Source organism: Lepisma saccharinum, chromosome 9 (assembly GCF_977018435.1).
Source record: "Lepisma saccharinum chromosome 9, izLepSacc3.1, whole genome shotgun sequence".
NCBI lineage: Eukaryota > Metazoa > Arthropoda > Insecta > Zygentoma > Lepismatidae > Lepisma > Lepisma saccharinum.
Window position 1 is genome coordinate 60,585,564 of NC_139237.1, and position 144,179 is coordinate 60,729,742.

Sequence of the window (144,179 nt, forward strand, 5' to 3'; positions counted from 1 at the left end):
TACAAACAGCCTGCCATGCATGTCATAACGAAGAGGATTTAGCAGTTTCGTGTTCTGTCTGTGGTACAAGACAGTTTATATTCTGGGATGATCCTGTAGAAACATTTCTCTCCTATCTCGAACTGCAACATAAGTTTTCCAATATAACTATTTGTGCACACAATGCACGAGGTTATGATTGCACGTTTATATTGAGAAAAATGTTGGAAAAAGGGATGAAACCTCGTATAATCTTGGATGGAACCAAAATCATCAGTATGACGTACCAAAATCTCTACTTTATCGACAGTCTTAATTATGTTCAAACGAATCTTGCAGGGTTTTCAAAACTGTTCGGTCTTCCAGTGCAGAAAGGATATTATCCGCATTTGTGGAACACATACAAAAATCGAAATTACATAGGACCTACACCTCCTCCTTCTGCATACGGATATGAATATATGAAAACAATTGAAGATCAGACAAATTTCATGTCTTGGTATGATACTGAATGCAAAAAAAATATGCCTTTCAACAACAAAACAGAACTACTCCAATATTGTATTAAAGATGTTACTTTGTTAAGACAAGGATGTCTGAAACTGAGACAGAATTTTCTGGATATATGTAAAATAGATATTTTTAGGAATTGTATCACTATAGCATCAGCGTGTTCATTAATTTACAGACATAAATTTATGCCCGCTGACACTATAGGAATAATTCCTAAAGGAGGTTACCATCATGCAGATAAAATGTCAAAATTTGCGTTGAAATGGTTGACCTATGTTGAAGAACAAAATCACATAATACTTCTCCACGGCGGACGTACTCGTGAAAAATATGTTTTAGGAGGACGTTATAAAGTAGATGGATATCACGAGGAGACAAATACAGTGTACGAAGCGCTTGGTTGCTTCTGGCACGGCTGCAGACGATGCATATCAACAAACAGGGATATGTATCCTAAAGATATCACGGAAGATGAAAACACCCAGGAAAATGACGGTCAAACTAATAGTGACATGCTAAACACTGCAGCTTTTAGATACGAAACAACATGTCGTAAACTTGCAGCTTTACGTTCTGAAGGTTACCATGTTGTCACAATGTGGGAATGCGATTTTGATAGAATATTAAAAACTGATCCTGAACTCGATAGACATCTATCTACACACCCTATTGTCTGCTGTATTCCTTTAAATCCAAGAGATGCCTTATATGGCGGAAGAGTTGAAACAGTCAGAACTTATTACAGAATCAAAGAAAATGAGAAATTACAATACAACGATTTTACAAGTTTGTACCCTTATGTGAACAAATATTGTACCTATCCTGTAAGGCATCCTACCATATTTTTAGGAAATTCTATTCCTCCAGTCGATGAAGTTTTAAACATGGAAGGACTTGTTAAATGTACAATTCTACCCCCTACAACCCTTCTCCACCCTGTTTTACCCTCCAAAATAAATGGAAAACTGATGTTTGTATTATGTAAAGAATGTGCTATCACACTAAAATGTGAAGGTATTTGTGAACATTCAGATGAACAGCGTGCACTTTCAGGAACTTGGGTTATCGCAGAAGTACGTAAAGCTTGCAGTTTAGGTTACAGAATGTTGGAGATGTCGGAAGTGTGGAAATATGAAACATCTATGTACAATCCTGTTACACAAACTGGAGGACTGTTTGCTGAGTATGTCAACACATTTTTGAAAATAAAACAGGAAGCTAGTGGGTGGCCTACTTGGTGTCAAAACAGAATGGATAAAGAAAAATACCTACAGGACTACTTTGATAAAGAGGGGATTCTATTGGAGGAAGACAATATTGAGATCAATCCTGGAAAACGTACTTTGGCTAAACTTTGTCTTAATTCTTTATGGGGCAAATTTTGTCAACGAGATAACCTTTCCCAAACATCTATTATCAAGGAGTCGAAAGATTTCCTCGATAAAATGACCGATCCTAATATAATTATCGGAGGAGTTATATTTATCAATCAGGATACTGTTATAGTAAACTGGAAATATGTTGAAGAGGCAATCACCCTGAACAGAAAAGTAAACGTTCCTATTGCAGCTTTTACGACATGTCATGCTCGTTTGAAACTGTATGAACTTCTTGAAAAATTGGATGACAGGGTATGTTATTGTGACACAGATTCGGTGATTTACATAGATAGTCCTGAAATGGAATATCATCCCCGAACAGGTGATAAATTAGGGGATCTCACCGATGAATTAAGTGATTTTGGTCCCGATGCAATTTGTGAAGAGTTTGTCTCAACAGGACCAAAAAGTTACAGTATGAAAATTAAAAAACCTCTTTCTGAACCCCAATATATCTGTAAAGTTAAAGGGATCACTTTAAACACTTGCACATCAAAATTGGTCAACTTTGATACTATGTGTGATATGATGAACAATGAAAAATCTGACGTTACAGTAGAAAATATCTTTAGAATTAGAAGAACAAAACAGTTTCAAGTTATCAGTACAAATGAAAAGAAATTGTTTCAGCCAGTATTAATGAAACGTTTTTTTGACCACCGACATTTATCATTTCCTTTCGGATACCGTACAGATTAGGTTATAAATATGTCTGTAAACCTAATCTGTAATAGGTATTGTAATAGGTTTTAGGTCCAAAGTTCAAATTTTTGTTTCAGTGTATTTTATATTGTATACTTGTATTATATAATCTTGTACAAAATAAATATAAAATGTAGTAATAGTCTGGTAAACCGTCATTTTCTTTCAAGTTCCTGGATACAAATCTGTAAAATTTTTGCTTAATATAAAATGTTTCCTAAACTTATCCATCCTTTTACAATGATGGTTTGTGGAGCATCAGGAAGTGGAAAAACTACTTTTGTAACAAAACTTGTCAATTCTATTTTTTCTTTTGTCGAAAAACCTGTTACAAAAATAGTGTGGTGTTACGATCAGGAAAATAGTATCCCAAAAAATATTGGTGATGTGGAATATCATAAAGGAATTGTTAATTGGCAATCATGGAACGGAAAAACTCCTACCCTTATAGTGCTAGATGATCTTATGATGGTTGCTGAAGGAGAAAAAGTTGCAGACCTTTTTACGAAAGGTAGTCACCACAAAAATATTTCAGTTGTTTTTATAACACAGAATCTTTTTCACCAAGGAAAAAATTGTAGAGATATTTCTTTGAACGTAAAACATTTTGTTATATTTAAAAATCCACGAGATATGAACCAATTTACTGTTTTTGCACGACAGCTTCAACCTCATCGCATGAAGGAACTTGAAAAAGTATATATAGATGCAACAATAGAACCTCACAGTTATTTGTATATTGATCTTTCCCAGTCAACACCGGATCCTTTACGTTATCAAACAGATATTTTTAATATAGATCATTCAACCATATATCTTCCTCAGGAATGCCTGAAACCTCGAGATGAAGAAAACGAGGAAGAGACGTACCAACTTACGTTCTAAACAGAATATTTCTTTTAAAACACATTCACCTTTTTTGCACATATTGAAAAATTCCCCAACAAAAGTTCGTAAAACATTATTGAAAAGTGCTCCAAAAAAAACAATCCGTTTTATCAGTGAATGTTGTCTGAATGTTTTAAAAGGTAATATAAAACTTCGACCGTCTGTAAAACATCGTCTAACACCTTACAAAACTGTTTTACGTAGACTTGTAAAACCTAAAGTAGATATCGAAAAACGAAGAAAAATTCTTGTTCAAAGAGGAGGGTTTCTACCCCTACTTTTAGGATCTCTACTATCTGGTCTTCTCGGAACTCTCATTCCACATTAATAATGACACCTGTTTACAAAAAAATGATTGTTCTTTCACCAGAACAATTGACACGTATTCGCGGTTCCGAACAGTCTATAAATCAAAAATTATCTGTTCTGGATAAAAAAATGAACGAAATTTTTAAAATGAAAAATATACCAGATGACCAAAAATGGCGTCTTTATAGAAAAGAATTGGATGAGTATTTATGGTTGAGTCGAAAATCGAAAGAACCATTAGAGATTCCTATTATCCAGGATAATGGTGATTCTAGTATTTCACCAGGATCAACATATTTTCCTCCAAACCTGGTAGAAACATTACCACGTAATACAAGACAGCAGTTAGAAAATATTATTGATGAGTATCAATCTACAGCCCAACGTCTAATCGAAAAAGATCAGGAAAAAACGCTTCCGGAACCGAGATCTTTAAATTTTTCATCGTCATCATCACCAACGGGGATTCCTGGTCCGTCTCGTAAACGAAAACCTGCGAAAAAAAAGAAGAAAAATGTTGTCTTACGTGTTTCCAGAAAAACTTCACCATTTTTGAGAACACCTGATGCATACAAACTCGTTCCTTTAAGAAAAAGTCGTAGACAGAGAGACCAATCATGGGAGTCCCTAAAGTAAAACATGATAAAATTCTTGCTAGAATATATTACGATCCTCAACACAGAGCCTCATTTTCATCTGTGGATCGTTTATGGAAAGCTGTACGAGATAGGAATATATCTCGTGATACAGTAAAAAATTGGTTAATGCACCAGGAAACATACACTCTCCACAAAAGTGCACGAAAAAGGTTTCCTCGAAACCATTACAATGTATGGAACATAGATATGCTCTGGGAAGCCGATCTTAACGATATGACATCGATACAAAAACATAACGACGGATTTAAATATCTCCTAACAGTGATCGATGTATTTTCAAAATATGCTTATGCATTACCCCTAAAAAATAAAACAAGTAATTCTGTAACCGAAGCTTTCAGAACCATTTTTGAACAAAGCAAAAGAAAACCTGCCACATTACAGACAGATCAAGGAACAGAATTTACCAATTCTGTGTTCCAGAATTTTCTGAAAAATGAACAAGTAGACTTTTCGATCGCAATTAACCACCCTGTAAAAGCAAGTATAGTGGAACGTTTTAACCGAACGTTAAAAGAACGAATGTGGAAATAATTTACAGCAAAACAGACAAGACGTTACATAGATATTTTACCTCAACTTCTTGAAGGTTACAATACTGCGATCCATCGTTCCATAGGAATGGCACCTCAAGATGTAAACGAAACTAATGTTTACACAGTGTGGAAACATCTTAATAGACACAACAACCGTATCTCACACACAATTTCAGATTTGAAAGTTGGGAACATTGTGCGAATTTCTGTTGTTAAAGGACATTTCGAAAAAGGATACGAACAATCGTGGTCACGAGAACTTTTTAAGATTCATTCCGTCGTTCAACGGCAGCTGGTACCTGTTTACATATTGGACGACTTAAATGGTGAACCTGTAAAAGGAACATTTTACAAACAGGAGGTTCAGAAAGTATATTCGAATCCTGACGAAGAGTATAAAATTGATAAAATTTTAAAAACACGAGGTAAAGGTAAAAATTTAGAATACCTTGTTCGTTGGCTGGGTTATCCCTCCAGTTTTGATTCATGGATCAAGGCATCATCGCTAAAACCGATAGCAAACAACTAAACCTCAATATATATCGAAATATATCACCATTTCGAATCAGTGAGTTCTTCTTGTTCAGTCAGAATGGATGATAATTTCTATATCTACCTCCCATCGTCTTCATCAGAAAAATATTTTTCAAACAACACATTAATTCATTTTACTGTAAAATTGGCAAAACGTATCGATCTGTCTCCAGATTTGTGGGAAGTCGGTTTAGCAGAATTATGTCATTCAACTCTTTATGATAACGTTCTGGAAACAGATTCAGGACAACTAACATTTCCTGTTCGAACATATACAAATGTTGACGACTTGATTTCGTCGATCGTAACTTCCCTTCCCGATAATCGAGAAATACGAAAATCTGTGCTTTACAAATTCTGGCATCTTCTGGCTGACCCGCAATGGAGTTCATTCGAGTCATCTGTTTCTACAGATAACACACTATATATTAACGATCAACCGTTTTATTTTCCTGCAACTACTTATACAATAGATGATCTTATTTTTTTCCTGAAAACCAACCCTGCAAATGTAGCTATTCCTACTCATCTTCGATTCTATTTTAAAGCTGCCGTATATAAACACTTGTCCGAAACAGGAATGCTCGACCCTGAACCCGATGCCTCTGTAGACAATACAATAACACCGATAGATTTAACAGACGACTATGCTAAATTTCGATATGATATATTAAAATCTATCTACTCTTCGCACGTAATATCTAATAACGTTGTCGATAAAAATCCTTACATATTTGTATATTCAGATATTGTAAAACAACAGTTGGTCGGTGAAGAAATGATACGTCTTTTACGTCTTACTCGAAAACAATGTTCAGAAGTAGATACCACATGTACGATACCTGTAGCTCATCACACATTCAATCCGATTCACTATGTTTCTCTGGATAAAAGTTCTTTTGAAACAATAGAAATTACTTTGAACGATCAAAAAGGAAACTTTTTACCTTTAAGAAACGGTTCCGTTCCTACTATCGCTGTTTTACATTTTCGTAAAAAAAACAAAATCCTTTTAAAAAACCGACATAACACTATTTTCTCAGTCTATATTGGTAAACGAATGAGTCATCATGAATTCGCAAGCAGAATATTACACAACCCAAATACATGGAGGAATCGGACCCATTTTTCGTTCTAACAGAATTCAGAAAGGAAGAGGATTAGGTTCTCTTTTTGCTGGACTTTTCAGAATGGTGAAACCTCTTCTCTGGAGTGGTGCAAAAGCTATCGGAAAAGAAGCTTTAAAAACTGGTGCTAATATTGTTACAGATATTGCAACAAGTCAGCAAACCCCGAAAACTATTGTTCGTCAGCGAATACGTGAAGCTGGTCAGAATCTTAAAACTAGAGCACAACAAAAAATCGATTCTCTGACAGGTTCGGGTATAAGAAGAAGAATTGCAAGAAAAAATACCCATTCGGTGTTAAAACGTTCAGGTACCCGTGCTAGAACCTCGAGAATCAAGAAAAAACGTACATCCGTAAAACGTCGAAAAACATCATCGAAATCTAGGAAAACACGTAAAAGAAAAATCAGACAAAATATCAAAGTCAGAGATATTTTTACATCATGATACAGAACAGCACCTGGGTAATTTCACAGTTCGACCTTTTTCAGAAAAAACATACTATTCCGTACAAACCTATTGCTTTCTTCGATAACCAAAATGTAACTTCGTTTCTCGAACCTGTCTATCTTCGCTTACAGCTGAAGATGATTAAACAAGATGGAAGTCGTATGAGAACTCTACCGTCCGATAAAAAATCGATTCTCTGACAGGTTCGGGTATAAGAAGAAGAATTACAAGAAAAAATACTCATTCGATGTTAAAACATTCAGGTACCCGTGTTAGAACCTCGAGGATCAGAAAAATCAAACAGACTATCAAAGTCAAAAATATTTTTACACAATGATGCAGGACAACACGTGTATGATTTCACAGTTCGATCTTTTTCGGAAAAAACCTATTCAACAAAATGTCGAAAAAACCTACACTGTTACCTACAAACCTATTGCATCCATCGATAACCAGAACGTGATACCATTTCTCATACCTGCAACAGCAACAGATTTTCTGGATCTTGCATCTGTTTATCTTCGTTTACAGGTGGAGATGGTCAAACAAGATGGGAGTCGTATGAGTGCTTTGCCGACCGATAATGCAACCACAAAAAATTGTGGGGTAGTAAATTATCTCCTCAATACTATATTTTCACAATGTAACGTTGCTATCAACGGTATATCTGTAACAAATGCTGACAACAATTATGCATACAAATCGATTTTTGAGGTACTTCTCAATTACGGTACTGATGCTGCAAATACACATCTTACTAATGCTTTATGGTACCTGGACACGCCTGGAAACCAAGATAAAATCACAACCAATAACGAAGGTTTCACCACCCGAAAAAAATTTTTCCAGTACGTTCCGTCATCAGGAAATCCTATGGAAGTAACAGCCGAAATGGAACTTATGGGAAAACTCCACATAGATTTTTTCAATCAGCCTAAATATCTACTCAATGGTGTGGAAGTACGTATCGAACTTATCAAGTCACGTGATGCTTTTTATATCTGGGGAGATCAAGATTCACCTAGCGTACAAATAAAAATTTTAAAAGCTGCTCTCGAAATAAATCACGTCATTCCTACTCCTAGCACCAGTTTGGCTATAGACAGAGCACTTTCTTACGCTCCTGCACATTATCCGTTCACAAGAAGTATTATCAAGGCATACTCTTACGTTGCAGGAACGCAGCAGATTTCTATCGACAATGCTTTTCAAGGTCCTTTTCCGAATGTTATTCTTTTTACTATGGTATCCACCGCCAGCTTTCTCGGAGACAGTAAAAAAAATCCGTTCGACTTTAGAAGTTTTAACCTATCTTCTTTCCATCTTGTAAAAAATGGAGAGCTCACACCTTCTGAACCTTTACGAATCAGTACAGGAGGAAATAGCGGTTTAGTAACACGTGCCTACCAAACTCTCTTTTCCGGCACAGGTATCCATCACAATAATTATGGACATCAGATAACAAGGAAGATGTTTGAAAACGGATCATTTTTTCTAATTTACGACATTACACCAGATTTTTCAGGAAACGATACACACATCAGTCTACAGGAACAAGGTACCCTAGGAGTAGAAATGCAGTTTTCTCCACAACTGTCGGAAAATGTTACCTGTCTTCTCTATGCTGAATTCGAAGTGGCCTTGGATGTGACAAAAGACAGAGGTGCTATCCTTCACTAATAAACCTAACAATTTTACTCTATAAATTTGGTGTATTCCTGTTTTCTGCCACAGAAACCTACCTGTATCGTAATAGAAAAAGACTATCGTGTTTGTGTACTTTATTATAAACGTATCCGACATGAACACATCACAGATCAGACATATTTTATCTCACAATTGTTCCACCAAAACAATTTTTTGTGGTGTTTACCCGAGAGATCTTCTGCCTCGAACGTTCTCCACCCCTGCTTTGATAATCGCAAACACGGATACTTCCGATTCCGAAGGAACACACTGGGTTGCTTTCTATTTCGACAAAAACAATAAGGCAGAATATTTTGATTCATACGGTTTCCACCCCTATTACCCAGAATTCATAACATTCTTGAACCGTCATTCCTCTATTTGGACTCACAATAATACCCCCTTACAAGGAATATTTGCTACAACTTGCGGACATTACTGTTGTGTATATGCTTATTATAAAGCACATCACGTCACAACCAGGGATTTCATCCGGATATTCCCACCGGGTGTCAGTAAAGATGAATATATTTTACACCGTTTTCGTCAGATCTTCAAATGTTTACCGCATTCAAAGTGTCCTAAAGGAGCACAAGTGTGTCGTTCCATCAAACCAGTTCGGGAGTGTATAAGGTGATTTCTATATAAAATATGTATGATGATTCTGCTCACTCTCAGTATCATCTTGACACCTTTAGTGAAAACATCATGGAACCGGTCAAAAATTCTACAATGGAAAAACATGATCAGCTTCTAGACCGTATTACTCATAAGGATGGTGTTTCTAGATGTAGAAAACGTAGACGTCTGCCCCCTACCAAAATTGAGATTCCTGTTATAAAAACTGAACCGATCGAGAGTGAACCGGATGTGACAAAGGATTGTGATTTCATGAAAATACGTCAAGAAAACAGTTCTTCCCAAAATAAAACCGAATGTTCGGAACTGCACAACATAGATGTCTGTTTGGATCTTTATCTTGCAAATATATACTTTCTGAACACAGAAAAAACCAAATATGTAGCAGTAGGATTCGAAAAACAAACACCTTTCAATCTGGTATGGGAGTTTTCGCAACAAGGAAGATTACCCGTACGAATTAATTCTTCACAGATTAGAGAATTGTGTGTTTTGAAATCTGATGTACTTAATTACATCGAAACAGGTCGACGATTTAATTATCTCGTCACAGGGAATGTTACTGTCAGTGCTGTAAATTTTTTCGGAAAACGTTGTATTTCCATGTATCAACATTCCTCACCGGATGCTTTTATTTTTACACCCCCGGAACTACATTTATTTTTTTGTGAACTTTTCACACCCTTAAGAAAATTAACGAACGAACGTTATCATAAATTACAGCCACATATACAGACTTTTGTGCATTGTATCGAAAAGAATATGTTTTCAGAAAGAAAAGAAGTACCGGAAAACCTGATAAGCCATTTTCACGTTCTCTGGTACAACGAATTGATGATTGAAATATATCTTCAACACAATCTTGGACATTCATTGATATTATAAATAATTTTATTATCCATTATGTATTTTTACTGTAAATGTATATCTTTATATGTATATTATTAAATTGTAAATAAAACATTTGAAAAAAGGTTAAACATTTTTTTATTTTTCTCTATTACAGTAGAAATGGTACATTTTCCAAACATTTTCAACTGCACAGGTTTTGTTCACATTTTTTGATTCACTATGTTCTCTACATTTCTTTTTCTCTACCGAAAGTTTCACACTCTCCAATTTTGGACACCCAAATTCTTCAATATTATCTACGGTTAACGTACTCATACGTTTTTCTCCGATACATTTTTCCAACCATTTAGTTTTTTCAGTACCTTTAACATACACATTTTCATTTACAAGTACAGAATATAAAAGATCTCCTAACTTCTCATACGGTACCCAACCATTTTCCCAGGAGAGTCCGTGTTTGTTTGCTCGGAGCCAATAATTCACACGACGATATTTTTCACTTAACAAATGTAGACCGTATGGAGGTTTTACTAAATAATCAAATGTACATTCAAAAGGAGACTTCAATATTCCGACTTCTTTCCACACAAATTCACCGTCTTTTCCTCGTAAACCTTGAACGTCCAAAAAACATACATCCATTGTTCAACAGGTAAAAACTGTCAATGTATTTTTAATAGATCCACGACATATAGCACACTTATCGAGTTGTGAGGCACAGGATCGACAACTGACAAAATGTCTGCACGGGAGAAACACTATATCGCAAACATTCAAAAAACAGATTTTACAAATCATTACAGAATCTGCATTTTTTTCAATAACTTTTTTTGCAGACTTTTCTCTATTAGCACAATATTTACATTCGACCTTATAATGTAGTAATGCAACACTTTGTATAAAACTACAATGGGGCACTGCTGCCAGATGTCTTATAACAGGACAATCTTCCGGTGTCCAATCACAAAAGCCATAAAAACAATATGAACACAGTACTCTATCACCGTGGCCTGAATAGTAACATCCTGCAGTCACCAACTCTTCAGGTGTCTGTTGTAATCCTACAGGCCACTTTTCGTAAGTTTTGTATCGAGAATCGACTGATAGGTAGTTATTACAATGCCCCAAAAATCGGTAGCAGGGGTAACTGAACACTTTCATAAATCAGCCAAAGAAAAACAATCTGATACAATAGGTGATGGGGTTCCAGGTATTGGTGATAACGGTACCGGCACAGTATCTTCTACATCACTATCAAACAGGGCTCTGGAAAAACCAAGACGATTCGAAGATAACACTGGAAAACAGGGGTGTCCTTCTAATTTACGTAGTAGAGAACGGTTGCAGGTAGTACACCACAAAATAGTTTTGTTCACTAACACGGCAAGCCACTCTTTCACTCTTTGTTTTAAAGCTTCAGCAATCTCATCTTCATCCTTCCTCTGAATGAGTTCACACGAACATTTGTGACTGGGAAATCCTGTTCTCTCATCCGTAAACCTTTTTCTTTCCACTATCTCCTTCAACGTCTCGCAGGAATGATGGACTGCTTCTCCCGATCTATTGAACAGGTAACATCCGCACCATGGAGCTTCACGTAGTGCTACGTACATAAACGGGAACTGTTTCAACACTCGCTGTACAGCCTCACGATCGGTATCGATATCGCCGCAGGATTCTATGACTTCCCAAAACTCTTCGTAACTTATCTCGTAGAAATTCAGAGCTTTCTCCGGAAACGTTATGTAATACTCTGCCATTGTGACACACTCTCGTTCTTTTTATACCGTCTACATATATATACCCTTCTTCCTATTACGTCATTTTCCTTAAACATGTCCAAATAAATACTTTTTGTATTCTTAAATTAATACAACGATCTTTGAATCAAATGAGTCAGCAACATTTTCCCGGCTTCTCAAAGACAGGTTGTTGACCTCTATACTGAATGCGTCATTAAATTCGAAAACCTAAATCAACCTCTGTACCGAAAAACAAACATAATAAAATAAAAAAACAACAGTAAAACATTCCCCATCCGTTATCTATACCCTTTTAACCTCTATCTCAAACTCCACACATTTCTGGAACCCTGCCAAATAATAACAATGCCTGTTTGTTCACTCGAAAATGAACCCGAGCAAGAAATTTCCGGTCACGTGACTTTCACGTGATTTTGGCGGGAAATTCTCAGAATCGACCCGAATCAACAATTTCCTATCACGTGATTTTCACGTGATTCACACAACATTTTCTAAACCTCAACCTCTTATCTATAACCTTTCACCTTTCTCAGACAACATTTTAATCATCATTCAACTGACTCAGTAATTTCCTGTTGAAATCAAGATCGGGAATTTCCCGTTCCGGGGTCAAAAAACTCTTCAACCAATCAAAACTCAAAACACCTATGACGTCATCATCTCCTCATCCAAACAACCAATCAAATCTCTCACCCATATCTCAAACCCCGCCCATTTCTGGCCTCCATCCAAAAATAAACAATGCTTGCTTGTCCACCGCCCTTTATCATCAATTGATCTTTCATCGATCTTTTCCAATCAATTGATTTATCGGACTATATCCGGGAACATAACTACTGGCACCAAGCCTCAATATGAAATTGAAATAAGATCCGAGATAAATTTTCCGTATTGTCCACACCTCTTACGTTTTACTTCAAAAGGGCCCAAACACTCGGTAGGAGGTGGAGCCAAGGTGCAATTATACCTTTACCCTTAGGTCCCTATTCCACAACGCAGGGTATACAGCGTATACAGTGTTCAAAGTGAAAATTCCTAGCTGCGAATTTGCTTTTTTGACTTAGGGGATAGAAGGAAAGATCCTTATCGACGTGAAGACAATGCAGTAGGTGGAGGAGGATGCTCATGCAATGCAAATTATCCTAGCTAGGGAGATGCTTTATGATATTTTTCTTACCTGGGAGGATGGTATTCCCCTGTGTCAGTTACACTCCACCCAGTGGCGGCGATTGGGTTCTAAAACCGGGGAGCAAGGTGCCAAAACTGAAGGGGGGGCAAGGACACTATATTTCTCTTTGCATATAAGGTTTAGCATAGTGTGGGGCAAAAATGGCGAGTTGCCCCCTCGCACCCCTAAACTACTACTACACTGATATATAGCTTAAGTTGATGACAAAAATGGAAAGACAGGGTATTTGCGGTAAAAATTAATTTACTTTATAACAGGGGGGAATAACTAACTATTGTACGTCCAGCCCACTTCCATCATCTCTATATTTCTTTTTCCCTAAGGAGGCCCCCAATATTTGAGGAAAGTGGTAAACGTTGTAAGTGTCAAAAGCGAAAGTGTTGGGAAATCTCTTTACACGTCCTTTGAACTACTTATAGGGCTACCAGCCACATTTCACGTTTACCACATTATAAAGCATGGCAAATTTCACAGTTTAACGTGGAAAACGGTGTTTGAATTATTGTGGCACTTACAGCGTTTACCAATTTTAGTCTTCATTTTATTTGCAGGGGGGCCAAAGAACTGCGCTACGCCACTGGTTTAAAGTATTGTTGTAAAGTACAAATCATGAACTATCATAACTAAAATTTCCCCTCCCGATCACGATCCCGACTTCGGGAAATGACTTCCCGACTTTTAGGAATCCCGAGCAGTCGAGAAATACCGAATGGTCATTTTAAAAAGTCGATAGTTCTCGACGTTTTCTGCAGGCACTGATGTGTGTCTGCGCGAAAACAACGATTGTCTACATTCTACGTGTAGACAATGTAGACTATGCAATCTACGTGATCAACGTAGACATCATGGCGTTCGGCGTTCTCCGTTCAAGGCACGCACATTAGAAGCAGCAAGCAACCAGCATCAGCAGTTGGACATAGAGAGCGTGAAGTAATCCACTGTCCAGAAATAAGTATTTTAAGTATTTATTTACGTTTAACCAATTCACTACGTATTAACTGAACTGCAAAATAAACTTGTAGCGAAATACAAAAAAAAAAGAAAGAAGCGATGTCCGTAGGATGACAAGATTTGTTTCTCTTCCATTTCCACCATTTCACACGTGGAAAAATCTGCTATAAAGACACATGCACTTTCCTATGCATTAATAAAACAACAAAAAAATTTTTACCCTTCCGTTTTGTCAGTGTAAAAAATAATGCCAGTTTTCACTATGGCTGTCGTTTGTTTTTCTTCCGGTAGTCCCTTTTCCCCCTTTTCGATAACTTTGATTGATTTAGTTTATTTTACTTCGCGTTTTGTGCCTCTTGGCTAATTTGCGAAGATGGGGTGGAGTGACGAAATGATGAAATTGATGAATGGACACTCACAAACAACCAAGCCCGACCAGGATTCGAACCCGGGACCCTTGGTCGCAGCGCGATGTGCTAACCACTCGGCCACAGGGTCGGGCCCGATAACTTTGATTACGTCGGATGGTCTTAAGTTGGTTTTAGGCCTATCGATATGTTTGAAAAACATACTTTCTCTTTCAAAGACCACTGGGATTTCTTTCTTCCCTGTTGTTTCCATTGTCTACAGTAGACTATGTAAACTATAAATAAGCCAATGTAATCTTCGTGTAGATTACGCGTAGATAACGCATGTAGACGTAAACTTATAGTCTACGGCACATCACTGATTGCAGGTTTCTGGAACTTATCGGAAATTGTTAGTTTTTGTTCCAGAAATGCAAATATAATCACTAAAAGTGATAATGACGTGTAGAATTCGAGATTTGCAGAGCTTCGGGGAATTTCGAACATATCCCACCCCGAAAATTTTCCGACTTCGTTGGGAAATTTCGAAATCTTCCCGTCCCGAATGTCGGGATTAAAAAAAAAATCCCGCTCCTGCACCCCAATTTTTCACTTTTAGATGGTGGCTGCTAATAAAAAATAACCCCCCCCCCAAAATAAATAAATATATATATATATATATATTCTGGCTGCGGGCCTGAGCGTAAGGCCGTGTCCGGATTGGCAAGCGCTCCGTCCCGTTCTCTCCCGTTGCTCTCGCGTGCCGTCGAAGTCACGTCCAAGTCGTCCGAATCTACATGTCCCCTTGTAGTACGGTTGTCACTTTTCCCGCCAGGTGTCAGCCCGAACTTCACCCACCGCGCTCTGGGGCGCAGGCGCATTGCACGGAAGCAGAAGGCAGACGCCAAACAAACATGACAATGATTTCCACCTATTTACTACTCATATTAAAAATGTAGCACGCTATTTCATCATTTACAATTTTTCTACATTCAGTATTATCGATAAAATGTTAAAGTATAACTGAGTTTTACATCCTCTAATCAGTAAATGTTGTCTGTACAATGTGAAAGTTAGAATATGGCTGCCAAGCGCAGGGTCACAGCGAGTTCAAGCGTGCATCTGTCGCTCCTCTCTGCTTTCCCCTCCGACTCCACGTCTGCCGCGAATTCGGACAACGGAGGTTGGCTGAGTCCCCGGATGGAACGGTGCTCTAGGTGACATCTACTGCCGATGCGGACGCGGCCTATGTCAATTAGTAGGCCCCTTCGTTACTTAGGAATAGTCTCTATATATTAGTCCCGTCCAACGTCACTCAACGCTAGCAAAGTAGGATCACTCCGTTCCCATTTATTTGAATATCAGTTAGTTGTTACTGTATTCAATGAGAATTTTGGTATCTGTCACTATGTTGATTTTGAGCCTCAGGAGGAAGAAATACTTACTTCTGTGTAACTTCCTGACATTGGACAATTTGAAATACCACAAGAGTGTTTCGTCAGCTTTAGCAGACAGGTGTTGTTTAATGCAACGAATAAAAAAGCATGTTGTAATTGCATTTCGTTTACAACACAATCTCATTTATTAACTTACTTTCTGTAATTGGCATCTGGACGGCTGTAGAGAATGGTGTTTGTTTCAGCTGCTGTACAGAATGTGAAAATATCAACTGGGAGGGCATTATATAAACATCTTCTCAAGGAGTGTCGAAAATTACCTAATAGTGCACAAGAATACTACAAACATCACATACGTCAAGTAAGTTTTTCAATAACATAGAATAAAGTTCAAGTCAATCTACAAATGTATAATAGACGTAAAAGTTCTAAATTTGCGCAAATCAATCAATGTAGCGATTTCTAAACCAGAAACCGATAGGAGTCAGTCTCCCATTCATTTTTTACGCTGAAGTATGAATGTATGAAATGTATTTGCCTTTGGGGATTCGTGTCTGAGTCGAAAATCTGCAAAAACTCATATCAGTCAACAGGAAACAAAGAACGCATTCTCGTGTAAGTTTCCCAACCCCCTTTTTTTTCACTATGCTTGTGTAACCTAACCTTATCGGAAATGGTTTGTGGATCTGTCCTTGAATGGTTCATGGGGCTAAGCATCAGTTACCGTGCATAATGGTTCGTGGTGCTATCCGGGAATGGTTTGTGGGGCTATCTGTCAGCTACCCGTGCATAATGTAAAATTTTCACAGGTGACGAACACAATAGGGTATAATTTAACAATACAGGGGATTTATCCAATTTGTTTAAAATTTGGGATACTTACTAATTTGGGCCTCGTAATCACGAATCTGCACTTAAAATTTGGCGCTAACGTATAAATTTGGCGCTTATTTGGGGGCAGGTGAATCCGGCCAATTTCTAACATGCCTTTAACAGGGACTCTATAGATATAGGCGGGGAGCCGGAGCGGAGGCGGGGCCGCGACAGCGGTTGGGGGCGGTAGGTCAATTACCCCAGGGGCGGAGCCCGGAATAGGCGGGAAATTTGGAAATCGAGGGTGTGGAAATAAGAACTTAATTTAGATTATTTTGCTATTTCCACGTGTGAGCGCCAAATTTTGACTGCAGATTCGTGATTAGGGGGCCAAAATTAGTGGGTATGCCGAATTTCAAACAAAATGGAGAAATTCCCTGTATTGTAAAATCGCTTCTCTTTTCTATTCTCGCAATGATTCTCCTTATACAAGTATGGGAACCATATTTGTTGATATGAACAATAGTCTTTCACAATTAGTTACGCTGTCTACAGCGTTACCACACTGTTGGTTTCATACTTGGAGAGCATGGATCGTGTAAGAATGGCGGAAGAGAATGTGGACTGATTTGATTACAGGTAAGTTTGGCAACAATACATCGATCATAAAATTGTAGGATACGAAAATGGCATCTTCGATGAAGAACATTTGCTGTTAAAGTGCTACGAAAATAAGATTTTTTTATCTGTTTGTTATCACAGTTAGCACAAAACAATTCACAGATAGCCCTACTGACCATCCTCGGTAAGGTTAGGTTAGGTTAAGTAAAGTAAACATAGTTAAAATTTGTGGTCGTAAAACCATGCTCGGGTAGCCCCACGAACCATTCACAGTAAGGTTAGGTTAGGCAAGTATAGTTAAAATTTGGGGTCGTAGTAATGTCAGGAATATATATTTCGTTCCTTAAGTATTCAAAATCAAAATCTTGCCATAAATAATGAGCAATCGTGCATTGTCGGTTGCGATCACGGACCCCATTATTTTGCAATTTCTACATGTGACCTCCAAATTTTAACTACAAATTTGTGATTAGGAGATCTCAATTAGTGAGTATGCGAAATATTACAAAAATCGGGGAGGGCTCCGGTATTGTAAATTCGCTGCCTTTTTACTTATTTGTGTGTTTAAAGAAAGAACAGCTATAGGCCTATTTATAACACATTGAAAGTAAAATGTGAGCTCATAAAATTTATTGTTTTCCCCTTCACCTACATTGAGGGAGATGCCTATTCTTGTTCTAAAATGCTGACAGTGTGAACATACCTTGGTTCATGAACTTTTAACAGTGTTATCATTTGGATTATTCATGTTTCTGCCACTTCTGGCTAATGTTGATAATTATTATAGTGATGAATACAAAAAGTTGATTGAAGGGAAGTTCACAAATAATACCCATGGCCAGGCTGGGACTTAAACCCAGGAACTTCAATGGTAAGATCAAAAGTTGACTTACTATGCTCAGCCATCTGAATTACTGAAAGTGTAATGGTATGACTGTCACTACAGTACGGATGCGATAAGAAGTGGCTTGCAATCAGAACGTGACCAAATTCTGTCTCCTCGTTGGCTGCCATGTGGCTGGGGGGGTTTCTACGTTGCCACATTCGCACAAACACAGGACAGGCTAGTCAGCTATTGGCAAGCTCGGGGAAAAAAGTGTCACGCAAAATTCAGCATGTACGTATCAGTATGCTAATATATGTTATTTCCGTTGTAAAGTGATAATTTAACGAATCTAGAAGTTTGAATCTGAAGTTTCTTGTAGGTTGACGTTAACTTCCCGTGTGAATTTTACATTCTGGCAAGCATGAAACATTTTATCTTCCTGCTCTACACAGCAACCGAAAACCTTCACTGAAAGAACCTTTGTTGTGTTTTTATTATGGTACATTGCAAGCATCAGCTACCGGCATCTTTTTACTTGTATTGTATCGTATCACAATTACCAACAAAAGAAAATGCATCTTGTGTTATGACAACACTGTGGCAAATCGTTCTCCTTTGATTTCATGCCGCCTCTCTTTGCCTTCTTTGTCACGCCGTGATTGTTGAAGCTTCAGAACATACAAATGAAATGTATTTCTTGAAAAATAGGGCAAATTACGTACAACTTCGTTTCGTTAACACGTTTTTAAATTATATTTTGAGGAACCTACAAAAATTCACCTCTAAAACAGAATTTTACAGAACTGAGTTGCTGTATTACGGAGAAGAATTTATCAAGAACAAATCAATTGTGTATGAATTGATTGATTGAGTTGGTGTTTTAAAGTCCACTTTATGCACACTACGGCTAATCTGGAATGGACCTACAGTTGGAAGTGGGATCCGAACCAGTATGTGCCTCGACAGGGTATCAAACCCAGGACTACTTGATTACAAGGCGACAACACTTACCCTACCACTGTGCCATCGGGGAGGCACATGTGGGTGTGTGAAGTGAGATAATTGGGAGCTATATGAGAATACAGGCTCTGGCAATACAGAGTTCAATAAATTACAACGAAACGCATTGCAATTGCTCGATTTCCTTAACATTAATGATACATTTGGTACATGTGTTATTAATGCTTTGAGCTACCTGTATGTAAAAACATAAAAAATGAATGAAAGAACAGAAGTAGTAGTTAAAGAATCAGTTGTTTTTGCTTACCGGCTACCATTGCAGTGGCGCTATCCCAAGATAATCTTCATTGTTGGTTGGGAAAGGAACATCTTCATCTGAGCTACTACTGTCACTGCTGTCTTCCCGCCCAAGTGAAATTACAAAATCCTCCATTTGCTGCTCTTAAACTCCCTCCTTTTCCCATGCTTCGGAAATAATCTTCCTTGTGTGTTCTATAGCCGAACGCCACCTATCTGCTGTCACATCCCCGATAGCCTGTTCTGTCAATTGCAAAATTTTAGACGGTGTAAAAGGTGGCAAAGTGTTCCTCTGTGCTACCAGCCCTTTGACCTGTGCCCAAATAAGTTCGATTGCATTGTACATACAATGATAAGGCAGGAGATGGACCACCGTATGCCCCGCTTCTTCTGCAAGCTTGTCTATTCGATATATGGGGAACTGGGGTTTGTGTAACATAAGGAGATGCAGTAGTTCAGCCTTCCTCATGTTTCTGTGGGCTCACGAAAATCTGGCAACAGTGCATCGCTACCAGAGTGGGTGGTTCCACGCCGCTTGCTAGCGCATCCCGACAATAGGAATTACAAAGGTTCCTGTCCAAATGATGGGGGAAGAGGGCTTTTTATATGAATATTATACCATTGCATGAACAATACAGCAATATTATTTCTCATTTTTCAGAGCTATAAACAGCATAGCTCAGAGCCAGATCCTGAACGAGTGCAGCAAATTATCCAGAGGGCAATAGAAGATGGGGAATGGGTAGTAAAGAAGGTAGGTTATTGGTTATAACTAATTAACAAGTTCTTAAAGAAATGTGCGATGGTTTTTGCTGTAACCAGATTAGTTATTGTTCAAAATTTTCCAATTGCTTTGCACTTGACAGTCATGTTTAAACCCAATTTTACTGCTAGTATTAAACCATCAGTTCTTTGCATCATTCTTGAATTATATAGCTGCAGTTTAACTCATAATGATGCATGTGTGGGTGAAAATTACCCAGCTAATTTTCAAATAATTTGTTTGATCACTTCTGAGGATTGTCCAAGGCTGCTCACTCTGCAGTCAATATATGCATATGAGAACACTTCCACAATTATAGCAAATTCATCAGGCCTGCTGTAACCCATAAACATTGCTTTTTTTGTACACAATAATTTGTGCCTATTTGAACATTTTTCAGAGAATATCTCTTGATGAACAAAAAACAAGACATGTATTGTTCATTGTGTTTTTCTTTCAGTATTCTGGTGCAAAGCAGTAAATGAATAAATAGCAAGCCATTTTCATAGGTAGGTACTTCCAACAGTTATAACTTAGATGCATGGCCATGAAAATAGGCAGCTGGGTAGAATTTCACTGGCACCACATGGGAAAAGCAAATCGAGAGCGGGACAAAAGTCGCTGGTTTCCACACACTGTGTGGCAACAGCAACCAGGCTGCATTGCCTAGTTCAAGCATCAGACCGACCTCTCTACAGGGCACTTTTGAGTCCCATTCAATACACAGCTGGTGACAGTGTGAATTGAAAGTTTGTTATGGGTCCCGGAAATGGAGTTCCGTATCTACACATCGGACTGCTCTTAAACCTCCGAACACATGGGGTTGTGCTCCGACATGGCAACAGCACGAACTTCTGCCACCTTCCTAATTTCATGACCGTGCGTTTGGTAAGAACAAAGTGTATAGTATATCTTTGTGGACCCCTGGAATGCTGCATTTGGCTTCAGCTTGCAAGATTACAATGTTAAATTTAAATAAGTATTGAGCTCATTTTTCAATATACGTTCAGGGTGAATCTTGTCCATGCAAATGAAGAATTTGAATTTCAGAATTTACATTTAATGAATAGGTTCTGAGAGATAGGGGATAAAAACAGCCAGAGCATGGCTCCCGTATGGCTTTCATCAAGAATGTGTTTGGCCTCACCTCCACACCAAGTATATGTTCCTTCTTGGCATGATGCAATACACAGCAGTACATTTTCCTTTTAACTGGCATTGCTTCAATACACATATTAGGACTAGGCTGATATCAATTTGAACTGATCAATGTTGATACTCTTTCAGATTCCCACTGATAGCAATGCTTGAGAATTGTAACAATTAAAAGTTGTGTAAAATATTGATTAGTGTTTATGGATGATTATCATTCATTTATAAGCATCAGTTTTCTGGAACCTAAAAATATTCAAGAATTAGATCAGACAGAATATTATAATACCTGATATGCAATCACAAAATACAGTTTTTTCTAAAGGTGCGTATTATACATGTGCAAACCGAACTGTTTGCGAGCTGCTTTGTGAACCGTTCGCTGAAATTATTCTTACAGCGAACTTCCAACAATCCATGGGAAACCGCGAACCACAGGCAAATCATTTGTTCAGTGTTCATCTTGTCATCATGTCTTTGCGTGAGGAAAAGTATGCGATTTTGGTGATGGCAGAGCTAGGAATTTTAGGTGCAAAAATTTGCCAATAAAGGTGCAAAAAGGGTGCCAATTTTTGTACAAAAAAGGTGCTAAAATAGGTGCTAATTTTCAGATGTAAATTTATTGTGAGCAGTGCATACATATATAATTCAACTTGTCTGGATAAACACAGAGTATTCGCTGGTTTTAAATCGTTTAATATAACTAAGCAAAGAAAATTTTCTGATACATTAGAAAGTGACATAAAGGAAACTATGCTGCTTCTTACTTGCTTAGAATTAGTCATCTAGAAAACTGTTAAAATAGATTACATTCAAAATTTCTATGTTCTTCTGAGTGAGGCTACATCTGCGGTCACTAAGCAGATACTGTAAGTTGAAAAAAAACGTTCAACGTCAACAGACACAAGTGGTGCGTATTTTGTTTTCAACCTGTAGTCCACATCCTTGTTGTAGATTGTAGGGTTTGAACAATTAGTAAACAATACAGCATAGGACAAAAAAGCACAACTTCTAGCAATTGTAATGCGTCATTGTTGGCACTGTTTAAAGTCCGTGCGCTTACTACGTTAACGTCCAAGAACTGAAGAAAGCCGATTCATTCTTGTGTGGTAAACAAGAATCGCATGCCAAGAAGCCATGCCTCGAATGTGGGTGGGGTTAAACAGCGCGCAGGTTGTATTTAAAAAAATGATAAAGATGCAAAAAGAGCGAAAAGGTGCAAAATGTTCCGAGATTGTGAAAAAAGTGCAAAAAGGTGCAACCGAAACACCATGAGTAGAGTTCAATACGTGCTTATTTTGGAGATGAGTAACTTTTTTACTCATTTTCACACAAAATAATTTAAGGTGCAGTGCCTAAAATTCCTAGCTCTGGTGATAAGGGGTGCGGCTTTAGTGATGGCTAGTTTGTGCAAGAAGAAGAGGAAACAACGACGTTGGTGGCACAGCAACCTGTATAAGAAACGCACTGGTACGGAGCTTATGGTGGATTTTAAGTCACATTTGTCTGCACAAATATTCATCTCTGCACCTATTTCCCTCCAGGCATCTTCTTTTAAATATTTTTTTTTTTTTTTAAATGGTCCTTATGTTTAGTATCCCAAAGTAAAGGTCTGGTTTCATAAATACCAATAAGCTTTAGTGCATTTTCCTCTGACCACTCCATAATTACATCAAAAACTGTAACAAAACCAATAGAAAATCTGGAGGTTCGCGAGCAGACCAGAAGCAACGAACTACGCACGATGCCATCCCAGTGTGAACTGCAAACGCCTTTGTATTCGTCAGAAAACCAACAGGACATGGAACACCACGAGCGGTTCACAAGCAGTTCGCCCTGCTCTGAAAACCACGTCCCAATAGTGAGAAGAGGTTCACAAGCGGTTCGCGGACGGTTCGGTTCGCACATGTATACGCACCTTAAGGCTGACCGAGGTTGATGTATCAGTATCGGTCGATATAACTGGTATCGGTGTTGGAAAGAATCGCTTTGAAGTTATTTACTCTTTACTGACACTTTCCAGGCATTTTGGTCTTTCACAGGCTCTGCAAAAATGCCACAAAACACTTTTGTTAGTTCTAATTTTGCAAAATTCAAAGTTTTCTGTTATTTTGCACCAGTTTTGTGTGAAAGTTTAATTTTGAGAATTTTAATATTCTTATGGTATTTTTGAATATTTTAAAGCAAAAATCTTGGTAAATTGATGAATATAATTAACAGTGGAATACACACTAATTATTAATCAATATTTTGAATACTTTTTTATTATTACAATTTTCAAGCACCTGTGTCGGTGGGAATCTGTATCGGTTCAATGTGACATCAGCTCAACCCTATTTTTTTCCCCACAATATTGGTGCAAAATAGATGGAAACTTTGAATTTTTTCACAACTTCCAGGATAATTTGATGCCGCTAAAGTGTCGTGCAGTATTTTTGTGGACCCAACAAAACACCTAAATGCAGGGAAAGTATTGGTTGGTATCAGTAAATAAAATACAACCAATTCTTTCCGATACCAGTGGTATCGTTATCGGCTCAGGCCTAATATATACACACATACAGAATGGGTCTGTAACTTGGTATCAGACTAATCATTTTGAAACTAATAGTGTATTAAATAACACACATCATCAATGCCACATCACACACACACATGGAATTAGAAAATATATGGTGTTCTGCAAGTAGGTGTACCCAAGTGGAATTTTGTAGAATTTTTTCATGTGGATGTATGGCCTCAAAGAAAATGTAACATATTTTCAAGTTTCAGTATCTGCCCATTTTTTGTTTTACAAAAACATGAAATGCTCATATTGCTTTCTTCACTGTAATAATGTACGTAAATAGTGAAAAGTGGTTTTCAGCCTCCAATATAAATATGGTAGTTTTTCCATTTTTAACCATTGTTATAACTGTATCTTTAATCAAACTAAAAATAAAGGTCTGATGAAGGGAGTGTGTGTTCTCCTGAAATGCCACAACAAAAACTGTCTTTTTATGCTTTTAACAACCGTAGTCTACAAGAGAAATAATTCTACAAATATGGTAGGTCATTCCAAAAGCAAATGTTTCTTCTTGTAGTTTATGGGTTGTTATCATCATCATCCTTAGCCGTTTCCTGCCTCTCTCTGGGTCGACATAGAAGTCCTTTTTTCCTGGTCTTCCACCACTCCTCTCTTTCCACGGTATTCCAATCTTATCCTCTTCTCCTAACATTCTCTACTATCTGCTCTTTCCACTGGCATCTTGGTCTCCCCCTTGGCCTTATTCCCACTCCTTGTGCATTGTAAGCTCTTACTGGTAGTCTTTCTGCATCCATCCTCTTCATGTGTCCGAACCATCTCATCTGTGCCTGATCTATCCTGTCCTGAAGCTTCACCACACATACTGTCTGTTGGATCTCCTCATTCCTTATTCTATCCCTTCTAGTCTTCCCCAATATGCTTAAAAATTTCATCTCCACTGCCTGCATCTTACTTTTGTCTCTCTCTGTCATTGTCCAAGTCTCTGCTCCATATGTAATTATTGGTACATAGTATGTGTTATATATTACCTTCTTGCATTTCATAGGCACATCCCTGTTCCATATTAATCTTCGAACACTTTGCTATAGTCCACGACCCATTTGTCCTCTTCTGTTTACCTCCTCATCTATTCTTCCACTTCTCTCAATTATGCTTCCTAGATATTCAAAGCTCTCCACTACCCTCAACTCTTCCATGTCCATCTTATTCTTGGTTCATTTCTGGCTCTGTTACTTGTTATTATACCATGTTTGTTACAACCTGTCCCGCGCTAGCTGAATGTTGGCTTTTCTAGCATAAACCACGCAGCATTGCTGCTGCAGGTCGCATGAACTTCGTGAAGAGGAAAGCAAAAGCCAGGTAGCAAATTAAAATACGCAACGTGGCAACAGTGTGTATGTAAGCTCCTCTCTTCTGGCTTCCATTCGCTCCTCGCCTGCCAGTAGACGACGTTTTCCTTGTTTCTCATTGGCACCAAAACTGTCGAGTGATCGCTAGCGTGGGAAACAGGATAGGGTTCTAACAAACATGGTATAGCACCTCGCTCTTTTCTGCACTGAATTTTATTCCTGCTCTTCTGATTTCCTTATTCCAACTATCAAGCTGTCTCTGTACTTCTTCTTTCCTGTTTCCCCATATTACTAAGTCATCAGCGAACAATAAGGCCTTCATCTCTTCCTCTTCTATCTTCTTCCCCACCTCTTTGTTAATTGCATCCATTGTAATTATGAAGAGCAGTGGGGAAAGAGCACTTCCATGTTTTAGTCCATTTCTTATACTGAACCACTGTGTTCTTCCCACTGGTGTCTTTACACAGCTCTGGTTGGCCTTGTATGTGCTCTGCACTCTACACACTATCTCTTCCTCGACCCCTTTCCCTCTTAGAGCCTTCCAAATCTTTGTTCTGATCATGCTATCATATGCCTTTTCTATATCTAGAAATGCCATAATCAAATCATTTCCATACTTGTAGTGTCTTTCCTTATGGTGAATATCAGATCTTCTGATATGATATATCAGATCTATGTGGTTGTTACGAGCCTGTAAAAATGTTACATAAAAACACTCTGTACTTATAGTGTGAAATCCTTCAAACTACATCTCACCTCATGTATTCAGATATAGTTTTAAACCAGTCACATTCCAGTGAATCAAGCTGAACAAAGCAACCTTTGAAATTTCAAATAACATTAGTTGATTGATCCTTTTTTTTTCTTGCAGTATTCAATAGCTTCTAGTCATCCACCGAAACCTAATGGATACCTCCAAATCTTCTCAAATGCATGAAATAACAAACAAACAAATACTCGCTCTGCATCAAGTTTCTGAATCAATCCAAGCCCGGAATTTTTGGAATGGCATTGCAGTGTGGCACAGGTGCCCACATACAGTGAACAGAATCCTCCGAGGAAGTGTCCCTTTATTTTTCACAAAAGTGATAGAACCCTGCGACCATGAGAAACTGTTGGAAGCGGTCAGCGTGTTGAATGGAAATTCGATTGAAAAGAAGGAAATTTTTGAGTCTTTGAATACCCTGGGGACAGTGGTTGAAGATGTAAAAGATGAGCTGTGTCTTGAAGATGAAAAGGAAGATTCTCTGTATATAGTTGGAAGAAAGCTCATTCCTAAGGACAGTGAACTTTTCTCACTTATTCTGGAAATTGGAGTGCTTGGTAAGTTAGTATTTCTTGTATCAGTTTACTTGTAGCTGCTGGTTCAGTGGCCGAGCACAGTAAGTGGTCATCTTTTTGATTTTGACACCAAAGTTCCCAGGTTTCAATCCCATTATGGGAATGGGTGGTATTTGTGAGTGTCCCTTCATCAAATATCATCTAGTCACTCGCTCATCCTCATTGTTGCCACAAAGTGGCAGAAAAGCGACACTACATAACAAAAATACAAATATAGATTCACTTGTAGTGCAGTGACACTTCAAAAAGCCATGAGAAGTGCTATATTGTGTTGATGCGTAAGTTTGCAGCGTTTACGTTCGGTATGGCAGCCCTGAGGTGTTAGGAGTTTATTTATATTTTAACATTCGTCAATTGGAGTGGCATGTTGTGCTTTGAATACACATTGAATTTCCTTGTTTGTTGAAGGAAGACAGTGTTATTTGTGGGCTAAAGAACAATAAATGTCAAATGGGGAAAAAACAAACACTTTCGACATATTCTTCTGTGAGAGGAGCAAAGGCTGGGGAGGCACCTCAAAACATTTGTTCTGTGTACGGGGAGAGAAGGGCAAGAAAATGGTTTTGTCATTTCAGAGGGCAATTTTGACTTGAGTGATTCTCCACGTTCAGGAAGACCATTGGTCTTTGATGAAGATGGTTTAATCCATGATGATCCACATCAGTTGACCCAAGAATTAGCAAATGTGACAATTCAACCATTATGAGACATTTACATTCCGTGGGCTAGGTTCAGGATACTGCATGCTTTAAGTGAAAACACAAATCAACAAGTGCTGCTGTGACAATCCTTTAACATGACAAAAGCTGCTATCCAGGGGCTTAGTTGGGAGGTTATTCCACATCCTCCTTACTCCCCCGATCTTGCACCCTCAGATTTCCACCTTTTTGTCTCTCAATCCACCAATCTTCAAGGAAACTCCTTTGGTAACAAAAATGATCTTCAAAATTGGCTTGATGACATCTTTTTACCCCAAATCAACTGATTTCCTCCGACATTGAATCTAAAAACACCCAGCATAGGTAGACAGTCGTAGACAATGAAGGAAAAAAATGTTAATGATTAATTTCTGTCTTTTGTTAATCTGAAATGAGTATCAAATAATAATAATAAAAAAAACTTTTGCCATGGTGAAAAAATGCTGTGAACTTATGCATCACCCGGATTGACATATTAAAGAAAAATGGGATAGGATACGTGGACATATATATCTTCAGTATTTCTCAATATGATATTCCACTGTCCTGCACACTTGGTCCATTTTGATGGAAGCAGTCAGTACCACAGGTAATTATTTTATCCTTTAACATTATGTAGTTTACTTCAGTAGCCTGTACCCCACTACTAGCATGGTATATTTTGCTAATTGTTTTTCAAATTTTTAAATATGGAATGGTCACCTAGAGTCAGACATGGACTGTAAAGGGGGTAAAATGTTGTCATTCTTAACTCTCTCCCCGGTCGGGCTTGGTTGTTTGTGAATGTCCATTCATCAATTTCATCATTTCATCACTCATCCCCATCTTCGCAAATTAGCCAAGAGGCACAAAACGCGAAGTAAAATAAACTAAATCAAATCAAATCAAATTAACTCTCTCCTTAAAGGGTCTTATGCTATGGCTGCTGTTGTCTTGCTCTAGTTACATTGGAAGTTCATTGCCATAATGATAAAAATAATCAAAATAAATAAAAGCTCCAAAGGAATTACCATGTTTGCCAGTGTATGAAACACACACCCTTTTTTGTAGACATTTTTTTAAAAAGTTTATCACTGAATATTATAATTAATTTACAGTATTTCAAATATAAAATAATGTGTAGTTCTACTTACAACAAATAACTTACATAATCTAACTAGGAAAGAATACATTTTAATCTTCGTCAGAACTGACATACATCTCCAGAGCCAAATGAAATCACTTGAAACCTCATCTAAATCAGAATAGTAAGTAATCAAAAACTTAGTATCGGCGTACAAGGTGAAGCCTGTTTTTAAGACCAATTTTTAAAGGGAAAAATATCTGTCTTGTATGCCAGCAAATATGGTATATCTTACGTTTAATTAATATTTCAAGGGTGAGCTCTTGAAAAATTTCCAAACTTTCAAGAGCTAACATCACTCTGATCTGCTGGGTAGATGATAACATAATGAACAGATTTTCTTGGGCTATCAACCAAGTGAATTCTGGAAATGTTTCCGATCTCTTGAGAGCTAACGTCACTATCATCCACCCTGAATACGAGGGCGAAACGTTTCCATAACTAACCTGGTTGATAGCCCCAAAAAAATTTGTTCATCATTCATTGCGAGGAAAGCTGATAAAATGGTTTTAGGTGCTTCGGTTCTGTGTCCGCAACATTACATAGAATAAATATATTTTCTCTTTTCTTCCCTTAGACAAAAGACGGAATATTGCAACCTACTTTGGTCTGAAGCACACCCTTGAGAAGAAATCACCCTCTGTAGCATTTCCATTTAGCATAGAGTTCACTGGTGAAGTTATAAGGTTATCAGGATATGTGGATAACATTGAAAAGGATTCATCATCAACGTGGCTGAAGAACGTGTTCTTCCATAAATTCTGCAAATGGGTTGAAGAAAGCGATAATTTCCAAAGCAGCGGGATACCAGGGTCTATGAAACTGGTGCCTGTAGACAAGTATAGTGAAATGTACCAGAGGTTGAAGATGGAGTATGGCAAGAAAATAGAGAAGGTAAAGAATAATGTCATGCATAACAATCATATAAACATATAATTGCATTACATTGGTGTTAGTTATGCATTAACCTCAATTACTTTTCCTTTTGAGATTTTGTTTTTAAACATTTCTTTGTAATTGCAAATCCCTGGAAAATGACTGTCACCATGGGCATTGCCAGAAATTTTTGTAAGGGGGGTCAAGGCCATTGATGAGACTTGAATAGAAGAAATAATAACAATAATAATTATTATTATTATGATCATCATACTTATTATTATAAAATATTAGCAATTATAAATGAATAATAATAATAGAATTGAAGTAAAATTTGTGAATAATTCTTATTGTTGTTATTAGATGGACCATTATTATTATTATTATTATTAGAGCCCGGACGTTTGGCAAAATGCCTCTTTTTATCTACTGCATATATTGATAAAATTTTTCCGGATATACATTTTTTATGTTGTTTCGAATGTTTTAGAAGCCTTTTCATTTTGCCTATTTTGCCTATTTGGGACCCCACTGCCTATTTTTAATTATAATGCCTTTTTTTGCCTTTTTCAATGAAATTTGAACATTTTTTAAAAAAAATGTGTAAATAAATCATTTTTCTCCGAAAAAACATTGTTGGCATTTATTTTTTTTCCGTTTATTATGTGAATAATTTTCGCCTTATTTAAGTAATATTGAACTCACGTATGTTTCAACATTGCTGAAGGAGAAAAATGTGTTTTAAAAAAAAATAGTATTTCGTGCTGAGTTATGATATTGCCTTTCCGTTAACATGTCCTTGTGAATGATTGACTGCTGAAAACCTGTTGCAGAACACCTGCACAATTACGTCATCACATCCAGCGTCCGTGTCAGGAGGTTATTGACAAGAAACAGCACTAATGCCCAAGGGCCTTTGCATGGATTCCAAAATCAAGTTCTCTATCTTTAGTTTAGTTCTGCACTTTGGAAGGAAAGGATCGTGTAGTTGTCATCATGCCGAAATTTAGTGTGCTATTAGGTGGTAAGTTACATGGTTACGTGCATGAATTTGGTGAAAGCACATTTTTGACAGATGGTACTATTCTTCTCTGCAAGATATGTGAAAAAACATTCAACCATGAGAAAAAATACTTTATATCTCAGCATGCGTCAACAGCAAAACATAAATCTGCAGTTGCCAAAAAGGTTGGACAGAAGAAGATATCCCTAATTTCAACAGTGGGCACTTTATCCAACAGGCAATCTCAGTTTTCTCTTGAACTTTGCAAAGCTTTCATGGAAGCAGGGATACCTTTCTGGAAAGTGGAAAGACAAGTCACTGAGGAAATTCCTGGAGAAATACACTAAAGAAATGGTGCCGTCGGAATCTACGCCGCGGAAAACATATTTAAGTATCTGCTACGAAGAAGCTCTGCAAAGAATTCGTGCTGAAGTTGGTGGAAAGAAGGTTTGGATTTAAACGGATGAAAGTACTGACGCTATGGGACGCTGAATAGCCAACGTCATCGTATGAACTATTGAACCAACATGCGGAGAATCCTCGTCATTTCTTCTCACGTCAGAACAACTAGAGAGAGCCAATGGTTCGTCAATAGCTCAGTTATTCTCAAATTCCCTACTTCTGCTCTGGACAGATGGTGTACATCATGATGACATGTTACTTTTTATCAGTGATGCAGCTCCCTATATAAAGAAGGCTGCCATAGCATTGAAAATTCTCTTCCCAAACATGCTTCATATCACATGTGTAGACTACGCAGTGCACAGAATCGCCGAAAAAGTTAGTGTTGCACCCAGAAGTGGACAGGTTGATTTCGAACACAAAGAAGATATTTCTGAAATCTCCCTCTCGAACCCGAACATTTCAGGAAGTTGCACCTGAGCTTAGTTTACCTCCGCAACCAGTCTTGACGAGATGGGGAACCTGGATATCAGCAGCTATATATTATGCTAACCACCTTGAAAAAATCAGTGAGGTGATCGATGCTCTTCCAGAAAATGAAGCGGCTTCAATTCGTGAAGTGAAAAAACTCCTGTGCTATTCAGAACTGAAGAATGAACTGTCGTTTATTTTTGCACATTATGGTGCATTGCAAGAGACAATTACAAAGCTAGAAAAAAGAGGTGAGACTCTTGTAGCATCCATGAAAATCTTCGAGGAATCTATGCAGCAGATGATGGAAGTGTCAGGAGAAAAGGGGTCAGCTGTTGTGGAAAAGTGCAAATGGGTAGTGAGTGCAAATGATGACTTGAAACAATTGAAGACAATTTGTGATATTCTAAAAGGTGAAAATGCTGTTATCGAAATGAGTCCAGCTACATTTGCTTGTTTTATGTATGTTTCATTAACATTTTGCCAGAAATTATAGATAAAAGTAAGGGACTTTCAAATGTGCCTTTTCCAGTTTATTTTGCCTTTTTTCCCATTTTTAGTGCCTATTTTCCACATTATAAATGCCTTTTTGCCTGCCTATTTTAACGAAAATAAATGCCTGAACTTCCGGGCTCTAATTATTATGTACTGCAATGCATAGTTATTGCATTTCTTTATTTGTTTTTAGACACCTCTTTCAAAAAAGGCTTTAAGCATTAGGGAGAAATTTTAAACAGATGGTTTATATGTTGTGACCTCTCATAAAAAAAATTAATTTTTGGAATTTTGAAAACTGCGAAATCATTTATTCTTTGGTGCAAACAGTAGAATATGAAAATATAAACTGGTTCCTGTTTTCTACACACTTTTTTTTTAGATTTAACACATTATTATCTTTGAATACCAACTAATTGAACTTTATTTTCATTATTAACATTAGAAATAAGGTTTCTGAATTCTTGAAATGAACTATGCAAATTTCCAGGGGTCAATGGATGGGTTCAACCCCCACCCCCTCCCGTCAATGACTGTCACAGTAATATGTTAGTTTTTTTTTAAAAAAAAGAAACCTATTACATCAGTCATAACAATCCAATGCTAGACACAGACCAACGAGAGGCCATCAACTTTGGCAACCTGTTTTACAGAAAATTACAAAGTAACAGCAAAAAAAGAAATTTCATTCATGTGCAAGTGAAATCCAGTGAACATGAAATCAAGAATCAGAAATATGGACAAAATCAGGTCATTTATAAAATTATTAGAATATTAGTCAACAGTCTTTGAGTGGTGACAGTGGTTCACTGACACCAATAGGTGAATAAATTAAGTTTTTTGCCAAATTACACTGAATCATTATATTGTTCAAGGTTGAAAAGAAAAATGTTCATTTAAAAAAGAACAGTGTGCTGTAACACACAGACACATATACAGGAGCTACACCGACACACACACACAGGAGCTGTACAACTACAGTGGAACCCCAATTTTATGTTATCCTGTATTCTACATTCAATCTTAATAATTCCTACCAAACAAAATGTTTAAAGTTTTCCCCGATTTTACATTTCCCTGTATTTTAAGTTTTATCAGCTTGGTCCCCTGAAAACATAAAATTGAGGTTGCGCCGCAGTTAAATCATGTGATTTCCTATGGTACTACAGATAAAAAAGGCTGTTTTAACTACTGGTACTGTGAAGATTGCAGAGTTGAATTGTGAATTTCCCATTGCCATTATGTTGTTGAGTGCGTCACTGAAACCACATCATAGGTGAATAAATTAAGTTTTTTGCTAAATTACACTGAATCATTAAGTCTGAAAATTTTTGTAATTTTTGATATGTCTAAATTTTCTTGAAAATGTTGTTAAACTTTTTACATTTCTAAGTTTTCTCTGAATTAAACTATTATGCAGATGTGGACGGAGAACACGGACCCTAAGAAGTTTGTCTATGAGGACATAGCCATTGCTTCATATCTGATTCTTCTCTGGGAGCAGGAGAGGGTAGAGAAAGGCCTCCAGCAGAAACAGTCATTTGTGGATTTGGGGTGTGGCAATGGTCTCCTCGTTTACATTCTGAGCAGTGAAGGACATCCAGGCCTGGGACTTGATGTGAGGAAGAGAAAGATCTGGGATATGTACCCAAGCACCACTCAGTTGCAGGTGAGCAACCACATGCCAAGGTGGCTGTATCAGGGGTAGACAAAACTAAAAATAATTTGGGAGCCAGCTTTTTTTTTTTTTTCACAAACACTGGCTACGAAAACCATGAATCCAACTGAAGTAAACTACAGATTTTGAAATGTGACCTTAAAACATCTTAATTTATTAATTCACACAAAATTGATTTAAAAGTAATTAATTCTTGCACCAGAGTGGCTTTTCTAAACCCCTCTGTATACGTGGCTCTACTGGTAACAGTGTTTATGACTGTCCACTACATTTTAATACGAGACTCTACCATATCACTGCAGATTTCAAAATTTGCCTAGTAACAGTGCACAACTGTATAATAGCATGTTTATTAATGTGATTTAATGATACGACGGTTGCTGGAAAAGTTTCTGCAAACTACCACCAACAGTGGCGCTAGTGTTCCGCTATTATAATAATCGGAAGAATAGACCTTTTTTATGTTTAAATTATATTTGATTGTTTGTTTAAACCTATTTGTTTATTTTTCACAGCAGTTTGAAGAAGTAGTTTCGTGTGAGAAATGGAAATTACTCATGAACACTTTCGGGCAATGATTTTTTTATGATTTCAAATGTATTTTAACACTGAAACAATGCATCGAGTGACTTCATTTGGCTTTTGGGGATGAAGCACCATCCAAAAGGACTGCATACAATTGGTTTTCTGAATTCCAACATGGTAGCATATTTCTCAGTGATGAATTTTGTGAAGGTCATCCATCCATGTCTGTTGTTGCCAGTAATATTAATGCTTTGCGTGAAATGATTGAGAGAGATCGGCATGTGACATGCCATGAGATTCAGGCATCCTTGAACATTGACATGAAAGCAATATATATGATTTTGCATGGTCATCTGAACGTACAGAAACTTTCAAGCCGTTGGATCCCACAACTTGACCGAAGTTCAGAAACAGGCCGTGTGAATTGGTGTAAAGAAGTGCTCAAAAAATTCAACTGAGGCAAGTCAAATTTGGTGTACTACATCGTTACAGGGGACAAAACTTGATCTATTCATACGAACCCGATACTAAACAGAAATCCACTGTTTGACTGTTTCAAAGTGGGCCGAAACCAACAAAAGTTGTTCGTTTGAGGAGTGCTGCCAAGCAAATGATTGCTTGTTTCTTCAGTTATACCGGACATGTGGCAACAATAGCTTTAGAAGATCGAAGGACTGTAAATGCCTAGTGGTATACAACAATTTGTTTGCCAGAGGTCATCAATGAATTGCATAAAACAAACCCAAATCATCGCATTATTCTTCACCACAACGCCAGTTTCCACTCAGCACACCCAACTGTTTATCCAGTAAAAATGTCGAATTAATGACTTGTTCCCACACATGAAAAATAAAATGTGTGGTGAGCAATTTGTGTTGCCTAAAGTAACTGTTGATGCATTCCGAACAGCGATTTCTGAGGTATGAGCTTCAGAGTGGAAAAAAATGCTTTCAAAATTGGTTTGAGCGTGTGCAAAAGTGTACAGATATTAAGGGTGAATACTTTGAAAAACATTAAAGCCATTTCCAGAATTTCAAATGTATTTTTTCATATTGATTGCAGAAACTTTTCCAGCAGCCCTCGTACACGTGATGTGGAAAGGGAAGTTGAAATAATTTAAAGAAAATTTTTTTTTTTTTACGATTGAATTTGAAAATTTGGGTTTCCGGTGAAAATTTTCAGGTACCATGTATTTGTCTACCCTTGGCTATAGCTACACACTGTCCCAGAAATCTCGGGAGCGAGCAAAAACAAGTCACTGCCCAAGTAGTGACTCAAGGGGGCTCGACCAATGAACAAGTGAGATGAGAAGTGTGCAGCTACCAGCCAATTGTAGAGAGCACTGCTTTGTTCAACCAACTCACTTTCTCCCCTTTTCTTCCATTACGTACAGCCTTGCTCCACAGATCCCTGACACAGAGTATAGTAGCTTTCTGCACTAAGTGTTAAAATAAAGGCAAGTTCAAAATGTAACATCACCTCTTCTCGATTAGCTTTTTAAGTCGTTATGTGTGTTGTATACCATATCATTGTGTGTTTAACGTGTACACTGATTTTTCACAAATGAAAATGTTAGTGCATGATTTACACATGCTACATAAAGATAAAAACCACATAAAAAAAATAAAAAGAGAACCTTCAGAAATAAAGGTAAACTTTTGTACCGAAGCAACACAACAAGCTGAGGACTGGAAAAGCACATTGAAGGTGATCAGTCTCTCTCCTCATATACGAGTGTCAAATTAATCACTCACTCAAACTAGTTTGCGTAGCAAGATGGATAGCCTGTGTCAAGAGTACTGACCCAGCATTCGCCTCTAGTAACTGATGGAAACTATGGGGGTGAATAGGTAGAATAAGGGTTAATCTCAAATGATCAACAAACCTTTGCCATTGTATAAACTCAGTCAATTTTTGACACACTGCTCACCATGTTCATTTCATTAACACGAGTTCCTTATCATTCGTGGGAGTGTACTAGTGAGAGTTGTTGTTGTAAATACTATGTACACATTACATGAGGGTGAATGAAACATGACATGAAATATTTACTCTACATGTGATATTGGTGCAAACATTGTGATGGCTACTACCAAAACACTTATTATCAGGGCCGTATCAAGGTTTGTGGGGGGCCCCCCATTTTTTATTATTTTTTACTAGGAGCTTTATTAGCTCAATATGTTAACCACCAATTTTCAGCAGTTGAAATGGTAGACCTGATTTTAGAATCAGTAGTCATTCACAATCGAACATATTGCAGATAGGTTTGCAGGGAGAATAGCGCAGTAAAATAAAGGTACAGGACGAAAATTGTAGCGCTATAGCAGCAGTAAAATTCTGCATCTAAATGCCTACAGTATATTATGAAGAGTTAACAGTAAATACGAAGGGGGTTCAGACGGAAACAGAGAACTGAGCAGTAGACTGTACTTATGTACATAATTTATTATAAATGATGTTATTTAAAATTAAGAATAAAAAGCACAAAAGCGCTGCTTAAAGTTAGGTGTCCTGTAGTTCACTGATGCACCGAGAGAGCGCTAGTATCTCCAAAAAAATGTTCCCTAGAAAAACTCGCAGTTCTAATACGATGTCATTATCGAAAGAAATGTATGTACTTCGTAGGATTATTTATTATCTTAATCATATCTGAGAATTGATTGTTTGAATAAGTGTGGCTTATTTCCACACCACAGCCAAATCAATCCGTGGTATAAAGTATACTGAGCTTCAGATATCTACAAACAGATCAACTGAGAGCTGTGCTACAATTGGATCCAGAAGAGTGTAGACATACGACAATATTGAATTTTTTAAATTTTTAAAATACAACTTCTTATGTAATTTTTCACAAGCATAGCCAGCTGGTTAAAATATTTTTTTGGTGGGGCCCCGGAGCAATTGCCCCAGTTGCCCATAGGTTAATCTGGCCCTGCTTATTATCCATAAATGGTCTGTGCCATAACACTTGGTATTTTCAACGCACTTTCCTTCTGTAATGTACAGAGACCATAACCATAACTTTTACATACCATTTACACTCCTGTTCACATAAAGTGGCACGTTTTATAAAATTGGGCAGTTGAAGTCTGTGCCACTTTTTCTGAATGGGAGTGTACATTGGTTTTCCAGCCCATCTGCATTTCTCCGTATCAATGCTGCAATCCATTCAATTTACATTTCTTACCTGGGCTGTTTTCATTTGAAAGGCTGGAACTTTTTTTCCTGAAATGTTTTCAAAACATGCAGTTTCAGTTGCTTTGAGTACTTGAACAATGCTGTTTTTTCCCCTCCTTTTCTCAAAATTTTCACTAGTTTCCTTAATCTTCAATCTAGAAAAATGGACCACAATTATGTTTTTTATGCATAAGAAACTACGTGACGTTAGCTTTAGTATATATTTGACACTATCTGTGTTATAGGACCCCCCCCCCCCCATCAAGCATATCATCTGTCATGCAACCCTCCCCCCCCCCCCCATCAAGCATATCATCTGTCATGCATGTTGCCTCTCTCCTAGGCAAAAAAATCACGGCATGTCACTGCCATTAGTCATGTTCAGTTTGAGAGGTTGTATCACTTGTCACTTGATGTGGAATCTCCCTAATGTCTGGCTGATTGTAACCAAAACAAATCATGATGTTAAGCTAGATAAAGCTGAATCAGGTTTAACAAAATTGCAGGGCATTCTGGATATCTTCCTGTAACACTTAAAGCATAGTAAATATGGGTAAAAACAAGGTTCCACTGTGTGATATGATGATGTACCCAAAATCCTGATTCCTTTCTTTCGTAAACATGGGTATCAAGAATGCATATGTCACATTATAACTGCACAATTGTAACAGAAATACAACATTAAAAACTTCTTACGTCATGTGCCAACAACATTCTTGTTAAAAATACATAAAAAAAGCACAATGCAAAACACTTCAAAATTTGTCCAATCATCAGGTCTGGCCGAGAGACTGAGATGGAGTTGAAAGCTAGAACAAACTTCCATCTAAAGTGTTTTGTATCATGCTGTTTAATTGTTTTGTGTGGTTTTTAACAAGGAAAATTACAGCAGTTTGTTATTCTTGCATATGCTTCATTGAATACAGCAATTACTTTTACTCTTGCAGGTTACTTCCATCACACCATCAGATGAATCACTGTACCCTGGCTATGATTGGCTGATTGGTAACCATTCAGATGAGTTGACACCTTGGATACCAGTTATTGCTGCTAAAACTTCATTTACCACTCGCTTTTTCTTGCTTCCATGTTGCACATATGACTTTAATCGGAAGTACCAGAGAATCGATGCTTCAAAAAGCCAATACTTTGAATATTTGAACTATGTAAGGACCATCTGTGATACTTGTGGTTTCAAGACCGATATAGACAAACTTAGAATCCCATCAACAAGGCGAGTTTGTATTGTAGGCAGGGACCGAACGTACAAGATAGAAAATACATCAAGCATGGAAGCAAATATTAAATCCTTTATGGAGGCAAGATGTAAGGAGGTATGCATAGCAGGTGAAGCTAGCACCAACAAGTGGGTGGAAAACTTCCAACCTCGAGAAGCAGTAGAAAAGGTCCGCAACTGTACCCAGCTCAATAAAGAACTGATAGACATTATAGTTCAGATTGTAGTTTCCGAACTTCTTAAAAAGCGGCGCCTTGTAGAAGTGAATGTTTCAAACTGCAAGCCCAAGCTTTGGAATTCAGGCGGAGTGCTCGAGATCAGCGAGGTTGCCAAGTTGATCCCAAGAGAGAATCTGAAGCAGTTGAAGAGTGAATGTGGTGGTTTGCAGACACTCCTCAAGAATAACCATAATATTTTCTTTGTTCAGCAGGGAAGGGTGCAATTCAGAATGCCCTCTGTGGTTGGACAGAGGGAAACTCGGAAGAAGATTTTGCAGTCAAATGGGAAACTTCTCTGGAAGCAGAAGCCTTGCTGGTTCTTTACCAACCATCCAGATGGTTGCCCATTGTTGGAGAAAGACTGTAGTTATAAACATAATTCTGAAGGTACAGACAGCAATTCTTTTGTACATGACGATGTATAGTTTGCACATAAGACTTTGTTAATAAAATAATTTAGAAAAAGTTTGTACGTTTGTCATTCAACAACTGTGAAAATCTATCAACTTGTACATGTACACCATGTACTGAACAGAATATATTTTCCTTACCTGAAAACAGAGGTCCGCCAAGTCAAACATAGTATACACATATTCCTTTGCAAAATTTAATATCTTTGGCTTGCAGTTTCTAGTGCCTGGAAATGTAGGCTTTTTTAATTACTCAAGGCAGACAATTAGCAAAGTAAAATATGTCTTTTGGAACTGGACCTACAGTTTAAAGTAGAATCGGAACAACTATGTGCCTCCACCAGTAATCGAACTTGTGACCCATTTATAATAAGGCAACAACATTGCTGCTATGCCTTAACACTGAAGTGAAGGGTAATCAAGTGAATACATGTATGAACATTCCCTCAAAACATTACCATCATGCTTGAAGGATTAAATCACATGCCTCTTTGCCTAATGAAGTATAGACATAACGGACACAATGAACATGAAGGCAGTTTACTACTGCTTTTATCTCTATCCCCCCCCCCCCCAACGTTCCATAAAATACTTCCTTCTTGTGACATGTAAATACGATGTTACTATATCTTGACATTTTTTCAATTTTGACGCCCCCCCTCCCTATAAAATTTTATACAGGTGCCCACGACTTGATCGATTTATTTTGCTTCGCTTTCCAGAACACATGCTCCCTTCATCAGACATTTATTTTTAGTTCGATTAAAGATAGTTATAACAATGGTTAAAATTTATTGTGAATTTTCGTCTGAAGAAGACCCTGTAACGTTTTTATGTATATTTTTTATACCATAAAAGTTTGCCATGGTCAGCATTTTAATGTTTTATTAAAAAAATTTAACAAAGAATCAGTTATACAATGGTTGTTGTCAATGTTACATTGTTGTAATATAGCAACTTAATTGTGAAACAAGCAGTCCGTTTTATTATTATTTCAGATAAAAAAAAATTGATCACTTTTTTTAAAATTATGAATCCCAAATATAATCAGCCGATTCAAAATCATAATTGCTTTCACAGAGATTCTTGATGTTTTCCATTACATTAAATTTTAAAGATGGTGGCCTGCCTGCTCCACTTGTGAAATAGAAAACTCCATAGTGCGTCTGTGTTACCATTTTCATTATTTTATTCCAGCGTTCTTCTGCAATGAACCCCATACATTCAAATTTGTTTCCCATCACTCTTTTTAATCATATGCTTCTCCTCGATGATATGAGCTGACAAACCTGTTCTTGGGTTTAAATTTGTAATGTCCAAATTGTGTTCGTGCCATATTATTGTCATTTTCCTTGTTGCTTGTCCTACATATTCCTTTGAACATGAACAGCTTATATATTCCTGTTGTTTCCACATCTGGTACAGATTTTCTCATTTTGTATTCAGTTAGCATATCGCACTACAATGCTAGGTGTCCCAGGTTCGAATTCCAGCCTGGGCATGGGTATTTGTGAGTCCATCCATCAATTTCATCATGTCATAACTCATCCCCATCTTCACAAATTAGCCATAAGTGGCAGAAAAAGTGAAGTAAATTAAACTAAATCATTTTGTATTCATTAAATGTACATTCCAAACTCCTTGGTGATCTAAAAACAATTTTGAAATTAAAATTTTTGCAATTTTATTTTAGAATGTCTTGTTTAATGGAATACAAACCAATTTCTTTTCAATAGATTTCTCATTGCCAGTTTTTCTCTTTTCTGATAGTTTTCTTGCGACTTGTGTTGTGTTTTGATTTGGTTTATTCTGTTAGCGTGAAAGACATTTTCATCTGCTATATTAAAAAGCTTTTCTTCTTAGTTTTTATTCATACTATAGAAATGAGACACTCAGTAACAGATAATTCAGGTACTCACGTTTTCCACGAAGCTGTTTTAATTAATTTTCTATTAATTTCGGTAGCCACTGCCACCATCATCGTTGGAATTTGTTGTCATTCCTTGGCACGTTTCTTCCTAAATCACCGCTAGGTGCGCTGTTGTTGCCTGTAGATCTGCGTATGTGTCATCTGCTGTTCACCGGTGTTAATTGCTGCAGTAAGGGAAGCAGGCATGTCGCCTGATAATGTTCCCATTAGCACGTGAACACACTTGTATATGTCTTAAATTATGTACATACATATATTTATTTAAAAAAATACTATGATGTACGAGTATATACACACAATTTGCTGACACAACTTATTTCACGTCTGATAACTTTTCTAGATAGTTGGTAACAATTCCCACGGTGTTCCACGTAGGGCATTGAACACAATTGTTGTGCGTGTTGCATAGAGCTGACAACTAAGGGAGTCTTACACACAATGCCCAGAAGAAGTTCACTTTGCTTTGCGAACACTCGTGCAAGCGGCAATACTTCTTACATTTGGCACCAGAGTGCAGTATATACATATATTCAGCACCAGAGTGCTCCATACATGTCGGGGGACTTGAAAAGGTCTGTGCTATATAGTTGCAACCTTTAGCGAGAATTCGTTAAACCTGTCTGATTTTAAGGGGGAGAGGGAGAATTTCTCCTGGGTCCTCCTTGTATTGCTTCAAATATATGGTGATTTTGGGGGGAAATCGTTGAAAATAAATTGAACTTTTATTCTCACTTTTTCTATTGAAGATGAAGTTACAAGGGAGAGTAGTAAATCTGTGTTCAGTACAAAAACATTATTGTGAACACTCCTATGCGAACCGCACATGACGCCACTGAAGGGAAGCCAGGTGTGGTGCACCTGGCCACTGTCTATGGTGAGTTCATGGTTTTAGTACATGATGGCGAGAGTTTCTTTGATTTTTGTGTATATGATAGTGTGCTTTGTATTTAAGGCCGTAGTAAAGGCAATTTAGTGGTAATGTTTCGATAAAAGATGGCAGCACCATTTGCCATGGCAACCGAGGACCATGTTGCCAGATCTCCACGTAATCAAGGTAGACACATACAGGTTGGTCGATTAGGATACTCCTTGATGGGATATGACGTCACGTTGGTTAGCAGATTTTATTGAAAAATCTAAGTAGCTGTGGAGCACCGTAATTGTTTTATCATGAGATTTTAGTTGAATGTTCTTATTGAAAAAAAATACAACAATTTATCAGCAATGGAAGATCGTAATAGTAATATAAAATCCCTTCTATTGTATTATGTATTTCTTTTAATATTTCGAAAGCAGAAGAGAACATACAAAGATAACTAGTTAATTCAAACACGAAATGCATAAAGTAAGGAGAGTAATTGAAATAATTGAAAACATTTTGCAATTACGTTTGAAGCAAATGCTGCGTTCGTTGACTGTAGAATTCACTTTATATGACAGTATTTGAACAAATTTATATCTTTTATTGGTGACGTTACCAGATTTTCTTCATAATTTTGCAGAATTTCAGTGAACATTTTGTAAAAACGCTCTAACGATCCTCAATCTTTTATCCTACAAGTAAATAAACATGTAATTCTGCACCCTTATTTTTACTGAGTTTTAATATCGCGATTTTGAAAGAAAAATGTCAGAAGAATCCTGGATACACAATAGAAGACATATTTGTTATTTTTATAATAGTTAAATATTAAATACAGTTTTGTAGCGCATCTAATTTATTTGCATGTCATGTCACCACACAATGTCCTGTTTCATAGTTCTTTACGGATTTGGTCTATTCTGGTTTTCAGTTCTGCAGCTGATGTAGAATCTTTGGAAGTATCAGTAACATTTTCAAGTAACAGTAACTGTAAACTACTTACGTTATGAAATTAGTAATTGTAACTCAGTTATTTTTCCACCTAACTAGTAAGTTGTACAATTACTTTACTGCATGGAAAGAAATATTAACTTGAACCAAATGTTCTCCTCAAAGAATGGGTACATTGACGATTATTAAAGCTGGCCCCTGTGGCAGAGTGGTTAGCACATCGCGCTACGATGCCAAGGGTCTCGGGTTTGAATCCTGGCCTAGGCTTGGATGTTCGTGAGTGTCCATTTATCAATTTCATCATATCCACTCATCTTCATCATCGTAAATTACCCAAAAGTAGCACAAAAAGCGAAGTAAAATAAAGCAAATCAATCAATCAATTGATGATTATTAAAATCTTGAGACCATGAGGACAATTTTGTATTTTTTTCGTCAAGAGCCAGGATGTATCCCAAGTTTATTTGTATTAGAACACTTACCATATAAGACTACATACATAATCTCCAACAATTCTCATGGACACAGTAATTTTATAGTTCAACAAAAATTCTAAAAAATATTTGGTTTGCTCAACAAAATAAAATGAAATGTTAATCGTCATTGTTTTGTAACAGAAGTTTACTGTGAATTTTATTCCCTCAATGTTTGTACATGAAATGTAAGAAATAAGTTATAATTTCATGAAACTTAATGCTAAGCATTTGGTGGTCATCGGTGGTGAAAAGGACATCGCTCTTGCAACTCATGTTCCGAACAACGTCTTACGAGATGAAACAAATCTAGAGTAAAGTAACTGTAATAATAACTGTCAGGTACTTTTTAAAGAACAGTAATTATATGCAAATTACTTTCTCAAGTGATTAACTCGGAGTTACTTTTAAAGAGTAACTATTCAAACACTGCTGATATATCATAGAGTTCAGCAACATATTGGTATGAATTGCGAGGGAAGTTGAGCCTCCCCCTTGGCAAAGTGGTAATGTAATCGCCTTGTAATACAGGAGTCCCAGGTTCGATAGACGGTGAGTGTACAGTGATCGTCAAATAAAAATAGGACAACTAGATCCTGAAAGTCTCCCTTCTCTGCAATGCATCTTGTGGGTTGTCTAAATCTACGGCGCTGAGTGAATTTTAATAGCAAATTTTCAATGGCAAGTTCTGTCACTGCCATTGAGTTAAGCAACACGCATAACGCATTGCAGGGATTTCAGAATATAGGTGTCCCATTTTTATTGCCGGTGACTGTATATAGTGGTTTGGATCCCACTTTAAACTGTAGGTTCAGTCCCAATTAGCCTTTCTGTGTATAAAGTAGACTTAAAAAACGTATTTCGAGGGAAGATACAATACAGTAATAAATACCATTAGAATAGAAGTTCAATAGCTTACAAATAATTGTTTACAGGGACTACTAAACTAAAAAATCATATTTACGTTGTTGTTTCAATGCATATTTATTATTTTCTTTATCGTACCCTCCAAAACATTATTGCGTTTTGTGAGAGCAGTGTTGGCGATTGGTTTCCAAAACTGGGAGAGGGCAAGCAGTTTAATTTCCCTTGGCAGATAAGGTTTTGTATAGTATTGGGGTAAAAGTGGGGGCCATGTGCACCTATCCCTAATTGCAGCCACTGTCTGAGAGATATGCTTTTTGCAAATCATCATCGCATTCAGGAAGAAATTCATTTTCTTAGGATTTTTGAAAATACCTATCAAAATTTAAACTTGCAAGAATATCAATGAATGCGTACCAATGCTTGACAGACAAGACAAGTAAGTCACACCCCTCGCACTGTTTTTTTTTCCTTCTCCTGTTTCCCCTAATATACCATTTACAATTGATGACCACTTACTATCAGATATTATTAAGGCTTGAAACATAATTTCTTGAGCATATTTTGGACTCTTTGATTTCTAGTAAATCATCACCATTCAATCAAGTGTCTACGCTAGCAAGCAAAAATGTATGTACTCTTCCGTAGAAGCTTATACACCAACTGCCATTGTCCTTTTGTACAAATTTCAAGAGTGCTCTTTACTATTGGTAGAAGACACTTCGATTAGTTTCTCAAATACTCATCTGCAAAAGGAACAAATAAAAATAGTTTTAACATCGTATATGAGACTATGGAATTACATATTTACAACCTTAGACAAGTTGAGTTAATAATTGAATAATTGAACTTGCAGATTTTGTGTAAATGGATTTGAAAATAATGGATCTAATTGGCACTATAATGCTTAACGATATTGTCCTGTTATTAAAGGGCTGTTTGGTTCACGATATGAGCTCACTTCAGTGATCTAACTTTATAATGAATGTTAAATATGATGAGCCTAAAACAGAAATTTGCAAAATAATTGTTAGAAATATTTTCACAGTAGAATGATGATTGCAACGCTATATGGAGTGAGGTTCCTCCAGGTTCGAATCCTGGTTTCATGTATGTATTTGTATCATTATCTTTATTCCAATCATCCATTTTATCAAATCATTATTCATCATCATTGTCCCAAGGAGCAGAAGTTGGAGGTAAAATAAAAGAAATACATTATGAAATGGAAATTCAGTTCCTACTATATTTTTATTTGAATTATTATAGTAGACCAGCCAAGAAGCAAAAAAGCTTAAAAAAGACTTTTATCTGAATGGAATGTTTATAATAGGCATCCATGCTAAATCAATCAGTCATGGGTCTGAAAGAAAAACTAGGGTGGATGCCACCAAAAAATTCGACCTTATACGAGGGTCACTATTTATATTTTGAGCCTCGACAACACTGATTGAAGTTAGGCGCGATTTGACATTTGCACGGAATCGTCTCGCATTATTGACCATAACATACTTCAAATGTTTTGTCAATAGCTTCATTTGTGTTGTTTATGTTGCCTTGGAGATTATGCGACAACAATAAAATGGAATTAACTCGTGAACATTTTCGTGCAATGATTTTTTACGATTTTCGATGGATATATGCATATGAGCTGGAACGTAAACAGCAGTCGACTGTATGGGTGTTTCAAGATGAACCCAATCCAGCAAAAGTTGTTCGCGCTCGAAGCACATCAAAACAAATGGTTGCCTGTTTCTTCGGGAAAACTGGTCATGTGGCAACTGTGGCTTTAGAGGAACGGTCAACTCTGAATGGTACACAACAATTTGTTTGCCAGAGGTCTTCGGTCAAATACGGAAAACAAACAAACGCCGTCGGATCATTCTTCATCAAGACAATGCCAGCTGTCACACATCTCGTCTAACAACCGACTTTATGAACAGTCAAAAAATCGAATTGATGGGTCATCCGCCGTACAGTCCTGATTTGGCACCCAATGACGACTTCTTGTTCCCGAATGTCAAGAATAAATCGCGTGGACAACGATTTTCGTCGGCGGAAGATGCCGTTGATGCGTTCAAAAACCATATTATGGAGGTGTCTCAAGAAGATTGGAAAAACTGCTTTGACAAATGGTTGGAATGAATGCAAAAGTGTATTGACCATAAAGGAGAATACTTCGAAAAACAATAAAGCAGTTTTCAATGCCAAATTCCTGTTTTTTCATTGTTAGGCTCAAAATATAAATAGTGACCGTCGTAGGTCATATTCTGACCATAAAAGGTCAAATTTCAAACTCACCCAAACATGTTCATGTAATATATCAAATGAAAGGTATGGACGAGACAAACTGTTTCGTGATATTTTTAGGTCGGAATATCGATGTCAGAAGTAGTCTTGTGGGGTAAAGTTAATCAGGCTAAATTTGTATACACGGGAGTTGAAGCGGCGTTACACCATTAAAACATCTGGCGCAACTTTCCCAAGTCCTGGAGTGTGTTGATTTCGTGTTGGGTTAAAGAATGAAGTCTCTCATAGTTCATGAACACAACTATATATTATAACAACAGATATTATATACACAAAGACACATGTTATACGACGACGAAGTACCACCACTTGTGGTCGCGTCGCGCTCGCTCACACACACACACGAAGACAAAGACACTCGAGTTCAGTCAGTCCTATTGCGTCATGCATATGACACGTACACATGTACTTCACGTGGCAGACCTCCCTGCCATCTAGCGAGCAACTCTAACATCATTTTTAAATTTTAATTATATTACAGTACTGAACATCCTCCCCCACCTTGAAATATACATTTCAACATATTTTTAACCTTTAACACAATGATTATAAAATTGAAATTACAATGTAGACTAACATATATAAACACTTCATACATAACTTCTGATATTGAATATTTGACATTAACATATAGATTTCTCAAGTTTACTTCTCTACTTCAAATGGTAGCAATGATAATTTCATGATTGGTCTCTTACACAGTCCATTTACAGTCTTCACTGTTGCTGATCGCACTCTTCCATCGCGTCCGGCATGAACCTCTACCACTCTCCCCAGTTTCCATTCTTGTGGAGGGATGTTATCTTCTCGTACAATAACCATGTCGCCCTCTCCAAAGTCTCGATGTTTCGAGAACCATTTGGGATGCTGCTGAAGTCTGGACAGATATTCCTTTGACCACCTCTGCCAAAAATGTTGCGTAAGCTCCTGCATTAGCTGCCACCTTGATAGTCGATTAAGAGGAGTCTTGTTGAAGTCCCTTTCTGGTGCCGCCACTAAAGAATCTCCAATGAGGAAATGACCTGGAGTTAAGGCTTGCAAGTCATTTGGATCCTCTGACATTGGGGATATTGGTCGTGAGTTGAGGCACGCCTCAATCTGCGTGAGAACAGTGTACATTAATTCAAATGTAAGAATTGTGTTTCCAACTACTCTCCTCAAATGGTGATTTACAGACTTTACACCTGCTTCCCAAAGTCCACCCATATGAGGAGCTCTTGGTGGATTAAAATGCCACTCGATCCCACTGGAAGCAATGAAATGCGATGTGGTTCCATCTCGTTCTGTCACTTCACGTAGCTCCTTCAGTTCCCTACTTGCTCCAACAAAGTTAGTACCACAGTCGCTATACATATCACTAGGTTTACCGCGACGTGAGATGAATCTCTTGAGGGCCGCTAGGAAAGCCGCTGTAGATGCATTGGACACCATCTCTAAGTGGATAGCCTTAGTACTGAAACAAACAAATAAAGCTATGTATCCCTTGTATTTTCGAGCACTTCTTCCAACCATATACTTCAACTGAATTGGGCCAGCATAGTGTAAAAACGGTCAACTAACAGTCACTCTTGGCGGTGGCAAATTACTCATTATCTGTTGTGATGTCACGGAAGCATATCTGTGGCAGATGACACACCTTCGCAGCACTTGACGAACCTTGTCTCGGCCATTTATTATCCAAAATGTTTGTCGCAGTGTTGACAGGACAAGCTGCAGACCTGCATGTAAGTTAATGATGTGCTCGTATGTGATTAACAGCTTTGTTAAATTGTGTGATTTTGGTAGCACAATTGGATGTTTGACGTTATGCGGAAGGTTACTATGCTCCAATCTTCCTCCTACTCTAATCAACACCCATTTCATCAACAAATGGATTCAAGTATTGTAATTTGCTCTTTGAAGGTAAGGTCGCTCCTTTCTTGAGGGCTTGAATCTCGCACGAAAATTCTTCTTTTACTAATTCAACCAATGCTAACCACAGCTCTGATGCGCTCAATGGGCCACGAAGCTTCTCGTCCCTATGCTTGGCATTGAATGCAAAGCGCCTACACCATGCTGCAACCCGCTGCAATTTACTCAGCGACGAGTAATTCTCAAATAATGTATTTTCTGCTGTCCTCATCATGGCTACAAATGACTGTCTCTGCTCTGATGTCACTTCATCAGTATCACATGTGTAAGACTGCTCCACTGGCAACACTGAATTTCTTAAAAATGGGGGGCCAGTCCACCATAAGGGATGATTAAGTAAAGCCGAAGTCGAGATTCCACGGCTCGCACAGTCTGCTGGATTTTCCTTGCTAGCAACGTATGCCCACTGTATTTCTCCTTCTTCCTGTATCTTCGCCACACGGTTTCCCACAAAAGTTTTCCATCTGCTAGGACAAGCAGCACTAATCCAAGACAAAACAATTTTCGAGTCAGAATACGCTGTCATGATTTTCAAGTTGACAGACAATGCTTTCTGCACTAAAGAAAGGAGGCGAAATAACAGCACAGCTGCACAGAGTTCCAACCTGGGAAGGGTTATAGCTTTAAAGGGGGCCACCTTTGTTTTGGATGCAATCATCTTCACTTGCACCTGCCCATTAGCACATACACATCTCACGTAGACCACTGCTGCATAAGCTGCTTCTGACGCGTCGCAGAATCCAACCAAATGAATCTCCATGGTGTGTCTAGGAATAATGCATCGCTCCACTCGGATATCTTTCAATTGTGGCATATCCTGGCAGTATCCAACCCACTCTGCAGCCAAATTGCTTGGAAGCTTGTCATTCCAATCAAGATCCAACTTCCAAAGCATTTTCATAAACAATTTTGCCTTCACGGTCACAGGAGAGACAAAACCTACGGGATCAAACAGCTTCGATATCTCGGAAAGAACCAGTCTTTTAGTTATAATCGCTCGTTTGCTCGGATTCACCACATCAAAATCACAAGTAATCCATAGAAGGGTTCCACTGTATGCCTAAAGTTTTCTTCGCGTCTTCTCCATTAAATTCGAACTGCAGATTTGTTTCCAACAAGTCACAGGGAATAATGTCCAGCACTCTCGGATCGTTTGACCACCACTTCCGAAGCTCAAAGCCGCCCTTGCTTAGTAACTGTGTCAATTGATGATACAACTCGATTGCTTCTTCAGTAGAATTGGCTCCTGTTAGAAAGTCATCCATGTACACATGACTAAGTAAGCTCTTTGTGGCGAGAGGATAATTCTCTCCTTCGTCATTCGCTAACTGTCGAAGCACTCTTGTGGCGAGAAAACCTGCAGGCTTAGTACCATAAGTAAGAGTATTTAAACGGAATTCCTTGATTGGTTGTTCAGGGGTCTCTCTCCACAAAATCAACTGAAAATCTCTATCTTCATACGCGACCTCTACTTGTCTATGCATCATCCGAACGTCAGAAATTAAAGCAACTGGATGGCAACGGAATCGAATCAAAATAGGAAATAAGTCTGGTTGTTGCTTTTCACCATTCATAAGTACATCATTCAGGGAAAGTCCACTACTTGTCTTGCAAGATGCATGAAAAACTACTCTCAGTTTAGTCGAACTGCTGCTTTCATTTGTTACACAATGATGTGGAATGTAATAAGATGTGGGGGGTACCTTGGGGGCCTCATCCTCCGCCACTGGTGTCATGTGTTGCAAGGTGAGATATTCTTGCATAAATGCTTGGTATTGTTGTTGTTTTACTGGATCTTTCTGTAATCTTTGCTCTTGTGATAACAAACACTTTCTTGCTCTCTCTTTAGAGTACCCCCATTCTTCCCAATTGCTCTGAAATGGCAAATTTACAACGTAACGTCCATCTGTTTTGCGACGATGTGTAGTTTCAAAATGCTCTTCACATAAGTGCTCTTCTTCTGTTACGAACTCTCTCTGCGGCAATTCTTCAATCTCAAAGAATTTTCTTAATGACTGGTTTACATTATTTTCTTCAACTGACACATGAAGAGAGGTGAATGAATGTTTTGAAGTTTGTTGCTTTACTCCTCCGCAAATAACCCAACCTAAGCGAGTTTGAATGGCAATCGGTTCTCCTTCCTTGCCTTCTCATTTTCCTCTCATTAGCAGCGACGCATATATATCACACCCGAAAAGAAGGTCAATGTTTCCCTTTGTATGAAATGTGGGATCAGCTAGGTCAAGTCCGCGTACGTGACTCCAGCTCCCTGTGTTTTGAATAGTCACATGTGGCAGCGGTGACGTAATCCTTTTCACCACCAACGCAGAGGTTGTGTAGGAGTGTTTACCATCTCAGGACTCAATCGTGATATCAACAGCTGAATGTGACTTCCCAACGTTAACAAAAGAAATGCCTGTTACTGACACAAACACACTCTTTCTTTTCAGACCTAACATTTGAACTGCATTGGCACTAATAAACGAAACCTCACTACAACTATCCAATAATGCACGGAAAGGCTGACACTGGTTATATTTATCCTTTATGTTTGCAATTGCTGTCGGAAGTAAAACTTCAGTGCTCGATTTACCTTGATCGGATGCTAAATGTGACATCACAATCTGATGCGAAGTTGCCCAACTTCCTTGGGGGGAGGGGGTCACTTCACGATGAAGGGATGTATGGTGTTTCTTATTGCAAGTACGGCACAAACTAGCGTTGCATTTACTCACCTTATGAAAGGAACTAAGGCAATTTTAGCACAAGCCACTACTTTTCACAAATGCCTCTCTCTCAGGCTCTGATAGGCTATTATATTGATTACACTTATACAGCGGGTGGGACTCCTGGTGACATTTAGGGCAACACACTGACACATGAAAAGAACTCGCATTTCTTTTGGCACTGGAATCACTAAAGGGTTTTTTCACTGAGTATCCTTGTTGTTTGGGGGGTCTAGAAGATGCTGACAACACACTCGTATCGAGGAAGGCTCGTAGCTGCTCAAACGTCGGAAGTTGATCGGCTGACACACTAAGCTCCCACTGCTGTCGGGACACACTGTCGAGCTTCTCCACGGTATGGAAAACCAAAATTGCATCCCAGTGTTGAACTGGAACTTCTAGAACTCTGAGTACACGAACACACTCAGTTGTTACGTCCGCGAGTTTTCGCAAGGCAACCGCTGATTCTGTCTGAATGCAAGGTTGCGACACGAGTCGTTGATCGTGTCATTCACAAGAACGTGCCTTTGCTGATATCTATTGTTCAAAATTTCTCACGCTTCTTTGTAATTTGTGTCTGTAATCGTAATAGATTGCAACAACAATGCAGGTTCACCACGTATACTAGACTTCAAATATTGAAGTTTCTGTGCAGGGGACAAAGAGTTATTATTATGCACAGATGCAACGAACAAATCACGAAACGACAGCCACTGCTGTAAGTTTCCCGTGAACACAGGCAAGTCCAATTTAGGTAGTCTTACGTCACTACTAGCTTTAACCGACGATGCACTGGCAGCCATTGCCACACCCTGCTGCTTTTGAGCACGATACAATGTCACCAACATCTGCTCTAATCGGTCTTGAATCGAGCTGATTTCTGCATCAAACTCCGCAAACTGCTCATCACTGCACTCGGAAGACAGCTCACGTAAGAGTTTCTGAGTGTCCTCTGTTAATTGCACGGTTTTGTTGATGTACACAGTGACGCTCTCTTGTGAAAGGTCATCTGACGCAACCTTGTTTTCAACATGCGTAACTTCGCGTTTCAGGACACGTTTGCACGAAAGTATCTGCTCCATAGCTCACAACACTAACACTAGTCCAGACACAAAAGTCAGAACACACCCAGCATGGGAGATAATGCACAAAATTCTGCTGGTTACATCAATTCACTACACGTGGCACGTACGGGGCAAATCCGGGTTTGGAGGACCATGAAGCGGCGTTACACCATTAAAACATCTGGCGCAACTTTCCCAAGTCCTGGAGTGTGTTGATTTCGTGTTGGGTTAAAGAATGAAGTCTCTCATAGTTCATGAACACAACTATATATTATAATAACGGATATTATATACACAAAGACACATGTTATACGACGACGAAGTACCACCACTTGTGGTCGCGTCACGCTCGCTCACACACACACACGAAGACAAAGACACTCGAGTTCAGTCAGTCCTATTGCGTCATGCATATGACACGTACTTCATGTGGCAGACCTCCCTGCCATCTAGCGAGCAACTATAACATCATTTTTAAATTTTAATTATATTACAGTACTGAACAGGAGTCCTACATAGTACCATCCAAGAAGCAAAAAAAGCATTTTTAAAACATTTAACTGTATGGAATGATAATATCAGACATCCATGCAAAATCAATCAGTCATAGGTCTGAGAGAAAAACTAGTCTAGCTTCATACTCACCGGTATTCGAAGTAAACTATTTAGTACAAACCGCTACTGAAATCTAATCTGATATTGAACCAAATATAAGTAGCATAATCAGGACAAATTATGATTTCTATGAATCTCTGTGTCACACACAATTAAATTATTGGCCTTGTACTTGCAAGTATGGGAACTAGTATCTTCATTAATCTATACCGATACTCATTTGGAAATTCTCAATAAACATACAGACTTGTGTTCAATAGACAGCAAGACTTTAGTCTCATAACTGTTAGGGTGTACTTTTACACTTTAAATATATACAGCATCAAGTTATTGGACGAAATGCACTCTCCTTATGAGCCGTCCTAAATTATAAAAGGACAAGAAAACAGAAGAGCTTCATACAGATTACAGAACCAGTTTTCTGACGTGTTTCTGTAAAGGAAAATAACAGAACTGTATCCGAAACTTGCAAACATTCAGGGATCTGACATTACATATATTCGAATCAAACCTAACTTAGCCTGACCTACATAATACATGTGAATATTTGCGAGCTGCTTCAAAAATAAAAACTCTTGTAGAAAATAGGTCAGAAAGCACTCGTTTCAACCATGTACAAGGGCAAATTAAAAAACATTTAAACAAACTACTGATTTGTAATAAATATTCCGATGTTGTACATGTGAATAGCACGAGTTTCGTAGGTTTGGAAATTAACTTACAGGAATGAAAAGAGAGCATTTTATGCAATATTGATTTAATGATATCAGATATAATCTATATTAAGCTACGTATATTTTATGCTATAGTAATGATCTCAAAACGGTGGTTATTAGGATTATGCCTAACGTAAAATATAACATTCTATTCTGATTTTACATTTACAAAGAATTATCAACTTCGTTTGGAAGTTAAAAAAAAGTCATGCAGTGTTTAAGAAATTGATAGGTTCAAGCGATATTCTCACCGAAATTGCATCAGAAGATATTTCTTCAACATGTAAATAAATTATACATTTTGCCTATATTTCAAACATTTTGCTTTTGATGAATAATATTAAGCAACAAGCAATTAAATATCAAGACTTACCTTCGAGCTGGTTCAGCTTTTAAACATCCTCCGGGGAATATTTGTTCCCTTGTTCTCGTATCTGTACGGGATTCGATATCCTCTAGTAGCTTGGTTTGATTTTCACTCTTTCAAGAACTTGCATTGATCATAGTTAGAAAGCACGGAGTGAAATCTCGGCAACAGTGTTGGGTAAAATCTGCATCACGGAGTATATTGCGACAAAACGCCACTTCAAAAATTTTAATGATAAGCACTACTCTCTGAATGTATGAATGTTTTTATTTTTTTCAACCATATTTACTCATGTATAATGCACACTTTTTTCCAAAATTTTTGCCCCCAAAATCTGTGGTGCGTATTATGCACGGAATAATTCAGACACCCAACATGAAACCATACAAGGTCATTCCATGATTTTTCATGTTTAAAGAACCCTATCATGTTATATATCATTGTAAAGCTTGAATCCTGCAGTGGAAACGGTATTCCATACAAGATAACGACATTAATGTGAAATGCGGTTGAAATAAGTTCATCAAAAAATGAAGAAACGTTCCGATTTTTATGGTACTTTGGATAAAGGAAAACTTAAGGAAAAAGATAATAAAAATTAAATGTATTACTGGCCAAATAATATGACATACATGGAGAGTGTAAATTCCTTAATGGAAGAAATCTTGTGCTGCTAACTGCTATTTGGAAGGTCCTGAATGTGCGTCATATAAATGTTATATTAGTCACGGAAAAAAAAAGTATATATTTCAAAAAAGAAGGAATGAGCAATTGAATGGTTATGACGTCATTCACTCTTGATCAGCATAGCAACAGATTTACAACATACAACTAAGAAAGCCATTTCTTGAAACTGGACTGTACTGCGCATTATATACGAGATATAATTTTTTGTCACTTTTACCCATCCAAAACCAGTGCACATTATACACGCACTATACACACGTAAATACGGTATTTCAGATGCTTGCAGGAAGAACATGTGATCTTTGTTTCACCACGAAATCTTCCATACTAGTCATAAAAGAAAGAAAATGCACTGGTATTAACAAAACTACCACTTCAGCACCATCTGTACGCAGCAGTTTGAACATGACGGAGACCTTATATTTTGTTATTTACTTAAATCCCTTCAATCGTAACAAAATTATAAGGTTCACATGTTCTAGTGAATAAAACAATCTTTTATATTGGAAAATTTCTTTCTTACCGAATCTATATTAGTTGTACGGTTATCCTTAGAAATTTGGGTCTATGCTTTAGCATGACTTTAGAACCCCCTTAACATGTACTGTTTCGATTTTATGGTTGTGGAATTTGATATGCTCTGCAAGTCCGGTGGTGGATTGGGCCGTTTTTGCATTTGATAGGTGCTGCTGAATTCTCTCACTGATGGGCCTCATGGATCTGCCGATGTAATGAGCCTTGCACTCGCATTCAGCATCATACACACTTGGGTTGTTGAGGGTGGAGAGGAAGTATCGTTTGTTTGTTTAGTTGGTCAGCTATTTTGAAGGTTCGTTTGTGCTATTTGGATGATGTAGGGGCGGGGGGCTTTAGTAAGGCAGTTGGATGGCAGGGGAAGGCACACAACTAAAGATATCATTATTATTAGAACACAGTTTTTGTGTTCTCAGGAAAAAAAATTAAAAATACATTATCCATTGTTGTACAAGCATTTTCTTAATTGGCATGATGTACTTTTTCCCCCACCCCCACCCCCAATGGACTGATATTTGAATTGTTGTCATTTGCCGTCCTTTTCAGAAACCGAAAAAAAAATACATTGTTATTCATGGGTTCGCAAGTGAATTTTATGTGAGGATGTGATACATTCAACAATTTAAATATGTCCATGATGGTGTTTCTCATTTTTAGCAATAATTATCAAAACATCAATTTTTTTTTATCTGAAATAATAATAAAACAGACTGCTTGTTTCACAGTTAAGTTGCTATATTACGACAATGTAACATTGACAACATCCATTGTATAACTGATTCCTGTTAAATTTTAACCATTGTTATAACTATCTTTAACCTCTTCCCTGTGTTCGGCGTAATATTATGCCCTTGATCACTATAGCTTATTCTGTGTTGGGTGTAATATTATGCCCGCGAAAATCTCTGACTGAAGTAACCTTTGTTGAACAGAATAATAAGTTTTTTGTTGGTGAAACATGCGTTTTGCTATTGAAGAAACAATGACATTTTATTTATCACGATTTTCAGTGCCGACAAAGAAGAAAAAGAAGTTCAGAGGAAAATAAACTGTTTTTGTGTTATGCTGACAAAGTGCAAACGTGACTTCCTTTGTGTGCCGCATTTAGTCAGTTACTTTATGTTCATTTTTTTTTGTGATGCATTATTTGAACTGTTGGTGATTTATTTTTAGTTTATGAGTTTCTAATAGTATTGTCAATTTGTCAAACAGGATTGCAAAATATATTTTCCCTCATACCTATTGAAGATATTGCAATGAAACTTGGCGGATGCATTACGTATAGACAATACTATTTTTCAAGGTAGATTATAATCTGGTACCTATATCCAGGGCCAGTCCAGATGGCCCCAAAGTTGCCAAAAGGGATTTTTCGGAGGGAAATTTCCCAAATTAGTATCTAATAGTAGTGTCAAACAGGATTGCGAAATATTTTTTCCCTCATCCCTATTGAAGATATTGCAATGAAACTTGGCGGACACATTATAGATAGAGGCACATATTTTTGGTAAATAAAGCAAAATTTCTGTACAAAAACAGTCAATTTCGGGTTCATAAGGGGTAAATAAAATGACATTTTAATGTTATAACGGTGAAAAAGCAGTACATAAAATGACAAAAATTTAAAACCCATTACAGGTGCACGTCATAGTACCACGCTGTTTCCCCGATTAGAAAATGCTCCTTGGAATGTTAAAACTTTAAAACTGTGAAAGGAGCAGTTTCTAATCGGGGAAACAGCATGGTACTATGACGTACACCTGTAATGGGTTTTTTAACCACACACCTTTCACCAATCCTATATCCTGTACCTATGGAGAGGTCGACGTGGTTATGAATTATATATAACCTAAACGTGTGCATCCCGAAACGTCGCAGTAGCAACATAGATACTCGTAAAGCATAAGTTATTAATATATTTATATTAAATTTGTGAGTAATTCGAACAACTTTCATCATGAATTAATATAAAATGACATTTTGGTTTTAAAAATGTGAATATAATCCTAAATTTGATTTAAAAACTGCACTATTACACAAAATAAACATATCCCTTGTAATAGCACATTAAATCATTACCAGAATATAAGTTTATTCCTGTATAAAGTAGTCCATTTTTGCTTCTCAAATGTTTGTAGGAAAATTAATCACTTTTCCATGAATTGAATAACTCGCAGGATAATTCAGACTTCAGAAAGTGTCGGGTCTGTATATAAACGGTTAATTTTCGTGTTTAAGAGCCTATTTCGCATTTTGCACCATTTCGTGACAAAACAGGGTAGGAAAATGCACCTCACACCTTTCAGAAACCTGAAAAATTAACATTACAATGTCTTATTTCACATTTTCGTCAAAAACTAAATATGCATGCCTCTATGTATAGACCATAGTATTTTTCAAGGTAGATTATAATCGGGTACCTATATCCAGGGCCGGTCCAGAGGACCCCAAAGTTACCAAAAGGGATTTTTCAGAGGGAAATTTCCCAAATTATCCCCGAATTACTCATACTTGATGTACACATGGGCTTGGTACCATTTGAAAGCCTGTTCTATTCTGAAGAGAAAGATGTATGAACCATGATACTCGGATGAATTGTGCTGAAGCAGTGGCTACTTAAAAATATTACTAATCAAACTCAAGAAAAAAAAAACAGAACGGGAAACCATTTTGCCACAAAATTTCACAGGGAAGGGGTTAATCAAACTAAAAATAAATGTCTGATGAAGAGTGTGTTTGTGTTCTCCTGAAACTTCACAACAAAAAACTGTTTTTATGTTTGTAATAACCATAGGCTACAAGAGAAATAATGACTGTACACCCTCAACTTTCCTAGGCAACTATTCTGAGATGTTGTATTGCATTGGATCTAAAGGGTGTTTTTTTAGAGGCGGAGAACTGTAAGTTAAAATAAAACACAGAAAAATTATTTCAATATCCATGTAATTGGTTGTACTTTACAGTTCATGTTATGGCATTAATGTTTGAATATGATTTCAGGCATGTGGCCACCGCAACTGGCACGTACATGACGTAATCTGGAGGTCCAATTTTCACACACTCTTCGCAGTACATCAGGCTGTATGTCGGCAATAATGCGTCGAATATTGGCTTCCAAGTGCTCAATTGTTTCTGGTTTATCGGCGTAGACGTGCGACTTGACGTATCCCCAGAGAAAATAATCCAACGGCGTCAAATTGCACGAAAGCGGTGGCCAGTTAACAGGGCCATTGCGTGAAATTACTCGGTCGTCGAACGTTTCTTGCAGTAAATGAATTGTGGCATGCGCTGTATGACAGGTGGCCCCGTCCTGCTGAAACCACATGTCTGCCACATTCATGTCTTGCAATTGAGGCACGAAAAAGTTAGTAATCATGTCTCTGTACCACCACCGTTGACTGTCACTTTCTGACCAAAATCATTTTTGAAGACATACGGACCAATTATTCCACGGGCCCATAGAGCGCACCACACGGTCACCTTTTCTGGATGTAATGGTGTTTCGACAATGGCTTGTGGATTACCATCACTCCAAATGCGGCAATTTTGTTTATTGACATAACCATTATGAGCACCGTAAATTGCACGTAATGCTCGATGAGTTTGTCGAACGGAACCATGATTTTCAAAATAAAGTTGCACAATTTGCAACCGTTGCTCCGGCGTGAGTCTATTCATGATGACTTGCCAAACCAAACTAACCTCGAAACAAGTGGGAACTGCCTTCTATGCTGTCACAGAAAACAGTGTTGCCAGTTTAAAGTTCTCCGCCTCTAAAAAAAAAACACCCTTTACAAAAAGGGGATTCTGCACAACATCTGTTTGGGCCTACCTTTCAGTCAACTCATGGATCACATGAAACATAATACAGCATTTGAAGTCCAGAGTTCATTTAGGGAAAACAAATTCAGTACAGGTTTATGGGGAGAGTGATGCACCTTGTACACTCACGGACACTTCTGGGTTGTAACGATTCAATTAAGTCAATGTTATTGTTACAACCCAGAAGTGTCTGTGACTGTACAGCACAATATTCGGCAAAAAAAAAAAGTTTTCGTGGAGGTCATAAACCATTTCAGAAACTATGTTGGTTTGGAGTTAATCAGTTTTGTCGATTACGAAGGATGGTATGCCAAAATGTAAATTTGTCAAATACCCCAGTTATTATTTCTCTTTTAGTCTACGGTTATAACAAGCATAAAAAACAGTTTTTCGTTGTGACGTTTCAGGAAATAAATGTCTGATGAAGGGAGCGTGTGTTCTCCTGAAACATCACAACGAAAAAGTGTGGTTTTATGCTTGTAATACCCGTAGACTACAAGAGAAATAATTCTAGAATGCAAGTAATATGTAGACTGAAGAAAAACTCCAGTTATTGTTGGGCTCTTATGCATCTTATCCAAATCTTCAGCAAAATGTTAGGACAATCAACCATAGCAACACTTGTGTTTGGACAATTGCATCTCCTCTGCAAGAAGTTTCTTTGAAAAGGGCCACACCATATTTAGTTCAGATTAGTAAATGCACTTCTATAAATTTCGGTGCAGTTCTTTCTTGAACAGGTAAACACACAATAAGGTAGGAATAAGAATTCATTTCTGCATTCTTTTGTAAAAAAAAAAATGTGCACGCACTTCTATATACAATAGAACCCTGATTTTACATTTTCTTGCATTATACTGTCTTCATGATTGCAACATAACAAAATGTTATAAAATTTTCCTAGATTTTACATTTTTCCACCTTTGAATTTTTTTTAACTTTATCCCCGAAAAAACGTAAAATCGAGGATCCACTGCATAAACAAAAATTCTACCTGCTCTACCAAAAAAAATTACAAAATCTTTATCCACTCCTCACTTTATTCCCAGTAAAGTCTGTACAGCTCTTTCCAGTCCTTTGATTTAAAAAAAACACCATTTATATTATTCCAATCTTATTGGCCACATCTAATGCATCATAGTCACGAGCCAATCTCACGTATGCTTTCTTCTTACCATCAGGCCTGAAACAAAGAACACAATTTTAGCTTTCATACTCGAGTATACAAGGGCTGCTGGTAAGTTTCTGCAAACTACCACCAACAGTGGCGGTAGTGTTCCGCTATTATAAAAATTGGAAGAATAAACCTTTTTTTATGTTTAAATTATCTTTGATTTTTTTGTTTAAGCCTATTTGTTTATTTTTCACAGCAGTTTGAAGTAGTAGTTTCGTGTGAGAAATGAAAATTTCTCATGAACACTTTCGGTCAATGATTTTTTTATGATTTCAAATGTAGTTTAACACCAAAACTATGTATCGAGCGACTTCATTCGCCTTTTGGGAATGAAGCACCATCCAATAGGACTGTGTACAATTGGTTTTCCGAATTCCACATTTCTCAGTGATGAATTTCATGAAGGTCGTCCATCCATGTCTGTTGTTGCCAGTAATGTTGATGCTGTGCGTGAAATGATTCCGAGAGATCAGCATGTGACATACCGTGAGATTCAGGCATCCTTGAACATTGACATAAAACCAATACATACGGTTTTGCATGGTCATCTGAACATACGGAAACTTTCAAGCAGTTGGATCCCACACAACTTGACCGAAGCTCAAAAACAGGCTCGTGCAAAGAAATGCTCAAAAAATTTAACCGAGGCAAGTCAAATTTGGTGTACTACATCATTACAGGGGACGAAACTTGGATATATTTATATGAACTCGAAACTAAACAGCAATCCATTCATATGAACTCAAAACTAAACAGCAATCCACTGTTTGGATGTTTCAAAGTGAGCCGAAACCAATAAAATTTGTTAGTTCGAGGAGTGCTGCCAAGCAAATGATTGCTTGTTTCTTCGGCTATACCGGACATGGGGCAACAATAGCTTTAGAAGATAGAAGGACTGTAAATGCTGAATGGTATACAACAATTTGTTTGCTAGAGGACATCAATGAATTGCGTAAAAAAAAAACCAAATCGTCGCATTATTCTTCACCACTACAACACCAGTTCCCACTCAGCACACCAAACTGTTGATTTTTTGTTCAGTAAAAATGTCGAATTAATGACTCATTGTCCGTACTCACCTGATTTATCACCTATTGACTTCTTTTTGTTCCCACACATGAAAAATAAGATGCGTGGTGTGCGATTTGTCACCTGAAGCAGCTGTTGACGCATTCCGAACTGCTGTTTCTGAGGTATCAGCTTCAGCGTGGAAAAAAATGCTTTCTAAATTGGTTTCAGCATATGCAAAAGTGCATCGATCTTAAAGGTGAATACTTTGAAAAACAATAAAGCCATTCCCAGAATTTCACACGTCTTTTTTTCATATTGATTGCAGAAACTTTTCCAGCAGCCCTTGTATCAATGTTACGTGGGGAATATTGTTGCATCAGCTCTATGAATGTAAATTGCTTAAAATTTGCAGGTAATCACCACAAAAGGCCACTCTTTAACATGTTACTCCTGTCCACACATTTTGGAAAAGAAACAAAAAAATATATATTTTTTGAAAAAACATTAAAAAAGTTGGGAAATTTGGTATCTCTCACCAGACCTCTAATCAAAATAAGTCTTGTACCATAAGCATGTAACAACAAACCATCCTTCAATAATGATAAAAAGGTGGAAGTGAAATTGGAATAAATAAGCCAGTGTTTCGAAAATTTGGTTATAGGATTGGCCTTATGGATGCAAATAAGTTGAAATTTCCAGATAATCGCAATGAAAGACTACTCTTCGAAGATGTCACTCACATCCTCCTATTTTGGGAGCACAACACATGGTACAAATTTCATAATAAATGATAATACGTAAAATAGCAAAGCCAAGATGATAAGAGGTGCCCACTGATATATAGTGTGTGCTTATCAAGTTCATGTCATCATTGTGCTATAGGTTTTATATCAATGACCACCTTGCCCAAAAAGGAGAACGTATTTCCTCATGCCTGGAGATATGAAAAACATTTACAAAATTAGTGCCAGGTGGAGGCAGATTGAACGAAGTGCCCACTTTTTGTACTGATATCTTTAACTTTTATTTTTATTTAACTTTTTATTATTATTTAACTTTTTATTCAACATAGATATGTGGATCCAGTCATTTGGCATTAATGTGTACCCTGTGAAAGACCAAAATGCTGGAGATATATTGGCTGGTGTCAGTACGGGCTCTGTCCTTATGTTAATGTAAAAAAAAACTACCATAGCAGATACTTTCTAAATAATTTTGCTGACATGAGTACACTGGCAACAGTGCTCAAGTGATGTTGCATTCAATAGCACTAAAAACACACAAATACATAAAAATAACTCTTAAACAACAAGAATTCACACCACCTTCTTCAGATTTGCAATACCTACCTGATCAAAGTGTTGACCTTAGCTACTTCAATGTCATACAGCTTCTTCACTGCAGCCTTAATGTGGTGCTTGTTTGAACGAAGATGTACAATGAAAACTAAAGTATTGTGATCTTCAATTTTCTTCATTGCAGCTTCTGTTGTCAGGGGGTACCTAATTATATTGAAAGCATCCAGCCTGCAAGAGAAAAGTCAGTATTTAAGTTCTCAAACAAAACGTCCAGTAGCACAAGTAAGTGTGCGAAGGGATCGTGGGTAATGAAATCAGCTGCTTACATTGTTCCCATGTTCCTGTGTTGCCAAATTGTGCATCATTATCAAAATCTCGCTCAGTTCTGTTTATCATCAAGAAGAAAACTGTACACATCAAAAACAGACTTACTATCCAATGTTGAAATTTTGGTCAACGAATTAAGGGATAAAAGATATAAATCTAATATATAAAAATGGATGTATGTGTGTGTGTGTGTGTGTTCCGGCATAACTCTCAAACGCTGGGAACAAATTCAACCAAACTTTGTACACATATCACTTGCAATCTGGAAAGAAATACTATGGGGGTAAGACAACCCTAGGGGTGGGGGTGGGAAAGGGGTGACGTAAGAACAATCAAAAATGACCGATATTAGTGTGGAATCCATAGTTTTCAGGGTCGCTAAGATGAATAGTGACACTACGACACCAGAAATGCTTAAATACATGGGAAATGCTGGAGAGCAACTGTTTTTGAACCTACTGAATGTTATATGGGAAAAGAAAACTGTACCGAAGGAATGGGAGATATCAGTAATAATCCCAATCTTCAAGAAAGGGGATAATAGAGAATGCAGAAACCATCGGGGAATCTCATTGCTCAGTGTGCCAGGGAAGATATATTCAAGAATCCTGGAGAATAGACTCAGAAAATATGTCGAAGAGCAATTAGAAGAAAGTCAAGCAGGCTTTAGACCAGCAAGAAGTGTACAATACCATATTTTCACCCTCAAACAAATAACAGACAAGACAATAGAATACAATAAAAAGGCACATGTATGTTTTGTAGATCTACAAAAGGCTTTTGACAGAGTTCCTTGGAATGAGATATGGAAATCTTTAGAGAAGAAAGGAGTGGATAAAAACCTAATAAAAGCAATCCAAAGTTGGTACAAAGGATGCAGATGCTACGTGAGGACGAGAAACCACCAGTCAGAGGAATTTGAAATAACAACAGGAGTTAAACAGGGAGATATACAATCACCATATCTATTTATAATCTTATTAGATGAAGTAATAAAAGAATGCCATATAAAAATGAAACAATTTCATGTAGGATACTGGAATATGAAATCAATTAAACTAATAGAGCTCATATACGCTGATGATATTATACTAATATCTAATACACAGGCTAGTTTACAATATAACCTAAATATTCTTAATGAAGAATTAAAGAAAAAGAATATGGAAATAAATACAGAGAAAACTAAAGCAATGATAATTAGCAGAGAAAAGACAAACCATAAGATAAAACTGAATAACAAACCTTTAGAACAAGTGACAAATTTCAAGTATCTTGGAGTAATTATAAACAGTCAAGGAAAAGAAGAGGAAGAAATAAGAGATAGAATCATGAAGATAGGAAAGCTATATCAAATGATAAACCGAGGATTTATAGGCAAAAAAGAAATATCCACCCAAACAAAATTCACTGTATATAAAACAATTTATATACCAACACTTACATATAGTAGTAAAAATTGGACAATGACTGGAAAACACCTGCAAAGTGTACAAACAATGGAAATGAGGTACCTTCGAAGAATAAGTAGGAAAACCAGGAAAGATCGGATAAGGAATCAAACCATTCGGCAATCTTTAAATGCTCAGCCACTACAAGAAACAGTTGAACGTAATCAACTCAGATGGTTCGGCCATTTGAGCAGAATGAGAGACGAGACTGCCAAAGCAGATATGGGAAGCACGTCCACAAGGAACAAGACCAAAAGGAAGACATGGAATATGAGTGTCAAAGAGATTTTGGAGAAACGAAGCATAAGATGGAAAGAGGCACAGGAAAAGGCGTTGGACAGAAACGTCTGGAGAGCTCTCTGTAAACCCTCGACACCGGCAGGTAGAAGAGGACGCGACTAAGTAAGATGGATAGTGATACTACGAATGCCATTCAAACCCCTGGCACCCCTAGGGGTGGGAAGGGGGACATGTAAAAAACTACCAACATTAGTGTTGAATCCATCGTTTTTGGAGTCGCTAAGCTAATTGGCGACATTCACGATGGAGAGAGAGAGAGAGACACACACATGCTTTCTCGATCACGATCAACAAGATCACCATGTTTCTCCCACGGACAACTTTAATAGAAGATTGGGATAAATAAATACCTGGGCAACGCCAGGCAATCAGATAGTATTCTATCAAACAAGCTAAAAATCATGTGTTAAATACAATAATAGTTAGAGGCATGCATATTTCGTTTTGACGAAAGCATGAAATGTGAAATAAAATTCTGTAATGTTAATTTTTCATGTTTCTGAAAGGTATGAGGTGCATTTTTGAACTCACAAATGATGTGAAATAGACTCAAACACGAAATTTAAAGTTTATACAGAGATGTGACACTTTCTGAAGTTTGAATTATCCTGGGAGTTATGCAATTCACGGAAAATTGATTAATTCTGCTGTAAATAATTGAGAAGCAAAAATGGACCCCTTTTTACAGAAAAAAACTTGACACACTGGAAACTACATAAATGTGCTATTAGAAGGGATGTTTATTTTTTCTAATAAGTGCAGTTTTGAAATCAAATTTAGGATTATATTCACAATTTTAAAACCAAAATGCCATTTTATGTACCACTTTTGACCCGCTTTTTCACTGCTATAACACTGAAATTTTATTTTATTTACAGCTTTTGAACCCAAAATTGATTGTTTTTGTAAAGAAATTTTGCCTTTTTATTTACCAAAAATGTGTGCCTCTAGTAATAGTACTAGTGGAGGAGAAAAATAAATTGTGAAGTACAAAGAAGAATGGCAGTGTAGACAGAGCGAACATTATTCTTTTTTTTCAATATTAATTATTTTGATTTAGCTTGTTTTTGTTGGTTGGTTCCGCCACTTGGTAATGAGAAATACACAACTGCTTGATAGATTAAAACTGATTTTCTGCATGTGGTAGTCTAGTCAGCTCCTTTGGTGCATACAAATATATTCTAATTTTTACTATTAGCAGAGAAAGGGAGGAAAATTTTTACTAAAATTTTGCAGAATCACAACATTGATGTCTTAGCTCACCCCATTTTTCATGGGATGTCAATTCTTTAATATTTTCAAACTTTCTTCATGTTACTCATTCTTAGCCCTTTGTCAGCAATCAAGCACCATGCTTCCCAATGTATTACTTAATACAAGATTGGATTAAAAGTAATTAATTCTTGTATCAGAGTGGCCTTCTTAAAGACAAAAACTGGTAACAACATGAATAACTATGTAATACATTCTAATATGACCGACGCTACAATATTGCTACAGATTTTAAAACCAGGCTAGCACCACAGTGAAAAAAAAACTACCATGATATGTTTAATGATACACGTGATACAGAAAAGACACAAACATTAAAACCACATACTGTACTAGTTATTTTAAAAAAAGTAGTGGGAATTTCCACAATCAAAACTCTAAATATTGAAAAAATAATTGTTAGAACGATTTAAAAATTCAGTCGCCAGGTAAAAATTTTCAGGCGCCATGCCAACCAGGTGCCCCTGCTTGAGAATTTTTGCCACTTTGGCTTCTCCATAAATAGGTGGTGGCAGAATAGCAAGAGTGGCTAGAAGACTTAAATTTTATTACATTTAATGTTGCAAGTTTATTGTACTGTAGTGTATAAAAAAACGTATAATGATGATAAATTACAAGTTAGTGTTAGCACCAGCAGGTCAAGTTACCATGAGTCTATTACCCTACCCAACAGAATAATAATTTGAAATAATCAATACAGTGGAGTTTCAATTTTACATTCATGGATTTTACAATTTCATTCATTATACACTACATACTAATGAATGATGAGTAAATTTTCATTCCACACCAATAGAGGATGCGATTAAAGAAGGCCCCCCCCCCCGATTTTTTTTTATACTTATAGCAATGTAAAATTAAACTGTATTATTTTTGCAATTAATGAGGCAGTCTTTTTATTACATATTGTTTTAAACACATTTTCAGTGTAAGAAATAAAATGCAACTTGAACGCTTGCCATGCTTTTGTACACAGTTAATATAAACAAGAAGTCCATCTGGGACTAAGCATCACAAGATGTTATCAAGGAAATACATTTGTGATTTCTTTGGGAGATTGGACAAGATAAAAGACTTAAAACTGATTAAGAAGTAAGATTTGAGTATACAAAAAAGTAGAGCTGTTACTGTTTACACTTACACCATTCTCCCATGTTACCTGGTACACGGCCAGGAAACCAACGTTTTAAATATATACGTATAGAAATTGTCGGATTTCTGTTTTGTTTACCTTGCATGCCTGCATTGGTGTTTTTCTATTGTATCTGATTAATTTATAATAAATAAGAATTGTTGTGGTAAACTAGGTCAAATTTTCAGAATACGCTACTGACACAGACTGCAAAACATGCTGACTATACTGAGGAAACTGGCAACCACAAAAATTCATTTTGTAAAGTTGCAGGGAAGAGTAGCATAGGTAAAAACATTCAGAACTTGTTTCATTTCATGGAATATCAAAGAGATTCCCAAACGATATCATCATCATAATCACACAGAGGGTCAGTTGTCAAATTTTTCTACAATTCCGACATATTTCGTTGCAAATACTAATATAGTTGAACCTTCATTTTACATTTTCTCACATTACGAATTTAAAATTTCCCCCAGATTATACATTTTTTCGTATATTAAGTTTTTCCACTAACGTTCCCTGAAAAATGTAAAATCAAAGTTCATTTCTTGGTATTTTGCTCACCTGTTCCTCTTCGGCACAGATTTCCTAGGGTATTTTGGATTCCTTGGAGTTTTGAGGGTTCTTGGTGGATGGAAATGGACGCTTGTCCTAATCTTCCTGGTTCGTGTTCCATTTGGCCCCTTGACAATCTAGTACAGAAGTAAAATAAAAATGTTAACTACATGTTTCTTAACTTTTGAAGGGAAGAGAATGACAGGTAAATATATTCAGAATTTGTAAAAATTGTTTCACGGAATTTCAAAGAGATTCCCTCAAGTTATCATCATTACAATTGCATAAAAGGATTCAACATCAATCAATGAGACACAGGCAATTTATTCAGTTACTAAACTGCAGAGAAAACTTGCATATTTTACCATGTTACAATAGTAAAAATATGAAACACACTGCAGATACATCTTACAGATTATGAAAGGATGACAATAAAAATCCAGTTGCCATCAGAAGAGCAAGTAATATCTGGAAAATTAGGCCTACTGTGTGTTCTCTCTCGGTTTTTCTGGCATCCATGTCACTGGCAATCTTCAATGTCTTGCTAGGTAGTGAAGGAAAATTGACTGAGGCTAAAAGGGCTACAACCAGGATGGTGCCAGGCCTTGGACAGAAGCATGACTCAAATCTGAAGTATTATGCATCTATCTTTTTAAGACTGGCAGGTTTGTGGCCACCAAGCTCTCCTGAAAATAAGTCTGCAAGCCATGTACTATGGAGGAACACGTAAACATTACACAATATTTCTCTCGTTTGCAATGGTCCTTTTATTAGCATGCAACGTTAATTGGACATTATGCGCAGGGCTCGAAAAATTCCAGTCGACAGGGCGACTAAAAATTTCACCCTGGCGACTGTGATCTTTTGCTGTAATATTGCAGTTTTTTAAGTTTGCATGTACAAAATTTTGAAGATTCTAAGTTCAAATTACAGTACAGCGTAAGTTAGCAAATGATTTTTTTATCAATGTTGTGAACATTTCATAGAATCAGTAACTATTCCTTACTCCTTGTCCCCCAACCCCTAATTTTCTGGTTTCTCACATGATTTAGAGGTGATGCTCAACTTCTTACAGTATGCACAATTGCCAGTAAGTGGTCTCCTGGTTCCTGCATTTCAGAGCTGGCACCTAGTTCTGAAGAATATTTTTCGAGCACTAATTACGTGTTATGTAATATGCGCATTTAAAGATACATAATGTATTAATGTGTGAAGAATTAAACTTTACAACTGACTAACACTCTCATATTGCTACTGTTATGAAGAATTCTTTTCAAAGGGAAAAGGTTGTACACATTTGAAGGTGACGAAAAACCACTAATGTACAGGTATGCATATTTAGTTTTTTAGGGGAACACGAAATGTAAATAACATGCTATAATGTTATTTTGTTCATGATTTGTCACAAAATAAGGAGAAATAAACTGCAAAATGTGAAATAAACTCTTAAACACAAAGTTTCTAATGTATTTACCAACACAACACTTTCTGATATCTGAATTATCCTGCAAGTTATGCAATTCATGGAAAATTGATTAATTGTGATGTAAATGCTTGAGAAGCAAAAAATGGACTCCTTTATACAGGAATAAACTTAATATTCTGATAACTATATAAATGTATTATCAGAAGGAAAATCTTTATTTTGTGTAATAAGCCTATATAAACATTTGTGTAACCTAGTTTGGCAACACAGAACACCATACACACATGTGACTTACTTTGCTAAATACTCTATAAATATGAACAATTGAATTACCTTCCTCTGCGTATGCTTAGCCTTCTGTATGGCCCTTTTCTTCCTATCCTCTGCAGATTCTTTCTTGGCTACTAACTTTGAGACTTTCTTGTTGACATCTTTAGCGGACCCGGCTGGCTTGGCAAGGGGTTTCTTCTTCCCCTCCTTTCGAGGACGTGGGGGCAGCTTCTTCTTCTCCTTCTCCTTCCCATCCTTTGGAGGACGAGGCTTCTTCTCTTTTGGTGGTGCTGCAGGAGGTGCAGTCGCAGGTGCAGTCTTCGCAGCTGCAGGCTTTGCAGGTTTTTCTGCGGCCGGTGCAGGTGCTGCTGCAGCTGAAGCAGGTTTAGTCTTTCCTACAAATAAAGAGATAACCTGAATCATCATACACAGACTGAATTACATAGGATATGCCAATACTTTACACTTTCTTGGCGTAAGGACTGGAACTGGAAGTATTACTAACATTTAGCAGAAGGAAGTACTCTGTACCAGTAACCTCCCCCCCCCAAATGGAACTTTTCAACTGTGCACTTTTAAAACCTTGGTGCCAAGTACAAAAAAAAAATCTTAACAAGAAATAATTGTCACAGATATGAAATCTTTCTTTCCCAGATTGACAGGGCTTTTAGCAGTGGGGACATTTGTTCACTGTGCCTTCCAATAGTGAGTGTTAAAGGAAGAGAAAAGAAAATTGAAAATTTTCAAGAACAATTGGTATTCGACACGTGCCTGTGGCCACTACAATAAACCAAAGTGAATGAAAAAATGTAGTATGTAGCAGTGGTGCATTCCTACAGCCATGCACAGTTTCATTGAAAATAGGCTCATATTTCTTGGGGGGGATTATGTTTTGGAGTGGCAGTGTTGCCAGCTTACAGAAATAATTTGCAGAATTTTGCTTCTAGAATCTATTTCGATCAAATTGATATTCAAAGCTCAGTTAACTCAAAATATTTTAATATCTTCCTTTTCAGAATTGCTAGTTGTGAATTCGGTAGCTAGAGGGCAGTAACATCGAAAATGGCGTTCACTCCGCAGCAAAGAAGCTGGTGCGTGTTAGAATTTGCCAAAACAGCAGTGTTGTGAGAGTGCAGCGTGCATTTAAACGGAAGTTTAATGTTGATCCGCCTACACACAAATCCATTCTGCAGTGGCATAAAACATTTGTTGAGAGAGGATGCTTTTTTTTATCAAAGAAAAGAACATTCTGGCCGACCGTCCATCTCTGAGGAAATTGTGGAGCATGTGCGAGAATCCTTTGTACGCAGTCCCAGAAAATCAACATGTCAAGCCAGCAGGCAGTTGCAGGTGTCACAAACTACCGTATGCAAGATTTTACGGAAGCGTTTGCATTTTCACCCGTACCGGCTACAATTGGTTCAAAAGTTATATCCACAAGACAAGGTAAAGCGACGTGAGTTTTGCAAGACTATCCACACTTTAATGGAGGACGATGAAACCTTTCTGACAAAGATCATTTTTAGTGACGAGGCGACCTTCCACTTGAGTGGAAAAGTGAACAGGCATAATGTTAGGATCTGGAGAAGCGAGCATCCGCATGCCACTCTTGATGTGGAACGTGACTCACCCAAGGTGAATGTTTTTTGTGCAGTGTCAGAGCATCGAGTATACGGTCCGTTCTTCTTTGAGGGGCCAACAATCACAGGTGAAAGCTACTTAACAATGCTACGTGACTGGTTAATTCCTCAACTTGCTGCAGAGAGAGGTGACTACATTCTACAACAAGATGGAGTGCCCCCACACTGGCATCAACCTGTACGCAGCTTTCTGAATGACAACCTCCCACACTGTTGGATAGGACGAGCTGGACACAATGATCAAAATCTATGTAAGTGGCCCCCACGATTACCGGACATGTCAGTTCGTGACTTTTTCCTTTGGGGGTTCGTGAAGGATCAGGTCTATGTACCTCCACTACCCACAACCTTGAATCATCTTCAGGAAAGCATCAGTACAGCCGTCAACTTCATCACACCAGATGCGCTAGAGAAGGTGTGGTTGGAACTGGATTATCGTCTCGATGTTTCCCACGTAACAGGTGGCGCGCACATTGGGCATTTGTATGGTATTATTATTCCCTTTCAAAACCAGGGAGTGTTTTTGTGCTCATGCTGTATATATATATATATATATATATATATATATATATATATATATATATATATATATATATATATTTTGAAGTGAATTAAAAACACTGTCTCGTGACAAATTATAATTAATCGCAATGTTCAGAAGTACAAACTTGTGTAGGCCTACTATATATTTTTTTTTAAGGCCATAACATATCATTGTCACTTTTCGCATGTGTGATAAGATAGGCATAGAAGATATAGTGAAAAAATTTTTAAAAAAATATATGCATACTGCGAACACATGACTGATGAGCAGTATTTCAAATTTTCTGTGAACATTATTAGAGATCGTACAGCAAACACACGTGTTGCAAAGAAAGTAACATAAAAGTCATATAACGCTAGACATAAAATAAACACAGTCCTTGCCTTTCAAATAAGATTCATATTTCACACTGCATTGGAAAAAATCACGCCATCTTAACCATCGAAGAAACTGTATGAAGGTATGATGGTCTCTCAGAATTAATACATAAACAACGACACACACCCACATACACAACGCATTATTTCACCAAAAAGAAACTTCATTTGAAAATCTACAATAATACTAAAAATATGGTTAACAGTTCCGTAAAGTGGAGACAGATTTCTTAATTTTTACAGAAGAAAGTACTTACGGAAATCATTTTCTGTAGCATTGTTGAGGTTCGGAAATGTAGTTCCTATCCTTTTCAACGCCAATTCATGTTTTCTTCTGGGAAAATATCTCTCAGACACTGAATTGCTGTTACTGCCATTCGCTTTCTGCAAGTGAACACTATGTTCCCTGTTTTAGATGACGTAACCCCCAGTAAGTGCAAACCACGCCATGTTTTCGCAAGAAGATGGGGTGGGTAGGATGCATCGTCAAGTTTTTTAACTCTTTTGCCTAACCTAATCTTACCGGAAATGGTTTGTGGGGCTCACGAGGTATTAGCATAATTTACAATCCGGCCACGAAATTAGGTATTTTTCAGTGAATAAGGTTGAAACACTCACACTCCAAATAGACAAAACACTGCCACATCGCGCGATGAACCAGTACACTATCGCCATATTGAGTGTTAGAGAAGAGAGAAAAGGAAGAACAATAAGTACTCGTAAATGTGAGGACTGTCCTGTGAAACAGGAAGCACTTGGAAATTACTTTCGGGACTAGATAAATTAGTGCATCGTTCAAAACCGTGCTTGCAGAGAGCCGGCATCTTTCGGGTAAGTACCTTTTTCGGTAACATTATCATATGAGGGAAACGGATTCCTTCAAAATTTACAGGAGAAAGTACTTACGGAAATAATTTTCTTTAGCGTTGTGGAAGTTCCTGAATATAGATTTGATCCACTTTAATGTGAATGCGTGTTGTTTTCTGCGAAAATCTCTGTCAGACATGCTGTTTATGCTCCCGCCATTTGCTTTCTGCATGAGAGTGCAATGTTCCTTGTGTAAAGATGATGCAACCCCGTAGCCAGGGTTTCAGCCTTGCCGTGTTTTCACTAGAACCACGTGTCGAGTATTTTTAATTATTTTTTTTTAACTATGCTTGCCTAACCTAACTTAACCTAACCTAACCTTATGGAAAATGGTTTTTGGGGCTAACGTGAATGGTTTTTGGGGCTAACGTGAATGATTTGTGGGGCTAACGTGAATGGTTTGTGGGGCTAACGTCAATGGTTTGTGAGGCTAACGTCAATGGTTTGCGATGTATTAGCATAATTTCAAATCCGGGCACGAAAGTAGATATTTTCCGGTGAACGATGTTGCAACACTGCATAAATCGACAAAACACTCTCAGAACGCCCCCTAAACCAGTACGCTATCACGGCCATAATGTGTTACAGATTCGAAACAAGTAACAGTAAGTACTCGTAAATAGAAGAAATAGACATTATCTTAGTTAGAAATGCATTATTTCACCTTAAGAAATGTTCCGCATTCGAAAATAACATGTTATCAATGTAAAGAAGTCCGAAATATATGATTCGTAGGTGTTTCCCTCATACGATAATAGTACCCCTTTTTCTTTTTACACTTCTGTTCACGATAGCCGCACGAAACATTCACGGGGACGAGGTATGCCTACGAGGTTAGGTTAGGTCCCTATAGCACTCATTTCACCCCTAAATATGTGATTCATCATCGTAACCATTCACGGGGACGAGGTATGCCTACGAGGTTAGGTTAGACCTGTTAGGTTAGGTTCCATTGGCACTCATTTCACCCCTAAATATGTGCATCATCGTAAAATTTCACAAAAGTAATATATGTTAAAAAAAAACACTTGAAAATTACCTTACGCACTTCTCATGGACAAGAGTCAGTAAATATCGTAGAAGCATGGGAATGAATGTACAAGTAAATCGGGACCTTAGTAGAATGCATTTAGGGACTTTATTTTAAAACTAAGGGAACCAAACCTAATCTGCCTAACCTAACCACGAAAGCATACAGTGATGGACAAAAGTAATCATACAGTGGAACTGAAAGGAAGAAAGGACGAATTGCAGCAGCTAGGAATACAATAAGGAAGTCAAAACTGTTAATGCGGTACTAGTTTACTATCCTTCGGACAGATTTCTACAGAAGAAACTACTTACCGTAATAGGTTCCTGTAGTATTGTCTAACATCTGGAAGGTGTTTTCTGTGATGTGGGAATGTTTCATGGAGGAAATTCAACCATTGACGCATAGCCCCACGAACCATTCATAAATAGCCCCATGAACCATTTCCGGTAAGTTTAGGTTAGGTACGGTCACAATAGGTTCCAATAGTTAAAAATTGGTTTCGAAAAAAATATGCGTAGCCCCACACACCATTCTTGCATAGCCCCACGAACCATTGACACACAGCCCCACAAACCATTTGCGGAAACGTACGTTCTTCAGTTACAAAAACACTTTTTTTTAAAATTAAAATTGATCAAAAAAATGTGAATACACGTTAAAAAATGATCCTCAAAGCAGATAAGTAAGTACAAATGTCAAAAATTGACGAAACTCAGAAATTATAGGTGTCCGAAGGATAGTAAACATTTACCATAAAATACAATACATTCTCAATACCCGCTTCTTTGGCTGGACAAAAGTATTCAAACACCAACATAAAAGTTCACTTTGAAGACAAGAAAGGAACAAATACCATGTCGTCAGAATTTAGTATGCATTCCTCTGTTACGGAGAACAGCTGTCAGTCTCTTTTGCATAGATTGAACAAGAGGCGTGGTTATTTCAGATGTAATATTGTGCCACTCATGCAAAATGACCTCTTTCAGTCTATCCTTGCTTGTTATGTCATTTCAGAGTCTGGTTTCCAAATGGCTCCAAAGATGTTCAATGGGGTTAAGGTCTGGGGACTGAGGTGAAGTTTTGAGTGTGTGGGGAGTATTATATAACAACCAAAGGCGGACAATATCAGCTGTATGTTTAGGGTCGTTGTCCTGCTGGAAGTAAAAATCATTCCCAAGATCCAAATGATTGATACTCTGCTGCAAATTATTCTTCAGAATATCCAAATAGACAAATCTATCCATAGTTCCATTAATAAAGAAGAGTTCTCAAACACCTGAGGCTGACATACAGCCCCAGACCATAACGCCACCACCTCCATGTTTAACTGTAGCCAAGAGATTTCGAGGCTCAAGCTCAGTATTGGGCTTTCTCCACACCAGAATTCTACCATCGCTATGGAAAATATTAAATTTTCTCTCGTCCGTAAACAACCCCAGAAGTCCAAACTTTTACTCACATACTCCTTTGCAAATGTTAATCTGTCCTTCTTGTTCTTCTTACTGATGTATGGCTTCCTTCTAGGTACCCTAGCTCTGTACCCTGCTCTGTTGAAAAGCCTTCTAATACTTCTTGAGGACACTTGTTTTTCCAGGTGTTTGTGAACATGTGCCGACACTGCTGACTATGTTAATTTTGGGTTTTTCTTGATCATTCTCAACAGTCCTTGGTTCTCTCTCTAAGTAAGTTTCTGAGGATGCCCAACCCTTTCCCTATTTATCAGCTCTTTTGTGTCATTATATCGTTCGATGACACTTTGCAGTCGCACGACTTCTCCCAACTATGTCTGCGATATCAGAATATGATTTCTTATTGTCGTATAATATCATAATTTTCCTATCTTCGATCGTGGTTTCCTTCCCTTTGCGGCCCATTTGACTTCCTGCAGCATGCCAACACCAAACCAACCACTTCCTTACACAAGTGCAACTGCAGTAAACAAATATCTGGCACTAAATGATGGAAACGGTTGTTTCACGAACTTTTTTTGGGGTTTATAACCTGGCGTATGAATACTTATGACCATCCAGACAGCAGTTTATCTAAGGATTACCCACATTTCTCATGACAATTTCAATTGTATGCACACAATTGCTTTGCGTTTCTATTCTTGCCATTCCAATGGAGCAGAGTCAGTGCTACAAACTTGACTTGCCTTTACGGTCTTCTTTGTATAATAACATGTTTCATTCAGACAATGCCTTTGTATGAATACTTATGTCCATGACTGTATATTGAACAAAACATTAAGTAATCGCTGAAACTCCACAGTATGTGTTAACAGGCACACATCGAAATCGAACCATGTAAAAATTGCATTCATAGCATGAAGAAATTGCAATAAAACAAAAGGAACTTGGGCCGCAAAAAATTACAAAATAAACGAGTGAGAGGCGTTGTTCGGAGATGTAATTCATACCTATGGCGGACACAGCTTGACTATGTTGTGGTAATGCAGTGTAAGTTAGACAAGCTTAAATTAAAAAAGGGGGGGTTGGAAACACTGACAGGGGGTTACGTCATCGAAAGTATGCAGCATCCGGTTCATGTAGCGAAACCAATGGCACTTGTTCGTCGGTGAGATATATATCTCTTGAAAAATACATGATTTCCCGGTCAAACAGATTCCACGATGAAAGAAAATACCTCCCCGAACGGTACTAGTTTACTATCCTTCGGACAGATTTTTTCATTTCTACAGAAGAAACTACTTACTGTAATAAGTTCCTGTAGTATTGTCTAACATCTGGAAGGTGTTTTCTGTGATGTGGGAATGTTTCATAGCGGAAATTCAACCATTGACGCATAGCCCCACGAACCATTTCCGATAAGGTTAGGTTAGGTAGGGTCACAATAGGTTCCAATAGTTAAAAATTGGTTTCGAAAAAAATATGCGTAGCCCCACACACCATTCTCGCATAGCCCCACGAACCATTGACACATAGCCCCACAAACCATTTGCGCAAACGTACGTTCTTCGGTTAAAAAAACACTTTTTTTAAAAAAAAAAAAAAAAAAATTGATCAAAAAAACGTGAATACACGTTAAAAAATGATCCGCGAAGCAGATAGGTAAGTTATAGGTGTCCGAAGGACAGTAAACATTTACCCACCTTTTGGATAATTTACCATCGTGGCAAACAATACACCCGACTACTTAAGCCATGGTCGAAGGTAACTTTTCCGAATAACCCCTATATATGTCATAAATGACAAAATAGTAATACACATAGTACTATAATGTTCTTAAAATGTTAGCTGCACGCAAGCAATGCTCAGTTTAGCAACGCGTGGATACCTTAAGACACGTTGTATCCAAAGCACATGGCGTACTGTCCGGACCCATATTAATATACGAAATGTGATACGATCACATATCACTTCTTCCCTCCATTCTTACGTCTTTACCACATGTATATCTTTTACAACGAAAAATGTGCATATGTATAGAAAAATACTTTACCTGCCGTGGACTTCTTACTTTTCGCAGGATCCTTTTTCGGGGCCATTTTGATATGGAAAAGACCACAGATTACAGACCGTTGTAATTACTGGTAGAACCGGAAATGATCACACGTTACGCCAATTTGCAAATTATCCACGAACAAAGCTCGGCGTGACTGTGGACTAGGGATGGCCAAACGGATCCGGATCCAAAAAAACCGGATCAGTTTGGATCCGGATCCGAATCCAAAAATCCTGGATCCGGATCTGAAAGGTTCGGGTCTGGATCCAGATGCGGGTTCAAAAGTTTCGGGTCTGGATCCGGTTCCGAAAGTTCAGGATCTGGATCCGGATCCGAAAGTTCCGGATCTGAGAGTTTCGTATCTCAATCCCAATATAATATTACCACACCTTAAAAGGTATTATAACCTTCAATTACAAAGAAATTTTTCATTAGTTAGTCGTTCAAGATTTTTTTCAAGTGTTGTTCCTAAAATAATTTGCTACGCATCGGCTAACACACTCGTGCACAAAAATAATCTTACTTGTTTAACATAAAATGTCAGAGGTGATTTTGTAAATGACATTGAAACGAATATGTAATCATTCGAATGTATTGGAAATGGAAACACACATAAATGTGAGACATTCCATTCCAGGATGAAACCTTTAACACATTTAACGAGATAGAAATGTTATACAAAAATTATACAATTGTTCTACAGTTACAGTTTTAAAAATTAAAATAAAACATAATATATGCAGTATTATATAATTACAAAGTGTAAGACTAACAAGGGAGGTTATCTAAGTGTCCCCCTCCGATTTCCATGAAACTTCGCAGGTGTATAGAGGAGCCCAAAGGAAGAAATACGTGTTTTTTGTTTCGGCTAAAAAACTGTTCTAGGGGGCATCTTAACATTTGAGGGAGGGTTGCCCCCTAGAACCATTTTTTAGCTGAAACACAAAAACACGCATTTCTTCCATTGGGCCCCCCTATACACTGCCCAGTTTCATGGAAATCGGAGGGGGACACAGGGGTCAGGCACGTATCCAGAGGGGGGCTTAGGGGGCTCGAGCCCCCCCGAAAGTTTTAGGTTTACACTAGATAAAATGAGGTTTTTGGTTTCTTGTGGTTTGAAATAAAATAATGTGACAATAATTTAAGGAGAGAAATAATTATCGAGGCAAGACTGAGAATGTTCCGTAACCCTGTTATTGATAATAGCACGTATCCAAGATGGGGCACAGGGGGCTTGACCCTCTCCCCAGGAATTTTTTCAGTTTAAGTTAGATAAAATTAGGTTTTTGGCTTCTTGAATAATGTGAAAATAATTTAAGGAGAGAAATAATTATCGAGGCAAGACGGAGAATGTTTTGTACCCCTGTTATTGTTAATAGCACGTATCCAAGGTGGGGATGAGGTGGTTCGAGCCCCCCCCCCAGTAAAATCTTCAATTTACACTAGATAAAATTAGATTTTTAGCGTCTTGAATAATGTGATTTATAAATCTGAGAGAAATAATTATCGAGACAAGACTGAGACTGTTCTATAACCCTGTTATTGTTAATAGCACGTATCCAAGGTGTGGTTGTGGTGGCTCGAGGCCCCGCGCAGGTTTTTTTTATATTTTACTAGATAAAATTAGTTTTTTGGCTTTTTGAATAATGTGACTATGATTTAAGGAGATAGACAATTATATCGAGGCAAGACTGAGAATGTTCTATAACCCTGTTGTTGATAATATTGCACGTAAACTTTTCTTGCGCTTTCGGTGTTTTCGCAGAGCACTAGAGCACTATGTAGAGACTTGTCAGCATTTAGAAGCTGCACAACAAAGGTAACTCCGCACGTAGGGCGATTTGTTGTAATTTCTAATCTCTGGAAGGCGGGAGAGGGCACGTTCTTGAATGAGACAAGGAGTCAACTACTGGCAATATTAACGAATCGTTTTATCTGCGGGACGTTCTAGAATATAATGAGAATATAAATACGCGGATTCAATTTTTCGGTTGATCTTACAAAGAATCGGTTAATGTGATGTCAGAGGTAAGTGTGACAATTCATACAGTCGATTAGTGATCAGTCAGCGTCCTCTGGTTGCTTTATAAGATATAGTGATTCGAAAATGAAGACATTGAAGACAGCAGAACTTCCGAGGCCTCAGTGTAGTGCTAGTTCGGGTCGAGGGCCAAAGAGATCAAGGCGCGCCCCTGCCTGCCTCTCTGCCTCTATCTCTCTCTCTCTCTCTCTCTCTCTCTCTCTCTCTCTTTCTCTCTCAAGTGAATATTTCAGCAGTACCGGATATTGGAGTGGTTTTTTAAAACAGAAATAAACTGCATAGATCAACTGAAAATCGAAGTTTTTAGTGATGATTTAGTTTTGCCAGAACTAAATTTCGTATATGCAGTCCGAGAATTTCATGTATAAAAAAATACTTTTGTTTAAGCCTACTGGGTTCGAAATACATTCAAACACTTAACTACCATAAAGAGACAGCCGAAAATTTTATGAATGTCGAGAAGAGAAAGCTAGAAGATGTTGCATATGTAGGCATTTTAGGTGGAAATTGCAGGCTCTACCAGAACCCAAATCAGGGCTCTACCAACTGAGTCACCTAGCCATCCTTGACTTCAACCGATTTTTCGTTAAAATGTCTACATAGTACATGTCCTGCGTATATCAAATTGTAAGGTGTTGCCTGTATAGTGAACAAGCACAGAAAATATAGGAGAGAAGAAAACTGAGGAGCATTCCCACCGGTTGAGGATATTTTTTTTCTTCTGTGGTCAACAAGAGCTACTACTTCGAGTCGAGGTGACAATGACAGTGGCCTAATAAGGGAGATTTCACACCGTGTCGCCTGTGGATTTCACAATTCGAAATTAGGTTTGTGCGGCCTTTTGTGTCGCTACGGTGTGAAACGTTGCTGTTGATTGGCCCATTCCAATCGACATGTATCGCGTGTCCCTTCAGTCTGAAACCTTCCTAAGTCTTGAAAATCCAAGTCAGAAGGATGGAAAATTAGGGCCTTGTTAAGGTTAGATGTGAAGGCAGGCAGACAGCACCCTAAAGGATCATATCCAAAACTGCAGGAAGAACGCATCTTACTTCAATCTCCACTACGGAATGATAAAACTTCTGGTGAGTTGATTTTAAAAAATGTGTCCGAGATAAAGAGTGGCGTGCCCAAAAATTTCTGAAGAAAGAGGGGTTAGGCATACTATTTTTGGTGGTCAGTCCTGATTTTGCCATTTTTTTCCTGTCTTTGACGTTCTTCTTTTTTTTACAGAAAAGTAATACTGGATCAAATGGGGTTATGACTTCACCAACCCTCCCTTGGGCACGTCACTGGAGATAAATGAATAAGCATTTGATCATACTGGGAGACGAAACATTAGATGTGTTGGGAACGGAAGGGTTTTCGCTGTGCATTAATTGTTTCGTGATCCACCTGTATTCGAGAATACTTCCTTTGTTTCGTGCCGATATATGACAAGACAGCGGAAGCTGTGACAGGCATTTTTGAACATTTGTGAGTGTTAAGGCCTGAATCTGAACAATTTGGTGGGTTTCGGCTTTTATAAGAGCTGCAAACATGGGAGAACAAGACACGTTAGTGGTGTTCAGGCTCGAATCAGAGATACATATTCGAGAGCTGTCTGCGTCCAGTTGGCAGCCCACAATTTGAATCTCGCGTTGTCGAGTGGATTGTCCATCCCGTGCATGTGTAACAGCTTCGTAAAAACACTCAAAGACACCATAGATGTTTTTATGCCTGATGAGAAGAAATGGACAAACACACATACTGAGATGGTTCCGGCACAGAATGCTAATGCATGGAAACAGAGGAGTCTAGTGGTAAAAAATGTTCCGATTTCACGTTCTGATTAAAATGACAGCCTTACAGTGGCGACGATTTAAGGGATAGTTGCTCCCCATTTTTTTGCCTCAACATTATGGCCTCTTAATGTTAAGCCTTGTCTACCAAGAGAAAGTAAACTTTCCTTGCACCGCCCTCCGCCCCCCCCCCCCGTTTTTGAACCCAGTTGCCACCACTGGTCTTAAACATACAATTGTGAGGTTCTTACTATACCCTTTAAAAAAATGGTGTTGAGCCCCCCCCGCCCGAAAGGAATTCCTGGATACGTGCCTGACAGGGGTCAATTCCCACTTCAATTTGTCCTCATCTTGACATTTGAGGGGGGTTGCCCCTCTAAAACCATTTTTTAGCTGAAACACAAAAACACGTATTTCTTCCATTGGGCCCCTCTACACCTGCCAAGTTTCATGGAAATCGGACGAGGAGACTTAGACCTCCCTTGTAAGTGTATTAATTACAAATCGCGCACGCGCGCACACACACACTATATCACTATATATATATATATATATATATATATATATATATATATATATATATGATCCGGATTTCGGATCTGCCAGGATCCGGATCTGGCCATCCCTACTGTGGACGCTGGGTGGTAGGCAGGTATGGTAAAATTTATATTTAAATCCTTTCAGTGGGGTTTTGGGAGGATTTTGGACGGGAATTTATACCGAATCACACGGAGTTCCTCTAGTGATATGTCGTTCACAAAAGTAACGACATAGAATGTAACGACCTGTGGTAACGACTCTCCCTTGGAAGAAGTGTACGACTAGAAATGAATTGAACGACACGTACAAAGAGCCGTGTGTGTGACAGCTAGGGGTGTGCGGGATCCCAAAAAGTTGGCACCGGGAGTAAAGTTTCGCGTCCCAACCCCTACTTCGAGACATTACATTTTGGGATACCGGATCCAAAGTGCCGCGTTCGACTTCTGGATAATAAACCTTTTCGAGCAAGGCCTCATCTCCAGGAAGCTATCAACTCGCGGCAAGCCACGGCACCTAGCAGCCTGTTGAGTGAGATGAGTCAAGGCAAAATGGATAATGAACCTTTTCCTGCTCCCACAAAAATAGGCAATAATTAGGCTGGAGAGTTCAACGAACTAACCGATCTCTAACCACGCACTGGTAATGATCAGGCTGGAAAGTTCATACGAACTAACCGATCACTGATTCCACTCTTCTCCAACTGAACTCCGCGTTCGACTTCCGGAATGCCCAATGATGTATATATTCGCGATTAAAATTACCACCTGATCGCTATAGTGTCGCTTCCAATGTGGCCGCTCTAAGTATGATAAATCGTTTGTTTACATCATTGAACTATATATATATATATATAACTGGAACGCTCGCTGCAACGCTGTAGCAACGTTGATCGGTCGCGAAAACTGAAGCCACTTTTGCGATTAGTTTCTCCAGGGCAGACGGGAAGATAACGTGATGATCCTAACATGTATTTACTCGGCTCTTTGCTTTCGTATAGCACCAAAAGAAACATAATATAACAATATTTATGCATTCAGTACCGGTACTATACATGAATGTCTTATTAAGTGTTTCATTGCTGCTTAATAGTTGACATGTGTTTTCTTCGAAACTTTATCGAGTATTAAGTGGGTTGAACATATGGTACGGTCGTGTTCGGCGTTTGGATGTACAAATCGTTTAGACAATTGCCCGGGTGTAAACTTTTATCAGTATCATTATTGAAATATGTGAATATTACGAATAAATGTATTTGTTAAAAGTTCGTGACGTTAATTAAATGTTATAGCGAAAGCTTTCGAATGAGTTTACACCCACGTATTTCATAAACTATCGACTGTCGCAACTCGCAAGTGATTAAATTTTGTAATAACCAATTCGAATTTTTCATAATTTATAAATATATGAAATTAATTGAGTCATGGAGAGAAGCTAATCAGAAGTAACAAAGCGAATTAAAATAACTAATCTCCGGATAGATTTTTTGTTGTAAAATATTAGTTTTATCTACATGCCATGCTTATGAGCCATTTGTGTATGTTGTCGGCATGTCAAGGAGTAGTTACTAAATTTTAATTGTGCACCCAAAAAAGTGTCTCGACATTATGGACCAACTTCCACACAATGTACGTTTTTCGCAAGACGCACAAGAAGAATAAAATTAATTGTATGCCCAAAAGCATCTTATCAGGGTGTCTACCAGTCTGGAAATCCTAGAAAAATCAGGGCAATTTGCTGCATTTTTTAAAAATCAACGTTTTTGTAGTAATGCACCAAGAGCAGGTTTTTGAAAAAGGAAAAGGACAATCAATACATTTAAAATTTGTTGCGGCCAAACTCTAATTCAATCTGACATACTGAGTATAATTGGTAATTATTCAGCAGAAATTGTATATTAAATACTTTAGGAGAAGGTAACGTTTCGAAATTTCCCACTTTCTTTTGCAATTTTTTAGGTTGTGTATGGCAGATATGAGGAATAATTCAGATACTTTTACTCAATTTTACTGTATTTATGCATTATTTATGCTATAATTCTGATAATTTATGTAAAAAATATTGCGTTAATCACAAGTAAATACATGTCAAGTGTTACGTAAAAGCTCACCCCTGATAAACCTTTCCAACAGTCTGTTTGTATTCAATTTCCCTTCTTTTTATGATTTGATTTATTTTACTTCGCGTTTTGTGCCTCTTGGCTAATTTGCAAAGATGGGGATGAGGGATGAAATGATGAAATTGATGAATGGACATTTACAAACAACCAAGCCCTAGCGTGATTCGAACCCGGGACCCCTAGCGTCGCAGCGCGATGTGCTAACTACTCGGCCACGGGATTCGGCAATTTCCCTTCTTGTTATCACTTTTACATGTTAAGCGTTTTATATCCATTAAAAGGTATCTTGCACACGTTTTATTCACAAGTAACAAGAATAAGCATAGAAAGTGGTGTCTGAATGCAGGTAATGTACTCAATGCAATGCTTTCTCATAAATTATGGCTTTTATTTCGGAAATAATCTGCCGTGAAAATCCATTTACCGCCGCAGAAAAATTCGTCTGCTTGAGCTTTTCTTCCTGCGCTTCCTGGCGTAACTAAGCGAGAGAATGGCTTTACTTTTGCCCCGTAAAGCAGTTCTTCCATGAGTTCAATGGTTTACATTCAGTTATGGCCGCGTGCACCATCGCCGATTATTTCGAAGTTCAGGTGCACGAGATCGATGGGCCTGGTCAAAGTAAACTATTGTAGATGGCAGCTGCCCTGTTGTGTCCCCACGCTTTTGATCGGCATTTGTTCTCCCATTTAAATACATGGGAAATTTGATGCCGAACGTGCTGCTATTACATTAAATTGCAAGTTTAATATCATCTTAACCTCAGAAATGACGTCTGAACATGATAGTTGACTAATCAGTGCTGTAAAAGTAAGACTCTTGAAAATACGATCGTCAACAACAGAAAAGATATCGGAACTCAAAAAGCCTTAAAATTTGCACAGTACTTTTATACGTTACTTGCAAGTTTCACAATTTAAGTGATCTATTGTTGAGAATCCGGTAAAGAATAATGTATAATAATTCCTCGCGACTGAAACTTTTATTTTTATAGTTGTCTTTAATAACTGACTTTTTTTTCCACATGATGATATACTTTTTCACGTAGCTAGTAAATATGGTGCTTTGCTTTATATACACACATTTATCGTCAAGAATAGTTATTACAATTATTTTTTTCTTCTGTTTCATGTCTCGCAACCTCTAGGGCTACTTGTATATTATTTACAGGAATTATAATTTTAAAATTATTGTTACCAAGTAAAAGAAGGACGAAAATACGAGGGGAGAATATCTGCATAATACAATGAAAACACACGTTATATTAAATTATCGGATAGGGCATAATGTCAGTCATAGTGTATAATAATATATATCATGCGTTTACGCACTTAATACATTTTATTATCTTTATAATTTTGCGACTTTTTTCGATTCCTACCCGCCGTTGAATTAGACATGCTCGCAACCAGAAAAAGAGCAAAGCATAGTGTAAAAATTTAAATTTTTGTATTTTCGACCCATGGCAGGTAGAGACGACCCAAATGACGTCAAGTTTAGTGTTCCGTTGCGCTTTAATATATTAATTCTTAGTTCAGGAGAATGTAATTTTCGGAAACTTATGACTGGCTACATAAATTTTAAGCTTTGCTAAACCCATTTTTATTATCGATTTACACGACAAATTCTTACCTTCATTAAAAATAACGTTTGAATAGCCATCCCATCGTGCTCCAATGTAAAGCTTAGGTCAACCAAATGACGAACGAAATTATTTAGGAACACAACAGGGGTGGCGTCGCCACCGGAAAAGTTTGCAATGAACAGCCCCATTGTAATCCACTCTAAATTAACTTGGTTTAAAGATTTGCATTGCACCAACGAAAATCCACGTTCACGAGATTCCGTTCAACTGATCCGAGATTAATTTGTAAGGCTATACCTGATTGGTTGGCTAAAATCAAGAACCGCATAGAGTAGTGTGATGTGTTAAAGTATCAATATGTAGGAGAAGAAAGTAATTCGATCTCAGGCCCGTAGCCAGGAATTCTTAGTAGGGGGGGGGGGGGCGAAGTCAATCCCAGAGGGGGCAAATTTTTAATATATTGTGTCGCATTGGCAAATATAAGAGGGTGCACATAGGCACTTGCCCCCCTCTCCCAAAAGCTATAAGTAACAGGAAAGGGATGATATCTTGAAACTTCAAGGAACAAAAAAGTTCGAGCAACATCAAATAACAATATTTCGATAATGATCTTTCCGGACTGCCAAATAATACAAAGATAAAGTCCAGTCGGGAGGGACTGTATCTATTTTATATTTACGGGTCGATAATGTTAATGGACGATTAATGTCTACCAACAGCTTTGAGCGCCTCTGCAGAGCTGATTAAGGGAGCCCTTTTCCTTTATAAATCGTGCTTCATGTTTCTCTCTAGTTTCGGGTATGAAAGATTTTTACGCACAAAGGAATCTAATGAGAATCCAACAACACCTTTGTGTTGTGTTATGCAAGAAAAATTGCATTAATAAAATAATAATGGTTACATATTATCTACATTTTGATGAATTGTGTAAAAATTTGTATTTTTTATTTTTTTTGTACTTGCTAAAACATTAAAACATGGGCCCCTTAGTCCAGCACGGGTTCTATTTGCTTCAAAGGGGAGACTCTTGCATCACTACAGACAATGTTTGCCTACTGGTGACGTTAACCATTTTACAAAATATTGTGTGAATTGTATTATTGTGTTTTTGAAATACATGTGTTTGACACCTGACAAACAAATAGGGATCCCTTAATTGATCAATGACTTCATGGATGACATTGTCATCATTAATATTTCAAATTAAGTTTCATAGAGAGAAATTATGTATCCTCTTTACATTATGAAAAATATGTTTTTTAATGACTATGGAACCAAACCAAACGATACAAGGTGCCTCCTTCGCCATACCCCATCCCCGCGGCACGAGGTCTGTGGGCCGCTTACCGCCACCACTTTTTGAGCAAAAGCGTACAAACCCCAAATATCAGTTTTTTTATGCTGATAATGATTTCTGCCAGTCATAGAATGGCGCCATGGCATTTTCTTTAACACATTTTTTATTTCATTTAGACCGTTTTGGCCCCATAGCTATGGCTCTGAACTTGGACTATAAGAATAACAAACATTGCGAGCGAAGCGAGCAAGAACATTTTTAGAAAATTTGAAATCAAGGGGGGCAATTGACCCTATCTGCCCCCCCTGCAAGTTCCCTTGGCCGTCTGGAAGAAAAACTAATTCCATCTTGAGTATCCATTTGTCCTGCTTTTCTTAGATTCTGCTAGTCATGTTTTTTTTACTGAAATGTTTGCCCCCCCCCCCGAGAGGTTGAGGGAGATAATGCCCCTGCCCCCTGTGGTTGCGGCACTGTTTGTGAGTGCCTCTTCATCAATTTCACATCATCACTCATTGTCACGATTAGCTAGAAGTGGCAGAAAAGTAACGCTAAGTAACAAAAATTAAATATCCATTCCCTCTCACTACTGCATGAATCACTATTACTTGGGAAACAAATATTATTAAGTAGTTCAAACTTCATAGCAACACATCCAAGAAAAACATCCAAACACATTAGGCACCTTTAATACAAGACTACTCAAAATGTCACAACTGTTCTAAATACTGAAAGTTACGAAATCATTTCCCGAAGTGTGAATCAGGAAGGGATTTCCCCCTAATCCTAGTACGACATTATTCGGAATCACACCTCAATAAATCATAAAATATATAAGTAAGTATCTTTGTTATGTTGCTAAGTAATAGAGGATATAATTGTAAAGATTAGTGAGAATTCCAGGTAGGAATGTGTTCTGTACTTTCCACAGGGGGGCAAAGCAGGCTCTCAGGGAGGGGGGGCAGTTGTCTCCCCTGCCCCCCTCTAGCTACGGGCCTGTTCGGGCTGCAAACTTATTTGAATTTGAGAAATGTACTTTTCAACCTTGTCGACGAGTACAAGGATGTAGTAGAGTGTAAAGAAATAATAATATTAAAAAAGAACTGACGGCACAACACAAAAGGAGAAGGAGAAAGCATGGAACCTTCTTCTACGGGACTTTAATGCCTTACGAAATGCATTCGATTTTGAGGGAACAGCGTACGCTGAACCTCGCCCGCTCAATAAAGATATATTATTTATTATTATCTATTATTATTACTGTACTGTGGTAAGTATTTGAATTTTTCATTTCTTAATTCTTATATATTTATATTGTCGTGTCCTGTAAATAGCCAGTAACATGTATTTTCGTAAATGTATAGCTACAATCATATTTCCAACACCATGTAGCAATATCCTAACATTGCTCTGTTCTAATTTTAACTTGCACTTGCACGTAACAGGGTTGGCAAAATTTGTGTTTTTTAAAAAAAAGAACAAAACCAACTGTTTTTTATTTGTTTAAAACATGTTTTTTTGTTTTAAACACAGTTTTAAACATGAGTTAAAAAACATGTTTAAAACATGTTTTAAAACAAAAGAAAGTCAACCTTTTCCCAGAAAATTATAGTTAAGGTCGTTAAAGAAAAAATATTCATTTTTATGAGTACAGTGGCGGCAAGGAGAGTTTATTTCCCTTTGGAGATAAGGTTTACCATACTGCAGGGTAGGGGTGTGACGGACAGAATGTTTTGGGTCGGGACAGGAAATTCTGTAAATTCCGACATTAGAGACGGGGAAAATTCTCAATTTTCCGACAAGTCGGGATATTTTCAGGACGGGATATGTTCGAAATTTCCCAAAGCTCTTGAAATATCGAATTCTACACGTAATTTCCATCTTAATTGTTGTCTTTGCACTTCTGGTACAAAAACTAACAATTTCCGATAAGTTTAAGATTAGGTCGCTCAGCATTCTTCTAATAATAAACCTAAATGTTCTAGTACTTAGGTTAGGTTCCGTTAGCTAGAAAGCTGACTCGACTCGCCTCGGAAGAGTGAAGCCACACAGGAGGTATCCGTGTACGGCAAGAACCCGTTGGCTGTGGTAGCCGTATAATTATGGTTATTTCTTGCAGTGCATTTCCTTTTCGATTCCTCCAAAGATGTCAGCCAGGCGGCCATGATTTCTACCTATATATAAGATGCTAGAAGTATTTTTGCCTGATTTTCCAATAATAGCAGTGAATGAATTTTATTGCATAGAAGTAACTCACAATGTGTTACGAATTCATATTTCATGGTTACAACATTCTTCCCAACACAAAAACTGTAAAAAAAACTCGAAATTAACATTAGTAAGCATAGCTGCTAATAGAGGGTATCGCTCTTCCTGTGGTACATGGCTGCGCGCATGAGTGGCTTCACTCGCGATTAAAATTATCCGATATGCCATCTGGTGGGATTTTCCGGAACCACTCTATTTGTGTTGAAGTCGTTCAAAGCGTGGGAAATGCTTCATTTTCACCTTCGTTATAACGAAGGTGAAGCTGTGTTGAGAATGAAGCATTTAATTATGATAGGCAAAAATAACACGGATAACGCAGTCGAAACTAATGTATACGCACTGGTTCTTCAAAACAGTAACCAGATGCTGTTCCATCTGCACCTCAGGTTGTAACTGGGGCTCTCGGAAATTATTTGAAAAACAATTCACCTGTATTTGCAAAGGTTTAGCAGGAAAAAATGTAAACACCCAAAGAGGCATGCTGGTTTAATAATAATAACACAGGATAATAATAATAAATGTAAATTCACAATTTCGTCGAGGCTATCTTCACTGAAAAATGATTTGCTGAAAAAAACTAACACTAGTATGTCAATTTTCTTTCTGGTTACCTTTATGATTACAGACATTAATTAATCCTCAAGCTATTTTTATCTGCACACTTAATCGACTTGCACCTGTTTCATATATAATACATTTTTTTTCGAAAAAAAAAGGTTTATTCATAAAGAACAATTTAAAACTTTACTTTCACATGGTAATAGAATCATCTTTCGGCAAATATTGTGAAGACACTCGTTCATTCTTTGTAATTTCCTTGCCGCATTTCAATGTTATCCCCCATGCCAATCTTCTGTCAATCAACTCTGTTTTTCTCGATTTATTTACAAATTTCACTTTGTTGATTCCACAGGGTGAAAATACATGTAAACTTTTCACTTGTCCTGACCCACAAAACGATTTAAAGCAAAAATCTGAACTGTAGACGTTACTCTTTCGAACATTTCCCATGCTTTGAACGACTTCAACACAAATAGAGTGGTTCCGGAAAATCCCACCAGATGGCATATCGGATAATTTTAATCGCGAATGGCTAGATAGCTAACTCCGCCTCTCCGCAACCGTCGCGGGTGAAGCCACTCATGCGCGCAGCCATGTACCCAAAAAGTATACCCTAATCTTATTCTCTTTGCATGTACCACAGGAAGAGCGATACCCTCTATTAGCAGCTATGCTTACTAATGTTAATTTCGAGTTTTTTTCCAGTTTTTGTGTTGGGAAGAATGTTGTAACCATGAAATATGAATTCGTAAAACATTGTGAGTTACTTCTATGCAATAAAATTCATTCACTGCTATTATTGGAAAATCAGGCAAAAATACTTCTAGCATCTTCTATATAGGTAGAAATCTATACCGCCTGTGTGGCTTGTAGAAATCTATACCGCCTGTGTGGCTTCACTCTTCCCAGGCGAGTCGAGTCAGCTATCTAGCTAACGGAACCTAACCTAACTACGAGAACATTTAGGTTTATTATTAGAAGAATGCTGAGCGACCTAATCTTAAAACTTTTTGTGAAAGTAATCGCTACAACTTCACAGTATGTGTCACAGACGTAATTGCATACATAGCATGATGAAATCACGATAAAACAAAGACCGAGTCTACTGCCACGCGCATTTTTTTTTTTTTTTTTTTTTTTTTTTTTTTCCAGCAGAAAAAGAACGTGGCAGCAGACACTACCATTTATATATAATTGGGAACGCCCCTTAGATTTTACTATCGCTTGGCACTGGCAGCATTGGCAGACAAAAACTAGACAGTGAAGTACGAAATTCGTTGTGTGATTGTTTTCTTGTTTAACTTTTTTCATCCAATAACGTTTCTTCACGTTATTTTTTCTAGTAATGTTATGCAGCTACATGTAAGTGTGTATTGTCAAAAACCCTGTTATTCCTTTTATATACCTACAGTCTAATGATTCCTGATTTTCATGCAAGAAAAGATTGGAGAAGAAGTCGTGTAATCGTATTGAGTGTATTTTATCTATTATTTAAGTTATTATTTATTTGTAATTTCCTTGAATTAAACATTTCCAGTTATATAGGGTAGTAGTCTCGACCAGAAAAGAGCGTATAAACTCTTATCCTAGTGTTAGTATTGGTAAAGTTGTGGCTGTGCTGTCATAGCGAACTTCTGATTCACCAAGTCTAAATAGTAATTTGGATGTGGAAGAATGTATGTCAATAAACGCATGGGAGCGATTGTACATTATAGAGAATAACTCAAATGTCGTTAGTTTTTTGTATACTAACTAAATTTGGCCTTGTAATCACGAATCTGGGTAAGATTTCCGTATATCGGAGACACATTAAAAACAGATATTTTGTGTTTCGCATGGTTCGTACTTACCAATTGTGTATTGCGGAACACAGTTCAAGGTGCCATTATGCTTTTTACACGAATAAACAACAACACATTTTTCACATTAGAGAGTAATTTTTGTTATTCCTTTCTTCGCTTCCGTAACACAGAATATGGCGGACACAGCTTGACTACCATTGTGGTTATGCAGTGTTTCCAACCTTCTTCACCGAAAAATAACTACTATCGTGTTTGTCACGTGTGCAAATTGTACATTATACACGGGTAGCTGACGGATAGCCCAACAAACCATTTCCGATAAGGTTTGGTTAGGCAAGCATAGTTAAAAAAAGGGGGGGTTAGAAACACTGACAGGGGGTTACATCATCAAACATATGCAGCATCCGGTTCACATAGCGAAAGCAATGGCATTTGTATGTCGGTAAGATATTTTTCTTGAAAAATACATGATTTCCCTGTGAAATAGATTCCACGATGAAAGAAAATACCTCAATGAACTTTGGGAACCTTAGAGAAACTCATTTCCGTAAGTAGTTTTCTTCTGCAAAAATGAAGAAATGTGTCTGCGATATACGGAACTGTTACCAGAATCTGTTGTTAAAATGGGGGGTCACGTGTGGAAAGGTGTATCGGATTGTCTTAGGAACAAAATTTTAATTAAGTTTGCCTAACCTAACCTTACCGGAAATGGTTCGTGGGGCTATCTGTGAATGGTTTGTGGGGCTATCCGTGAATGGTTTGTGGGGCTACCCGTGCACAATGTACAGATTAGAAGGCCAAAATTAGTTCATATACCAAATATTAACGAAATTCGAGATCCTTTCTTACCCTAACCTTACCGGAAATGGTTCGTGGGTAATCTGTAATCGTTCGTGTTTTGCCAATGAGCACATATTGTAACAAAATATAAGTTTTGTAGCACTAGCTTCATCACTGCGCAAGATGCCATTTTTCCAGAAGAACATTGGCTTTGTTTTTGAACTTAGACAGGTACTGCCCTCGTGCCTTGTAGAAGAAAACTATGCCAATGCTAAAAAAATCTTTCACATCCCTTTTTGATATTTTGCGCAAACTGAATGTATCTCCACAAGTTACAAAGGAATCCTGCACTTATCAGAGGTGCCAGCTTTCAAAAGGAAGTTGCTACTCTATGAGAGACAGACTTAAGATAAAAGCATTCGTGATTGCTTTCTTACTTTGAGTATGTTATGAGAAACAGGACTACAATTAAATGAAGAAATCCAAACATTGTTCTATCCCTTGTAACATATATTACCTAGCTTTTCTTAGTCTGGATTTATTCTTTTTATCTCATGAATATCGTATCGCTGGATTAATTGACACCAGCTTATAAACATTGTAAATTATCTGTATTAATCATACATTACATTTTCATTATTGGTATGTGTAGCAACAGTAAATAAACACATGAAGAGATATTGTTTTGCTCTTTCATGGTCACATCACATGTATGTATCTCTTGTTATCGTGGGGAGGTGCTTACAGATTTTGTCAGCAGAGGGAACCCCTGACCTACACCATGCCATTTTTCTGTAGCAGTCTGAGGAGAAGTGAAATCTCCTTAACACTTAAGAGTGCTAATCACGTATATATACGGAGTTCCTGAACTTCTCTAGTGTGCAGATCACGTATATATACGGAGTTGAATTCAAAATTTATTTCAATGGTCATTTGCCGTACATTTACGGAGTTAGCAATCCTGAGTAATGTTTGGACATCGTACTTCCTCATACTGCCACTAGATGGTGGGCAAATGCTCATAACGGTTCTGTTCGCGTCTCGTCATTGTCTGATAGCGATATGCTTGCTTCCCTTTTCTACAGTGCCGGCGATTGGTGGGGGGGGGGGGGCAAGTGAAGCAGTTGCCCCCCAATTTTTGCCACTTTTGACCCGCACTATGCTAAATCTTATCTACAGAGGAAAATATACTCTCTTTGCCCCTCAGTTTTGGAACCAAATTGCCGCTACTGCACAGTGCTGGCGATTAGGGGGGGCTTGCCCCCCAATTTTCGCCACTTTTGCCCCGGCACTATGCTAAATCTTATCTACAAAGGGAAACATACCGTCTTTGCCCCTCTAGTTTTGGCACCTTGCCCCCCCCCCCTCAGGTTTGGGACCTAATCGCCGCCATTGCATGTCATATATCTTGTCAACTTTGTATTTTTAGGACATTTCATATCATTTATGATGAAACGTCCAACGTAGCCATGTGGTTATAATGTAACATATCATGTACAAAGTCAAGAGGAAGAATCAAACTTTCCAACAGTGTATGATACATATATTTTACATTTTTAGTTTTTGAGATATGACTTTTAAAAAAGTAGTGAAAATGGTCAGCATTCTTGGGACGGAAAGCGACTTAAAGGTCAGCACTGTAAGCGTTAACATGTACCACAATGTTGTGATCTAGTGCAACCTTGGGAAGGAACAGGGATCGCACAGGTGCCCTGTATATTTTTACCTCTGTCAAGATTTTGTAGCAATGATATTATCTATTTCCAGACTTCAAGAAATGCCAGTCTGGTAAAAAATTGCTGCAGAGATTTTGCATGCACATAACTTTCTTGGGGTCAACATTTTGGGTGTTTTTAAATGTTGGAATGCAACTACTACTTCTTCTCATTTCCCTGTGCACTAAAATGTGCCAGTGGTTGTGCCATTATCAAGTCATAAGAACAAGTCCATGGAGGCATTGAAAATGTCCATGTAGATGCATGGATTTCGGGAAGGTAGGGGGCACGGCCCTACCTACCTGGAAAATGAATGTCCACCTAAAAGTTTGTATTTCACACATTATTTCATTTCAGTCACTGTAATTTATGCTCAGAATAGGGACAGATGAAAGGCCTGTGTTGCTGCAACCATGAACCTTCAGGTTCAAGAAGGCTAGAGAGTTAGTTAGTAATTTATGGTATTTATTAGGGATGGGCCGATATGAAATTTTGGCCGATACCGATAAAGTAACGATATAAATTTTACCGATACTGATTACCGATATTCTACCGATCCAATATAAAATTAGAAATGGTTCATTGACCTTAATAAATGTGTGTTTCAAGGTGACTGCAGTCCAAAAGAAATTGCATATTTAGACATTTAATTTTTTAGAAAGTAGGGCATGGAGAATATCCATAAAAATAACAACAAAATGACAGAATTTTGCACTAAATTATCAGATATTTATCGATATATCGGATCGATAAAATAATCGGTAATTTTACCAATAAACTGATATGCCTATATCGGCCGATACCGATAGAATACCAATTAATCGGTCCCATCCCTGGTATTTATTATGAGGGTGCTGATAATCTCAGACTGAAGCAGTGTTTTTTGAGGAGGCATCACTATTATGGGGGCTATCGTGCTTCCTTTGGCCCCTCCCCCTGAAAAAAATTGCCTTGCTTGCCCCTCTCTGGAAAAAAAAGCCCTGCAGATGTCCATGTGTAGATGTCACTATGAGGTTCCCATTGCATTACATATGGATCTAGTGAGACTCATTGCTATGCTACTGGTAAAACTGTTCTGAGGAGATATACAGTGCCTTCCACGGTCGAGTGCGGAGCGGTGGCTATTACACTGGACAGCGAGAGCACGTCTGCCGGCAAACTGCATGCAACATCCGTGTAACTGGAACCGCTATCTATGTGATGAAATAAGCTCGTACAATTACACAATGAGCACATACCTTGTTACGAGAGGTATTAGAAATGATGTCCTCCTGCATCCGCACATTTACAGCATATTTTTAGGAAATTTTCAGTAACACTTTCAGGTCCTCTTCCGAAATTACTTCAAATTCTCTCCTGATGTTTTCTCTCAATTCTTCTAATGTATGGCTTCATGTTTAAAAGTTTGGTAGCTCACCATGGAGATGTCATACAAATGTCTGTTTCTTGTGGAAAGCACTGGAGGGATTTTTGAAATGTGTGTACCAATCGTGCTCCACCATCGTCTACTTACTCCCCAGTAAGCATGTACTGTTTCTACAAGAACAGACCCTGTTTCCCTAAATTTGCTCATAAGTTCTAGAAAATTGTCTCTGTGTGGAACAGGAACATCTGGAAATTCTGTTGCCAAATGCCTTCCGACTTCCCTACAATAATTTGTAATGACATAAAAATCGCTTGTTTTAAATTGTACGCATAGCATGGCATTATTAGGCTGCAGAAAAGCACCAGTAATACGTAAAATAAAACAAAACAATCTAAAACACTTGTTAACATCTTATACTTGACAAACACGTGCAAACTGGTCACCAGCTATCTGGATTCTGAAGCACTGACGCATCCAGTGCCAATGTCAGTGCAAAGGTGTGGGTCTAAATGCCAGCAGACACCCTCCCACTGCCCGGCGTGTTAGCGCCCGCTTCACGGAAGACTCTACAGTGAAAGGCACTGTGGAAAGAAGGAAGGGAAATGGTTCTGGTGGGTGACCTAAAGACACTTCCACTTCTGTAACAACTTACGTAGATCACCCACAAAGATGATTTGTAAGCAAGTTTAAGCGTGTGTTGAAATTACACCTTTTCTTTTTTGTCTCTTGCAGTCAGAATGGTGATTCAAAGAACGTGGGCAGCACCTGGAGCCCAGCAACATATTCTGAATTATGGGGAGTCTAGAATCTCTTCGGTGAATAATCAATTAAACAACTGTGATAATCTCAATTCTCTTTCTGGAATGAGAGCTACGTCCGTCGTAGTTGCAGATTCACGTCAGTCTCCAATGAGATGCAATGTAGTTGTGCCAGCAAATGCGACATTGAAAGCAGAACCTCAGACAACATGGGTACAGATGGTATGTTGTTTTCTGTAAATCGTGTTTCAGATTTATATACTTGTAGGTTTGTGTTAACTAATTGATGATAGCGTTGTTGTGATTGCTTCATTCTTTATTATTTTAAGGTTGACCTAGAAAATGATCAGGCACTATAAAGTGAAGAGCTATATGTGGAAACTATATTCATTAGTGGTATCATTATATATATACGCGCACTTGATTTGCACAAAATGTTGTAATTTTTACAATGCAGAATTAAATAGTCTTGAGAAAAGGCACAATATGGTTGTTGTTGTTAGTTTATTTATTTTATAAACCTGCCTTCACAAGCAGCCACACTAACATAATGACCACATAATTTTCATTAACTTGTGTTATATAGGTTTTTCCGTGTAGGTTAATATTTAATTGTACTTGTAAAATGTATGTTTATAAGCAGGGATAGACAAAAATAAAAATTATTCACATGCCAGCCCCTTTTTCTCAGGTGTCAGCATTCTCCCCCCCCCCCCCCTCAAATATGGGCTAAGAAAGCCATGAATTCAACTAAGATAAAGCTACACATTTTGAAATGTGACCTTAAAACATTTAATTTATTAATTAATACGAGATTGGATTAAAGTAATTAATTCTTGGGCCGGAGTGGCCTTCCTAAAGAAGATTCTACCAGTAACTGTATAAATAACTATGCAATACATCCTGATATGTGGCCGACTACTACCATATCACTGCAGATTTTAAGATTCGGATAGCAACAGTGCAAAAATTCATAATGACATGTTTATTGCTCTGATTTAAGGATACACGTGATCCGGAAAACACACAAACATGAAAAGTGTATTACGAGTACTCGTATTTTGAAGACGGTAATGGAACTGGATTTGAAAATTCAAGTACCCGGTGACAATTTTCATGTGCCATGGCAACCGGGTAGCCTGTATTTTCTACCTCCGTTTATAACTTTGTGCCCCTACTGAACTATGCTATTTGTAGTCAACATCATATAAATTATCTAAGTAGTAATCATAGCCTGTAACTTAATTTTGGTTGTCCACATTTTTGGAGCTACCTTAATCCTTCTTCACTGCTGGAAATGTTATAAGCAATAAATGATAAAAAATTAAGACATGTTCATAATCTGTAAAAAGGTACATTATTTGAAATCACTTGGCTGTGAGAAATTCAGTCACTACATGTTACTTAAACTGCACCTATAAATGGTCACTGTGTGCCTCCATTTGAAGAACTATAGCTACACGCAACTACTATACATGTCATGAAACTGATTCTTCCATACTGAATGGTCATTCCGTGCTAATTTCGACTAACACTTGTCACTTCACCATTTTTAGAAAATATATTTATTGTAAATTCTTATTTCTATATCGTTTAACTGGATATCTACCAGACAAGATTGTCAAGAAAAAGTCAATAAATCAACATTTAGGTCTAGAAATAGCCAAGAAATTATGCTTGTGGTCAAGAATTTTTACAATTTAAGTAAATTTAGATTACCTGTAGGTGGGATTTGATAAAATTTATTATTTGGAAATCTAAAATTATATTGAGTTGTGGTTAAGATTTATTGACTTTCTTTCTTGGCAATTACATTCTTGTATGTGTGAATTTGGGTAAAAATATTAAATAAAGTAACATGGAAGAAGTCTGAAGCATTAATTGTTACATGCATTATTAATTATAGCAAATCTAAATCTTGTTAAAGTACAGCTTCAGTTTTAATCTTAACCGGCCTTGTAGGTGGGTTTTTTCATTAAATAAAAATATATATTTTCTTAATTTCCAACTGTACGTAAGTAAGGAGAAGGGAAAAGAAAAAAGGTAAAAAAGAAATAAAAAAGTCAAGAATTTTGGTAAAGACCCTGTTTAAGTGTACAATATTAAAGGTATGAGGTGCTTGGATCTAATCTCCTTCTATAAGCTCTCAAGAGTTTGTCACTCTGTAACCCAAATGGGGGACGCAGGAAAAGTCTTAAGTTTACTCCACAGAAAGACTTCTTAATGCTTACCACAATATTAAAATTTGGCAAAGGTCTTTTTCAGATACGGAATATATCTAAGATTAAACTTAACCAAGATTATTTCCTTTACAGTCAGGCACATATCTAGAAATTTATTTTGAGGGGTCTGAACCAAGTGTGTCAATAACAATAACAATAATAATAATGATAATAATATAAATGTTTAAATTAAAATTAAGTTTTAATTTTATTAAATATTAATTGAAATATGTAAATTTATTAATACTGCATTTTTATCATCACAAATACGTAAAAAGATGGTATAAGAATATAGATAAAGATGGTATAAGAATATAGATATAACATGATATATTTATTATCTAGCTTGCGTGTACTTAAGATCGCCAAATGTTTTATAAAAACTAGTTAAATTAATGTCAAATAGATAAAGAATTGAATATTTATCGCATAATAAAAAAGTATGTTAGATCCAATTGACAAAAAGTAAAGTTCCTGTATTTTATGTATGTTGTCATAAGTAGTAGTGTGCATAAATATTCTTTGGTACTGTCCTTCAAAGCACTGTGGTCCAAATAATAATAATAATATAATAATAACCCTTGCTTTCCAAGTTCATACGAAATAAATTACCATCGATTATAATGCAATAGAGTGCAGTGTTATGGTGAAAAGGACATTTTCATTATTTTGAGAAGTGGTTTGGATCCCACTTGTCCAGTCCAGTCACTGTGCATAAAGTGGACTTACAGCACCAAATCAATCAATCTTGATGTCTTGATGTCTCCAGTTACATACATTTTATAGATGTTGGGCTACCCCACTTGTGAAAAGAAAAGTACTATGTTTCCATTGTCTTAATGTAATAAAAAAATTTCATCGGAAATAATAATAAAGCAGACTGCTTGTTTCACAGTTATGTTGTTGTAACATTGACTAGGTCCATTGTATAATTGATTCTTTTTTGTTATTTTTTTTTAACCATTGTTATAACTGTATAATCAAATTAAAATAAATGTCTGATGAAGGAGCATGTGTTCCCCATAAACATCACCAAAAAAACTGTGTTTTTACGCTTGTAGCAACCGTAAACTACAAGAAAAGAAATTCTACAATGCAAGAAAAACAAGAAAACAATCTGTTCATCATACTTTAAAAACATTTCAGTTTCCAAGTATCGGAATAAATATTGATGGGGATCTGTAAACAAAGATGTTACACCATTCAAACACTTGGCGTAACTTCTGCAAGTCCAGGAGTGTGTTGATCCCATATTGGGTGAACAAATGAAATCTCTCACAGTTACAAAAATGTATTGTAATAACTTGGATAGTACACAAAAAAGCACAATGTGTAAGGTGAAATACCACACGCACACAGACAGTGACTGGAGTTCTGTTACGTCGCACATATGAGTAATCCTTCACATGGCTCCATCTCACTGCTAGTGAGCAACTTAGCATTAAGTTATAATCATGTTAGAAAACGTAACAATCTGTAAGAGCATGGTCAACATGTTATTAGCTCATCCTTTAATATTACCTTATTATCATAATTCAAATCACAACTTTAACTTTTATTTGTTGCAGAGAAGCCCTTACAGTATGCGGCAGATGACCCTGTCCAATTTGGCCTCCAGTCATTTGATGAGATCCACACAACGTTCCCAACTTCTGACGCTCAACAAATTCCGAGGAAGATGTGCGACAACAACAAGCAAGTCCCTTGACACGCTGAGGCAGAATGTGCAGGCTGTCATCAACAAGGAGATTGACGTGGTCATCAAAAAGTATTTGGAAGTGAGCACTATTATTTGAAAGTATTTCATTGTCACATTTTGTGTTTTGTTAACTAAAATCATTGAATCAAAATAAGGACCAAAATTTTAGATTTTCTTTGCTGTTATTTTATTTTCATGTAAAAGGCCTAAATAATGTGTAGACCTGCAAGAAAACTAGAAAAATAGGCTAAATATTTGGTATTGCAGGGTTTCCTTCTGGGTGTGGATCCTGGCTTATGTGATGCCCCTCGTATTGTCATTTGTGTGTGATTGTTCCTTAACCTACTTCATCACTTTCTTGTTCATCCTTTGTTGCTGTTTACCTCGGCACAGAAAATGCAACAAAATGATTTTCACTCGCAATGCTTGAAAGATATTTGAGAACGGATACAATGGTTTGATTGTATTTTTTATTTATGCGACCAGTTACATATTTTGCATGGATTGTATTTTCCTGAAATGAGTCACATACAGGGTGTTTGAAAAATAACTCCCTAGTTTTAAGTATAAATTTAATAGGGAAAGTAATGAAAACTTACATCAATGAGTACATATCATGAAAGAGGATTCCTTCAAGTTTTGTTCAATGTTAGTACACGTCAACGTGGGATCCATTTGTTGCCCTGCACACGTAGAGATGATATTCCACTTCTCGCCACGTATTCACCAACATTTCAGGTGTAACTGTCCCAACCGCAGCGACGATTCTTTCCCGTAAATGATTGATGTCTCTGATCCTAGCACTGTACACAACATTTTTTATGTGGCCTCAAAAGAAAAAGTCCATGGGGTTAAGTCTGGGCTTCATGGTGGCCAAGGTATTGGGCCAGCCCTGCCTATCCACCTTCCTGGAAAGCGAGTGTTAAGAACCGCACGCACCTGTTTACTGTAATGAGGTGGGGCGCCATCTTGTTGGAAAAACACAACCCCCTTTTCTGCCTCAATATCGTCCATTTGGGGAAAGACGTACTCTGTCAACATGTCATGGTAAACGTCCCTGTTTATTGTTTTTTCTACAAAAATGAAAGGACCAACCACACGATCTTCCATCAAATTGCACCAGACATTAAGTTTGGGAGAGTCACGTTGATGCTGAATAACTTCATGTAGATGCTCTGCCCCCCAAATTCTACAATTATGACGATTCACTGTTCCACTGACATGAAATGTAGCCTCGTCAGAAAAGAGAATGTTTGGTAAAAAATTGTCATCATCAATTCTGTGTAGAAAGTCAACAGCAAACTCATACCTTTGGATTTTATCAGTACGTTTCACTTCATGTAACAGTTGCAATTTGTAGGCGCGCAACTTTAGTCTTTTACGAACAACATCATACACTGTACCTTTAGGCACTCCTAATTGTAGACTACATCTGGCCAATGACTTCTTCGGGCTCCGAACACACGAAACACGGGTCTGTTCAACAACATCTTTGGAAGTTCTCGGTCTACCTGGTGATTTACCTTTTAAAACACTGCCGGTTTCCTTGAAAGACTTTAGTCAATGACGGATAGTTTTTGCTGTAGGTGGTTCACCACCATACTGATTTCTTTCCATATTATCGTGTGTCATTCTTATTTACTGTTTGAAATATCCTGTATTTTTTTTTATTGAAATTTACCTTAAATGACTGCAAGAGCATATTGTCTAATTTCACGATCAGAGAAAGGTAAATTGAGAGCAATCAAGTGTTGATACAAACAGAAAATATTACCCGCTTACGTTTTCAATTCATTTGTTCATACCATTGTGAAACGCGTTGGGATGAAGAGGGAGTATAAATATATTACCATATCACTTTACTGCATCCAACCAAGTGTCATTGCAATTCAATGTTGTCCGCAGAATGGAACAGAGCATGTAATTTTGGCTGTAGTGTGTATCTACTGCTTTATGAACTGAGCACGTTGCATTTTAGTTGGTAAAGCTGGTAAAGCTTTCTCTCCTCCTAATATATAAACAACACATATCATCTTTAATTTCGAATAATTATTTGTTTTATCATTGGGCATTATTTACATCCGAGAGGACAAACACAATTGTTATTTCAATATGACTTTCCATTCGGGAAAACGCAGACTCATTTTACATTCCAAAACAGATTATTCAATTACGTGCAAGGAAAATTCCATATGTTACTTACAGGAACTAATGGCCCACCTGTAACAAGTTATCATGTAATCACAAAATAAATATATTAAACATCTCCTCACATGAACAATGGCTCCAAATCCCAGTATAAGGAAGTCGTTATATCTCTTTTTAGCATTAAAAAGAAATACAGATTTTTTTTTATTAAAATCTATTTACGCAAGCATATTTTCTCCCCTTTGCAACCGAGAACCGATCGTTGGTTTCCTTATTAATGACATATCATCCACGTGGAACTCGCTCAAGCAATAAATGGCCATATAGTATTTAATTTACGTGATTTTACTAAATTTGCAACATGTAAGAATATTTATTACCTCAAGCACCTCAGATTTTTATTCTTTATTAATATATTAGGTATATGCATATTTTGAAAACAACTTTAAAATTTTTGCTGTTTAGTGTCGGACAATTGGTAACATCACAGGCACACTAGTGACGTGTCTAGATTTGCCATGTTGCCAAACATATTTCTTTGACCTAAGATCAGGATTTGATCTAAGATCGACAAATTAACAGTTAGCTTTATACAGCACGATAGAAGCTTGAACTTTTCGAATCATAGATCAAATCTGATCTCCAGTTAGTGGTGTTTATACAACCGGCCCTTAATGTGACAATAATCGTAGACACAGAAATGTAAGATATCCATCCACCTTGGTAGTTTCAGCCCACAATCATCTGTTTCATTCATTTTCATATACAGGGTGGGCACAAAGTCACATTCCCCAAAACAAGTATTTCTTCATTTATTGGGGAAGATGGACTAAACTATATTTTAACATACAGATAATGACTATGTTTACTTCAGTTTTAATTTCACTGCATCTTTCATTTCATAATTCATATTTGAGAGTCCACTACCACAGACAAATTACATTCGTGGGAGATCCTCTCACTGCAGCACTCTAGTGGATTATTGAATTGATTCTGATAGATAATAACATCACTTAAATCAAACACGTCTTTCTAAGTCGTCGTCATAATTGTTTTTTGTTTTTTTTTATTCCAGAAATTTTTCCAACCTGCAGTCGAGAACATCCGCACCAATCTCGGGTCTCACTCTGTGTCAGAGGAACACATTAAAGATGTTTGTCGGCAGATTCTGGAAGATGCAAAGCAGATGTACTCTAGTTCACATTCCAGAGGAAGTTCTCCACTCAACGAGCACAGCGACTCTGAGACGGGCAGCATTGGAGATGGAAGATTTGGAAGGCCTCTTACTTGCGTGAGTCACAAGGTTACCTGGTACTGTAAACCTAATTTTATATTTTCTATACGTTTATGATTAGAGCTGAACTGATGCCAGTGTTAATGCATTGGTATTGGACAGCATTAGTTGAATTTTATTTATCGACATTTTGGTCTTTCACGGAGTCCACAATAATGGCATGTGCCACACTCGCAAGACTAATTATCCTGGAAATTATGCAAAATTCAAAGTTTCCATTTATTTTGTACCAATATCGAGTGGAAAAACTATATTTTGTGATCACATATGAAGTATCTTGATATTCTGGTATAATTCTTGAATAATTTGAAAACAAATTCTGATAAATTGATGGAATGCCAAACTTACACACTAATTTTCATCAATATTTTGAACAACTTTTAATTATTACAATTTTCAAGCATCTAGATTGGTGAGAATCTGTTCAAAGTGATATTGGATCAGCCCTATTAATGATATTTTAAACTCGTTCTATGTAGTTTAATAATACACTTAGATATCTGCTTACAAATACAACGTGCTAAGAAATACAGAGGTTGTTTCCGATATATGGTGACGATTTCAATCTGCACCTACCTTAAGAGAAACCCATGTCACCACCACCATCGAGAATGCTCTATTTGTTGACCCTGCATCTCACTGGGATGTCTGTGAAAGGAATGGCACGAATTCCAGTTTCTTCTGCCATTTTTGGAGGAAGAGGCAGGTTGAGCGAGATGTGTGACTTGATGCACCCACACACGATTCTGGTTCCTCCCGTAGAGATGGGCAATGTCATGGCAATAAACGGGTGTCAGGACGTTAGCCTGATAATAATCGGAATTGACCTTCATATTTTTGGCAACACGATGTATGGTCTGCTTGCCATTGTACGAGTATCCAGCAATGATCATGAAACCTGTGCCAAAATGTTTCTTACATTCAGTGAACCATCTTTGAAATTCCCTCACACCTGTCGATCGATAAAAAATTGCACGTGGCTTGTGACAGTCATTAAGATAAACATATGCCTCGTCCAATGTAACAACAAACTTCAACTTTTCACCTGACAGGTGATAGGCAGAGTCTATATATATAGATTGATCTCCTTAGCTTCATTTTGCGGTAAGTTTTTTAATAGTTAGTTTTGCATTATTTATGATGACTCGAATTTGAAGTTGCATCTATATAGTATATAGACGATTTTTTTTGGTCACAATTCTCTTCAACATTGCTGCAGAGAAGGGGTTAATGCATTCCTTATGAAGATCAATATTAATTGTTCAAAACATAGAGACAACAAATTAATACCAAATAAGGTATGTATAGGGTTACCAGATCGCTGTAAGGGAAATGTAGGACATGCTGTTCCAAAATGTAGGACATTAAGTCAAAATGTAGGACGCAACACATTCTTAATAAATAATACATATTTCTATAGAACACGTTACGAAGTAGTTGAAAAATGACACTTTTCAGTTTTTAAAAAATTATTTCACAACATATGTTTAAATGCAAAATTTCAAAACTTGCAATCATACCAATAAATGCACCTCTTACTACTTGATTTAAGTGGTACTTCTCAGAGGAGACAATTTTTATCAAACTCGTTGAAATTATAGGGACCAATACCAAACATTTTACAGACTTTATGAAAAAATAATTCTCTCGTGAGTCTGTTGTGCTAATGGTAATGAAAGTACTCTCTCAACATTTGAATTATGACCTGTAATGGCAAACAAATATTCAGCAATTACTGTAATTTAAAATGGTTTCATCTTGGGTAGTTTTTAGTTCAATAACAGGGTGTCTACCAAAATAATACATCCAGAAATCTTGACTTTTTCTGGACTTTTCTAGATCCTACTTAGGTAAAGTTGGAAATTAGTAATTAAGAAAATAAATATTTATTTAATGAAAATCCCTACCAAAGGGCCAGTTAAGATGAAAACTGAAGCTGAATTTAAGAAGAGAATTACATCTGCTATTTCGTATTAATGCATACTGAACTGTGTTTGGCAGACAAGCGAGGCTTTGGCATCTGGAATCGCAGCCAGTATAATCTTATGTGGGGTTTGTGTCTGTTGTCCCTATATGTTTATGACTATCCATTCATCCATCTTATCTTATTATTCATCAACATCTTCGCGATTAGCCAATGGGACAGAAAAAAGTGAAGTAAAATAAACTAAATCAACCAATCAATAGCAAAAATTCTTGACCACAAGAATAATTTGTTGCCTTTTTATTGACTTCTTGACCTACTTGTCGATTTCTTTACTTTTTCTTGACTTCCATGACTTTCTTGACTGGCAGACACCCAGAATAACTTTGTTCTCTATACTCCTGCTTTACAATCAAATTACACTGCTCAAAATAATTAGGGGATCAGGCAAAAATAAGTAGGGGATCAGACCAGATATCAAAACTCATGTAGGCATACTAATACCAGATCCTTTATTTCATTCTGAGATTAGTTACAGCAAGATATGCTGTCATGATACCTGATGTTAATGACATTAATGACATGCGACGCGATATGACAATTAGAGCATCAGTAGGACAGCACAAAAACAGACAAAAACACTACAGCAACTCTCCTCTAGTACGGTGTATGGTCTCCCCTAACGGCCAATACTGCTGCACACCTGCGTGGCATGGAATCAATGAGCTGTTGGGGGATACATCGCCACTCTGCCAGAAGGGCAATTTCCAGCTCTGCACAAGTTGTGGAAGGTGCTGATCGAGCTGCAACTTGTCGGCCTAGTGCATCCAAGATGTGCTCGATTGGAATTAAGTCTGGAGAGCAAGCTGGCCAGGGCAGATGCTCGATACCCTCCTGGTTCAGCATGTCGTCCACCAACCCAGCTCGGTGTGGACGAGCATTATCATCCATGAAACGGAAAGAATCACCAATGGCACCAGCGTAAGGCACGACGTAAGGTCGGAGGATCTCGTCTCTATACCTTCGAGCTGTCAAGGTGCCATCGCGGATGATGTGCAGGTCCGAATGTCCACCAATAATGATTCTTGCCCACACCATCAGTCCACCGTCATTATATCGGGAGCGTTCGTGCACAAAAGCTGGGTTGTTTAGTGTTCCGCTTTCCCTCCAGATGAGAACATGACGACTGTCAGGTTCCACGCTGAATCGCGACTCATCAGAGAACAGAACGGACATCCATTCGGCATGTCCCCAACCATGATGTTTCTCCGCCCAGTTTCTATGGGCTATACGGTGTTGTAACGTTAATGGAACACACACCATGGGCCTACGTGCATAGAGGCCACCTTCATGAAGACTATTACGGACAGTTTGAGATGACACTCTGCATCCCGTTGCTGTTTGCCAGGCACGTTGCAGTAGCGTTGTATTCTGCCCCCTGTTCCGACGGGCTGTGATTAAGAGATAACGGTCCTCCCTCGATGTTGTTGCTCGTGGACGACCTTGTCCTTGTCTTCTGCAAACACTTCCTGTTGTTTCAAGACGATTCCATAGTCTGGAAATCACACTTTGCGACACTCCAATGGCGTGTGCTACCTGGCGTTGTGACTGCCCAGTTTCAATCCTTCCTATGGCTCTCCAAGCCATAGCTTCCGGTAAATCACGTTGGTGCAGCATTGCCTTTCTCACCTGAACCTTTGCCTTTCCAATCTGAACTGTACCGCTAACCAGAGACGACTAGCATACAACTCCAGCACGCACACACCCCTCTACCCTCCTCACCAGTGCAATGGTTACGTCATGTTTAAGGCACTGGAACTTTTATTTAAGGAGCTTTAGCAGCTAATTGTAGCTCATACAGGCGCTGACAACATATCTGGTCTGATCCCCTACTTATTTTTGCTTGATCCCCTAATTATTTTGATCAGTGTATATTGAATAAGAATGGCAACACCTTGTTCCATCAGTATAAACCCTAAGGCAAGAAATTCTGCTCAGGCATTGAACAGTGACGTTATTAGAAAGTGGTCCCAAGACTTTGTTCATTAATTGCTTCCATTTTCCCGTTTGTTTAATAGCAGGACAAACTTTATTATTTTTGTGCAATGACTGAATCAAAATAAATTTCACTATTGAGTTTGGAAGCGCAGTCCATAGACTTGTAATTTGCATGACTTTTTTCTGTTGCGTATTTTCCTAATTAATATTATGTGACACTCGAAATGTAGGACATTTATGATATTTTTCAAATTCCTCCCGGATGCCGGACATAAGGCTAAAATGTAGGACATGTCCGGGAAAATCCGAACATCTGGTAACCCTAGGTATGTAGAAAGTTAATTCTTTTAAAATTTTAGGATAAAACTGTACAAAATGTTTCTTTTATGAACTTTCCATGTGCTATGAACTTAGAATATCATAAGTTTGAATTCTCGAAAGGAATGGATGTAGAAACTTAGCGGAAAATGTAGGCTTGATCAGGACTCAAGCTCAGTACTCTGGCACACTGTGCCATTGCTTTACTTCTGCAAGGAAGTTAGAGGAAGCGAAAATCAATCTGAATTGCCCCTGGCTTGGTACCTTAGTTGGTTGGCATGGTGTGCCAGAGATCCAGTTCAAGTTCTGGTGAAGCTTCTATTTTTCGCTAAATTTCTGCTTTAGTTCATCTCCTGTGCATGCCTAAATTCAAAGAACAGAGATAATTGTTTCATTGTGAGTGTTCTTTCATCCTATTACTGTATTTGCAATTAATCTACATAGATAAAAAAATGACAGAAAGTAACAAATGAAGTAGTTCTCTTGGCCTTTGTACACTTAAAGCAATATCTTTGTAGCATTATCAAAAATGTTATCTCACCTCTATGCATTGTTGTAATGATTGAAAATACACTGGCATAGTAGAGTGGTATAGATAGCATATATAAAGTAAGGTGTTCTAGTTTTAAATTCTAGGTAAGTCCTAGATATTTGTGTATTTATCCTCTCATTTGTTTCATTCCCATTCTCACAATCATGTCTAACACTCTAACTTTTACATGAAACTTTTTTTATATAAATTATAAGTTATAATCTACAATAAAAAACATGTGTGCAAGTGTAATCTTGTTGCTGTGGCAATTTTAATGAAAATATGAAATGGTGGATATTTTTTTTTTTTTTTGCATGAGAGAGATCAGAATGGCTCTTAACATTTTGCACTGTTTTTTTTTTCTCCCTTGGGCAACACCTTATTTGGTTGAACTGGATGGTAAATTGAAACATGTGAAGAGTTCCATGCAAACTATCAGATTTGACTTTGAGGTGTGTTGCTGAAAGGTGTCTTCATACTCTTAATATCTGACTCCATAATGTCAGTTATGTTGATGGTGAAATAATACAAAAAATTTTTAGTTACGGAAGAAAAATGTTGAGGTTAAGCATTTACTTTCTTTATGTACTCCAGAGTCCGCTCTTTAGGAAAAGAAAGGAGTCCGATACAGATTCTGAAGCTAGTCAGACCACAGGTCGTAAGAGAAGCAAACCACGTCCAGGCTACTTCAGCTCGGGCCGATCAACCCCAGTGAAAGTAGCGAAAACAGACACTGTGAGAAAGGAGGGACCAAAGTGGGACCCTGTGCGCATTACCAAGGACACACTATTTGTAATGGGAGCAAGGTAGGTGCAAGCCTGTATTATTCTTCTCTTTGATTGCTTTATGCAATATTGAATGCAGAGAGTTTATTGCTAAAGAGACCTGGTTGGAAATAATGGAGATTAACTCACTCATGTGCCCACCGAGATTTGAATTACCGTAATTGATATCAGCACCTTTCTTTCTCATGGCTTCCTCGGGCATTAGCATGGATGGAATGGTTCCTTTTTGTTCCACTGGCAGATTTGATGATACACACCAGATTCGACATGATGTGTCGCAATGAGTCATTTTTTTGTCACAATCTGTCATAAGTAGAGCCTATAATTTCTGGCAAAATGTTAAAATTTACATTGGGAAGAACATTTCGATTTTCTCCGTCTTGATTGCACATAACTACAAGCTGTTTTTTTAAGTTCTCAACATTCATTGATGTAGTCTGTGAGAGAGAATGTTTTTCATAATAGAAAATGATCTTTCTACTTCGACGGAAGTTATTGGATCATACATAAAACAAGCTAATGTAGCTGGACTCATTTTGGTAACAGCATTTTCACCTTTTAGTATATCACAAATTGTTTTCAATTGTTTCAAGTCCTCATTTGCACTCACTACTCGTTTGCACTTTTCCGCAACAGCTGACCCCTTTTCTCCTGACACTTCCATCATCTGCTGCATAGATTCCTCGAAGATTTTCATGAATGCTATAATTGTAATTGTCTCTGGCAATGCACCATAATGTGCAAAAGTAAACTTGAATAGCACAGAAGTTTTTTCACTTCACGAATTGAAGCCGCTTCATTTTCTGGAAGAGCATCTATCACCTCACTAATTTTTTCAAGGTTGTTAGTATAATATATAGCTTCTGATATCCAGGTTCGCCATCTGGTCAAGACTGGTTGCGGAGGTAAACTAAGCTCAGATGCAACTTCCTTAAATTTTCGGGTTCGAGAGGGAGATTTCAGAAATATCTTCTTTGTGTTCGAAATCAACCTGTCCACTTCAGCAGTCAATCATCCACAAGGAAATGTTAACCGAAAAGCAATATCCTAACTGAGCATGAAATACATTTTTCTCACACTTTTCTCCTTCAGCAATGTTGAAACATGCATGAGTTCAATATTACTTAAATAAGGCGAAAATTATTCACATAATAAACGGAAGAGAATTAATAAATGCCAACAACGTTTTTTGGGAGAAAAATAATTTATATACACATTTTTTTTAAAAAATGGTCAAATTTCATTGAAAAATGCAAAAAAAAGGCATTATAATTAAAAATAGGCAGTGGGGTCCCAAATAGGCAAAATAGGCAAAATGAAAAGGCTTCTGAAACATTCGAAACAACATAAGAAACGTATATCCGAAATTTTTTTATCAATATATGCAGTAGATAAAAAGAGGCATTTTGCCAAACTTCCGGGCTCTAGTCATAAGGAATGTTTTACCATGCGCTTTTATGGGCTGCTGCACTCCAGGTGAACAAATTGACTTGAGTCACCTTGTGACAGTTTGCTACAAAACAACAAAGGTCCATGGTCTTGCATGGAGATAGGTTGCCATTGTTTTGTTTTTTTTGTTTTTTTTTACAAGTAGGTGGTTTTATCTATACAGTGTGTCCCATAATTTTCTGGACTAGGATAAGAAAACAGGAATCACACACGCAATGACACTGTTGGGTGTTATATTATTCAAAAACATTCCTTGTGCTTCAATACACTGAATGCAACACTAACACAGCTTGTCAATACACTTCTGGAAGTCTTTGACGAGAATATTGTTCAGATACTCGGTCGAAGCTCTTTGAATGTCTGCAACAGTATCAAACTGGGTCCCTTTCAGCCTCAATTTCAGGTTTGTGAGATGGAAGTACCCAGAAGGAGACAGATCAGGAGAATAGGAGGGATGATCAAGTAGATTAATCCACTTGGCGGCGAAAAACTGATGGACAACCACTGACCGGTGTCTTGGTGCATTGTCAATAAAAAGGGACCATGTGTCCTGTTGTCGGTATTGTGGGCCATTGAATTCGTGCTCACAGACACTTCTAAACCTCAAGGTAGAACTATCCTGTGACCTTCTGTCCATTGGGAACAAATTCTCTATTAAATGATACCCATGAAGTTGAAGAACGTGATGAGCATCGTCTTGATACCTACGAGACTTCTGCAGGTGCACTTTTTTGGGTTTTGGTGACCCTTGGCTCTTACTCTGGGGCTTTGTTAATGGCTCGCATTGAAAGCACCATGTTTCGTCACTGGTCACGATAGTTTCAGGAAATTCAAATCCCTGTCTGCAGCCCTAATCAGGTCTCGGCAATGTTGAACCTTTTGTTTTTTCTGGTAATTTCACTTGTGTTACCGTAACTTTTCAGAGGATCCTTCCCCAACATTCAAATTCACCATCTATGGAGAGAAAACATCAGGATAATTGGAGAAGGGATGTTTTTCCAACTCTTTCAACATGTAAATTCACTATGACATCAGTCCTGAAAATTATGGGACACACTGCGTACAACAGATGCAACACTTTCATGTGTCTTCATAGGTTTCCATTGCAATTTTCCCTGCCATCGTACCTCCAGCATGAAAGTAGTAGGGAAGGGTTTGAAGTCATTCATTCATTCACCTGTGGCCAAAAATCTGCAAATACTCATACAAAATAGTGAACCAACTATCTGTCTCATTCCAAAATGTAGCAACATTTTAAGATATTTGATTGCAAGCTATCTGTTTGCAAAAGTAAACTGTACCCAGGGGAGTATGGAAGGGCGTATTATGTGTGTGTGTGTTATTTTATGTTGCTTTGCTGCCACTTTTGGCAAATGGCAACTATGAAGAATGATGACAAGTGGAAATAAATGGAAGGAACTGATATGATCCAGGTATTAAGCGTATGGCTACAAGGTTTGGTCTTCACATCTAGAAGAAGAGAAACCATAGACAGATACATTCTGTATACGAGGGTCACTATTTATATTTTGAGCCTAACAATGAAAAAACAGGAATTTTGGCATTGAAAACTGCTTTATTGTTTTTCGAAGTATTCTCCTTTATGGTCAATGCACTTTTGCATTCGTTCGAACCATTTGTCAAAGCAGTTTTTCCAATCTTCTTGAGACACCTCCATAATATGGTTTTTGAACGCATCAACGGCGTCTTCCGCCGACGAAAATCGTTGTCCACGCAATTTATTCTTGACATTCGGGAACAAGAAGAAGTCATTGGGTGCCAAATCAGGACTGTACGGTGGATGACCCATCAATTCGATTTTTTGACTGTTCATAAAGTCGGTTGTTAGACGAGATGTGTGACAGCTGGCATTGTCTTGATGAAGAATGATCCAACGGCGTTTGTTTGTTTTCCGTATTTGACGGAAGACCTCTGGCAAACAAATTGTTGTGTACCATTCAGAGTTGACCGTTCTACGTTCCTCTAAAGGCACAGTTGCCACATGACCAGTTTTCCCGAAAAAACAGGCAACCATTTGTTTCGATGTGCTTCGAGCGCGAACAACTTTTGTTGGATTGGGTTCATCTTGAAACACCCATACAGTCGACTGCTGTTTACGTTCCGGCTCATAAGCAGGATATATCCATGATTCGTCACCTGTTACAATCTTATATACGTCTTTTGAAGCACTATGATTGTATTTATTGAGCATTTGTTTGCACCAATTGACGCGAGCGTCTTTTTGAGTTTTTGTCAAATTGTGTGGGATCCAACGAGAACATACCTTTCTCACAGCTAAATGATCATGTAATATTTTATATATGCTGGTGGAACTAATGCCTATGGTTGCCTCAATCTCACAGTATGTCACATGACGATCTTGCCGTATTAGGTTTTGCACAGCATCAATGTTTTCTTGAACAACAACTGATTTTGGACGACCTTCGCGAATCTCGTCGGTGAGCGAATGGCGGCCACGATTAAATTCGTTATACCAGCGTTTCACAGTGGCAAAGGATGGGGCTTCATCGTCAAATGTGGAAGTACGTTGATCGATGCACTCTTGTCTTGATAATCCACGTCGAAAATCGTAAAAATCATCGCACGAAAATGTTCATGAGTTAATTCCATTTTATTGTTGTCGCGCAATCTCCAAGGCAACATAAACAACACAAATGAAGCTATTGACAAAACATTTGAAGTACGTTATGGTCAATAATGCCAGACGATTCCGTGCAAACATCAAATCGCGCCTAACTTCAATCAGTGTTGCCAAGGCTCAAAATATAAATAGTGACCCTCGTATAATCTTTCTGTATCGTGCTTCAATGTACTTGAATGCTTTGGAGAATACCTTGAATGCTTCCAGTTTCTATTAAGTATGTTAATTGTTCACCGTCTGGTTTTTATCTTGTGCAACTTATATTATTCTACATTATCATATCCTTCACTCAAACCTATCAGGAACACTAAAAAAGGAATTTTGTGACTAAATAACAATTGTTAACTGAACTGAATTTATGAATATTTTTAAAAATAACAATGGCCACTTGAGCTGTATCTGCAATTATCTCAACAAATAAAGAAATAAGTATAATATATTTGAGGTTTTGCTCCACCCGCTTGGAAAACCACACTGACTGTACCGTCTAGAATGTAACAACAGTGCTTCATAAGTTGTGATCGGTTTCAGACACATCTGAAACCAGTGGCGGCTTGTGGTTCAGAGTGTTGGTGGTTGCAGTGAATGTATATCTAGTTTTTGGTAGTTTTGATAAAATGCCACATGACACTTTTGAGGAGTATAATTATCATGCAAAATTTGAAGTTTCCATTTATTCGGCCACAATATTGTGCAGAATCGTGTGCTTTGTAATTACATAAGAAGTACTTTAATGCTCTGATTCAATTGTTGAATATTTTGAAGGAAAACTCTGATAAATCGATGCTTGTAATCGAACTGATATACTCACCCAATAATATTAATCAGTAGTTTGAACAATTTTCAATTTTTTGGTAGCGGTATCGGTGGGAACACGACTTAACAACAGTACACAGTCGCAACTATGACAATAGACAATTAGTATCACCCCCCATGCCACAACAGAAGGAAAAATAATGAACACCCTATTCATGTATGATATTTTAAACTGAATTAGGATGGGTAATTGGTGGTATGGTTAGTAACTTAGATTAAGATTCTCCCCAAAATAAAATATTTATTTTTGCCTAACGTGGGCTGCTCTCTAATGGCGTATAAAAGAATTAGCATCCCAGTATTTGTTCCTGATCAGTCCTCTTTCGAAGCCTGACCTTCGCACGTTTGGTTTGTTGCAACTTGCCTGCAACGTCTAACCCAACTGAAGCAGGTGATAGAAAGAACAGTGTTGAACTTCGCTCCAATACTACTCGCTGTAGGGATCAGGCCGTTGCTCTGGCTTTGCAATGCATACCTGTGTGTGTACTCGTATACTGTGAAATCTTGAAGGTTGCCTCTTTTTTAACGAATCATAATGGAATTAACTTTTTTGAAGCAATTACGGATAATATTTGTTTATGTTTAATATATTTAATACGAAAGCAATGAAAAAATACTAACACAGAGTATGAAATTTCATGTTAAAATATCCGCTCGTTGTGCAACACTGCAACAATATCAGTAACTGCCACTGTCTGAAACTAATTTCTGCAGAAACATTTGTCGTACAAATAATACATTTATTGTGTTCGTCGAGCAACTACGGGAGGTTCTTTTGTCATGGAAACCAGCAAATAATGCACACATAATGACTCATCAGTCACAATATTGACTGACAACAAGTCATTACACTGTGTCGGAAACAAAATGCTTCGTCTTGCCACATTGTGTCCTGTGATGTTGCATCATGCCAGATCTTTCTTCTTCCAGTGTTCTGCTCAATGTTCATACCATGCATAGACTTCAATAGTTACTGCAATATTATGTTTATTCCTTCTTAAGAAAGTCCATCTTTTGTCACATCTTTTGTGTCAAAATTAGTCAGTCTGAGTTACATAACTTAGAGGAATAGATGATAGAAACGTTCTGCTATAATATTATATATGACCTAGCAGTTGTTCAGTAACTCACTTAATTGAAAAAGTGATATGTTAACCAATTTGCCATTTAAGAGGAAGAAAATTTATAATGATTTGGACCTAAACCAAGGTACAGTGAAATGTGTGGTCTATTGTGGCCATTATGATCGAATATATAATTTTAAAAAAGTTAAATTTTTGGAAGTTTATTAGCATGTTGGTCTATTGAGATCATGAAAGTTTAATGTGTATTATGGGATAATGTAAAATCCATTAACATAAAATTGGGGTTCCACTGTTGTTGCTTAACAATTAACTACTGTATAATCATGAACCAGCTGCCTTTGTGGCTGAGTGCATTGAAGATCTGACTCTCAATCTTGCTACTTTATGTTTTAAGTCCTAGCCTAGGAATTGTTGTTCCTGTGTGAGTGTCCCTTTGTCAGTTTCATGTAACTATCATTTCAGTTAGTCAGAACTGTCAGAAAAGCTGTGTGGAATAGGAAAAATACGATCGTAACCAAAGTCTTGTTATCTTTCTAGGGCAAATAAAGTGCTGGGACAATCGCGTGGACGTTTGTACATCAAACACCCGGAAATGGTGAAGTATTCAGGCGACCAAGAGGACAAGGAGTGGCTCTCTCGAAATGAGTTGATGGCACCTGCTGGGGGCAAGGCTTACATCATGATTGTTGAAGACATAAAGGAGCTTGCAGAATCGGATGAATACAAGTAAGTGCAAATGTCATTAATAGACCCCAGATTTTTATGTAATATCAAAGTACAAAGTATGTACATATATAGTAACAATAATTAATAAAATATGTACCTAAATATGTATTTTCAAAAGAATATGTAGTATCAAAGAATACGTAATATTAATATCAATCAAGTATCCAGGCAGAATTCTGCTAGAATTCTGTCAAATTAAGATTTGTATCAAATTTATGAACTCAAAAAAAAACACAGCACCGTGTACATATTTAAGAAATCAATTTTGTCAACCATTAATTACTTTTCACATCATAAATTATTGTATAATGTGTAAATATGTAATAGAGCTCTTTGTAACTTTCAAATCAAATTGTAAAAAGAAGCTTTCTTGTCCACTGATACCAAGTTTCTAGTTGCTTTGCCTAAACGTAAAAGTGAAACGAAAATATGTAACCAGAAGGCGGGGAAGAGGGGTGGGGGAGAAACTCCAGTATCTTTCGATAAATAAGTTCTTCTTCTTCTTTTTTTTTTTTTTAACTTCAGCCTGTCTTTAGACTTGGCTGCAATTTTAGGTGACCATAAGCACTATGCATCTCATTGATTAGACAATATGACATCACCTGAGGTACAAATTTTCTTCATGTTTCAGAGATCGAAAAGATAGCAAAAAGGATCAAGATAGGGGAAAAAAATACCAAAATATGTTGTTTTATGTAAAGTAAATTAGCAAGTATGTAAAAATAATGTAACATAAAACTTATGCAAAATCATGTCAGTTATACAATTTGTTGACATTTTCCTGTTCAAGGTATCTATGTAGAAAGGAATAGAATATGTAATTACATACAAATCCGAGCTCTAGTCATTAGGTTCCCGCCAGGCCCGTAGCCAGAATTTTATTTCAAGGTGCAGGTCTCATCCCTTATCAGCACAGGCATAGCCAGAAATATTTGTGGAGGGGGCAGGTTACTGATAGAACGTGATTAATAGAAATAATAATTATTACCTTGGTTATAATTGTCTTTTATAATAATAACTATTATATGTTATTAAAAATAAACTAATTTTAATCCAAATTTTATTATTATTATTATGTAAATAATACTACCTTTATTTAGTGGGCGAGGTTCAGCTGTAGGGTGCTCTACCACCTAACCCTTGTCATGAGCTATATGAGAAAATATAAGTATATATAATATAATATGATAATATATGAATACAGATGGAAAGCTTGATTACACTAAAGAGAAATAAAAATTTTCACATTACCTACAATTACGAATATTCTCATTACAGTAATATTAGTCATAAGATAATATAAATGTCAAAGAACAAAAAAAGTTAATAATAATAATAATTTGAAGATAGTAATAAAATGCCAATAGTTAGAATAGAATATGAGTGTTTTGTCATTTGTTGAGACTTTGCTACTTGATCCAACACAACTGTTGTCCATTGTTTTTCTTGCATTTTGTACAGTTAGTGTACTGAAATTCATATTTAAAGTTTTACACATTCCGTTAAAAAAAGGCTTTAAAAGTTAGGGTCAAATTTTGCTCATAAAGTTTATATTGTGTGACTATACATTTTGGGAGCTGTGGATCCATTTACTCTTTGAAATAAATGGTATAATATAAAAATATAAGCTGGTTCCTCTATTATACACTAAACTTTTTCGATCTAATGTTTAATCCTGCTAAGGAAGATAACCACAAAGAATACTGTCTGTACTTTTAAAAAGAACTACGTTCGGTGTAACATGAAACAATGGCTGCTAGTTCGAAATACTGGCCATTGTTGTGTCGAATTCCAAGAATTGCAACAGTTTTCTTTCAGGCTGTCCGTTATTAGGAAGTTTTATTTGCATTGAGAGGTAGTTTTCAGTGTCCGCGACCGTTATTGAGAAGTAATATTGCCATTAAACCCCATGTATTTCTGCTGGGGAATTTTAAAATGTCCGTAATTTAGAGGTGTCCGTTAGGAGAAGTTTTACTGTATATAGCGTAACAACCCCCCCTCCAAAAAAAAAAATACAAGTCATTTCCTCTTAAGGGTGTTCATTGCTTGTTTCTTACTATCAACAACACATTTATTTCAATACATCAATAAAGGGTGTAGCTTTACCTTTATCTGTAAGCCACTCAGATGAGGACCGTTAGTTTCAATACTACCACAATCACCTGAACATTGCAAAGATTTTATTCTTCTACGAATCTTTTACATTTATTCTATTTCGTTATGTTATTGTTTGAAAAGACTTAATGCAAGGAGCTAAATGAGGATTGTACTTGCAATTTGTTTTGACTTCCGCTAATTTAGCCCCCCTTTTGAGAAGTAGCAGCTGTATAAATCCACTCCTCTGAAACCATATGTCAGTTGAAGATTTATTTTTATTTTTCAAATGTTGTGATGAAGCCTGGGATCAATCCCCACAAGGGCATTGTATTAGCAGCTACATAAGTTAAGTGTCTTTCTGGGAAGGTATTTCATTTCAATTGTTAGGTAAGCAAATATACCGTATTTACGCGTGTATAATGCGCACCCTGGTTTTTGATTGGGAAAAGTGACAAAAATTATGTCTCGTATTAGTTGTAGGTTGTAAAGCTGTTGCTATGCCGATCGAAAGTGAATGACAACCTACCTATTCAATGAGTTACCTGTTGCTATGTGGACCAAGAGGAGAATAATATCCTCTTGTGTAAACAATAAGTCACCAACTCACGCCTCCTCACCCCCCTTCCTCCACTATGATTAGCATCCCAAAGCTTTCACTCTTTAACCACCTTATTTATTCTGTAATAGTACAAAGAAAGATCAAAATTACCTTATGGATTTGCAGTGCTCAGGAAGTTATTTGCTACTATTTCTCACCCAACAAATACCGATGATGTGTATCCCATGTGACGGAAGGTGCATGATTAGAATGCCCGCCAGAACGGCACTGCTTTTCTTGGTGTTGCAGAACATGACATTACGAAGTGGAAAATCGTGGGAAATGGCCTTTAAATTTTTATACATGGTTTTGCTCATTTCCTCTTTACTTTTTCTAAAAAAAAACTTCAAGATGTATATATTTTCCCTGACTAACGTAACATTTATAAGAGGCACATTCAGGACCCTCAAACTACAGACAAGATTTCTTCCATTAAGGCATTTACACTCCATATATGTCATATTATTTAGCCAGTAATACATTTTAATTATTATTTTATTTTTTCTTATCTTTTCTTCATAAAAATCAGAACATTCCTTCATTTTGTGATGAGCTTATTTCAATCGCATTGCACATAAGTGTTGCCATCTTGAATGGAATATTGTTGACATATTCAGAAACTACATAATTTAAGCTTTACTCATAATTGGGAAAAGAGCAGGCACGTCGCCTGATAATGTTCGCATGAGCACGTGAACACTCATGCATATGTTTTAAGTTACATATATATTAAATGCACACACACACGTATATTTATTCCAAAAAATACTTTGTTTGATGTTCGAGTATATACACACAATTTATTCTGACACGACTTCTTTCACGTCTGATAACTTTTCTAGATAGTAGGTAACACTGACTCCCACGGTGTTCAACGGAGGGCTTTGAACACAATTGCTGTGCGTGTTGCATAACACTGCTAGCCAACATATCTGCTGGCCGTTCCCCTATCCGCAACCTGGGGACGCGCCTGGTGGCATGCAGCTCTGCCACTGGGAAGGTAACCCAGCCCAGGAAACAGTCGCGGACAAGCAGCAGCAGGATTGGAGGAGGCAGTGAGATGTGGAGTGGCAACTGCATCTCGGTAAATGCTGCAAGTCTCCGAAGAAAATCCTGCGATGTGGCGAGGAGAGCCGCCACTAAATAAGCTCAGCTACTGCTGCCTTGCAGTAAGGGGAGGGATCCCCAAAGGCTAAGGGAAGGAAACCCTGACAGAAAACCGAGGGGCAGGAAGGACTCCGAAGGCACGCTAATGCCAACCTACCTAGGGGAGAAAACTCTATACAAACCTGGTCCTCCAGGTTGGGGGTTGGGCGTAGGGCCGACAACCCCACCCTGCAAAAAAATAAAACCGTTGTGAAACCAATGCAACAGCCTCGGATGATGGATGGATGTAATGGAATTCGAACCTGGCGATATTTACGGACTAATGATTTATCACTTGCAACATGGAATGTCAGGACTTTGTTAAGACCTGGGAAAATGAATGAAGTGTCAAATGAGATATTAAAATTTAGGTATGATCTGGTTGCACTTCAGGAAATTAGATGGCAGGGACAAGGAAGAATTGATAAGCCAGGGTACACATTATTTTATAGTGGACCAGAGAGGAGGACCGGACAATTCGGTGTAGGCTTTATAATAACCAAAAAGATGAGAAAAAGTCTTATGGAATTTGAAGCAATTAATGAAAGGATGTGTAGAATACGGTTGAGAGGAAGATTTAGAAACATAACAATTATAAATGCACATGCGCCTACAGAAGAGAAAGATGAGAACGAGAAAGAAGAGTTCTATGACAATCTGGAACAAGCATGTGGAAAGATCCAAAAGTATGATATGGTAACCGTATTGGGCGACTTTAATGCTCAGATAGGAAAGGACAAGAATCAACAAGGGGTTTCAGGGCGGCATACTCTACATGCAGAAAACAATGAGAATGGCAACCTTCTTTGCCAGTTTGCTGTCAGGAACAACATGATCATAACAAGTACCTGTTTTGAACATAAAAGAATTCACTTAGGAACATGGAAGGCACCTAACGGAACAATAAGTCAGATTGATCATATACTGGTTAATGCACGTCATGCCTCATCAGTTATTGATGTGAGAAGCTGCAGAGGGCCCAATTGTGATAGCGACCACTACCTGGTAAAATTAGTAATGAGGGAAAAATTGATAGCGGTGCAAAGAAACGAGATGGCCAAGAGAAAGAAGTGGAATATGAAAAAAATGAAAGAAGAAGAAGTTATTAGTGAATATGTAAGTAAGGTACAGAGTAAACTGAAGGAGAAAGAGAATAACAGACTTCGAGTGGTGGAGGAAGAATGGGAAATAATAGAAGGAGTGATAAAGGAGGCAGCACAAGAAACTTTTGGAGAAGAGAAAACTAAAAGGAATGAGTGGTTTGATGAAGAGTGCATACAGGTTATAGATGAGAAGAATAAAGCTAGAGAGAAAATGCTACAGAGGGAAACTCGAAGTAATACTGAGAGGTATAAAGAACTAAGAAGGAAAGCACATAGGGTATGCAAGGAAAAGAAGAAAATGATGTATAAAAAGAAGATGCAAGAAATAGAAGAACTAAATCAGCAAAGTGAAATAAGAAAATTCTATAGAGCTATAAATAGAATGAGAATAGGATTTGAGCCAAGAATAGAAGTATGTAAGGATAAAAATGGGAAAGTAATTGTAGAAGAGAATCAGATACTCAATAGATGGGCAGAGCACTTTAAAGAGATTTTGAATAAAGTGAAAGACCAAGAAGAAGAAGAGCAGTATAATAGGAATATACAAAATAGGGATGGTCATGAGGTACAAGTACCTAGTATTGAAGAAGTTGAATTTGTAATGAAGAAAATGAGTAATAATAGAGTTCCAGGCGAGGATGAGGTGATAATTGAACTTATCAAACTTGGTGGTAACGCATTGTTGGCAGCAATACATAGATTGATTGTAATGATATGGGAAAATGAAACAATGCCACATAAATGGAAATCTGGAATAATATGCCCAATTTATAAGAAAGGTGATAAATTGATATGCGGAAATTACAGAGGCATCACACTTCTTAGTGTGGTCTATAAGATCTTGTCAGGATTGATCAGTGAGAGAATAAAATGTTACACAGAAGATATACTGGGAGAGTACCAATGTGGATTTCGCCCTGGCAGGAGCACTACTGATCAGATTTTTATAATTAGACAGATGATGGAAAAGTTTTATGAACATGATGTGGATTTGCATTTTTTATTTGTTGACTTCAGGCAGGCTTTTGACAGTGTTAATCGAAATGAACTGTTTAAGGTACTTGAAGAGTATAATATTCCCATCAAAATAATAAGACTAATAAGAATGACTATGAGTGGTACTAAAGCACGAGTGAAAGTTTGTAGTAAACTGAGTGAAGAGTTTAAATTCAATGCAGGAGTGAAACAAGGGGATGGCCTTTCGGCAGTATTATTTAATCTAGCATTGCACAAAGTAATGAATGTAGTTGATCAAAAGGGAACCATATTTGGAAAATCCAGTCAAATATGTGCATATGCAGATGATGTTACAATCATTTCTAGAACAATAATAACACTTAAGCAAATCTATGAGCAAATGGAAAGAGAAGCAATAAAAATAGGGCTCAATGTAAATGAAAAAAAGACAAAGTATATGAGAATGTCTAACTCTGAGATCAGAAGAGCACCTCAAGATCTGACAATTGGAGATAATAAGTTTGAGGGAGTTCCTTGTTTTAAATATCTGGGGACAATGGTATATAGTGATAATGATATGAGTAAAGTAATAAAGGAAAGAATACAGGCAGGCAATCGTGCATATTTTGCAAATATGCAGTTGTTTAGAAATAGACTGATCACAAGAAATACAAAGCTTAAAATTTATAAGACACTGGTACGACCAGTTGTCACTTATGGATCAGATAATTGGACTTTGAAACTGTCAGATGAAAATGCCCTCAGAATATTTGAGAGAAGAATATTAAGAAAGATATATGGACCTGTGAGGGAAGATGACGACTGGAGAATAAGATGTAATGCAGAGCTAGATGATTTAATAAAAGGCCAAGATATAGTGAGATTTGTCAAAGCCCAGAGAATAAAGTGGTTGGGGCATGTGGAGAGAATGATGGACAATAGGATGCCAAGAAGAATGTTGAAAGAAAAGCTTCACCACGTAAGAAGAAAGGGCAGACCACGGCTTCGATGGATAGATGACGTCGCTGCAAACTTGCGAACAATGAAAATTAAAGGATGGAGGAGAAGAATTGATGACAGATTGGAATGGAGGCTGATTGTGGAGGAGGCCAAGGCCCACCAAGGGCTGTAGAGCCAGAAAGAGAGAGAGTTGCATAACACTGACAGCTAAGGGGCTGTTGGACACTATACCCCGAAGATGTTCACTTCACTGTGCGAACACTGATGCAAGCAGCAATACTTCTTACATTCGGCACCAGAGTGCAGCATATACAATGCATGTCTAGGGCGATTTGAAAAGGTCTTTCAATGCTGAATGAATGTTGTTGGTTAACATATGGTCCGTGTAATAAGAAGTAGATTGCAAAGTATGGTAGTCTTGCATTGTACATACCTGAGATTGCATGTTATATTAATTAGTTTGCACTAGCCATTACTGATTATAAATACATGTATTGCTTCAAATATAGCATGATTTTGGGGTGAAATTGTTGAAAATAAGTTGAACTGATATTCTCACTTTACCAACTAAAGATGAAGTTACAAGGGAAAGGAGTAAATCTGCATTCAGTATAAAGATTTTATTGTGAACACCCGTATGTGAACCGCACAAGATGCCACTGGAAACGAGAGATGCGTTAGTATATAAATTACGGAGAAACTAGTACTCACTTTATCCGTGAAACTGATTTTTCTTCTTCATTCTATTAATTACAGTAAGTTTCAGAGGATAGTGGCAGTGGGAACTGAAATTAATAGAATGAAGAAGAAGAAACAGTTTCCCGGATAAAGTGAGTACTAGTTTCTCCGTATTTATTCAGCTTTACAACGATATATAACATGATAGGGTTCCGTAAACATGAAAAATCAATGCAAGTGTCACAAAATCATGGAATGGCCCTGTACGGTTTCATGTTGGCTGTCCGAATTATACCATGTATAATACGCACCACAGTTTTTGGGAGCAAAAATTTTGGAAAAAGTGCATATTGTACAGGAGTAAATTTGGTAACTTCATAGTTGTTTATTTTTTCCCAAACGATTTGTTATGACCTCACATTTTTATGACTATTTTTAGTGCACATGACAAGTATATGAATTATTAACAATGAAAGTCACACATATTTTATGTGAACTTAAACTAACTTGGTACTTACAGAAAATCCCATGTAATTTCCAGGAACAGTCCCAATCTGCTACTTGGTGAACTGAAAGGATTTGAAGCCCCAGAATTCATGTTGAAGAAGATCAGGGAGTATATGAACCAAGTGCGAACAGATGGACCAAAGAAGGGCAAGAATCGTAACTCAATGGTTAGCCAAGAGGTAAATGATCTTTAAAGTTACATAGGCAATACTTCTCTTACAAAGACTTTTTGAGAAATTCCAGGAAATTGTCAACCTTGATGGTCAACATTATATATTGGTGAAAAGCAATGTGCTGTACATTGTTTTAAAGGAGAACAACTTTATAACTTGTGACAATATGTGTGTTTCTAAACTCAAAAATTTGTTCGTAAAAAAAATATCTCATCATATACTATTCCACTAAATTTGATTCAGAAAATCCAAAAAGTTACCAATTGTGTGAGTCTCTTACCTTCTAATTTATTTTCATATACGAGGACTATTTGTTTTTCAACTTCCAACATGGCATAAAATCAAAACCACAGTGAATAGCAAAATGTGTTTATTAACAAAAGTTACGTACATGTATAATCTACTTTTCAACGTAATCACCAAGAAGGTTCAGACATTTATCGAACCTATGCACCATCTTTCCAAAATCCTCAAGAAAAGGTGCTGCCTGTCTGTTGAGCCAGGTCTGCACGGTGTCCCAGAGCTCCTCATTGGTGTGGAAGCGCCATCCTCCCAACCACTTCTTCATCGCCGGGAAAGGTTGGGAGTCACTCGGTGCCAGGTCTGGGATGTAGGGATGGTCATTAAACACTTCCCAGTGGAATCGTTGCAGAAGGTCTTGAGTTTGACGCAGCAACATGTGGTCGGGCATTGTCATGAAGCAAGACAATGCATGAAGACAAGCATGCCTCTCCGTTTGTTCTGTATGGCTCTGTGTAGTCTGCACAACGTCTCGCAGTATGCAGCCGCATTGATTGTGATCCCAGACTCCATAAAGTCATCCAGTAACACACTTTGCATTTGGTGGGAGAGTCGATTGTAGCAGACATCTCTACGTGCCCGTTGCTCAGCTTCAACCGAAGCATTGGCCTTGGCAGTGGTGGTGGTAGTGGCAAGGGGGACGCTAATCACGCTGCGTGACACCCCACTTCCTAGCGCTTCACGGGCCACCTGGCGGCGTCATCGGAGGTTGAAGAAAAAATTAGCCCTCGTAGTACTGGCAGAATGCTTTTGAAGAAATTTAGTTAAGCATGAAGAAAGATTACCAGTTGTAAATTTCCTGGGCTATATATTTTTCACTATATGTTTCACTAATCGCATACAAAGAAATAAAACTGCTTCAAAAGTGTCAGTCTGTTACCTCTGGAATTACTCTCTTATATGAATTTTTCCTCATGATTCCTATTAATCCTGTTGCAAACTCCATTAGTCATTATGCCTTTCACTCGGATCTTTTTTTTAAGTACTAGTTTAAAAATTGTTCCATAGAATTTTTTCTATATTTTGATTGTCCAAAGAGGTTTATAATTGCCTATTGCATGAGTTTTATTAGATTGTTGAAGCAGATACAAGTAATATAATTTCCCTGTTCATTTACCATATACATATATAGGAAGTAAAATTTTTTGGTAAATATTCAAATTAGAAATAACATAAGAATATTTTCTTACTCTCCAAACACTATTGTTGTTATCAATAATATGTGGTTATAATTTACCAATATATTTATTACTAATATCTTTTTACATATAATTGACAGAAATAAATATATATTAACTAGTGATGGGACGAATTAATTGATGCCATATCAGCATATCAAGTTATTGATAAAATTGTTCATAATTTTTTCAGTCTGGTATTTCTGTAAATAACCTGAAACTTAGTGTAAACTTTGCTATTTTGTTACATATTATTTTTGAGAGTACAAAGATGTACATACTCTGCTTTTGTGTAAAGGAAATATCTTCCCCCAGTTCCATGTCTTTATGGCAAGGCATTACTACGACTTGGTTGGTTACATTAATGAAGGAGGTGAAAGGAATCTTCAGTCGTCGTGGACCATTTTTTGCAAGTTCTTACAATTTATATCAGATCAGTCGATTGGTCGGTGTTTTCAGTAAATTTTATATCTGTGTAGTTTATCAGTGTGTGTAAGAACTTCGTATCTGCCTGTCTCGAATACAAACACGTATAATATGTTCTATTTGTAGTTTTTGCACATAATATTTCTTTTTAAACAATATTTTGACTATCAAATAGTTTTCATCAGGTAAAATAGAAACGAAGACATACAATATAGATTATTTCTCTTGTAGTTTACGGTTATTACAAGCAGAAAAACACAGTTCTTTGTTGTGACGTTTCAGGAGAACACACGCTCCCTTCATCAGACATTTATTTTTATTTTGATTAATACAGTTATAACAATGGTTAAAAATTTTTAACAAAAAAGAATTATACAATGGATGTTGTCAATGTTGCATTGTTGTAACCCTAGTCTACAAGAGAAATAATTCTACAATGCAAGCAATGCGTACATAGAAGAAAAATTAACACAATATATATGTCATATTTATCAGAATCCATGTGGCAACTTAAATCATTTGCTTTTTTTTTTGCTGGACCTATCCTAAGTTCAGTCATTGGAGTCTGTTGATTTTTATACCACAACCCATTTTACTGTATTTAAAATTTACTTTCCTACTGTATGTGATAGTTTACCTTGTGATGAATTTTTCTAGCAATGTCCTTGCATGAAGCAGCTCTGGGTTTCACCCAGCCCCTAATAAATGGTGGGTAGCTGGGAGTAAAGGTGGCCAGAGCATGGTGCTGATCACATCACCTCTGCAAATGGCAGAGATTGCGGTTGTTTGGTACCTTACCTCCACCCCATCCCCTCATATGCCTTCATGGCATGTTTCAATCTGTGGCTCCACTTACATATTGTTTAAAATTTATAGTAGTGAGTTGCAATTATTTACATTTTCTCACATGCCTAATTGTGTTCATTTGAGTTGTATTTTTAGAGTCACATATTTATGATGAATAAAGGTCAAGATTTTGGTACAAAAGCTTGGTGTATTTTGGTATCAAGAGTGGTAAATAAAATGGTATTTCAGTGTTGAAATGGTGAATAAAAATCTAAATTTGATTAGAAACTATACTTAGTATGTAAAATTAACATTGTACTTCTACTAGCACATTTATATAGTTATCAGAATATTAAGTTTATTCCTGTATAAAGGAGTCCATTTTTGCTTCTCAAATATTTACAGCGGAATTAATCAATTTTCCATGATTTGCATAACTAACAGGATAATTCAGACCTCAGAAGGTGTCCCATTGGTAAATGAACAATACATTTTGTATCGGTTTATTTCGAGAGTTTATTTCACATCATTTCGTGACTAAACATGGTAGGAAAATGCACCTCGCACCTTCCAAAAACTATGAAAAATTAACCCTACAGTGTGTTATTTCATATTTCATCAAAAACGAAATATGCACGTCCCTACGTACGTTTCTTTTTGTTTTTCAGGGTAAAGGAAGGCTGTTATCACCAGACAATTTCCCATCTCCTGCCTCGACCATGGATATTAGAATGAAGGACGAAGGTTCTGGTGAGTATTCTATTTACTTCTCTCCTTAATATTGTGTATTTTTTATGTCAGGGGCGAGATATTAAGTGGTATTCTTGTGGTATCTGCCAATATAGGCATATCTGTTTATCTGATATCTCTATAAATAGCCTATAATTTAATGTGAAATACTGCCATTTAATTGTATTATTTTAATCATAAATGTTTACTTCATATTCAGTGGTTTTGCAAAGCAATGTATAAGACAGTGCTTCCCATGGTGCACTACAAAACTTCTTCAAGTGCTATTCAAAGAGATTGGAAAGATATATATAAATGTGACAGGATCTCAAAATTATTAATTTGTTGGACCATAAACTGTATATATGGAAGTATAATTTAACTCGTGCAGCATGCTGTGGAGCAGTGTGTATATATAGACTGAAATGCATTGCATGTGTCACTGCAGTCATGAATATGCCAAAACTTTAGAAAAATCTTCCATCTTTAATACTACTGTAACTTACTTTAGTACATATGTAGTTATAGGGTAAAAATATCGTTACCCTTACTTCCAAGTCACAAATGGGGAAAATTAAGTTTAGACCAAAATTTAAGCTATTTAGAATTTGGAAAATAAATTTGTGCTCTTGATACAATAACATATGAACTACCAACTTGAAAAACACAGATACCTTTTGCATTTATTACATTTCAAGATAACGAAAACTGTTTAGGTTTTTATTTAATTTTCCCACCTTTATGCAAAATGACGACAAAATATGCATTTATGGAAAAATTGCCAAAATTTGCAGCATAAATATGGTTTAATTTACTTGTGTATTTGTAAAAATACATAAGAAATTAAGTTTTTGAAATATGCCTCTTCAATAAAAACGTGCATTTGCATATAAATCGTTTTTATATAAAAACGTCACCCTACGAAACTGTTGTTGAGAAAGGACTTTCACACACAAAAACAGTTTTGACATTTTGCCTTCATACAAAGGCAATTAGCTTTGATTGGACCATACTGACTTGTAAAGTGAATACATTCAGAAAAAAGATATATTCAGATTTCTACTTTTTCATCATCATCATCTATGCTTGGGAGAAAGGATGACAATATGTCACTTCCCACAAGTGGCTGATCTTTACCTGAAATAAAGAAAAACTTGTACTCTCTGCAGGGGTGCCCATTCCTCAATGCCAGTGGCATGCCCCCCCCCCCCCCCCCCCCGTTCCTGATCAAGTATTTAATTACGACAATGTGTCTATTACTATCCTAAAAAATATTATTATTAATTACTAAACACGAAGTGAATCATGTTTTTCTAGAAATCGTGTGTCACACACTGACAAGTACTGTGTTTTACTGCCTGGTAAATTATGCAATATATTTTTTTTAGTATTTCACCACTGCATGTATTATTCTGACAAAAACAAGCTTTACTTGCGGTACCAGAACAGTTTCTCATGGCAAAAGATAGGGCTAAATTTACCATATGACTGGCAAGGTATGCACATTCCTTTTGGGCATTGTTGATTTATGCATGATTGCACATCATTAAATCTGCCACTCATATTATAACCTTGACCTATGAATTTTTTCATGTCAAGACCAAGTGTGTGACATTGTTCAACAATAACTGATATCAGATTTTCAGCTGACTACCCAGTGTGAAAATTACAAACCTTTAGTGGGTATTATTCTCAGAATCAACAAACCATGCACATAGAGAGAATTGTTCTACACCTGCTACATCATGTGTCTCTCATCGGGAAGTATTATGAATCAACCATAGTATTTTCAAAATTTAAGGAAGGGGGGGGGGCAGACCCCCTGGATACGCCCTTGTCTACAATGTATTTTTATATATCTTTGCACATTTGAAAAGTGTGCACCTGGCATTCTTCTCTTCCACTAAATATTAACTTTAATTCTTTTTTGTTAATAGTACAAATTTATTTCGAAATATCTCCTATCTTCATCACGTAATGAACAACGAAAATATTTGGAGTCAATATTTTTTGCTAAATTACTAGCCAATAACAATTGTGACATATTTCATGTCTGAAATAGCATACAGATTTCCTACATATAATACCAGAAACTTAGAAATTCAATTAAGGTTGAGCCGATACCAATGTTTACTTACAGTTATCAGAAAGTCTTGGTTATATTATATTTACGGATACTTTTCTGGCATTTTTATCGTTCACGGGGTTCATAAATATGTCACATATGACTTTCACGGAGTAAAATTATCTTGGAAGTTTTCCAAAATGTAATTTTAGGATATTTCAAAGGAAAACTTGAAAATTGATACCTATAATTGGTGTGGAGTATTCACCCACTAACATTAATATTTAAAACAACTTTTAATTGTTACAATTTTCAAGCATTGATATTGTTGAGAATCAGTAAGAGGATAGGTATTGGTTCAATGTGGTATTTCCTCTGCTCTAAATTCAATATTGCAAAAATTAATGGATAGGTTTATCAAACAAAATAATGTCCAACAATAAGTTACATGTTTTTCTTTTTTATATGCATCTGTATCTTATTATTATTATTTTAGTACTGATTCACTTATATGTGTTGCTCTTCTCAGTATAAAATTTGTTTAAATAAATAAAAATCAAGAATGTATTTTGTTCTTTTGTGTCATTGTGATTTTGCAATATAACCATTGTCAGGAGGCAATGCGTGAATTATTGACTATTCACAGTATAAAAAGTATAAAAAACTTACGTGAGTGAGTATAATGGTCGTAAAACTCCTTGCAGATGACGTTTCGCGAAGCTACGCTTCGCTTCTTCAGGTATTACGTTTCAGTATATAAAATACTTCGTCATATGTAAAAATAAATCCAAGATTAGGATTCATTCTGTATGGTAGTATGGGTACACCGTTCTTTTAGAATTATCTCTTAGCCTACATGGCATTTTTAACTTCATGTAATTTTAAATTCTATATCCCAATACCCTTTTTTACCTAATCCTGGATTTATTTTGACATATATGACGAAGTATTTTATATACTGAAAAGAAATACCTGAAGAAGCAAAACGTCGTCTGCAAGGAGTTTTACGACCATTATACTCACTCACGTAAGTTTTTTATACTTTTTATACTGTGAATATATTTAGTGAGTAAACGCACAAATTTTCAAAATGTACATTATTGACTGTGTGACAATATGTGAATCCTTTGACATCAATGGATGCAAACCTACTTCTCAAAGTCTGGCTTCCATCACCATTCTGATATACTATATTGCCATGTTCTCCATTCCAGGTCCACCGACACCCTCGGAAACGTTGGACTTGCTAGAAGGGGCTTCGTCTCAGTCCGAAGCCTCCCCTTACATGAGGCTCCAGGAGATGAGAATGAAGGAGGGGAGTCCCCAACCCACCCACCACAGCTTGGCAGCAACGCATGCCACACTCTCTGCCATATTGGCAGGTCAGATAGGGGACGGCTCCCAAGGAAGGGATTAGTTATCACATTGTTAACTGAAGGTCCATTTTTGGAAGCATCCTCTGGATGGAAAACTATGAAAATGCACCAAGGTTAGTGTTAAAAAAAAAAGTAAGTGAAAATTGAGGGTATTTTTTTTAAAAAAAAATGTGACCATTCACTACTTAGAAATCAACAATACAGATTGTTTGTGTGCACTGTTTTTTTAGACGTACCAAATTGTTAAATGAATACACGGAGGAGCTCTATTTTTATTTTTCTGACATTTGTATTTTTTGTAACAATCATAATATTAATTATTGTTATTGCAATATTGTTTAACATCAACAATAATGAGGTTTGTTTCACTTTCAAATTATTTTTGCTGCACTTTTCTTATCACATAAATTGTAACTTTTTTGTGTATTTATTTTTAAAAATTCGAACATATTTCCTGTAATATCTAATTGCTCAGTATAATTTGATTTTCATATAATTTTTAGTAACAGTATTTTTCATTGGAAAAAATGTACTGTAATGGGTTGCTAGATCGAGCCACAACAGATGGAACATTTCTTAAATAGTGCGTACTTGCTATTTATTAGATGCTGTTAGTACAGTAAAGAATGTACAACATAAATAATGTTTCGGTTTTGCTAGTTTAATTTAAACATATATATTTGGTTCAAAAATGTTTTACTGTTGGAAAAACAGTTACTGTTTTTATGTATAAGCCGTGTTATTATTTATTGATTATTTTCTATTATTCCTTGTACATTTTAAAGTAAGCTCTTCACATTGGACCTGCCACTGAATACTTTTCTCAGTTTTGGAAATGTGTTGAACAGTTCTGAGAGAGTAAGCCAAGCAAATTAGAGCTTGGTTTGTGGCTTTACACAATCAGGTTAGATGAAATTGTCCGTTACATTGCAGAACAGTATTTTAAAGAGGATAAAAGTTGCATAGATCTATGCATTTCATACATGTATGTATTTGCCATAATGTTTGTAGGTTAGATTTTATATGATATACAAAATGCATTGTTGGAGAGATATCAGTAGTTCTTATCTGTGGAGAGATGAAAGGTGCTTGAGATTTTTTGCCCCTCATCTGGGAATTTGGTGTGGAATGGAAAATTGAAAGGAAATTTTTACAGTCTCAGTCTCATTATCCTTGAAATTGTGCATAATGTGCAATTTCTCTTAATTGTGGATTAATATTATGTGGCAAAAGTGAATTTTGTCATTGCCAGCAGAAAAACTTTTATTTATGACTGTGAAACACATGCTTGTGTTAACTCTGCATATATTTCTTTGGCACTTAATTCCTGGATGTGTGGAGAGGTTCAATCACAATGACACTTCTTAAGCTTCTATGTTGAAGACATGACTTGATCTTTATCTAATTATTATTCAATCCCACAGTCGTCATTAGCCATGTGGCATAAAATCAATGTAAAATACAAAAATGCAATTGCAAATTCCAACGACCCCTGAGAACACCAATTCCAATGTGAATTGAATAGAGCATGAAATAAGTAGACATACATATAACGTAAGTATGGGTTTCAAGTTCATAAGAATTTTGTGTAACATGAAATTCAGTTAGTGTCATAGTTGCAATCAGTACTGCAAGTGTTGAGGAGGAGCTTTCTTGAGCCTCCATGCCAGCTCAGGAGGGAATGATCCTATGTTAAACATAGTGGCAACAAGACATCTGGAAAAGTGCTTTGGCGTCAATATTCCTAGGGAAGGTGCCATCCCTTTGAGCACTGCTTGCAATGTAGTATCTACATGATGGCACATGGTGTAAGTACCGAAGGTAGAGATATGATAGGAACCTTCCGTCAGGAAATGTTTTCTTGCCCTTCATCTCTCCAATATCTTTGCGTGTTCATGATAATATACATATCTGTGTCATGTTTCTTTCAAACTTAATACTAGAACAACGATAAATTTTGAATCAAACTTATAGTTAGCGCTCATAAGGAGGAGGGAGCCTACTGTTTTTTCATAATGAATCATTTAGTCCAATATATATTCTGTAGTGGACCAAGCTTTGAAAGTTTATTTTGTTTTACTATTACTGCTCATAGTTTCTTGTTCATGTATGCTTGCCTGTGTGAAGTAAATCATCCCTTTCTGTGCTTATTTTTCGTGTAGTTAAGACATTTTTATGTAGCTTTCACCTTTTAACTTTTGTTCACGTTTGGGGATTGAAAGATGTGGTGTTATAATAAATGCACGTAAGCGAAATTCTCACTTTATCTACGAGACTTACTTTTAATGCTTCTATTTACTTCAGTGGCCCCTGCCACCATCTGCTTGATAACTTGTGGTTTCACTTTCATATTGTAATTGTCTGTTTTTATGGACCATGAGTTAAAAATCTAACAATTCAGCTAAGGATTCACAACTATGGTGTGTACACAGTGTGTTAATCCGTGAATGTATGAAATATTTTCTTGCATTGATTTTGCTCTTGAATTCATTTTAAAAAAAGGTAATTTTTACTCTGAACTTTCTGTATGTTCAAGAACAGCCTACCCAGGGTTTTGGGCTGAGCCGATATCAATATCAGTGTATCAGTATCGGTGGTTTTAATAACTGATACTGCCTGTTACTTTCTGGAATCTGTTTCACAGGGTCCACAAAACTACCATGCTATACCTTTACATTGTCTAAATATCCTGGAAATAATGTAAAGTGCATAATTTTCATTATTTCTGTGACATCATTGTGTGGAAAAGGAAACATTATCTCATGAGACATTATGGATATTTTATAGCAAAACTATGGATGATTTATATGGTATAGTTCTGATGGAGAACCACGTGTTAAAAATTTAAAAATACTCTGAAGTGTTTTCAATAGGTACTATATTGAAGTATTGGTATCAGTGGGAGGTGGTAAAAGTAATGACACTGCAGTGGCGTATTCTGAAAATAAACCTGGTTTACCACAACAATTCTTATTTATTGTATGTATTTATTATATATTAATTAATAGAAATAAAACACCAATTCAAATAAAACAAAAACGGAAGTCCGAATTTTCCGGCAATTTCTATATACATATGACGAAAGTTGGGTTACCCACGATACAACTGATAACATGGGAGAATACGCCACTGCAGTATTGGTTCAAAGTGGTAACGGCTCAGTCCTAATAATATTTTATATATATTCTGAAATAATTATTTACAATTTATTTTTCAAATTGCCTGCAATCTTCAGGAGTGGACTATTATTTTAAGAAGTGTAACATTTCCTTCACTCAAGGTAGTTTAATAGCAATGATTGTTGTTAAGCCTTCTATGTTCAGGTCAATAAAGGAATCATGTTATCTCATTTACTATATCATTACTGTTTGTCATGACAAGAAATTCCTGGCCAGCCCCCGTGGGCAAGCTATGAAGCCAGAGGTTCCAGGTTCAAACCATGGACAAGGAATGATTGATTCATTCTGTATTTGTTCTTCCACTCAATCATTTATCTTTGAAGTATGTTTATTCAAGAATATAATCATAATACGAAACTACTTTTTTGTTACGTGTTGCTACAATTATGTTATCAGTCTGTAATGTATAAACAGTTTGCATATGCAGTGTATGTCTGCAGGAAATAGAGTGCAGTATTTATTGGTATTGAACATTATATATTACCTGTACTACACAGTGTGCATATGCAAAAGTAACATTACAGAAATTTTCTGTTTTATGTGTTCTGTGAAGATCTATTGAACCTAGCAAATACTACTTTTTTGTGTGACACATTTCAGAAATGTCAATTTTGCATATATGCAACAGCTCTGTGCTGGTCTGTAAGTTTTTTTATTTTTGCACTAAAATATTGCTATATCCATTTGTACAATAATCATACTTATTATAAGAGGGCATTCTTGTTAAATATTTAACAGTAAATATGTTTCTTAAGGGAAAAAAATCGTACTTTTAGACATTTGATACCAGAGAAAGTAACAACACTAACAGCTTAATGCTTTAATTTTGTTTCTGCTTTAATTTTTTTCAGAACACTAAAGTTCTTGGATAGAGTACATTAAGTTAGATTGTACATGTCATCCTTGCTGTGATTTATTAATGCATGTATTTCTTAGTATAGACGGTGTTAAAGGTGGAGCTACTGCGGAGCATGCATACTCATCTGGTTCCTCTCAAACATCCGGTTATGCTGACGGTTCTATGGACGTTAATATGAAACGGCAAAGTGGAGATTCTTTTACAAGGTGAAAGGGTGCCAGCTGTGCAGTACATGGTTGCACAGTTCGATAAGGAACACATTTATTGAGTCAAGTATCACTTCATAGGTTTCCAAAGGACATAGATAGAATAAATACATAGAACTTGTATGTGTGAATATATCTGAACAAATAACTCGACAACATACCTTTAAATATTAATTGATGAAATCTATGAACACCTTCTCATCACAAGACAAATATATGTGCTTTAGTCGTAATTAAATCACCATTTTATTGTGAAGCAATTAGAACAACGAATTATTATATTTCGTTTTGTAGCTTACTTCCATATGATCAAGCGTATGAGATTATGAAAGGTTGTCGAAAAGATAGACATGCAATTAGACTATAATTTGTTCTTCCATCTACCCTCGTGTTTGAAAATGTACAATGCAAGTCGAACTATCATTGAACACTTATCGCAGCACTTTTGTTATTTTTAAAGAAGAAACGTTGTTTTTTAATAATCTGCTGTTGCTCATCCAAAGGATTCAAGAAGTTCACTCCTTCATGGTAAAACATGAATGAACACTTTTCGTGACTATCGTCAGTCTGTTGCGGTATCGTCACACAACTGATGAATACTTGTGAACTGTACTGCAAACAACGGGGACTGACCTAAACCGGAAGTTCATGGGGAACCAATGTTTATGTTTGCATTTTTAACATGGTCTATTCAACCTTGTACATATATTTGCTGTTAAAATATGATATACCCATACCTTTGTACCAGACTACTGTTGCATTCAATGATTCAGTTATGGTAATAGAATCAATTTATGAATTTATTTTAGTGATAATTGTTTCATGTATTGTATTGCATTCATTTGTGTGTTGACATTTTGTTTATTCCGTAGGGCATTTAGAAGATAACTATATTTTTAATAATTATCTACTTAGGTGTTTTGAAAAATAATGAGTTGTATTCTTCTGAGGAAGGTTCAGTTTACTTGTAAATATAATCTTGGCATGCCTTGTAGCTACAATATTGCTTCAATTATGATATCATTAATTTGCAGTACTTTTTCTTTTAATGTGATACTTGATAACAGATTCAGTTTAAGTTTCATTGTATGAAATATTGCATCATGCTTTGTGTTACCAAAACTAAGCACTTATCTTACTGTTTTTGCATAATTCTCACAACTTAATTTCTTATTTACCTTTACATATCTATTTTGTTGAGAATTTTCAATTTGTTTATTTTGGCATCTGACAACATTATTTAACAGTATAATGGAACGGAAGTTCAGTTTCATCTTGAATTAGCAATGGAGTGATATGAAATTTTGGCTGATATATAATGAAATATATCTGTAAAATGCATTTGTGAACTTATCACCAAATTTTGAAACAGCAGTGTTGCAATATGTAAAAGTTGCTGTTGTATCAAATATACTCATTTTGGTCTCCAAACATACTTAGCCTCCCCAATGGCATAGAGGTAACGTCATCGCCTTGTAATCAAGTGGTCCCAGGTTCGATACCTGGTGGAGGCACATGGCACAGTGGTTTGATACCCACTTTAAAAAAAACTGTAGGTCCAGTCCCGATTAGCCTTCCTGTGCATAAAGTGGACATAAAACAACAAAACAATCAATCCAATCGTACTTATAGATTCTCTAGTTTGACAATCTAAACAATGTGTCAACAGTATTTTTGCAATTTTGTGTGAATTTTGTCTTTTTTTTAACTTTTTTTACTACTTATGATTGGCATTCTTCATTTGGGTAATATAGATTTATTTTAAATGTAGATAATCATGTAATACCTCATTTGTCTAGTTTGTCTGTGTGTATTTTGAAGTTATGCTGTACATATGTTTTCCTGATTTTTACAACTAACTCGGTTTTGCCCTCTTTATAAGTTCCATTAATTTTAAGTACAGTGGAGCCTCGATTTTAAGTTTTTCAGACATGTAAAATTGACCATCGAGATTGGATGTGTAATGCGAGAAAATGTAAAATCCGGGTTTCCACTTTATAGACTCAGAATATTTCAAAAATTATCTCCATAGATTGCCCTCTCTCTATTGCTCTTTCTTATGACTATCACTTCTTGTCATTTCAAATGTTAAGAAAATTGTTTCCTGTCTTAACACCAATTTGCTTCCTATTTTTTGGACATGACAATTTCTTCTCTAATAGTAGATTGGTTATACAGTTATTCATTGCTTTTTAGAATAGGTATTACCCTAGTCAATCAAATTGTGACCATTTATGAAGATATATAGATTTATAAATTCCCAAGTTATCATACACTTTTTGAATTTCTTCCACTGTTACAATTGCACCTATTGTTTTAATATATTTAATCAAGCTTGCAATGTACATATGCTTTTTTTTTAAATATGTATGATATTTATAATATAATTCTGCCAAAACGAAAGGCCAGTATTGAAGAGTCAAACTTCTAAATACAAAAGTACTAGTCAGATTGATCCTGTTAGTCAGAAGGGAAAGCCTCAGAGGAGTACAGCCCATACTTAGTGTAATACTAAGACACATCATTCTTTATTGATCGTATTTTGTGCCAAAAGTATTTATTATTAATCATTGTGATTGTTTCTTGAGAAGAAATATTAAGTAAAATGGTCAAAAACTGTTCAGTAGTTTGTTGAATTGTTTTCCCATCGAATACTCGTTCCTTTCAGAAGTTTAGAAACACTAGGAACACTTTTTTTCTTCAGTATTTGGGCATTGAGTATTATGTTACAGTCTCACGATGTCACATAATTTTTATACTGTTGCATTTGTCTCATTGCATCATTTTTTATAGACATCACAGAAAATTTATCCATCTGTGTTATTTCATTAAGTTGGTGTCTTATCTTTAATTTAATTTAATGGCAATTGTGTTTAATTTGTCCTGAAGCTTTAAAGCAAATGTTAATGTATATTTTCACATTGTAGCTGGTCTAAAGCATATCTCGCCTCCAGTTTTATCCTTTTAAACTTTAGTGGTTTGTAGTATTCTAGTGTTGACATTTCTTCGATGAAATGAAACACCCAGCATTTGATTTTTTAGGTATTGAAAGATGCAAATGCTTTAATATTATAATCAAAGTTGTATGTTTAAACAAACGATTCACTCATTATCCTGTCCATGCACTGCTTAGTTCAACTGTAAAACTTGACCTTTTTGTAGTGTGTTGGACATACGGGCATTTAATGGAAGATAGTGAAGTTTAAGAAATGAAGAACATAGTTTGAATCTGTATCGTGCTGCTTTCACAGTAGGTGGTTGCACATGTACAAAAAAGATTGCTAAGTCACCTGTTAAAGTAGTTATTTTGCTTTGTTGCTAGTCTTCTAGATGTACGAAGGTGTGAAGCACAGAGTGCATTTGTATATGCATGTTGAGTCTGAGTTTGGATGCCAGTAGTTCTACCTTGCAAGCAACGTGCAAAATTAATCGCTTATAAGTGTGAGAATTCTTTTTAGATGTCAGGCTGTAGTTGTAAGTATTTTTCTTTTATTGTCTTTGTTATACAATGCAAAACAGAGCTCAAAATGACTGTGTATATGTATTACAGAAGACTTACTAATCTGACCATGTGACATGCTAACCCCATGCCACATGGCATTTTTGCGAACCCCGTGAAAGACGAAAACATTGGAAAAGGATCAGTTCAATACCACTGGTATCGGCATTGGCTCATCCCTGCTATTTTCATCTCACTTCGGTGCCACGACCGTTGTGGCAGCAAGGTGGATTGACTGAAATCAAAATTTAAATTTAAGGCAACATTTGCAAACATTTTGTGTAGAAAAATATACAAAAGACTAATCGTGTTAAACTGTAAGTAGTGTCATTATCATTAAACTGTAAACTATCATGGTAGCAGATATTTGAGAAACTGTCATTCAAAAATTATCTAAATTCAGCTACAAAGACTTTAAAAAATATTCTAAATTACAAATTATAGAGTACATCCAGAATGTTTTATTTTCACTGGAAGAAAAGTTACTGAAATTATTATAGTTTGATTAACATACTCAGCAAACATTTCCATAGTAGGTTCATATATACAGTATCAGAAACAGGAAAATGTATATTTGCAAATATTTTTTTATTTGCTTTAATAAAACTGTTCAAATATTTTACAGGGCTGTTTACCAGAAAAAGCCTTTCTATATAAGAAAAAACATATCTGTATCTATGGTATCAAAAAGCATACAAGCAATTTTAAGTATGTTTTTAAAAAATCGATTTAAATTTTAAAAAAATCCTCAAAAATTATTTTTTAAAATAAAAAACATGATTTTTTTCCACCCTGCTGTTCAATAACATCGGCATTGGCTCAGTCGTACTATTTTCATCTCGCTTCAGTGCCGCAACTGCCGTGGCAGGCAGGGCAAAAATTCAGCATTGTGATACCAGATTGAAGCACATCTCCCACAGTACTGAGAAATTTTGCGAAAATGTAAGCACAACCTGGACATTAGTCCAGTTTTGAACCATTAAAACAAGATGTGTAGGATTTACCCAAGAGAAATTTAATACATAAGCTAAGTTATTAAAGAAATTTGCAATATGCTTTTTTTTTTTTAAGTTCTCCGACTTTTTTGTGTAATACATATACATTTTTGAAATTAGCAAAATGGCAACATCTGCTTTGCGTTTTGAGCTCTCTTTTTCAAGTGTTCTTGACATTGTGATGAAAACAAGTGTTTCAACACAGAACAAATTTATATGAATATATTTTTTTAGGCAGTTATTTGATTACATAGTTACCAAGATGGATGGGGGGGAAAATATCACATTATGTGGGGGAACTATTTTGTAAACAATGCTGTAAGTTATTTTTATTAATTGTGAATGTATGAGACTGTAGTTGTGATTAGAAAAGCATTCCTGTCTTAAATGAGATAATGAGAATAAACATGTTTTATTGTCAGTGTTTTCGGTTTTATTCATCTTCCTTGCTTTTATGCATAATTGGGTTTTGCTTGGTTCTGTGAATGTAATAAGTTCCAAAGTCTAATGTTTGCACAACTACTGCTGCTAATATAACTGGCATAAAATATCTAAAGTGATTGTGGAAAATTTGTGCATACAATTAGCTAGTCTTCAATTCTTCTGTCCAATACTTTGAACCCATTTCCGTGCCCTTCATCAGGGATTTCAATCATTGTTTAATTCCTGGGATTCCCTGATGAAGGATCCAGAAATGTGTCCAAAATATTGGATAGAAGAAATGAAGGCTAGTCACTTGTATGTACAATTTTTTAGATATGCTTCATTCTAGTTAGTGCTGTGTTCCACAGTAATATTGTTATATACTTAATTTCCAATGAAATTTGAATGGGGATTAAGAAGGATGATTCAGGTTTATGTAATAATCAGTTTTGCATGCTAATTAGTGTCCTATACAAGGCATACACAAAAGAATGGTGCAGTTTCAAAAAGTAGTAAAAAAAATATTTCTCATTTTACACAAGTACAACATACACTGTCAGCATCGGCAACTGTCTAAGTTTCTCATGAGCTACCAGCAGTTCACTTCTCATGCTTACTGCAAGGCTGTCGGCCCAGTTTCCCAGATAACATTTGCAGCAGGAGAAGGCTTTCTGTGTGTTCCATTTTCAGGTGTCTAGATCTATGATTATAGTGTAGCATGAGTTTAGTGCACAGTTTTAAAAATACACACCGCCACACAAGATTAACATAACTAGGCAGGACCGACAGTTTGTGGAAACTGGATGTTTGTGTAAAGGTAAGAATCCTGGCCAACATCGTGTGACTGAAGACAACATTGAAAGAGTGTGCGAGACGTTTCAATGGACCCCCCCTCCCATGAAGTCTGTGACTTAAGCAAGCAGGGTGCCCCGACTAAATACCAGTTATAACTTATAACAATCACGTTCTACAACTAGATGGAGCCCCTTCCCTCTTTGAAATTTTAGGGTTTCAACTGTGAATAGAATTTGGGACCTCTGGCACTAAGGGCGAGAGAACAAACCATTAGGTTAATGAAGGAAATTAATCGTGAAAGCACAAGCATCAGATTTGACAGCCAACTGGGAAGAGCTGTGAGAAAGGAGGATATATGTACAATTAGACTGTTCACAAATTCTAACTATACTGTGTTCCTGGAATATCTGAAGCGAGTGAACGAATACAAATCTCTGCACAAGTGGTGACTTGAGAGGGCTCGACCGATGAACTTTTGACAGGGAAAGTAGGTGCAGCTAGCAGCCAGTGGCGCAGGAACATTTTTCATTTGGGGGGGTACAAAATTCAGCCTACCATATATATCTATATCCAATCATAATTAGGATAATTATATTTAATTAAATTAATATATTAATTAATTAAATATGTACATTAATTAATATTGTATTGTTATTATTACATGAATAGGTAAAATATAGTAAAAGAATAGAAATATAACAGCAAGTATTCATTATCTAGCTTACGTGTAGTTAAGAACACCAAGATTTGCACAAAAACAACTGCCCTGGCAAGGAATTTAATGTCAGATAGAAAAAGAATTGAATATTTATTGAATAACAAAAAAGGAGTTAGATCCAATTAACGAGAAGTAAAGTTCCTGATTAATATTTTATGGATATTATCATTAGTAGTGTGCATAAATCTTTGGAATCCTTGAAAGCCGTATGAGGCAAATTCCATGCCTTCCAATAAGTTCAGCGGAGAAAACCATAGAGTATACAGGGTGCAGCAGAAATAACTCCCGGATTTAATTCGTGAATAACAAAGCAACGATAGATGTTATGCAAAATTGTATTTCACAGTTGGAAAGAACAAGGATTACCATTTTGTTTCCCATATGTACCGAGACAACTCCACGAACGCCCCTACTTTTTTGAGGAAGACGGCACGCAGTTAATGTAACGTCTGACTGTTATGTATGGATGTTACGCAACTTCCTGCAGCCGAAATCGAACGAACGTGGCAAATTGGCTGTGTGGTTCCAACAGGATGGTGCCTCAGCACGCGTATCGATGAACGTGCTAGGTGAAATGTTTCCAGGGCGTCTGATCTCACTTCGAAGTGACCTTCCATGGCCAACTCGTTCCCCCGAGCTCGCACCCTGCGACTTCTTTCCGTGGGAGTACCTGAAGGCTAAAGTTTACCAAGGAAGGCCGAGAACAGCCAATGATCTGAAAGATAGTACCAGACAGGAAAGAGCGGCAATACCGACCAGACATGACTAGGAGGGTAATGCAGAACTTCAGGGCGAGACTTCAGAAATGCGTACACTGTGCAGATCGGCATTTGGACGATATCATTTTAAAACAAAGTCAACTATGTCACACAAAATGATGACTTGTGACAATTTTGACAAAAAAATAATTGGAACATTTTGTTCTTTGCAAATGTGCAATAAAATGGTAAACCTTGTTCTTTCCAACTGTACAATAAAGTTTTGCATAACATCTATCGTTGCTTTGTTATTCACAAATGAAATCCGGGAGATATTTCTGCCGCACCCTAACTTTTAATTGTTGCGCTGTTCAAGCATGGTATTGGCATTGATGGAAATTAAGTATAACAAATGCTAAACAATTATATTTTGATAAATTACTTTTACTACTTGGTAAGTCTTTCGGGGGGAAGGGGTCCGGACCCCCTCGACCCCCACAATAACGTCTTTGCTACCTAGGTATAATGTGAAGCCATGAGAAATATTCTCTTTTAGAACAGCACACACGAATGTCCTGTTATTTAATACAAAATATGCATAAATATTTTACATTGTTTTTGTTAGAATTTAAGTTTTCAAAAAAACAAACAAAAAAAAACTGATTTTAAAATCAGATAACGATTCTGAAACATATAAGGCTAATATCTGGACCTCATTCTGGGCTTATTTGGATTTCACGGAACGGAAAATCAGGAGTGAGGGGGATCTTGAGCCACTCCAACCAGGAATAATCATCTCCCACCTACTGGATATAGAAACTACATTATATAGAGTTCCACTTCCGATCCGTTCATTCTAATTTTAAAAGTCCCATAGCTACGCATAAAAATATCTTTAAACAATTTATGGCAGATGTGTACTACATCCAATGCCTTTTAGAAGCCATCTATTTGGTATTTTCTCAGGGCGTTGTATTACAAAAGAAAAAAATGAGTTCAGATGGTTCCCAATCAACTCGTAAGAAGTCTAACTTTGAAATATTTGTGAAAAATTTGACAAATCATTTATTTGTAATATAATTAGCTGTACCTAATGACGCTCTTCAAGTACTGAAAGTAATACCATTCGGTACATTTACAAAACCGAAATCCTTCAGCTCTCAGAAGTAGCAAGGAAAGCCATACCCTCAAAAGTTTATTCTTTCTTTTCAATTTTTGGTGGACAATGTGAAGAGCCGGCCAAGGTTTATTTTCGTATGTAGTGGTATTAAATGCAGATACTTGCGTGTGTTTTAGGATGACATGTCAATTTCTCGTTTAGGTGAAAAGGTAAACTTTAATGTAAGCAGAAGCATGTGCACGTCACAGTTAAAGATTTTCGCATCTACAAAGAAAATCCAAAACACATTCCCACCTCGCCGGACTCCGTGGCGGAGGGGTTAGCATAGCGCGCTATGATACCTGAGGTCCAGGTTCGAATCCTTGCCTGCCCATGGGTGTTATTTTTGAGTGTCCATCAATTTCATCATATCATCATCTCTCATCCTCATCTTTGCGATTAGCGAAAAGTGGCAGAAATGCGAAGTAAAATAAACCAAATCAATCAATCAAATATTCCCATCTTACTCCCAGAGACTTTGTAAATCCAATCCAAAATCTACCAATAGAACCTGCAGTGAGTCTCATTTATCTTGTGCATTCATCTGACTAATGTAATTTTCTTACAATTTGACTTTAGAGTTTAACATAAAATGGCGTTGTGTTTGTGTTGCATTCGATATCACAATTAGATTTTAAGCAATTAATGTCCAATTATAAGTATACCTAATACATAGGTAAAAAATAGTCCCCCCTCTGATAAAATCGCAAATTGCACCCTGTTTAAATGTCTAGGAAAGATTTCATTTCACCTAGGAATGATATCGCGATGCGATGAGTCGAGAATTGTCACAGCCTCATCTCGTCTCCTGTGTGGTGAGGTCCTTCTCGTTCTTGTTTGTGCTTATTTTTCTTTCGGTTTCCACTCTGAAGTTATGAAAACTTATTCCAAATTCACCTCATTCTCAGATAGGCTAATCGGCACTCTATTTTTTTAAAAAAAATATATATATATATTAATATATAGGTTTAAGTATAGTTTTCCCAACACCCTCTTACAAATTTATGAAAAATATGGGTGAGGTACAGGAGTGCATTGTAATCCCCCCACCCCCCCAAGTTGGTCTGTCGTGTCTCGTCCCGTTCGTGTAAGTGTTCCGTTTCGGAAAATTCCATTGTAAATATTCAAAAGAAAATGGGGTTAGTCATATACTCTTCTGATGAAGATTTGTATCTTATCTTCGAAACGAAGCGACCACTGCTTTAGAAATGTGTACCCCCCTTATGCAAAGTAGCAATCGTCTGCAGCGTAATTGCCTGAGAGTGAATCTGATTCCATCGTTCCACACACATTTTAAACAATTTTCATCTCCTTAAAGAGGTTTCCAAGAACATAGGTCAATGAACTAACTAGTAGCAAGCACAATGTAGTATAATAAGTTTACAATTAAATGTTTTGAATTTCTGTGGTAAGGACTATAATGCTTAAAATTTATAAACAATAATACATTTTTTTATTGGGCGAATTG

General features: G+C 36.9%; 6 protein-coding genes across 10 annotated transcripts; 2 read left to right on the forward strand and 4 right to left on the reverse strand.

The window, feature by feature from the left end:
• Nucleotides 1-20,078: 20,078 nt before the first annotated feature.
• LOC145992071 (putative tRNA (uracil-O(2)-)-methyltransferase) lies at nucleotides 20,079-38,923 on the forward strand. 2 transcript variants are annotated; one of them, XM_083128254.1, is made up of 6 exons: nucleotides 20,086-20,171; nucleotides 20,641-20,689; nucleotides 26,080-26,531; nucleotides 28,948-29,264; nucleotides 33,038-33,286; nucleotides 37,948-38,923. In XM_083128254.1, the coding sequence occupies exons 3-6, from the start codon at nucleotides 26,114-26,116 to the stop codon at nucleotides 38,878-38,880; spliced, it is 1,917 nt and encodes a 638-aa protein (XP_082984380.1). In that variant the 5' UTR covers nucleotides 20,086-20,171; nucleotides 20,641-20,689; nucleotides 26,080-26,113; the 3' UTR covers nucleotides 38,881-38,923. The 2 variants fall into 2 exon arrangements, with proteins under 2 accessions (XP_082984381.1, XP_082984380.1); XM_083128255.1 differs by lacking the exon at nucleotides 20,641-20,689 and having other exon boundaries at nucleotides 20,079-20,171.
• Nucleotides 38,924-46,900: 7,977 nt separating this feature from the next.
• Nucleotides 46,901-47,686, reverse strand: LOC145992451 (uncharacterized). Its single transcript, XM_083128835.1, has one exon. It carries the CDS (start codon nucleotides 47,684-47,686, stop codon nucleotides 46,901-46,903), a length of 786 nt encoding a protein of 261 aa, XP_082984961.1.
• Nucleotides 47,687-48,098: 412 nt separating this feature from the next.
• LOC145992452 (uncharacterized) lies at nucleotides 48,099-49,061 on the reverse strand. Its single transcript, XM_083128836.1, has one exon. It carries the CDS (start codon nucleotides 49,059-49,061, stop codon nucleotides 48,099-48,101), a length of 963 nt encoding a protein of 320 aa, XP_082984962.1.
• A 130-nt stretch (nucleotides 49,062-49,191) lies between these two features.
• On the reverse strand, nucleotides 49,192-49,650 carry LOC145992453 (uncharacterized). The gene has a single exon (XM_083128837.1). The coding sequence runs from the start codon at nucleotides 49,648-49,650 to the stop codon at nucleotides 49,192-49,194; it is 459 nt and encodes a 152-aa protein (XP_082984963.1).
• A 10,067-nt stretch (nucleotides 49,651-59,717) lies between these two features.
• Nucleotides 59,718-76,980, reverse strand: RpL23A (ribosomal protein L23A). The gene is made up of 5 exons (XM_083129070.1): nucleotides 76,840-76,980; nucleotides 68,980-69,311; nucleotides 67,230-67,357; nucleotides 62,232-62,408; nucleotides 59,718-59,880 (listed from the first exon to the last, which is right to left on the reverse strand). Exons 1-5 carry the CDS (start codon nucleotides 76,883-76,885, stop codon nucleotides 59,796-59,798), a joined length of 768 nt encoding a protein of 255 aa, XP_082985196.1. The 5' UTR covers nucleotides 76,886-76,980; the 3' UTR covers nucleotides 59,718-59,795.
• Nucleotides 76,981-90,294: 13,314 nt separating this feature from the next.
• On the forward strand, nucleotides 90,295-139,333 carry LOC145992072 (uncharacterized). 4 transcript variants are annotated; one of them, XM_083128257.1, is made up of 9 exons: nucleotides 90,295-90,384; nucleotides 95,418-95,665; nucleotides 99,234-99,443; nucleotides 102,588-102,803; nucleotides 108,173-108,384; nucleotides 114,913-115,101; nucleotides 123,161-123,326; nucleotides 126,679-126,760; nucleotides 130,019-139,333. In XM_083128257.1, the coding sequence occupies exons 2-9, from the start codon at nucleotides 95,423-95,425 to the stop codon at nucleotides 130,219-130,221; spliced, it is 1,521 nt and encodes a 506-aa protein (XP_082984383.1). In that variant the 5' UTR covers nucleotides 90,295-90,384; nucleotides 95,418-95,422; the 3' UTR covers nucleotides 130,222-139,333. The 4 variants fall into 4 exon arrangements, with proteins under 4 accessions (XP_082984383.1, XP_082984386.1, XP_082984384.1 ...); XM_083128260.1 differs by having other exon boundaries at nucleotides 123,182-123,326; XM_083128258.1 differs by lacking the exon at nucleotides 90,295-90,384 and adding an exon at nucleotides 90,451-90,497.
• The last annotated feature ends 4,846 nt before the right edge of the window (nucleotides 139,334-144,179 follow it).

Bases quoted from the DNA above. Each gene is read 5' to 3' on its own strand.
- LOC145992071 (XM_083128255.1), top strand. From the start codon at position 26,114: ATGGATACCTCCAAATCTTCTCAAATGCATGAAATAACAAACAAACAA. The intron at 26,532-28,947 runs GTAAGTTAGTAT...TTCTTCCCTTAG, and splicing joins TCTGGAAATTGGAGTGCTTG to ACAAAAGACGGAATATTGCA. The intron at 29,265-33,037 runs GTAAAGAATAAT...ACTATTATGCAG, and splicing joins ATGGCAAGAAAATAGAGAAG to ATGTGGACGGAGAACACGGA.
- LOC145992451 (XM_083128835.1), bottom strand. From the start codon at position 47,686: ATGGTGTCCAATGCATCTACAGCGGCTTTCCTAGCGGCCCTCAAGAGA.
- LOC145992452 (XM_083128836.1), bottom strand. From the start codon at position 49,061: ATGCTTTGGAAGTTGGATCTTGATTGGAATGACAAGCTTCCAAGCAAT.
- LOC145992453 (XM_083128837.1), bottom strand. From the start codon at position 49,650: ATGCATAGACAAGTAGAGGTCGCGTATGAAGATAGAGATTTTCAGTTG.
- RpL23A (XM_083129070.1), bottom strand. From the start codon at position 76,885: ATGGCCCCGAAAAAGGATCCTGCGAAAAGTAAGAAGTCCACGGCAG. The intron at 67,358-68,979 runs GTAATTCAATTG...CTTCTGTACTAG, and splicing joins CTAAGCATACGCAGAGGAAG to ATTGTCAAGGGGCCAAATGG. The intron at 59,881-62,231 runs GTAGGTATTGCA...TCTTTGTTTCAG, and splicing joins AAGGTCAACACTTTGATCAG to GCCTGATGGTAAGAAGAAAG.
- LOC145992072 (XM_083128257.1), top strand. From the start codon at position 95,423: ATGGTGATTCAAAGAACGTGGGCAGCACCTGGAGCCCAGCAACATATT. The intron at 95,666-99,233 runs GTATGTTGTTTT...TATTTGTTGCAG, and splicing joins AGACAACATGGGTACAGATG to AGAAGCCCTTACAGTATGCG. The intron at 102,804-108,172 runs GTGAGTCACAAG...TATGTACTCCAG, and splicing joins TTGGAAGGCCTCTTACTTGC to AGTCCGCTCTTTAGGAAAAG.